The following is a 131,761-nucleotide window of genomic DNA, read 5'->3' on the forward strand; positions in this document are numbered from 1 at the left end:
TTATTTTAAATGTATTGACTTTAAATCAACTCAGCAGAATCGGGTAAAATATCCCAATAATTAGAAGCTCCAAGAAATCCGAAGAGACTTGCATTTCTGTAAAGATTCAGAACTCTGGGTAATTTAGATCCAAAGTCTATTCAAGTATTGGTAACAGAATTAGTACCAAAAGGAGGAGGATTAGAACAGATTCTTGTCCAGAAATGGTTTCTCAAGATGAAAATGGAACCAAAGACAGAGAGGCCCTTAGCATTTCTACTAGGGTTTAAGATCTCACACTCATCAAGGAATTCCTGATCGAAAGAAGAAAAGGGGCAAAAAAAGGGTTCCACCGTATTTCAGTTGGGACCCAGCATGAGTTACATAACTTTCCTGAGCGACTCGTCCGACTGCTTCGATTTCTCATCTCGAGCCTTCTTAGCCGTTTTCACCATTAAAATAGTCGCCTGAGAAGAAGAAACCTTCTTAGGTTGTGAGAAGGATCTTATATTGTTCTTGGCGTGTTGTTGCAGTGACCTCAAGATATAATTCCATCTACAGATACCTTGATCTTTCAATACCTCCACTGCTCCGATGCTCGCAGCCACGATCCAAGCTTTGCTTATCGAACTCTCTTCTTAGCCGTTTTCACCATTGAAGTAGTCGCTCTGGTATAATTTGTCGTCTCCGAGAGTTGCAGGAGAGAGAGAGAGATTGGGTAACTAGGGTTAGGTTAGGGTTGGGTGGATGAATGGCATCTTTTAAATCTGACCATAGGATGGAGTATGTTAGAAATGGAGCGGATAAAAATCCTTCGAATTAACTTCAAGGGGTTAGCGCAGCTGGCTTGGAGGGGATATGAGACTCCGCCTTACGAAGCGAGGTCTCGTGATCAAACCTTTGCCGCTGTATAATTTCTTGGGGCCACCCGCCTGAGGCTCACTAGGGCCCAGAAGCTCCCGGTTCATGCGTGGCGCGGGGGTCATGTACGAGCTCAGGGGGGATTTAGTCGGCCTAAAGTCGGATACCCCTCCTGTCTCCCAAAAAAAAAAAAAAAAAAATCCCTCGAATTTCTAATAATTAATGAATGAGTTCTTCTTTAACCAAAAAATAAATAAAAATGAATGAGGTCTTCAAAAATTATCTCCATAAGTTAATTTCAGTCTTCTTCAGTGATATTTTGATTTATAATTAAACAGTAAAACTGGAGAAGAGTATATGAACCACCTAGAGATTACTTTAAATCTATTAAGGACTCAACAACTATTTGTAAAAAGGGCAAAGTGAAAATTTTCCCTTGAATGGGGCTCTTACAAGTGACCTATCCATGGATTTCATTGAAGGTCTTCCAAATTATAAGGGGAACTCTGTTATTTTTGTGGTTGTAGATAGGCTTTTCAAATTCTCACGTCAGTCTTATCTCACAACCTTATTCAAGAGCGCCTCTATTACCCAATTATTTTTTGAGCAAGTTTTTAAATTGTATGGCATGCTTAAAAGCATTTGTATGGAATGTCTAAAACAATTGTCTGTGATAGAGATATCACCTTCACTAACATCTTTTCGAATGAGCTCATCAAATTTCACGGAACCAATTTCAATTTCAGATCCTCTTACCACCCCCAATTTGATGACCAAACTGAAGTGATCAATCGAATAAGGAATGGGCACGATGGATTCCTTAGGTAGAGTATTGTTATAATATGAGACCTCATTCTTCTACCAAAAAAACTCTTTTTGGGGTCGTGCATGGAAAACTACCACCAACACTACTATCATATATTCCAAGAATTGCAAAAGTTTAAGGTTATGTTTGGTATGCATTCTTGGAATGCAGGTTGATTTCACATTCTAGGATGATTAATGCATTCCAAGAATGCATCAAATACAGCCTAAGTGATTGAACGAGATTTGGTTGATAGAGAAGCAAGTCATCCGAGAATTGCAAAAGCAGCTGAATGTGGCCCAGCAGTGCATGAAGAAAATTTATCTCAAGCTGCAACCATATCGACAACCATCGTTATCTTTCTGAAAGAATCTTAAATTATCTCCCAAGCATAGTTGGAAAACTAAGTTTTATGTCTTGACTCGTCTTTCAGAAAAACCTGGTGAATTGGCCTTGTCAAACCCGATCAAGACGAGTCATGTATTTTGTAATTTTTTAATGTAATAAATATGTATAGATTAGTGAAAAATCAGAAAAATACAGAATAAATATGAGAAGGGAAGCAGTTTTCTGTACGGGAGGGTGGCATATGCTAGCACTCCCATGTGTCTATCTCTCTCCTCCTTAAAACAAAGGGGCAGAGGTGTCTTTTCACATGGGGAGGAGAGAGATAGACTCATGGGAGTGCTGGCGTAGGCCACACTCCCGTACAGGAAACTTTTTCCCATATGAGAAAACCAGAAAACAAATTAACGAATAATTTTTTTGATTAAAAAAATTGAAAGGAATCATACATCAATATATTTTGAGTATTTACCATTGAACAAGAGTAGAGAGTCAAGGAGTTGAGGGTTCTTATTTTTTGGTGAAAAAAGAAGCTACTTAATTAAACATAATTAGATGAAGTTGAGGGTTCTTATTGTTTTAAAATATGGATGCACTATTTTATTCAACTCGGTTTCTCAATGACCCAGCTTTATGAATTTTTTAAAAACGAATAAACTCACCAAGTTTGTCATGACTAAGGTAAAATTACTGAGTCTTATTTGACTCAGACGATTTATGATCCAGGCTCGTCATTTTTTACCTTGACCCAGTCTACTCAACTTTTGAACAGGTTTTCCAAAATTGACTCGACTCGAGTGACTCGCACCAATCAAAACCTACAGTCGTCAGTCTTCAGGCCAGCAGCAACGGTAGGCTGCTACAATTGTGGGCTGCAACTCTGTGTTTACATGAAGTTAAGGATAGAGGAATAGTCTTCCATCCGATTCCTCATTTCTTTGATAATAACCCGTTCTACCTTATGCGATCGTGCATGAAAACCCTCCCTTATGTAAAACCTTCTACTGTAAATGTTTAGAGTTGAAGCACACCCGTCATAAAGATCCTATCATTGCAAACTTGGTCCTACGACCATGGGTTTTGAAGATTCCCTAAACCTCTCTGAATTTAACCGTCAGAATTGCAATACTATAGGAGTATAGCCAATGCAAGAGATGTTTTTAGGGGCATGCTGATCTAGAAAACTGTTGGGATAACCGTCGTAGTCGTTGTAGATAGGGATCCTGAACCATAGCTCAGTTGTCAACATCTTAACCTCTGATTCTCAACTAAAACCATTTGCCTTGTTGTAGTGTCTTCAGTGAATTACATAATTCATACGAGAATCAATGAAAATTACTGGGAAAGAGTAAAGAGGGTGCAACTACATTATGAGAAGCTGATGGTATATACAATATGCAAAGAATACAAATTTATATCCCCCCCCCCCCCTTCTTTCCCTCCTGCATTTTCAATTAACTGGATATATATCCATCTGACTGAACAGTCAGAAAGCCGCATTTTCCTCTTCAGCCAGCTTCCCACAAATACAATGAACATTTACAAACATTAAATAAAAAAGGAAAAAAAAAAAAAAGAATTAGGGCAACAGCGTCAAAATTGAGAGCCAACAGACAACTAATACACACTGTACATTGGCTGTGATTAGATTCAGCTGTTAAACTCCATTAAGCTTTGCTAGAAACTGGTTGAGATTGTATTCCTCTGTGTACTGTGATTGATCCCAAAGCTCCTCTAGTCCACCAAGTATAGCTTTCAACCCCTTCCCACCACCAACTGAGTTTGGGTCTCCGTCAAAGCTACCGTCTAAACTCTTTGAAACAGTAGTACCCTGGTTGATCCAATAATGTCCAAAATTTTAACAAGGTGAGAGTGAGAATTAGCAGAATGTCTCAACTGCGGCTAAAGAATTCAATATCTAGGCTTCCCCACCAAGCGGGAGAGATTTGCATTTGTGCTTTAAATCCATAAGTAAGTTTGGAGACAAACTAATGTGCTTACCAACAATAAAAGAATCATATATTCAGGTTTTAATCATGCCTCTCATCCGAAAAAAGCAAAGTAATTTTATTATTCCGGTGTAGAAATGCAACAATTTTCTTCATTTATTAAAATGTGAGATATAAAATGTAGAGAGTGGTCAATATTACCTTTCTGCTGGTCTGGGCTGATGTGAATAGATCAAGCAACTGGTCTGTATTCATTGTCTTCAAGCTGGTGTTCTCTGCATTAATAACTGCATTAGCAACTGAAACTTTGAACTTTTGGAGGCTCATAACTTTCTCTTCCAGAGTTCCACGCATGATAAGACGATGGACATTCACAACTTTGCGTTGACCCAACCTATGAGCTCTGTCCATAGCCTGAATTATAGAAACAAACAATAAGAATAGAAAGTGATGTATCATATATGACAGGTCATTGTCTTGTTGTCCTACAACTTAACCATAAATGTCTAGTGGTGCATTTACGTGGCCTAGGGTGGATCCCAAATTTAGTAGTTTGCAGCAAGATAGAGAGCCTCAACCTTAGCTTCTTCAGCCAAATGAGCATAAATCAAATCTAATGTAATTTGGATACAGTAATTGGTTCTATTTCTAGTAGTTTGGTTTAATTAGTAAATTGTCTTATTCAGTATTTAATTCATCTTTAATTACAATAAAATTGTAAAGGGAACAAATGATGGATAGCCTGGAAGGTGAAGTCAGAATTGTAAATGAGAACTTCAAAGCATAATGAATTTCCAGAAATAATAGAATATTGAGAGAATGAAGTGCATTGTAAAATTCTTTGACCTAATCCAATCTAAAATCTAGATCCCACCATATCCATTACCTCACAGAGGGAGATCTACATCTTTATACACAAAGGATGAAGTGCATGACAGGTACCTACCATTTTCTAGTCCTACTGCCCACCATTGCACACTTTCCCAAATTAGTGCCTAGGATCATCCAAACAAGATGGTGTTAGAAACATTTTACATGGAATTCATTTTTATTAAGTTGCTCCTCATATAAAGACATGCCATCGAGTATATTTCCATATTCCTCGCCATCAAGAGAAAAGCTTGACCGATAAGGTTGTGAACTATCCATTCACTCAACAACCCCTTATAGTTTCAAGCTTTCTAATTTCAGGGCTAGGGAGTTGAGCTCCTCTAGAGAAGAACTGGATTTGTCTTATTGATGGACTCCTCTTCCAACAAGCATTCACTGCAGTTGAGACAGCTAATGTGATCTGCTTCTCCAACCCGATGGACAGCCAAAAAACAGATGAATGGTTGAATGCTTCTATTTTCCTCTTTTTGCTGCTTCTACAAACCCTTCTAATAAGTCCACTGCTGCATTTATTTTCTCACACTTTAAGATGTGTTAAGTAGCCCAAGTCTTCGCAATTTGCAGAACAGGAGATGGCTAGGCTAGCATCTCCGAAGCAGACCAACTGCTGATATGAACATGGGGGGGTTGATCATCCTTGGGAACAAAAAGAAGCTGAGCTGTATCTATTTATCTATCTATCTATCTATATCAGCTGCAGTTCTCCCTGCAAAATGCTTTACTTCTCTTTGGGAACCTGAAATTAAGATTGCAGGAGTTGAGATATTCACAGGAATAGGGACGAGAACAAGTAAGCAACGTCAAAGGGAAATCAAACCATTCCCTCTCCTCTCTTTAACTTCAACTCTTCCCAGATATAGATGCCATGACTGATTTTGAATTCATGACTGTCAATCATGCAGTTATGGTTGCCCTTGTTGCTGGGAGCCCTGCTGAGTGCTTCCACTAGATTAATAAAGGGAAAAAAAACAATACCATTGCTCTGGCAACGACTCTTGACAGTAGAAGTGGTTGAGATCAGTGCCAGAAACTGTCTGGTTTAGCAGGTGACTGCTGTTACAGAGGAGATAGTTGATGCCTGAACGTTCACGGAGAGATTGAAGGGAAAAACTGACATGGACAAAAAATTGGAGACCATGTGCTGCATAATCCATTACTTTCTTTAATAAAAACTTAACAAAGGATCCTGCGCGGCAATTTGGAAATGTTGGATGGCAGGTGCTAATTTGGCAAATGTTAGGGTCCTGCTCTGCCAATTTGTCCTACATAAAATCACTCTTCCATAACAAGCATTGCATCCGTGATTTTAAAACTGGAATGGATTTCAGACTGTTTTGGCAGGTAAGTTTGCGTCCAGTTAGCTCATCCAGTCCAACTGTGCCGGTGAATTTTACAAAAACTTTCGCCTAAGTACATCGGATTGAATTGTTACATTTAGAATACGTCATGGAGCACAGATGCGGACGGATGCCTGCAGGTATGGGTGTAGATATATCAATCAATATTTGAGGTGTCATGTTCAAATCTTACTTCTGCAGTTCAAACTAATTTCTTAAGCAACACATTTTATATAAAGCATGCCTACATCCTAGAAGTCGGTCTGTGGTTGATCCAAACAACTCAACCAGGTAGGGATGCATTTGGGTAACATAGATTTGCAAAATTGTCCCAAAAAGAACTATTATTCTCAGATTGGATGTGCAAGATCATCGAAACCCTAAAAAAAGAACCTTCAGTCTGGCCCTACTTTGCAACAACAAACAACAATTCAGCATTATCCCAACTTAATGGGGTCGTAATGTAGAGGGGGTTTAGCTGAGAACCAATCTACAGTAGGATCGTTAATAGTTGCAGCAGATCATCAATAATGGAAGCAAATCAGAATTAAAAGGTAAACACCATGATAGAAGGTAACAAATGCTAGGTAATCCAGCCAGCTGCAGGGTGAAAGACTGGGACCGAGTGGGCTCCTTAGGGGCCTAAAGCAGTCCTCCAAGTATCACTTTGATTGGGAGGAAAAGTGCTGAGATCAAGACCTTTGAATCAGCAGCAATGAATAAGGAACTGATGCAGCCGCAGGTGTGGAAAGTGGTCTTTTTTGCCTCTGGACAGCAACAGCAGATTCAGTTGCTGTTTAGGATGCTCTCTAGGTCTTCACAGATGTAGTAGCAGCACTATTGCAGTCACACAACAGCAGGAACAGTAGGGAATCGAATAAGAGAAGAAGTAGAAGATAGGAGAAGAAGATAGAAAAAGGGGGGGGTAGGGAGATTCGGCTCTCTCAGTCCTAGGGTTTTGGCTCTCTCAGCCAGGCCTCCAAGCCCTTAATCCTCACAATAGGATAATCAAAACTTGCACAAAGCAATCTAAGCAATTTCATTAATTTGTCTGGAGGGTACTAAGAGCCATTACATATATAGGCAGCAATACCTTGCCCCTCAAGTAAATAGAAAATAGAAAGTAACTTGCTATCAAGTAGCTTGCAACCAAAATAGGAACTTCCTATAAAATCTAGCTGCCTTGTTTCAAAATAGAAACTCCTATTTTAGAGAACAAAACAAAAATAGTAACAAACTGAAATTAGAAACTACCTAGTATACTTTCTAAAACTGAAAATAGAAACTAAACTATGGCAGCATTAGTATAAAATCTTTCTCCACTTGATGGGCCCACAAAATCTTCTAAAAAATATCCCCACACAAGGAAAATATGGTTGTGACACTGTTCACGTGAACAGTAACGTGAACAGTGTTTTCGCCTCCTCTTCTTCATGTTTTGTCCTACATCAGATCGGCTACATAGATCCAAGTAAAGACAAAAAGGAAAAAAAAAAGGGGGTAGTGTCAAACAACATTGACACAAAAACTAAAGCATCGACCCATTTTAGCTACGTAATGCTTCTTAACTGCCCAATATTCTGTTCAAGGCCTCGAAAGAGGAGTATAATACAACAATAGCATCACATCGTCATGGTCCAACTAAATGGGGTTGATCACATGGATTTTTGCTCTCCAATCAGCTCTATTTGAAGTCATACAAGGGACAAGGCCTAAGTTGAGCATGTCTCTCTTCACCACTTCTCCTATGGTTATCTTAGGTTGGCTCCTGGCTCTTTTGGTTCCCTCAATCTAAATCAGGTCACTCCTCCGAATTGGGGCATCCAGAGGCCTTTGTTGGACATGGCCATACCACCTCAAACAACTCTCTAATGTAGTCCTATATAGGCAAGGCCTAATAGGAGCCAGGTAAGATCAGAATTCTGGAACTGTTTGCTAATTAGGCAAATTTGGGACTGTTTAGGGTAAAACTAGGGTTAGGGTTAGGGTTTTGAGCTAGGGTTTTATTTGGTAATGATGGGCAGGTTTTTAGGAGTCTATTGGTGTAGATTTGGATTGATTTGGATGAAGTTGAAAATCTAGGGTTTCAGGTTAGAGGCCTTGTGAAAATGGAGTGTTTTCAGGATCTAGGGTTTAGGGATGGATTTTGGGAAAGGGGTTTATAGGGTATTAAAATGCAGGTTTAGGAGGCTTTAATGGCATAAGCATATTAGGGTTTGAAAGGGTTTTAAAATTCTGCAGTTGGGCAGAATCGAGTTGCAGGTTTTCTAGGTTCAATCGAGTGGAGGAATGGAGGGGTTATAGTGGGGATTATGGACTGGGTTTAAGGTCGAGTGTAGGGAGAGGTGTGGGGGATATAGGCTAGAAGTTTGGTTTGGAATTGATGGACAGATTCGAAGTTATGGAGGTTTCCTAGTAGAAGTAGGAGAGAGGGGTAAAACTGTAATTTCAGACAATTGGCTTGGTGGATGGTGCTGAAATTTCAATCGAGTCTCTCTTAGGGTTTGAGGAAGACTCGATCAAATTTTTAGCAGGTTCTAATGGTTAGATTTGGCTGGGCAGAATTCTCACGAAAATCACCTTATATGTGACCTTCTAGAAGGAAGAAGAATAGTTGCAGAATTTCTTACTTGTTGTAGGTCTTCAATGGCAGCAGCTTTGAAGATGAACAATGGGGTCTCCCGATCTTCACGATGCAAGGAGTCGATTGGAGATCCACCAATCCCTTCGACCTTGAGATCCACAAGGATATACACTCACAAAGAGCAACAACAATGGCAGCAAGCATAAAACTAATTTTTATTAATCAAATTCGTATTCAATGCTGGCCTCCCTTACAAACCTATATAGAAGACTCAAAAATAGACTTATACGCTAAAAAGGAATGGCCTAACCCTATCCCTAACCTATTAGCTAACTTAAACTGACTAGGAAACTGAAATAGACTCAAAATAGAGTCCTAATCCAGCCCAACTAAACAACTAAAAGAAAAACTAATAAAATCACTTATATTGAACCATTGGTTGAACCGGTTCAATTTAAAACACCAAATAAAAAGCTAAGTATGGAAATAAAACTAAGTATGGGAGATAATCCCGTATGCAACCTATTTACCCATATTTTAGGCCCATAAAAGTGGCCAATTACATTAGAAACCCATGGGATCAAAGGCCCAACATGTATGTAACCTAACCCTAGACTTATTCCTAATAAAAGAAGCCCAGTTTGGTGATAAATCTGCATCACTCTCTCTAAGTTTGTCAAGAATTGGAGCTACTCCTAGAAACTCTCAATCTGAGTCAGACCCTCCTTTCTTACTTCGAAATAACTCGCTAAGAACCTTTCAGCCAACAAGTATAAGGCAAGGAGAGCAACCTTGCCCAATCCAAAAATAAAAAACTTGCTAAACATTAGGCAAAGATTGTTCTTGGTTTAGAATATTTTAGGTCTCCCACAACCTCAGAAGGTGAAGCAATGAAAATACAGTTCCATCCCAGTTGGACTTATTTAACACCTCAAAGCAAGAAAATAACAAGGGCCAAGTGCCTAAGCCTTTCCGATCCAGATTAGAAACACTATTTCCACAGATTTTGTACTAGAATCAGGTATTGCCATTAAAAAAAAAGAGAGAACTTGCACAAGAAAGTAGGTGCCTCCCCACCCCCACCCAACCCCACCCCAAAAAAAAAAAAAAAAAAGAAGGAAAAGAAAAAGAAAGAAGAAAAAACTACAAATAATACAAGGATTGTTTTAATACCTGGTGATCTCTCATCGGATTCCAATCATGCTCCATAAAAACGAGAGTGTCAGCTGATGTCAAGTTCAATCCAAGTCCACCAACTGCAGGCAATGTTGTGTAAGTTACTTTTTTTAAGTTGAAAGTACTTTCCATAAACGTTCATATCTTACCATGTGTTGTGAGTAGTAGTACATCAATGGTAGGGTCTGAATTGAAGGCTTTCACGATTTCAAAACGTTTTTCTGGTTCAACAGAGCCATCCAGCCTCAAGTATGTGACACTGTTGGGGGAAGAGGGGGGGGGGTTGAGGGCGTAAGAAGTTAGTACTATTTAATACAGCAGTCGTAATATATATATATATACATACATACATATAAATATTCAAAAGTTACTTATTAATTAATTGCAGAATCAGTTAAGAAACAGAATCCGATATGAGAGACGAGAAATATTTACAATCACCAATTAATGTCTGATCATAAGCTCAAGAAAGTCCTATTAAGACATTAAACTAAATCCAGCTGTTATAAGACAAGTTAAACTACTTCTATGCCAACAGAAAGACTAAATAAAGTTAAAAATAACCCATGCCTGAGAATGGGTTTCTATTGCACCAAATCTATGTAACCAAGTTTGAGAAGACATATATACAAGATCAGGATTTGTACTGATACAGGATTTAGATTCCCATCACCCATGATCCATCACATGCAACCATAATGATGTTCTTACCAATCATTTCTCAACAATCAATTGTGTATGCGGTATTACTGCATAGATGCTCAAGCAGTTAGAACTTGACATCCGAAAGTGGTTTAGAGGATTCCTGTACAAGCGAAACTTTGATGCATTAACTCCTTAGGCAGATGCATGGCTGATTGATGCAGGTGCACTGTATTGGACCGACCCAAACCCATTTGGGCATCCATGTGAAGATGAATCGGGTCCATGGGTTTTTAGGTCCAGTAGGATATTTAATTTCTTAGAGTTTTTTATTAGTTGGGTTTTATCTTGTAATCTTTTATTTTAAATAGACTACTTAGTGGTAGAGTCCTTTCCATACTTTAGTTTTAATAGGTTATTAATAGTAGAGTTGATTTAGGAATTTAATTTTCAGTTTTAGTAAGCAATTAGGAGTATTTATTTTCTGGATTTTATAAATAGAGATGTAACCCAATGATGGAAGCAGATTTTGAAGAATGAATTTTACTGAGTTGTTTATGGTGCCTGTTGGTACATAGCAACAGTCGTGTGACCTCTTCTTCTATCTCTTTCTTTCTTTCTTTCTTCTTCTTCTTTCTAGTTTCTCACCATTTCTTTTATTTCTGTTCTTTAAAGACCTATACTGTTAATTTCAGGGACCTTTGCTTGATGAATCGAAGGCTGTCTTGCTGGATTAACACTTGGATCTTGTAGAGTTGTGCATTGCAACTCAGTTTCCAGAATATTGGCTTGTTTGGGCTTGGCATGTGTGATTTCTTCTCATCGCAAATCTCTTCCCTTCTGCTGGCCGCTACCACTGTCGTTCAAAGGCAGGAGATGACCAATTGCTTTTGTTTTAAAAAAACGGACCAATTGCTTTTGTTTTAACAAAACGCCCTTAATCTGGTTTTTTCCATTAATACCCTTCCTTAGTTTCACTATTACTTCTTATCCCTAATTTGTGTCTCATTCCACGTATACCCCTATTCACTTGTTTTCTCTTTATATAGTTGACTCCATTAAATTACATTCCTGCCACTCCCTTATGAACCCCAGTTTATTTACAGACTTGCCATCCCCTTTATAGATATTGAATTATTTACTATCTGCCACTGAACCTTGCATTTGAGTGTTTCCTTGCTTGGGTGGGCCCACAAGAAACCCATTAAGGGTTATTCCAACCTGGGTTTGCATCACTCATAACAGAACCTCCATGCTGTTGTATCGATTCTTATCAACGAAAGACAGGGATAACTGAGGCTGTTCGAACAGGCATAGGCCAACTAAATGGTATTCCCATAGCAATTGGGGTTATGGATTTTCAAAAGGCATGGTGAAGCCTTGGAAAAAACCACCAAGTGATTCCAGTTTTGTTATGTCAAAATTCTTCAAGAAACCTACTTAGTTCATCTATGAAGACAAGAAAAATCATGCAAGTCAAAAGGCTTTGCATGGTGCAAAACCTGACTCCAATCCTATCCTTCTAGTTAACATATATTCATATTTAAAACCACCTCAGCCCCAAATCAGTCCAAGTACCCATACCCAATTTGGACACATATCCTCGCATAGTCGTCAAGGCATCCAGGCTCTTTCTTGGGGCCACGGCAACGAGTTTACATTGATTTATGTTTATTGTTTTGTTCTTTTATCAATATGTATATTATTATATCCTATGCTTTGTTTATTATTATGTTATTATTATGTCTCATATTAGGTCATTCCTAGCATATTTATATCATATTGAATCCATGGTTCGAGAACTCAGTTTCGATACTGGTTTCGCCTAGCCAAAAAATCGAGTTGGGCTTCTCTGCGAGTTGGTGCACTTTTTATTTTTTTGGAACTCGTTTGATGGCTACAGTGGGTTTTTGAACTAGTTTGGTCATGAAACTTGGTATACATCCTATGTGGGGCTATTTAAACACAATGGCACTATAAGATTTTCCAAAATCAAAGTCCAAATAGTAGTTTGACTTAGTGGGAAGCCAGGACAGACAGTTATTTATGCCAAAAATCAGGACATGCACTTATTTATGCCTAACATCATTTAAGTAAATATTTTAATAATTATTATTTCATTTGCTTAAGATATTATTCATAAATAAGCAAATACCCCACTCTTTGAATCCAATAAAAATAGGTAGATAACCAAAGTCCAAAAGGTTAAAAAGTTAGCCTCCCAGTTCAAGAACAAAAATTGGATTTTCAAATAGCACTGCGGTAAAATATTCATTTGTTTTGATGTCTAAAAAATATTTTTATTCAGAGCGATTTAGACAGCATTTAGACACACCAAATTAGGTTTGACCGAAACATAATTCTTTCAATATAAATCAGATTTAAGCAATCTTGGATTTGTTGAAATTTCTTACCAACTGGCATTATTCTTAAAGATTGTTGAAGAGAATTCATTCTCTTCTCTAGTTTTATAATTTAAAGCCAGTTTCCATTTCTTACCAAAACAATACATGGATGGATCATAGAAAGAAAATGCACTGGACCAGAAAACTGTTCATAAAAAATATTTGGCAAAAAATAATATTTTGATAACAATGAGATAAACATGCAAGAAATGTAATATACAAGTAACAGAAAGGACAAACAGTTGTTTTGAGACTAACCTCTTCATATGTGCTTGAAACAAATCTTTTTCAATTATGTCCAGAAAGGCCTGCACAGCATACAATCATTGGCCAAGGATAATAATTAAGTCACAAACCTAATTACCTTATAACTCCAACCAAGCATATAAGAGAATATTACTTTGTGCTGAGCAAATATCAAAACCCTGTGCTGCACAACACCAGCGGCACCCTCAGAACTTGAAGCATCCGAGCCTATTCCACATTCTTCCAGAATTTCTTGGAGAGCAACCAATTTTGGAGAGTGGTGCAGTTCATGAAGATTTGAAATGATGTCATCAATGCCAGGCATGATATTGGATAAAATGCACGAGAGATAATCTGGAAGCTTTTCACCAAGGACAAGCAATGGATGACTACAAAGCTTCAGCAGGTATTGAAGTGCCTGTGACATAAAACACAAATAAGAATAAGAACATTGGGTAGTATATAATTTACAGAACTGACGTTTAATTTGACACAGTACCTGGAAGACATGTGAAGATGCTTTTGGTGAAGAGCTATGTCCTCCAGTATCCTCTGAGTCATTCACGTGAACCAAGGTGGAAATTTCTTTTCTCGCATCTGAACCAGAAAACTGTTCATAAAGTCTTAACTGGACAGGGCTGAGATCACAGAATCTGTCCTGAATAATTTTCTCAGGCAAATCAGACAAAACCTCATCCTTTGTTCGACGGAGGAGGAAGGGCATGACCTAGTTCATAGAAGTTTAAGTGAGTTCATAAACAAGGAGATCCTTTATATAGCACCCAATGCATGACGTAGTGCGTAAATCTAAATTGGGTTTAAAATGGACCAAGAGTATATTCATGTACCAACTAGCAAATATGTTAGTAAAGGTGGAACCTGCTTATGTAATGCTTCCATTGCAAGTGCCCCTGCTTCAGCGTCCTTGGCAGAACATTTGGGATCCCTAGCTGCTACCAGTGGCTTCCCATAAGTGGCTTGGAACTGAAGGCAATTTGAGTCAGCAGTGGCTCAAGCACATTCCGAAGAGGCAAAAAGAATTAAAGTGAACAGTGCATCCAAAATCCCAAAATCAGTGTCAGTAAGACTGATTAGGTAAATAAATTAGATTTCTGATATATCTGATATTTATTTACAGTTTCCGCACTTAGAAAGTAACAGAAATGAAAGACCAACTGTTACTTAACGGCGGCCCGTGAGGGCCTGCACCCATATCTTTAACCTGGATTTGGGGGCCCTAAAACATGGTATCGGAGCAATTCTTTTGATGAAGGATTGAGGATCAGAACAGTCAATTGAGGTTTAAAGTGATAAGAGTTGAAAGAAAAGTGATGTAGAAGTATCAGAGACAGGAACATCAGATATAGAAGTATAAGAGATAGTATGCTGAGAGCAAAGATAAAGGTCAAAGCAGGAGTAATCAGAAAGATCCTCAGGATTTACAATCACAAATAGCAGATTAAAAAAGACCAAAAAAAGAAAATGAACAATGGACATTCCAAAGCTTAATTTTCTTCACTCATTACGGTGGTAACCATACCTGACCCTTTTCTGCCCACAGTGAATGTAGGCAGTTTCTTTCTTACATTTTCTCTTTCTTTTGTGGGTGTTTGGGAAAGACAGAAAGCTAGTGCCTATTTTCTCAGTAAGACCGCCAACCCATTTGTTCACTACTTACTTTAGCTTCTTGATGTGAGAAATCCCAACGAAGAGATCCTGAACAAAGCTGAGGCAGAAGGGAGTGGGGGTGCGAGTGGGAGACTGGATCAAAGCAACAGTTAGCATATGATGTGAAAAGTCTCCTCCAGTTACTACTAACTCTAGACATATCGGACTTTGATAACCGTCAATTGCTGGAGAAATACAGAATTTACAATTACAAATAGCTTATTAATCGTAATGAAATGTTTACACCATGTGATATACTCCAGAACAGACAAACATCAGGGATCTGAGCTAAGAATCCATGCTAGCATTGTTCAGTATATCACCCATTTGATTTTCTAACCTATCATGAACTTATTCATTCACCTTTCCAGGAAGGATGCCTATGACATGTAGCAATACAAAAAGTAAATCAAATACAATTCAAATTGAAAAGAAAACTAGATAAAACATCAAAGTTGTTAACTCACTTGTCTCTCTGTTCCAAGAAACCCAGGCATTAGAAAGTCAAAAAGTGACCATAACTCCAAGATGTTATTCTGGAATATAAGGTAAACCAGTCATTAGAGTAATTTAAATTTCAGACCTTCATTTTACTCAAATAACGTCAAGTGTAAATCTCAAGGTTAATAACCAACCTGGATGGGTGTTCCACTCAATAGAAGACGGTGTTCAGCTTTAAGCTGCTTTACCGCAGTCGTAATTTTAGACTTTGAGTTCTTAATAATATGTCCCTCATCTAAAATACAGTAATTCCAGGGTTGCTGTCTAAGGTAGTCAATATCCTTGCGGACTACGTCATAGGATGTTATGACGACATTATGCTTTTCAAAATGACATCTAAGTGAAATACGCTCTTGAGCAGAACCAACATACTGTAGAGGAGTCATTACAGAAGGATCAATAAATTTCTCTATTTCATAGGCCCAATGTCCAACTAGTGTTGATGGGCAAATAATTAGAGACAGAGGATCCTTCCCATTCTTGGACGCACGGTGCTCTGCTATATCAGATGCGACGATAGCTGATGACTGCAGTGTTTTCCCGAGTCCCATATCATCACATAAAATCCCATGGAGCTTGAACCGTCTCAAGAAAGCCAACCAGTTTATACCCTCTTGCTGATACCTATGAACACCAAACACATATTTTAAGAACCAAAGGACAGACAGTAAAGAGGCATCTACTTCTAATGTAGTCCAAGATTGGTAGGACACCAACTACGAAGTAAGAGGAAAAAAAATCAGAAAAATACATTTTTTAAGACCCAAAAATATGAAGACAACCAAGATAGCATCCCAAGACAGCTCCAAGGGCTGCAAACATTTGCAAGAAAAACATCTATTTTCAGTCAAGTGCATGCTTTACAGCACCTTCGTGTGTGCCTCAGTAGCCTGCCTGAGTGACAGGTTGCACCTGTCCACAAGTCAAGGTGCAAACCATGTGCATGTCTCATTGTACCTTAGTTACAATGCTTGATGTGTTTTTTTTTTTTTTTTTTTTTGGAGATGGTCAAAAGAGCAAGAGTCCTTATGGGCAGCCTGGGGGGGGGGGGGGGAGGGGAAGTTGTGATGGGGTTTGGAGAGAGGAAACCATAAGGCCCAGTTTGTTTAAAGGCAAGTATGGGGTGAGACGTGGGATAGTCTGAGAAATGGGTAAATAAGAGTAAATTTCTTGTAGCATCCCAACCCACTCGTTTAGTGGGGTGAAAGAAAAAAATGGTAAATAAGAGTAAATTTCTTGTAGCATCCTACCCCACCTCGTTTGGTTGGGTGGGAAGGTTCAAGAGAGAAAGAGAGAGCACTAATGGTATGGAGACCAAGAAATACAAAATAACATTTTATTCAAATGAAATTATATGGGACAGGGGGCAGAGGGGGGGCATTTCCATGCATACAAAATAGACAGCATGAAAATAAGAAGGTACCTTCGCTAATTCAATATTATAGATAAAGAGGACATAGCAGCAAAGTAAGAGATTAGAAAACAATAATGAAAAGAAACCCAAACTTAACCAAAACAAAATAATGGCCTGTAGGAGCAAAACTAGCAGGGGCCGTCAACAGGAAAGTGTTCTCTTTCAAGAGTCAAGACATAAAAGGGTCCTTTTTTCCATGGCTAGATATAAAGGGGCCCATAAGTTTGGAATTGATTTCTCAAGCAAAGTCTATTTTTATCAAAGAAGATAATCCACCAGAAACATAATTAATATAATTTCATGGAACCCAGAAGATCGATATATCAAGAATAAGGACATATAAAAAACTAATCAAGATTTCAGCTAATGTTGGAATTCAAAGAACCAGTATTCACAGGTCAAGTATTTAAAGATCAGATTTCAGAATCATTTCCGGCTGCGTTAACACTCACCAATGAGTCTGTATGTGTGTGTGCATCATATGTAGTTAAAGCGGGAAAGGAAAAAAAATTTGTTTGGTACAGCATGTTTATAACAGCTAAAACTTTGAACGCAACGGTAAAAAATTAGGCAAAACATTTCGAGAACAGCAAAAAAATGAAAACGGATAGTACTGGTATTCAAACATTTAGATTTGAAAAATATGGGACCAAAATAATGACAATATAAACAAATTGTTAGATATATGGCCAGAATACCGTGGGGGTATTCTGGACCTTTTCTTTGTTATTTAATTAGTTTTGTATTATGTGGTTTAGTCCCACATTGCTCATGTACATATTTTACTATTCTATTATTCTTATAAATAAGAAGGTGCTTGGGATGAATTAATCATCCAAGCATAGAGTTCTAATTCAGATCCACTTAACATGGTATCAGAGCTGGTTATGAATTAGAACCATCCACGATTCCCTCCCCTTCTCTAATTCTCGATCTCTCTCCTGTTCTCTTCTCTCCTCTTCTTTCCTCTGTTTTGCATTGTTCTTCTTTGTCCCATAGGGCAGCACTGATGAGGTGATCTATTGATCCAGCTGCTGCCCTCCCTTGTTACCTCACTTCATGATATGAAGAATTGATCGATAAGGTGCTGCCCTCCTTTGCTGCGAATATTGAAGACTTCAGCCTTCATTGGACAGATTCACATTATATTACAAGGATTTTGTTCACTATATTGGAGCTTCAGACCTGCGGCAGATCAGTATTCCAGCACCTACATCAAGCTACATCAAGTTCTCAAGATCGATATCTCTTCACACTTTCAGGTTTTTTTTTCAAAACCCTGACAATTGTCGATCTTGGGGTTCCACTTATCAGTTAATTCTGATTTTTTGAGGAGTGCTTCACATCTGTTCAAGTGTCCTTTGCCTGCAATTTCAGCCTCATACAGTCATTTTTCAGGCCTCACATCATCTTATCGATTTCAGCAATTTCAGGGTTTTTTTCAAAACCCTGAAAATATCGATCTCAAGGTTTTCTTTGGCTGCTGTTGCTGATTCTTGGAGACACTTATTCCTTCATTATTAGAAGGCTTTCATCCTTGTTTCAGCCCTTAACTTGGAGGTGTTCTTGGTTTTCTCTTCACAACAGCCCTCTTCTCCGATTTGGGATTCTTCACTGTCTCCATGGGTGACTCTGTGGATTCGACTGCTACTTATGTTGGTGATGGAAACAGCAAACCAGAGTATCATACTTTCTCTCCAAATCCAATCAAGTTGGATGGCACCAATTACCTACTTTGGTCTAGGTCTGCCTCCTTTGCCATTGCTGGCCGTGGCCTTACTGGTCATATTAGGGGATCCACTCCTATGCCTACTGAGGTTGGGGCTGCTCAAGACAAGTGGCTTGCCAACAATGGAGTTCTTATGTCCTACTTGATTGGTTCTATGGTTACGAGATCTACAACACAATTTTCTTCTCCTTGATCTGACCTCGGAAATTTGGGCTGCTTGCAAGGAGACTTATGGACAGCTTGGCAATGATGCCCAGGTATATAAAATCAGGAAGAAGGTCCTTCACACTACTCAGGGAGAATTGACAGTCTCCAAATACTATGCTACCTTGCGCAGCCTTTGGCAGCAATTGGACCATTTTTCTGATTTTCACCCAAGTACAGCTGCAGATATTACTTCTTATAAGCAACACATGGACAAAATCAGGGTTTATGATTTCTTGGCAGGATTAAATGTGGAGTATGATCAGATTCGGGTTCAAGTGTTGGGTCACAAGCCTTTTCCCACACTTGAACAGTCATATGCCCTAGTCTCCTCTGAAGAAAATCGTAGGGCTGCCATGTTGCACCCTCCTATTACTGACAGATCAACTCTCCAGGCTGCTGCCCCTGCCACTCCTGCACCTAGTGGCATTGCTTCTCTTGGTGATTCTACTATAGGGTCTGTTGTTTGTGAGTACTGTCACAAACCTTACCACACCAAGGAGAAGTGCTGGAAACTTCATGGGAAACCGGCTGATTTTGAAGCTAAAAGGGCTGCCAAGACAAAGATAAAGACAAAGACCAAGGCCCATCGGTGAGACATTCGCAACTCCTGCTCGACCTGGTCTATCCCGGGATGATCTACAGGCCCTCCTACGTATGCTCGGGACTTCGCTGCTGCTGCCTCTACTACATCGCTCTCGCCAATTCCTCGGCTCCTTCGAGGTTCACACTTTGCCCGGTCGGGTATTCCATTTGTAGGTCATTGTGCCTCTATGGCTTCCCATCCTTGGATCATAGATTCGGAGCTACGAGATCATATGACCGGTTCCTCTAGTCGTTTCACGAGATATTCTCCCACTACGGGAAAGATAAGGTCAAAGTGGGTGATGGGTCCCTTTCTTCAATATCTCGGAAAAGGACTCATCAACTGCACTTCCTCTCTTCCCTTGTCTTACATTTTACATATTCCTAATTTTACTACTAACCTTCTTTCCATTAGTAGTATTACTCGTGATCTTAAGCGCAAAGTCACTTTTTTCCATCTCATTGTGTGTTTGAGGATCGGCCTGCGGGAAGACGATTGGATTGGGTAAAGTGCATGGTGGCTTGACTGCTTGATGACGGTCGCTTCTCTCCACCACCATTGCCTTCTCCGCTGCATCAGAACTCCTTGGTCTCTTCTGAACTTTACCAGTGGCACTCTCGGTTAGGTCACCCCCCTTTAGGAATTTTAGCTCATTTATTTCCTCGTTTGGTCACCCTACATACGAAGGATGACTTTTTTTTGTGAGGCTTGTGTTCTGGCCAAACAGACACGTTCAAATTATCCTATTTCAAATAAAAGGAGTTCTTCTTGTTTTAATTTGGTACATTCTGATGTTTGGGGCCCTAGTCGCAAGCCCTCTATTTCTGGTCATCGCTGGTTTGTCTCTTTTATTGATTGTCATTCTCGGAACACTTGGGTATATCTTTTGCACACTAAAAATCAGGTTTTCTCATGTTTTCAGCATTTTCATAAGATGATTCAAACTCAGTTCCAGGCTACTCTCCAAATATTGAGAAGTGATAATGGAACCGAGTTTACTGAATCCCAATTTCAAAAATATTTGGCTGATCATGGCATCATTCACCAAACTAGTTGTGTTGATACCCCTGCCCAAAATGGTGTGGCAGAAAGGAAAAACCGCCATTTGTTGGAAATGGCCCGGGCTTTGATGTTTGGGAGGAATGTTCCTTCTCAATATTGGGGGGATGCGGTTCTCGCTGCCGCCTATCTCATCAATAGGCTCCCTTCTCGGGTTCTTAATTCCCGTACCCCCTCGATATTTCTTGGGCCATTCCTCCTTTATTGTCCCTCCCAAAGTATTTGGGTGTGTGTGTTATGCTAGGGATACCAGATCTCCAGGCAAGCTTGAGCCTCGTGGGCTCCGTTGTATTTTCTTGGGTTATTCTCCAACCCAGAAAGGTTATAAGTGTTACCATCCCCCTTCCGTCGTACCTTGGTGAGTATGGATGTTGTTTTCCATGAGGCCCTTTCTTATTATTCTTCACCACCTCTTGGGGAGAGTTCTAGTGAAGATGTGCCCTTTGAGATTCCTCCACTAGAGGTTCCTCCTGTGCTTGTTCAGCCTCCTTTGCCGGCACCCACGGTTGCCCCCTGACCTCCTTTGGCGATGCCCAACCTCCTTTGGATGATGTCTAACCTCCTCCGGCTGTTCCTCCCTCACCTAATGGGAATCCTTTACGAGGGGAGACCATAGAAAATAGTGTTGTTAATGTTCCTATTCGGGGAGCGACTCGATCCAGAGAACTATTGGTGCATTTGAGAAGAGAATTGACAATTCCAACATACTCACCTACTGACGGGCGGAACCAACAGAGGCGGTTCGATCCCCTTTAGCACCAATACCCATCCAATTGCGGCTCCAGATCCGGATCCTCCATCTCCTGGTAATCCCTCTTCTTCCGACCTACCTATTGCTCACGCATGAAGGTACTAGGACTTGTACTTTACATCCCATATCTCGTGTTGTTTCTTATAGCTCTCTTTCTCCATCTTTTCGTGCTTTTATATCTTCTCTTTCTTCGTTTCGATTCCTAAAACTTGGCGGGAAGCATCTACGGATGGAAAGTGGAAGGCACAATGTTGGAAGAAATGAGAGCACTACATAAAAATAATACATGGGAGCTTGTGACTCTTCCTCCGGAAAGAAACCGGTTGGATGTAGATGGGTCTTCGTGGTCAACAGAAGGTGATGGTTACGTGGATCGATATAAGGCACGTCACGGTTGCAAAGGGGTTCACTCAAACTTATGGAGTTGACTATCGGAGATCTTTGCACCGGTGGCGGCTTCAACACTTGTCAGGTGCTATTATCTTGTGCTATAAATCTTGGGTGGGATCTTGACAGTTAGATGTCAAGAATGCCTTCCTCCTCGGGAGCTTGAGGAGGAGGTCTATATGGACATTGCACCAGGATTCTCCGATGCAGGACGGAAGGTCGAGTGTAGCAAGCGTGCACTTTATGGGCTGAAGCATCACCTAGGGCATGGTTTGGCGATTTCACAAGGCTATGATTTCAGCGAGGTTATAGGCGAGTAATGTTGATCACACTTTGTTTATCAGACGAGTTGGTGACAAGGTAACTCTTCTCATAGTCTATGTGGATGATATTGTGGTCACCTGGTAATGATGGTGATGCTATCGGGGTTTGAAGCTCCTCCTTGGCCGTGAGTTTGAGGTCAAAGATCTTGGTCCTCGAAATATTTTCTAGGGATAGAAGTTGCTCGCTCTTGAAAGGGCATCTTTCTTTCTCAAAGAAAATATGTCCTTGATCTATGTGACACGGGCTCTAAGCTGTCATCCTTGAGATACTCCTATGGAAGCTACTACAAAACTTAGGGAGAAAGAGGGTGAGCTTGTTGACAAGGGTATTTATCCGGTTAGTGGGCAAGTTAATCTACCTTTCTCACACACGACCGACATTGCGATTCTTTGTGAGTTTGGTGAGCCAATTCATGCATGATCCCTATTCCTCTCATATGGATGCAAAGTCGTATTTTGAGGTATTTGAAGTCTGCTCCGGGAAAGGGAATCCTTCATCTCCCACGGGTCACCTTAAGATTGAAGCCTATCTCGATGCCGATTGGGCTGGTTCTCACGGCAGAAAATCTATCTCAGTTTCTTGTTCCTTTGTTGGTGGGAACCTTGTCACATGGCGTAGCAGCGAAGCGAATGTTGTGGCAGGTCCATCTTTGAAGCGAGTTTCGTGCGATGGCCCAGGAATTTGTGAACTTACGCGTGGCTTAGAGGATTATTACAGGATATCGGTGTTGCTGTCCATCTTCCCATGATGCTTTATTGTGACAACTCACAATAAAGCAGCCATTAGCATTGCTCATAACCCATCCCGTATGATCGTACTAAACACGTGGAGGTTGACCGACATTTCATCGAGGAGAAGCTTGAGGCCGGCCTCATTTGTGTTCCTTTTGTGAAGTCTCTTGATCAACTGGTGATGTGTTCACTAAGGGTGAGTAGCAAGCTGTTTCATCCTATCTTAGTCAAGTTGGGCACGCATGATATATATGCTCCAACTTGAGGGGGAGTGTTAGATATATGGCCAGATACCGTGGGGGTATTCTGGACCTTTTCTTTGTTATTTAATTAGTTTTGTATTATGTGGTTTAGTCCCACATTGCTCATGTACATATTTTACTATGCTATTATTCTTATAAATAAGAAGGTGCTTGGGATGAATTAATCATCCAAGCATAGAGTTCTAATTCAGATCCACTTAACACAAATAATGTATTATTAGTTTAAAATGAATATTTTATGAGTGGCCATAACCTATAAAAAAGGGCGTACCTGTTGCACGAGGCTCCCGCCACTGCGGGGTCTGGGGAGGGTCATAATGTACACAGCCTTACCCTGCTTTCGCAAAGAGGCTGTCTCTAGACTCGAACCTGGAGCAACCTTACAGTTGAGCCAAGGCCCGTCCTCTAGGCCATAAGCCTATATAATATTAAATTACTTTTTTGGGGATTCAAGATTTTAGTTTTTTAAAAATTCTAGTTTTCCATTCAAAAAATATGAGACCTGTTCAAAATGGATTCTTATTCTTTTGGCATTTTGTGCCATATCTTTCCGATCAATGAGGAAAGCGCATTTAAACAACATTTAAAACATGTTTTTAACTAACTATGGTGTGCATGTAAGTTCATGTAAGTTCATGCTGTTTTTTTATTGTAGTGTGAACATACATATAGTGTGGAAATTAGCTTTTCAAAATTTTGTCATCTTCCAACCAAAAAATTTGGAAAATTCATAGAATATTTCAAACTTTTCAATTGAACATACCAAAATACTTGAGGTGCCAAAGCCTTAATTGTGAATTTCATTTTGCCTTAATTGTCACTTTCATTTCGTTTCAGCTGAAGAATCCCACAACGTTTTGTTTCGGTGGCCAACGCAAAACAGATGATACAGTAAAAATTTTCAGTGTTGTGTGCCTGTGTTTTTGTCATTTCGGTCCATTTTGCCCATTTTGCTATTTCAGCTAAATGCATGCCAAACGCATATTGGATCTGTTATTGTTTTAGGTTAAATCTGTTGGTTTTAATTGGGCCAAGATGAAAGCTCATTTATATTTAAGCTGCACCATAACCATTTTGTAGCCCATTTCAAGGGTTTATCAATGTCCAATCCAATAGATTTATATTATAAATCCTGCATATTCATGTTATAAAATTTTATTTAATTTAAGGTAACCCTTTTTAATTTATATGTCAATTTTTTTAGTATTTCAATTAACCAAAAAAAAAATCCACTGATATATTACATTCAAGCTACAAAAATGCCGACGAATTCCATTTTGGAACCAAACCAAAACAGCCAACAAAACGAAAGTTACAAACTAAAGCCAAAACATAGTTTAACAATTATATTTTAAACCTTAATAAAATTAACTTTAATCATATCTTGTATATTGTCCCAGATAATGCATGAATCTGCCTATCAATTATCTAGAATATCGAAGTCTACGGAGACCAAAAGCACATTATGCAAATACAAGAATAAATGGCAATGCCATTGCAATTCAATCCTCAACACCAAAAACTTGTCGCAAACAATGAATAAAAGATGGCAACAAAAACCAGCATAGGAATGAATGACAGAAAAATGTTGAGATACAAATTTATCACATGGGGAGCTTGCAATTACCTTCTCAGTGTCACTTTCAATTCAGTGGAAAGCTTGTAATCATCAATATTGGAGTTGTCAAGTAGTTGCTCAAGGAACTGTGCATCTTCTGCATTTTTAGATAAACCTTCACTTAATCCAACTGGTGGTGGAATGCCCCTTGCTAATGGAAGAAGAGGTACAAGGGCAGCAAAACTATGTGTGACACTCTGCCTGACAGCATGGTCACAATCACTCATACATCGCAGAAGAGGCACTACTAACAAAGGAGCATATGGGACTAGTTCTACTCCCAACCCTTGAACAAGCAAACTAACAAGCACGCCAGCTCCTTGCCTGGCGTGAACAGATGTTGTATCCCCCAACATAGGGATTGTTTTCTCAATCACAACCCCCATCACGCTTACTGTCATCGACTTTGCCATTGAGGTAATACACCTTGCAGCAGCTAATCGTACAGCAACATGGTAATGATGCACACATGTAAAGATACACTGTAGAAGAGAGAGCAATTTTGGCTTCAATGAATCATCCAGCATAGATGCAATTGAACGTACCACCTGGAGTAAAAGGCAACATGGAATGTCAGAAACAAGAAGATAAAAACAGAAAAATAAAGCTGCAGATAGGAGGGAGTAAGCCATAGATTGATGATTAAGTTTGACGACTCAAATTAGGGTGCACCAGGTAAAAATTAGCTTTTTATTTTTATTTTTTGGAATAGGTCTTTTCTCATCTTTCAAAGTTCCAATGATGAGTGGTTTTAAAACCCGGATTTTTTTAACTGTAACTCGCAGATCATATCTAAACAACTTCCATTGAATTTCATTGTTTGTTTTGCAGCATTCGACCAAAAATTGCATGTTTTCCATTGGAAGAAGTACGAGAGGATTATCCATTCATGATTCAAGCACTCGAGAGAACTTGGAGCAACGTAAGAGTTCTAAAACACCAAAAATAGAGTAATAAAACTTGAGTCCATGTAACAAGAAAAACAGTTGCAATTAAAAAAGATATGACAATAGTAGAAGATGATATGAGGGGGAAATAAAAAGATTAAAAAAAAAATCCCAGGGCCCTGGGTATGTCCTAGGTAATTGCAAGGTAAAAATATTCTAGTTGGGATAATACCAACCCTACAACCAAGTTGCTATACAGGAACTATATGAATCAAGGTTTTAAATCTTAAATCAGCACTAGGCTTCTAGAAGCCCAAAATTGCAGGTGAATTCAAAGAAGGAAAAAGTAAATCCCAAGGAGACTGACATTGAATGCAAAAGAATATTATACATTATAATAGGTCATTGAACAAGGATGTCATAGAAGGAATGACATAACGTTATGCTCACACTGATTCAAATACAGAATTATCAACAGCTTAAGAGATATTTGAACCCCAAAAAAAATAGAGACTATAACCTGGATATTATTTATCAAGATCTGTGGATCCTTGACAGAATCGATTGCTTGCATCATATGATGATCATCTGTAGGCACTAACCCTTGAGGATTCCCAGGCTTGAGGATTTCAGTAAGGCAATCCCATAATTTAGGAAGCTTATCAAATAGCAAACCACCAAACCTTGCACACAAGTACTTCAATGCCCGTTCTGAGCCACGTCTGCTTATGAAGCCTTCAACCTTTGATCGGTCTTCCCCTCCAGATGGCAAATGTACCTTCGTCTTCTGTTGAACTGTACCTCTTCCGAAAGATAGCAGATCTTGATCATCAATAATATCCATGGAATTTATGATTGCAGCTTGGGGTGTCTCACAAGGATCCATGCACGTCAAGCTGCAAAGGTTCTTAATTAACTTATCATTTGGACCAGGTTTGCGTGTGGTACAATGATAAATAAGCTCAGCAAGTGCTTCAGCTGCCTTCTGTTGCAGTATTTCCTCCTAAACATTTTATGATGGACTCAGCATGCCAGAACACACACACACGCACACAATATATATAGGCAGATATGCATAAAATTTGGAACCATAATTTTCTAAACTATTACCTGCTCTTTTTTTATAGAAGCCATCAAAGGCAAAATAATTGGATTAAGTCTGACAGGCAGCTCAGACATCCAGACGACCGCAGCAGCAACTATGGCTGATACAGTGACATGCAAGTTATTCTGCGGACACTTCCAATTAGCAAAATAAGAAAGAGCAAATAGAAGCATAAAATGAAGAAAGATAGCTTCTCGATTAACAAAAACACTACAAATCACAAAACCTAAGGCAGTTGAAACATTTGTAACAATATTTCCACATCATTACTATATGCATGTAGAATACCACCTACTAGTTATTTCTTTCGTTATATCAATATAAATCACATTCAGAACTCCAAAAAACATAATCAGAATATATCAATTGAAAAAATCCAAACGCTCAGAGAGGGGTAAAAATAAAAAAGAGACAAAATAGAGTTATAGAGCCAACAATAAACACCCAAATCACCTCCTCAAACTATATTTAAAAATTGGCTGACTAATTACTGAGCTCCTCTCATGCAAGTATACCACACTGAACCCACACAAATGACCAGACAGCCAAGTCACCTACTCAAGCAACAGCAAATAATTGGCCAACTAACTATTAAGCTTCCCTGTCGTTCAACTGTTCAAGTATTACCCTACCGACTAAACGAATGAAAGTAAAAAGCATTGGTTTCTACACTAAAGGAGAAGTAGCAGAAGTATAGAATGTAGGCAATATCATTTGAGTTCAAAGACCTACCTGAACACATCTTAAATAGCCTGAAGTTGTCAAAAGCCGTTGCTTTGATGACTCCAAATCATCAAGGAAGTGTCTCTCTATAGTTTCTTCCCCAGCTGCGGGGTTACTTGGCACCAAAAGTTTAGATGAAAAATTGATTGCATCATCAACACTTAATGTATCAGGGTTAATTTTAGTAGCCATCAACATATTCTTAAGTAGTGTAGACGATTCAATAACACGAAGCAACAGGCTGGCCTCGTTACGCATCTTGGTGTAAGTTCTTGAAAGCTCAGCATAAGGAAGTGTTGAATCTTTTGTAGGTAATGAAGGATCGGTGCATGACAACAAATCCAACATCCATTGTCTAATTTGATCAATGAACCCAGACATAACCCCATGGATTCCAACTAAACCCCTAGTCCTAATCTCTTTGAACCAAGCAACGAGAAGCATGGAAGCCACCTACAAAATTAGAAATTTAACCCAACAGTAAGCAAGAATAAAAAGAATGAAAATTTTTATTTCTTAGGAGCTAGGAACAATTAAACAAAAATAAAAGATTTTACCTGTCTCTGGACCCCAGACAAGGAGGTAAGGTTGCTCCATAATGGATCAATGACAAACTGTAAAGACTCTTCAGGTAACTTAGAAGCTAGAATACCCAAAGCTGAAGCAGTAACTACTCGTGTATGAGTGACAGACTTCTGACCATCTGCACCAACAATTATCTTAACAAAGTTTGTAGACACATCTCCATTTTTTTCTAGTGAAGAAGCTCCTTTTGCAGAATCAAAGCCAAAGTTTATACTGCAATCATTGTCTAGCTTTGCCGCTCTCATCTTAGCGGCAGCTTTAAAGTGACTTTTACGAGGAAGGGTTACTGGCCAAAACATTTTTATAGCATCCAAGGGTGAACCATATGGAGTTGTAGCAAGTTCTATCCAGGAAGAGAAATATGATCTAGCAGCCGTTTCCAAATCCTGCTCTGGACACTGGAATGAACCAAGAACATAAGAATATGAAATAATAGGAAATTTTTGTCAGGCTTACGAAAAAGAATGCATGTTTGACAAAAAAAAAAACCTGTAGTAGGAGACTCCAAACCCTCTCTGAACATTGCAGAATTTGTTCATTTGATTCAAGGAGAAGATTCTGAAAAACAATCCTAAGAGTATCACCCAAAATAAAAGAAGGCCAAAAACAACTAGGTTTTGACTCAGAAGAGCTCCTTCTACATCCCGCTTCAAGCAGACGCTCCTACATAAGAACTTTATCAGTGATCCAACAATAAAATATGAAAGTCAATATAGAAATGCACAATCTTGTGCAATGCAATTTACAGGTAGATAGGAATATACATATATATATATATATATATATATATATATATATATATATATATATATAGAGATAGAGAGAGAGAGAGAGAGAGATGGACAGACAAAAGGGTAAAAGAGAGAAATGACAGAAAAGCATTAGTATGAGCAACACTGAGAAGAAGATAGTAATTATGTATTACAAGGAAAGCACCAAAGAATGAAGAATTACAAGGTAGTTTTTGTAGAAACCAAAATGGATGCATGTATATAAACAAGCACCTAATGACAATTATTAAAAGAAATTTGCTTACCAAAGTACGTATGGCTGAATGACGAACTGATGTAATACTATGCCTCATAAATGGCCACAATCTTGGTGCCAGAGTAGATAAAATATAAGGATTCTCCTCAGACTTGAGCCCTGCCCCATGCTCATCAATCTGAACTAATTCATTAAGATCAAACCCTTCTTTTTCTTTCACCGTACCAAACATCTTAGGAATCATTTCTTCCTGGGAATAGATTTCTGCCAATAAGTTCATGACACTGCAATACGAAAGACAAACATTACAAGACAAATTTTCTACAAAACAGACCAAATACTTAAGCATATATTTAGTGACGAAGAAACAAGGATCAAACAAAATATAACTTGTATAATCTTATATGAATTTATCTAAATTAAAACATATACAGACCAATTTCAAACACACACTATTACAAATCCCAACAGGTCAAAATCCCAATGTTGATCACCAGGGAATTTTCAGAGGGAGAAAACATATAACAAGAACCTCACATAGTTGGTATGTTACTAGGATAGATAGCATAACAAGCTGGAAGGTAATAAAAGAAGTAACAGGAAAAAAAAAAAAAAAGGGAAGAGGAAACCAATCAGAGTAAGTGATTGTTTTGGGACTGGGATAAGTAGAAGAAGTGTGGAGCGTAAAAGCCCACCCTACCAGGAGATCTTGGGTTCAAGCCTCTTGGTTCTCATGTTTCCCCCCCTCCCCCCCCCCCCCATAGATTAAGTACATATAAAAATAATAAAAAAAGATTAATTTAGCACCTTGTTTTTGCCACATGGCATACCAGCTAGGCAAATCCAACACACACAATGGGAAGAGTGGACCCTATAAGGCTATAACAGTAATGTGTAAATTTTGTAGCCTAATTCAATCATAGGATCCCCATTGCATTGATTATTGAACCCCTTCCCTCAAATTTTTTCAGTGGTTGAAAACAGCTCTAAGTTGTGTTTCTCCAGCAATTTTCTCTATTTTAACACATGAAAGAGTCGTATTGGACTCAAACTTGCCATATACATAGAGAGTGGGGCCACCAGCAACAAAAAATTGGGCCCCACCTGACATCCCAGTGGCAGATAATACCGCTGGTGCTGCACTGTAGTGCAGGCCCGGTACAGTTCATTAAAATTTTTTATTTTTATAATTATAATGTTATTGTCACTAATTTATACTATTGATTAGTTTAAAATTTTGATATTTAATAGAATATTCAACATGAAGGAGAGAGAGGGAGAGAGACCAAAATACGGTGAGAGGTCGTGGGTGAGAGTAATGTAGATGGGGTTCAACTAAGAACCACTCTACAGTAGGATCATTATATAACCATATCAGTTGGCTACAACAAAGATAACAGCAACAGAAGCGGACAAAATAAGACTGAGATTAACCAGAAAATAACCAGCAGCAGATTTAGTAACTCAGAAACTCAGATCGAGCTGGGGAACCAATCTAAGGTAGGTCTTATTGGGTTGAATGAACCTTCAATATCTCAGCCACAAGTGATGGGTAGATGCTGAGATATCAACAGATCTCAGAATTAGAAGGTTAAGTTCAGATCTAGAAACTCACAGATATAATCAAACCTGACCATTGGATTGGACTCAATTTACCATCGAAGGAAAGGTTCATTGAGGATACTTCAGCCTCCAAATATCATCAACAACTGATGGATGGATCTGGAGATCAGAGAGCTTGAAGTTGCTGCAAGAAAACTCAGATTTGCAGGTGTTCTAGAGCCTCCTCAAGTTGTATAACAGCAGCAACTAAAAAGAACTTGATAGAGGCTTGATTCAGGTTTTCAAAGTATACTCTTACAGTGATTAGTTGTAGTCACAAAAAATAGCACAGCAGTGTTTTTTTTTTTTTTCTGGTAAATAAGTATATTACCGAACCCCAGGGGGGGGGGGAGGGAAAAGAGAGCCAATATACAAGGAGATAGAAGGGGGGTGGCCAACCGGACCTACGCAAAGGTGGAAGACCGCAAAAGATGTACATCAAGACCCCAACAAACCATAATATGCCTGTTCCTAGGGGTGTCCAACAAGTGCCTATGACGGATGCAGTTGAGTTTGGAGGACACATCGAAGGAGATGGCTTTCCAAATCACATCATAAGATCTAGAGTTGGAAGTCCATCTCCTGAGGTTCCTTTCCAACCAAATATGGTGAATAGCAGCGCCAAAAACAAGCTTCCCAATAGTGTCACAAATAAAGTTCTCAGGGAAAGTCCTGATCAACCAAAGCCATTCATGGTCAAAGACTAGGATCCTCCTGCTACGAGGCCAGATCGATGAAAGGGCTTTTTTCCAGATGGGGGAGGTGAAAGGGCAGGCGAAGAAAGAATTAGGGAAGGGAGGAGAAGAAGACAGAAGAAGAAGGGGGTAGGGGTAGGGGAATGGCTTCATCAGCCTGGGTCCTCTCATCCACAGCTATCCCAGCTGGTGAAACAAGGATTTACTCCCATAATTGGTGGCAACATGGCCTGAAAATTCTATTGTCCAAAACCTGCCCCTTCCTTACAATAGGGGGACTATTAATAGCTTAGGCAAGCATACAATAAAAATAGACTCTTTCTAAAATAGAAACTAACTGAAAATATAAAGTAGGGAAATAGATACTACTAAAACCTAACTACATAAAAGGTAACTAAAATTAGAAACTACTAGGCTTTACAGTTCAGCCACATGCAAGAATAACCAAAATAGAAACTAGTAGATTTAGTAACTAAGTACTACTAAGAGAATAGTAACAATATAAAATCAGATCTTCAAGTCTTCTAGCAGCGATCGTCTTTCTTGTCAAAGCTTGGATTCTTATGTGGTCCCCACCAAGCATCTTCTAATAATATTCTCATCTACCTCCTTCTGGCTAGATTATTGGCATCCTTTGGGCATTCTTCTCCACAGGGTTTCTTCCAAAGACTTTTACAGATCGGGCATCACTAGACATTCCAAAGTTGAAAATATCCTTGGCAGCAATGGTTGAATTCCGTAGCCTTCCTCCCGCCAGTCGCTTATCAGTATTTGGGCGGCCCTCCCCTCTATCCCTAGAAATCCCCAAGGGAGAGGCGATTCTGTTTTTTGGGTCCACTCCTCCTCTGGCTGCTTTAGTGCTAAAGCTGCCTGGGACCATATCCGCTCCAAAAGTGCCTGGGCTCCTTGGAGAAATCTGCTTTGGTTCAAGTACCACATCCCCCGCCACTGCTTCACGGACTGGAGAGCTCTCTCTTACTGCCTTCCAACGCAGTCCTTCCTCCGTCACCGCCACATACAAGCCCCTTCCTCTTGCTGCCTTTGCTGGAACAACTCTGAAGACATTGAGTATCTTTTCTTCGCGTGTCCTTTCTCTTCGGCTGTCTGGAAGGGTGCTTTAGCAACTTGCTGGCCTTCACCGAGAAGAATTCTTTCTTTCAGTCGAGAGTGGCTCTGGATTGACATGACCTTTGCCGGTTCCTCTATTTGTGACACTGTTGGAAAGCTAATTTTTTGTGCCACGATCAACCACATCTGGATGGAGCGTAATCTAAGGAAATGGACCTCCAAATCGCGAACTCATCAGCAGATTTGGGATGCCATTTCTTTCGAGATTAATGCAAAACTTTCTTTGGCTCCCCCCTCTTTTTGTAATGACACCCCAAGGAACAGGCATATTGTTGTCTCTTGGGGCCTCTCCTCTACCTCTCTCCGATCCTCCTCTTGAGGATTCGAGTTCTTTTTTGTTCTTCTTTGCTCCCTAAGGGAGCTGCTGTATTCTTTCTTCTCTTTGGTAATGAATTTTTCTATTCACCCAAAAAAAAATAAGGGGCTGTGACACGTTCACGTGAACAGTGTTTTGGCCTCTTTTTCATATTTCGACCTACACCAGAGAGACTCAATCTGAGACAGTACCCTATGTTCTTCTTGCCTTCTTTGATTTTTTTTTAAGTTACTTAAATTTCCTGCAAATCTAAGAACCAATCGAAATATTTACTGTTGTTAGAGCTGAAGTTTGCATCCCTCTTGTGGACTGGTTATCACCTGACTGGTCTCCATTAGCTACCTCTTTCTTGTTCATCCCCTTGACGAGACCCACTGGATACCTTGGTTATCTCACCAAAACCACCAGGTTATCAAACCTCAATGGGGAGAGAAGTAACCAACTAACCATAATTTCTCACTACTACTAAACCAATAATAACTTATATACTGTTAATACTTTTGGATTATAAAGGTTTTATAGACAGGCTTGTCCCTAAGGGTATCTGTAGATGACTAGATGGACCTCTTAGTTGGCCACATAGGAAGGGTGATGAGGTACTTTCAACCATTGGATACCTAGTTGACATTCTTGATTGACCACATGCCAAGTTTCAGGCTCTAAATTCAATCACATACCCTCTCACTCTTGGCATCTTCCATAGTATTTTTTAAGCCATCCACGATTAGCATGCACCATCTTTGTAATCCTCAATTGTTAGCAGTCAATTTTTCAAAGCTTATTTTGCCACTTGGCCAACTCTGTTTGAATAGATATTGACATATGAGCAGGGGATCTATGGATCAATCTGTGCACAAGATTTCAGCCCCATCTAATTTTCCATGTGGCGCAACTAGGTGGACCATCCATAGATACCCTATGGACAGGCTAATCCATAAAACCCACTCCCATTTAATTATATCATGTAGTTACACTAATCATCCATCAAGCTTATGATAACTATCCCAAAACATAAATAAATCTTTTAAATTTCTAAGAAAACGGTACGATCATAAACAGGGATTTAGTTCACGGTATCAGCACCAGTATCGGTCGTCACCAATACCGATACTGATTCCGATACGGATCTGCCAGATCAGACGATTTAGCCCCCCAAGATTCCAATACCTTTTCTTACTATTTTGCCCCCCAAACTTTTGTACTACCGATCCGGTATCGGCATCGGCCGATTGCACCGATTCCTAAATCCATGATTTCAAAGGGTTTCTTTTAACCAGCAATTAAGAAAAAGTAAATTTATGAATACCAGCTGCATACTCAACAACAAAGTACATCAACAGCTACACCTAAAAGAGAGACTAATATGTTATGCTTCTATCTAACTATACATTATAGTTTATATAAATGGCTACATAAAATTTAATAGTTGCTTCCAGCACAACCCAAAGAAAAAGACCTTTCTGTATGGCCCAATTTTTGTGGACAGTAATCCCCAAGGTCCCCCTATTCACAAGTCAATTTTTTCAACCTAAAAAATTTGGCCAAATAGCAGAATAATGCTTTGAAAATCCAGGACTACACATGGGAGGGTATATGATTGTATTTGACTCTGAAATGTGACACATGGCTAATCCTGACGAAGCCTTACCTATCCAACAGCTGGAATTCCCATCATCCTTCCACGTGGCAAAAAATAGGTGGGCCATATACAAAGGCCTTCCTTTGTCGGCTATGCGTCAGACCTTTTGCAATTCAAACAAATTGATATATGTATATATATATATATAGATAGATAGAGAGAGAGAGAGAGAGAGAGAGAGAGTTCCAGGCAATTGAGGGTTATAAAACCCGATCAGTGAAGACATGTACCTGCTAGTGGATGGACTTAGGTCATCCAGATCAAGCAAGATATCCCAAAGCAACACAACAATGAAATGCAATATTTCGTCATTTAGAGAAACTATAGCAGTTGCAGCAGGTATCAGAGCTTCAGCAGCAACTGCCCTAACATCATCATCTGGATCCTCTAACCCTGCTTTACAGGCAGGGAGAACACACCCAAGCAAATCGTGAAGCATTTCCTGTTCAGGAGGGAGAAGGTGGGAAGACAATTTAGCAGAAAGCATAGAGCCAGAATTAAATAACAGTAAGGGATGCCAAGGAAGTTGTTTACACTCCACATCATATTTGAGAAGAAATTTACAGAATATATCAGATTCAAAGAAAATAACAAAAAAAAAAAGAATGAAATCTCAAGCTATAGTAGATGAGCAACATACAAACAAACAATCCCTAGGCCACTGATTTATGTGTGTTTGTGTCACCAGGACAAAGGAAGAAAAGCCAAACAGGTCACCACAACTTCTGTTAATTTGCATCTCCTACATGTTTCTGTCCTTTTTTAGTGGCAGAAATATTTTTTTCCAATTTCCCATACACCATTTTTTTTTTTACTCAGGAGTATTCCAAATTGATAGAAACACACACAAAAAAAAAAAAAAGTATTTCAGACTCAGAAATACTAATTTAGAATAGAAACATTGTCATACTAGTGGTTTATGCAGTCTGTCATTTGTTCTGAATGAGTTACGTAGGAATAGAAGATACAGAGATAGAGTTTGCTAATGGTTTATATAAAGAGTCTTTGTTTTCCTCTTTATATATTTACATGAAAGTGATGTAACCAACGAAAGAGACAGATTTGAAAATATGAAAAGTGCTTGGGTTGCTAAACATGAGTGTGATTATGTGATTTCCTCTCTCCCCTGCAACTTTTAGCTCCATCTCAGATAGCTTTCCGTTTCTCTCACCAGCCCTCCACCACTCTTTTTATTCAAAAACACTTCTTACGCTATGTTACCAAACACATTCCTACCCCGCAGAAGTATTCCCCGAGAACAGAAATTTAAAAAATAAGAAATAAAAAATAGAGACACAAAACTTATAGCTCAGAAACACTCACGAAACAAAGTGTTGTCAAATGGCACCCTTACTTTCCAGAATTTTCCAGTTATTTCCATCACCCTATTAATTAATATATTAACATCATATTCTGTTATAACATATTTAGCACATCAGTTTGAACCATAATTCTGCCCTAAATTCAGCAGTTCGGTATGCCTAAATCCTGAACAAGAGTTAGGGTTTATTGGATTTCATTGTTGGATTTCACTATATGCATAAGATGAGGGTAAACAAATTTTTCAGAGCTAAAATGGTTACTAACATATAAATTCTAGGCACCAAGAGTGGAAAATCTGGGTATTGCTTCAAGCAGTTATTATTGCCTAGATAAATTGCAAACTATTGAAAATCATGCAGAAAATGCCTGGAGAGTGGCAATAAAAGCAAAGGATTTGTTTTCCCCTTTTCCCTTCCCCTTTTGGGTTTGGTGCCCAATTTTGCAGAATTTAGGGAAATGAAACCCCAACACACATGGTCAATGTTATTTCTTTCAAGTGAATTTGCAACCCAAAAAACAAAACGATATTCTACAGGACAAACTAGATTGATAAACATGGACAAAGAGAAACCATACTTAGAAGAATCTCATTTCTATAACCCACTGAAAAAAGAAAGAAGCAAAAGCCAATAGGTCCATTATTCAATACTGAACAAGGAAAAACAAACAAGAATTTGGAACTTAGATCACAAGGACCACAATGTAATTATACCCCAATGATCAAAGGAAAATAATAATTAACACAATCCCATCTCCTTCCACGCTTTTCTCAAACAAATACATGCATTCCCAAGATGCAAGTTAGGTCAAACTGAGTACAAAAACAGTTATGAAATTAACAAAAAGTAGTGAATATAAGACAAATCTTACCCGTCGCACGGCAACCAGATACTTGATACCCAAAAGGCTTCCATGACGTATTTCCCATTCTGGTCTACACTGAAAGAATAAGCAGAACTTTTAAAACATTAAGGTACTGCAATTAAATAACAGTACCACAGGAAAAGGAATGAACATATCCACAAAACAGTTACCTGCATCTGCAGCAAGATGTTCAGCGTCTCATGGACTAATGAAGGATGCATGTACTTGAGCGCAGCACCAAGTGCTTGTGCACACGTTTCACGCACTGGTGCAACAACCTGGTCAGAAACATAATCACCAAAACTGAAACAAACAAAACAGAACAAGGGTCAATCAAATGCAAAAGTTTATTCAAAAAAATGGAAGCACACAAATAGTAAAAAATGCAGAATAATAAAGATAAATGATTCAAATAAGAGGAATGATATTAAATTCTTACGAATTGTTTAGCTCCCTCTGTCTATCTAGAGTCACTGGACTGATAAACAATGATCATCTAAGTATGAAAAGAAGCAGAAAGGCATACCGGTCTAATGACAATACACACAAGAAACGAATGGCACAATCTTGAAGGAATCCCAGATTTTTAATCCACGAATGTCTTGTCAGTTTGACCAGTTTCATCAATTTGCAACTTTCAGGGAGATCTTTAAGAATGTTCAATGTTTTAATGGAACTATTATCCTCAAAAGAACTATTTTCTGCCACACCACCACCTTCATTGTGCTGATATTGAGGCTCATCAACACAAGCCTCCTGCTCCATCTTAACAAGACCGATGTCAAATCCACCATTTATATGCCCAGGGATGGATCTCCACACACCATCTTTAACCTTTACACAAGCATCAAGGTCAACATCCTTGTTCACAGAGGACATTATGCTGATCGCCTCACATAATACATCTTCAGTCTTTTGTCTTTTTAGGCTTGGCTCAGACTCCTCCAATCCCACTTGTATATTCAAATCAATTTCCCGTTCTCTCTTTGTATAACCCAAATCAATTTCCTGTTCTCTCTTTGTATTGCCCAAATCAATTTCCTGTTCTCTCTTTGTATTGCTCAAATCAATTTTATCTTCAAAATCAACTGGCCACACATTTTTTGAGCACAAGTCAGGCAAAGATACTCCAGCAGAAGAACCTTGATGTGTTAAAATTTCTCTTAGAGCCATGATACTTCCATGGCGCACCTCCCAACCTGGGTATTAGAAGAATAAAAGCAAGTTTGATCAGAAAAGTACCATTGTTTGATAACAAACCAGAGGAACTACAAAACCAAGATAAATGAGGAAGACACTTACTGGGATCAAACATATCAAGGATAAGTTGTTCAACAAGATTATGGAAAGGCCACCGCCCATCTCCATCATTCTCAAAGCCATCTTCATCTAGAGGAGCATCCATAAATGCCTGTAAAGAGTGATGCTTTAGACAAAATACTTTTGATTCAAGTGCCATTGAATCGGACATGTGCATAAGATAACCCCCCCCCCCCCCGCCCTAAAAAAAATAATAATAATAAAGAAATAAAAATTGCACATATACGCAGAAACAAACTCCATGGAAACAAAAAGGAGAGGAATACATCTATCACCACATAGAAATGAAGTTCATAAAACATGACGACATGTAATCATAAGTACAATATACCAATTGAGGCCTGATTTGGTATGATTTCCATTTCAATTTCATGGGGTGATTTCTATTTTGGAAATTGTTTGGTTTGATTTTTGCACCTTATTTCAGTGAAATAGAAATCAGATGGAATAGAAATTCTAAAATAGCTGAAGAGTTGTTTCAATTTTGAAATTGAAATTGATTTCACTCTTGCTCTTTAATGAGCACACAGTTAATTTCATAGGCAAAGTAGTAATCTCATGTTAAAAATAAAACACCACCCTTCTTCTCATAATGATCTCACCACCACCATGCCATCACCACCGCAAAGTAGTAATTTCATGTTAAAAATAGAACACCACCCTTCTTCTTCTACTAATGATCTCACCACCAACCCACCACCACTGCCACCGCCACCACCACCACAACCGCCTTGCCATCATCACCACCCCACGACCACCACCCCTTCTCGGCCCCGCCGCCACCACTCTCTCCCGAAGAAATATAGAGAATTTATTCTCAAAAATTGAACTACCAAACAGATTTCTCATTCTTGAAATATTTCAGATTGATGCAACCAAAACAATTTCAGTTTCTTGACCATAAATCTATTCTTTGACTATTTCATGAAATCAATCTGAAATTGAAATGGAAATCACACCAAATCTGGCCTTGACATTACATTACCTCTATTCAAAATTTCAAATTACAATCGAAATGGTCAAAATTTTGTGAAATAGTTTAATTTCCTAAGACCTCAAAGAAAGAATATGGGAAATTTAACGACTACAATATTTTGTTGAAACAAGAGAAACAAAATTATTGATCTGGGATCAACCCAACAAAGTCTCTCCTCTTCCTTGCTGGAGTCACCGAATTGGAAAAAGAGGCTCTGATAGGAAAATGCGGGTTCCCTGCTGGTCAGCTTTCGGTTAAATATTTGGGTTTGCCTTTGATCCCGGCCAGGCTCTCCGCTCATCACTGCACTCCAATGCTTGATCTCATCAAGAAAAGGCTTCAACTTTGGAAAGGCAAACTTCTTTCATTCGCGGGGCGATTGGTACTCATCAAATCAGTTTTGCAATCTTGCTACATTTATTGGTCTGGGATCTATGGGCTTCCTCACTCCACCATCAAGTCTCTGGAATCCCTTATGTCCTCCTTCCTTTGAAAAGGTTCTGATTCTACAAGATTTCTCCGGCCCATTAGTTGGGCCTCAGTTTGTCTTCCACTAGAAGGAGGACGTTTGGGCATCAGAAGGATAAAGGAGGTGAACTCTGCTGGCATAATCAAGCTGATATGGAAGATTTCTTCTAGACAAAGGAGCATTTGGGTGGATTGGATTTACTCAGGCCTCCTCCGATCCAATTCAATTTGGACAGTCTCAGCCTCTTCAGATGCTTCTTAGGTTTGGCACAAGATCCTATCTAATCGCTCTTCTGTTCAAGGAGCTACCCACTCTTGCATTGGCGATGGAGCATCCACCTTGCTTTGGCTTGATCATTGGCACCCTTTGGGAATTCTTCTTCATCAAGTCAGCTCTAGAACTATCTATGGTTCTGGTCTCTCTCGTACATCTTTGGTGGCTGATATTCTTGATCCGAGTGGCTGGTCTGCCCCGTCCTCCTCCAGCCCCGCGCTCAATAACATTTGGAATATCTTGCCTTCTATCTCTAGGAGACCCCATAATAGAGATGATTGTGTTACTTAGCTGCAGAATTCTTCGGGCTCCTTCAGTTCCAAAGCCGCTTGGGATCATATCCGCTCCCACAACCCTCTGGCCCCTTGGAGGAATCTGGTTTGGTTCAAGCACCACATCCCCCGCCATTGCTTTACGACATGGAGAGTTTTTTCAGATTGTCTTCCAACGTAGTCCTTCCTTCGGCACCGGCATATTGCGGTCTCCCCAAGCTGTGATCTTTGTTGGAATGCGGTTGAGGATTCAAACCATCTTTTCTTTACTTGTCCTTTCTCATCCGCTATATGGAAAGGCATCCTCGCTAAATGCTGGCCAAGAAACCGTAGGATTCTTCCTTTTGATAGAGAATGGGTTTGGGTTGATATGACTTTTGATGGCTACTCCCTTTGTGACAGGGTCGGAAAGCTGGCTTTTTGTGCTGTCATCAATCATATTTGGATGGAACGCAACCTCAGGAAATGGACGACCAAATCCCGCTCTCATCAGCAGATTTGGGATTCCATTTTCTTTGAGATTAAAGCCAAACTTAGCTCGTCTCCCCCCTCCACTTGTATTGATACCCCAAGGAACAGGCTCATCGTTGCTTCCTAGGGGCTTACCTCTATCTTTCTTCGAGCTTCTGACTCCTCTCTCTGAGTCATTGCCTATTATGTATTTTCCCCTTTTTCTTCTCCCCTCCCTCCTAATTTGAGGGCTGTTGTATTTCTCTTTCTCTTTGGTAATGAATTTGAAAATTATTGAAACAACAAAATTTCATCCGAAATTATCAAAATGTTTCATTCCTTCATATAAAACACCCAATTTCGAGTATAAAAAGTCAAAATTGGGGAAATGATTTGAAATAATCGAAAATTGAAATCGTTCTAGACGCTTTGAATTTATTCAAGAACTTACATTTTTTTTTGGAGATTGAAACCTCTCCCAAACTCATTCCCACGACAAAATTGAAAAGAGATTCAAAAATCTTTACACACATTTGGGTTGAAACTTCAAGAAAGAGGTAGGTCCCCAAAACTGATCATTTTGGTTCAACTTTGTTGCTAGATTAGAGCATATTTAAATGAAAATTTTGAGTGCTTTTACATGAGATTAACATTATACTATAAAAGTATGTCAGAGTTTTGCAAGATGGAAGCATTTTCACTTCAATCTTAACCCCAACTTTCCTAAAAACCATTTTACCAAGAAAAAAAAAAATAGGCCAAATTGGCTTCATTATGTCCATATAATTACATCTTGATCACTTTAGGGTTTGTTTGTCCATGAAAATGCATGGACATTAGAATGAACAACTTATTTGACGTCAATATTTCAATTATGTGCACAGTAACTAATATAGGTTGAAGGACATGATACACTGGCATATGGAACCACCCTCCAAAATCCAGCCTCTTTACCCAATCAAGGCCAAGGCCAGTAATCAAACCATCTATCTCTAGTATTGCTTGATCAACACCAAGTTAGCAAGAGAGACGTGCCTGTTACAAGCTACCTGGTATGAGAAGCATGAAAAGAACCAGATCTAGAAGTTCAATTTGATGATTGCACAGGGTCCATCCCCACACCAGTTCAACTTCTCTCTTAGTGTTATGGATGTCGACTCAATCATATTCTATGGTAACATGCCCAGAAGGCCAGAACTACTCTAAAATTTCAAGATGATGTATTAGCAATGGGTAGTTCTGGTATTCTAACTACCAGGCCTATATTTTATTTCTGCATGTCAAAAGTAATTTTTCATAAATCCTTGACCTGACACAAAGATTATGCCCGATTGTTTACATATTTGAATTGACCTTTCTTCAGCTTTTCAAAGCGTTCTGCCTCATCATTGCTCTCTTTCGGGGTCTGAAGAAACCTCACCTTCTTCCATTTGTGTGAATGGGAGTTAAGTTTCAAACCTCACCTCCTCTTCTCCTTGACTTTCTGATGTAGAGGACTACTACGGAAAACAGTAATATCGCAAGCCCAAGAAGAACCAGGTCCATTGTTCTTCAACTGGTCTTTTGGGAAAGACCAGCCCAAACCAAGCCAATGTTCTAAACTCAGGTTTCGACCAGTCAAAAATCGAGATATGGTCGAAACCTGTGATTTTTATCCAGCCAATTCGAGTTCATTGTTTCGAGGCCCAGAAATGCTTTTTTTTATCTGATTTTTTGTATGCAGCCTATTTTTGACATTCTAAACACAATGTATGAACTATTTTCACACAAACAAAACACTCAAAATGGTATCTGTGGTTTTTTACCCAAGTTTGATAGTGTATATTGTTCTTGGACATCGGCTGGAAACCAGGACAGACACTTATTTATGCCAAATACAATTTAAGTAAATGATTTTATATTTGTTATTTCATATACTTAAGATATTATTCATAAATAAGCAAACACCCTATTATAAATCGGGTTTTTCTCAAATCTAAAAATTTTATAAATCTTAATATGGTAAAACATTGCTAAAAACTAAAAAGCAAGTGAAAATAGTCATTTGATTTGATATCTAAACAAATATTGTCATAGATTAAAGCGATTTTTACAAAGCTTTCCAAAAATCCAAGATTGCTTAAATCTGATTTATGTTAGGTAAATATTTAATCTTGGAGTTATGTTACCGGTACATATATATATACATTAGCATTTGTTTTAAATTTTAAGAAAATTAAAAAATCATTTAAGAAGCAATTTTCGGTTTTGGAAAATACTCAATTTGTGAATGTCATCAAATTGCTCAATGAAAATATTTGTTTAGATATCAAAACAAATGACTATTTATCTGCACTTTTGGTTTTTAGCAATGTTTTACCATACTAAGATTTGAGAAAGTCCGCAACATTAGAAAGTTGAAAATTTCAACCACCGCCGAAAATCCAGTTTTTGTTCTTGAACTGGAGGAGTTGACTTTTTATCCTTTCAGAATTTGATTTTGTAACTATTTTATTAGATTCAAATAGGGGGTATTTGCTAATTTATGGATAACATCTTAAGTAAATGAAATAACAAATATTATTTCATGAACATAAATGATATTATGCATAAATAAGTGTTTGTCCTGGTTTCTGGCATAAATAAGTGTCTATCCTGGTTTCCAACCAGTTTTCCTCAAGTTTCGATGGGAATAAGTGACACTTATATAGGTGTTCAGGTCGAAACATGAAACTTTTTAAAGTCGATGACCATCTTGTCTCGGTTTTTTGTGAAACCGAGATATCTCAGTCGAAACTTGCAATTTCGACCGAGATTTAATTCCATAGACCAAGCCCATGGTCTGGGTGTAAGCTGGTTCACCCAAAACCAGAATCATGGGAGTACCACATGAAGTTTCTAACTTGAGTTTTATTTAGATACTACTTAGATTTCAGTTATTTCTTTCGTTTTTTATTAAAAAGACATTGTACAAGGTTCCACCATGCATGGCCATGTGTGAGACTCCTTTAGTACTATCCATATTTTGTTTTTAGTGCTACCAGCACTCTATATTAGTTGACCCCATTAGTTTGAGATAAGGCTGAGCTGTTGTTGTTGCTACCTGCACTCTATATAATTGTAAGAGCCTTGGAGCTCCAACCCACGATTTATTGATGAATGAAACTTGGTTAGATAGCCATAAATGCTGTGAGATGGAGTGAGAGATGAGAAGGCTATTAGGTTAGTGAGAGACTGACCAAGGCCATCGGTGAGAGACATTGGTCATATCCCTCTTCTTCTTCCCCCTTACTCTTCTAACTTTCATCTCTCTAGTTCCTACTTTATCAAACCTGCAACAAGTATTCAACTGGGAGATACCAACCTTCAACTACTATTATTGTTGCTGTTTGATGCATATAAGGCTGCTCCATCGATTCCCAACAGGATCTGGTTTAGAAGACTCACATACAACCCTGCAGCACCATCCGATGGCATCCTGTTACAGCAAGTTGCAGGCCTCACTTTGGGAGTGTTTTACCCTTCCTAGAGTCTTCCTTTGACAGTTGTTTCAGACACAACTGTTGGTTGGTTTTCCTAGTGACTGCTTGCTATTTCACCCCATAGTTGCTAATTTTGTCCATGAGTCGTTGCATTACATCCAGCCATCAGTTGTGATTGGTTTTCTGAAATGTTACTGAGTGTCATAGCCCCTTCTCTCGATAGGAGTTTGGGTTCCATCTGTGGTGTCAATCGGCTGTTACAGTTAGCTTACTCGGCCATTGGTTTCTATTTTGGGCTTTGATCTGTAACTTCTGTTTTAGTCATTGGTTGGAGAGATATTTTATGGGAATCATTGATGTAGATCACAAGTCCATATGTACCCGCAGGAACAAGCCCCAAAACCAGCCCAGCAAGGTTGTGGATTAGACTGCTGTGAGAGGCATCCTGGTCTGATGATGTGACAAGTTTCTGTTGGTTCGATGGAGCATCGCCTAAGGCAACCCAAGCACAAAGAGAAGCATGAAGAACAAGACAAAACAGACTTTCAAAAAAAAAACAAGTTAATATTCACGTGGTGGGTCCATAAGCCTTGTATGGAGAAGGAAATCCAAGCAAATATTTCAGATTTTGTGGGCCCCACTGAATATAGCAAGACAAGGCAGATTTTTTTGCTGATTAAGTTAGTTGCTGTTTACTCAAGTTTCTATGTTTTGTTTACTTTCAAATTTTATTTCAGTTTACTAAGTCAAGTCTTAGATTACTTGGTGTACAAGCCTCAATATTCTCTTGTAAGAGGCTTATAGTAGTTTCCTTTTTCGTTACTTTCTATTTTGTGAAGCTTAGGCCAAGCTATTAATAGGCCCCATCAGTTGTACTTGAATCAGAATTGAATAATAGAATTTTGAGGCCATGTTGCCATCGTTTATGGGAGAATATGAACAACAATCCAATGGCAAAGCTACCCCGTTGACAATGAAGGGACGTCTATGAAATATGTTCCTATTCCTTTTCTTGTCTCAGCTACTAATCACTTTTTCCGTAGGACGACTAGCAAGGTTTATTACTTGCTATCGACTAGTAGTAAGAGCATGGTTTAAAGTATCGACCGTTACGATATGATATGGACCGATACGTATCGGTATCGGTCAATACCAATACGATACATACTGATACGTCTCCTTTTTAAAAAAAATTGAACTGTCTCAAATGTATCGAACTGTATTGACCAATACGACCGATACGTATCGATACATCTAGTAAAGGGTTCAGTGGGTGGTTTAATATGTATCGATACGTATCGGCCAATATGGCTCGATACATCACCGATACGTACCGATACATACCGATACGCACCGATTCGTACCGATACCATCGATACATTCCATAAAAAAGCCATTTTCACTCACAGACTCTATACAATTCCTAATCTAACGAAAAAATGAAGGAAAACTCTCAACCAAGAGTCTAAAATCTTGCATTTAATCTTGGTTTTTCACACTTTTAAACTAAAAAACGAATCAAGGAGCGCTACAACATCATCCTTTGCATCATCCAATACTCTTCATGGTTGTAGACGATTACAACATGTGAGAAACTTCATCTTTTATAACAATTTCAATTTAATGCCCTTGTTTGGTTATACATTATTCACCATTTTAGGTTTTATGCATGACACTTATTATATATTCCTTATTTATATTGTTTTTTGTTCCAAAAGTGTATTTCCATGTTTATCTTGACCATTTCTATGTGTATTTGTATTGTTCGATACGTATCTCTGAAACGATACGATACGATACGTCTCTTAAAATCACCCAACCAATACGATACCCAATATCGATACTTTAAACCTTGAGTAAGAGTGAGTGGCAAAACAGCCATTGGAATCTATGCCCCTTACTCTTACACTGGAAGGAGAGGAGGTTAGTTAATCAATGAAAGACTCGCCCGAAAGATAAAAGAAATATACAAAAAAGATATACATATATATATCTATATATATATATATATCTTTTTTTGTTAAAGATATTTACTCATTCCTCCTTTAGACTCCTTTTTTAGGTCGTTGAGAATCCGAGAAAGAGCGACGGGGCTATTCCTTTTGTGTTTCAACAGCTGGGATAGCTGTAGGTGAGAGGCCCAGGCTAAGAAAGCCATCCCCTACCCCCTTCTTCTATCTTCTCTATATCCTCTTCTGCTTCTTCTTATCCTTTTCTATGTTCTTCTTTCATATGAGAACAGGAAAAAAAATAAGTTTCAGTTATTCAATTTGTTCATCCTTATTGTGCTGATCCTGGCTGCAATCGATCTCCCGCTGGTTTTCCTAGTTCAAGGTCGACTTTTGCATTAATCATAATGTAATTGAGACCTACTGTTGCTGTCAATTTGAGGTACTCTACCCTTTGGCTTAGGAGTTACATATAGTTTCTAAATTTGACAGCAAGTTGCCTTCACTGTAGGTTTAGACAATTTTAATTTTGATTGATCGACGGCATCTCTAACACTTGTTATAGAGGCCGTCGGGATATGGGTAAATAGGGCTTTGCGCGGACTAAATTTGATGCTTTTTGAGGCCTGCTGTGGTTGCCAATCCAACCATTGGATTGAGTTCATTCTTTTGGGGTATATTACTGTTTAATGCAGTTATAGCCTTGCTGTCGACTTAATTTTAGGTCTCATCCAACTGCTGTATCTCAGACTTATTAATCCTACTTGTGGGTTGGGTGTTCGTTTGCTATTTAGTGAACCTAGCCCTATCACTTCCTGAATGTTCCATTACTTGATCAGTACCAACCCCTGAAACAGTCAATGCTATAGGTCAACGGCCACTTTTGGGAGACTCATTTAGGGTTCTCTCAGCCACAGATTTCTGGCATGGTAGAATATTCTGCAGAACAAAAATTATAGTCCCCAGATCTTCCGCTAAATGATGGATGTTCCCTGGTGTCCCAGACACCCAGATCCAGGAGAATCCAACAGGCCTAATCACGAGGCTTGAACTTGGATTCATATCAGAATTCTTTTAGGAGGTTCATACATTGTAATTAGATTCATATCAGAATTCTTTTAAGAAGTTCCAATATTGTAATTAGATTCATATTAGAATTCTTATTTATAAAAGAGATTACTTATTTTAAAATTTTGTTAAAAGTCAAAATATCAGATTGCAATGTAACCATCAACAAGTCTTTTTGCCAATTTTAAAAACAAAAGTGAAAATTAATTTGGGACAGAGAGCTCTTGCAGTCACTTATAAATATCACCATAACCAGTATACTTAATGGATTTTGATAATAGATTGAGATGGATAGATTGGTAAGGTCACAAGTGGCTTTCTAGTGTTATTGGAAGGGTCATGGCCTGGTAGAGTAGTGGAGGGCCGGTTAGAAGAAGAGGGGAAGCTGGGAAAAATCAGAGTTGCAGGGGGAGGGCGGGAGAAGAGTGCACACGCACTGCCACACTGGCTTCAAACCATAACTCAACTATTCCATTCTCTTCAATCTGCCCACCAAATTGGGTTACAAGCATATTTATATAAAAAGAAATTACGTGTCCTAATAGAAGTCTAAAACAGAATTAAAATCTACTTCCTAATTACTTTCTAAACCTAGACTAATAAAAATAGACTAAAAAAAACTCAAATTCCTACCCAAATTAAAAGATTACATATATTTCCCAAATAAAATTATTCCTAAATATCCTACTGAATCTAAAAACCCATGGACCCGGTTCGTCTTCATATGGGTCCTCCAACAAGTTTAATCCGGTCCAAGAAATTGCTCCTGCATCAAGTAGTTTCCTACTGGCTAGTTTGAATCTAGTTTCTAGCTTTGTTTTTTTTTTCATTTTATTTCTTGTCATTCTCCTTTACTACTAATATTTCTCTTCTTTTCCCCTTTAATCACATCTTCACAGGGCCTTCTTTTGGTCATTCTTCAATCTTTATGAACTCGACCCTTTTTTTAATCTCAATCTAAAGTGTCTTAAAGGCTCTCTCTGTTGACTCCCCTTGGGTTAATTACCTGCGGGCTTAAATTAGGATCTTTTGATCCCTGCCTATATCACGCCCTCAATAAATGACTATAGGTTGTTCCCACAAATGTCTCAAGCAAAGCATCACTGCAGACTCCAAATGTTTGTTGATGGAGTAGTGACGGTACTTAAATTCCCTATACATCACCAGTACTGCAACTACCCTATGGTATTTTAGAAATTTCCTTAGTCTCAAAGTTGTTGGTTTTGTCCGAGGGCCAGAAACAGTAACAATCGGGTCACCACAATTTGGCACATTCAAACTTGGCCCAAGCTCAAGATCCAATTAAAACAAATCCCTTGCTTATTTCGACCAGTTTTCAGCCCCAATCAAATCAAAGTTAAATTCATATATGAATTTTGATTTATAACAGCGGAAAGTATGGCACACGTTGCTTGTATCAGGTGAAGAATAAACCCTCCCAAATAATTGATTTAAACCTGGATTAGGACACTCATCATTCCCTACCCAGCAATTGGCATCACGGCAGCAGGATTCCTTATGATTTTCATCCTACAATACAAACATTTTCAACCCAAGGCTTAGTATCATCAGGTTTTGCAGCCTTCCCTTCTACAATTATTGTTTCTTTCCATGCCATGAAGGAACACCTAGCAGGCTAGCATCAATACCTTCTACAACCATAGTTGTCAAGGCGCTAGGCAATCCAAGGCGTTTGAGGTCCTCCCTAAGCGGTGCCTAGGCGGCCTAAATCGCATTTCAATATTATTTTTTTAATAAATCGGTTATATGTGTGAAACAATCAAAACACACATTTGGTTTAAATGTTCTTGAAATTGGTCATTTTCAAGTATACCTAGTCTCACATTTGGTTTATACTATTATTAGAAAATATGATGTTATCAATAAGTAATTAACCTGCTCTCGATTTAGAGAAATGTTCTTGTTCTCTAAGAAATTTGATTGATCAAATGATTTTATTTTTACATGAGATTTTTTGTATTAGGTAGAGCATAAAACCAGCTTTCCAACAAATCCAAGATTGCTTAAATCTGATTTGTATTGAAGGAGTTATGTTCTAGTCAAACCTTATTTGGTGTGCGCAAATGCTATCAAAATCGCTCTAAATGAAAATGTTTTTTTTAATATCAAAACAAATAGATATTTTACCGCACTTTTGGTTTTTAGCAATGTTTTACCATATTAAGATTTATGGAATTTTTAGATTTGAGAAAAACCCAAGCATTAAAAAGTTGAAAGCTTCAACTATTGCCAAAAATCCAGTTTTTGTTCTTGAACTGGGGGGTTGACTTTTTATCCTTTTGGAATTTATTTTTTAACTATTTTTATTGGATTCAAATAGGGGGTATTTGCTTATTTATGAATAATATCTTAAGTAAAGAAATACCAAATAAGTAAATATAAAAACATTTACTTAAATGATATTTGGCATAAATAAGTACCAGAATCTGGTTCGATACCAATAAAACCAATGCAAGGCGCCCTACAATAAGGTGGCAGCCACCTAGGCACCTAGAAATCCGCTTGGATGCCTAAGTGGCGCCTTGGCAACACCTTGACAACTATGCCATCTAGAATTAAAAAATTATGCTTCTTCAATGTTAATCACTGAAGCTAGAGAGTTTCTCAAAACATATAGCTGGAGGGAAAAGTTTGTATTACCTTACTAGAGCTCAGTGGATCTGCAGATGAGCCCTTTGGTGTCCCTGGATTTTGAGAATATGACACCTCAAAATCCCCATCCTCCGTCCATCCTTTTGTTTGATCCTTCGCATTTATTTTTGCTTTTCGTTTCAAGAGATTCAATTCCCTTGCACTTGGTCTTTTAGAAATGACACTTGGAACCATATTTGCAACTAGTTGCTGAATACGATTTCCAGATTGTGATGTATAGAATCTCCTGTCCATCCCATTTCCATGGAAGTTATACTTTTCCACAAGAAGATCTTCATCTTTGATCATATCATTGACATCCATGAACTGCTCACACATGTCCAAACCTGCAGACATGAAAAATCATTGTTTTAAAAGCAGTTACATCTGCTAATATAAGTAGAAAACAGCAGATATAATGCCATAGTATGTCACTAAGTTAAGATAGATAGGAATACATGATATCAAAAATTTATGACAATTATAGCCAACCAACATGGTCCTGCTAACCAGCTGGCAGAACTTCCAGATCTAATAGACCACAGTAACCATAACACCATCAGATAAAAAAGATTTTTCACCACTTCTGAGCGTTTGCCTCACCCTCATGTAAGCTAATATCATCAGGGTAGCAGGGCCAGCTAACTGATCCAATAATGTAATACCAGCATGACACTGCTAACCAACTTCCACTAAAACAAAGGAGAAATATGTAATAGAAACATAAATGAATTAGCTATACTCTTCATAAAAACTAGTGCACCCAAAAAAACATCATGGAAGAACAGAGTGCTTTCTACCCCATTTTTTTTACAGACAGCAATAAATCATTCTACATTTTAATTTTTATAACACATTTTCTTATGCTGTTGCCAATATCTACTTTAAATTTACTTTTATTTTTAATGCAATTTTAGCATATACATATGCATGTACCCAAGGTTTAAAGTATCGGTATCGGGTATCATATTGGTCGGGTGATTTTAAGAGATGTATCGTATTGTATCGGAGATACGTATCGAACAATACAGATACACATAGAAATGGTCAAGATACACATGGAAATACACTTTTGGAACCAAAAACAATATAAATAAGCAATATATAACAAGTGTTATGCATTAACACTAAAATGGTGAATAATGTATAACAAACAAGTGCATTAAATTGAAATTGTTATCAAAGATGAGTTTTCCTTCATTTTTTCGTTAGATTAGGAGTTGTATCGAGTCTGAGAGTGAAAATGGTTTTTTTATGGAATGTATTGATGGTATCGGTATGTATCCGTACGTATCGGTAATGTATCGGTATGTATCGAGCCGTATCGGCCCATACGTATCGATACGTATTAAATCACCCACAAAATCCTTTACTGGACGTATCGATACCATCGATACGTGTCAGTCGTATTGTATCGGTCGATATATTTCGATACAATTCGAGACAGCCCATTTTAAATAAATAAAAAAAGACGTATCGGTCCATTTAAAGTATCGGTCGATACTTTAAACCATGCATGTACCTTATTTTTAGTATTATCTTGCATTCACATAGTTCACAACTGTTAAATAAATATAATTTTGATAACACCATATTTTAATTACTACAGCTTCTACTTTTTTTTTCCTTTCTATGATTCTATCATTGTATTTTCTTGTACACTTTCTTTAGGGGGATACTTATTTCAGTTTAGTTCAATTGATCCATTCATTTTACTGAAATCTTTTATTACACTTTTGGTTTGTTCTTTCCATAGTTGTCACAGCATCTAGGCGACGCGTTGAAGGGGGCCTGGACACAAGGGGACACCAACAAGGTGCCTAGGTAACCAAGGCAACAAAGGCGCCTGGACACCAAAGCATCACCCTAGGCGACCCCTTGACAGCTACTTCTTTTTCAATGGATATTCCAGTATTAAACAGCTTTTTTAACCTTTTAACATGCAATTTTGCAAAAGAATTGCAAAGGTAATATTAGAGCCAGGATTTCTTAACAGGAAATTGTAGGCACACTTTCTTTTTCTTAAGCACATGTACTTTATGTTTTCTATTTATATCTCTTTCATAAGTCATAACTAGAAAAATATATCTATCTTTTCTCCTCTTCTTCTAATATACAGCCCTATGTAGATGCCCACTACATGATTTGGTATTGTAATATTAACCATCAAACCAATAGTTAAAGAATAGGTCTATAACCAGGACAGGAACAGGTCAGGTGTAAGTCCTACTTTCGCAAATTCCCAGGAGGGATCAACTGGAGACGATCCGGACCTTCCGTAAGTTTTATGCACAAAGAGGTCACCCACAAACTCAAACATGCAGGAAATATTACATTAATTTTTTTCTAATTCTTATTTATATGTTAACTTTATATTTCAATATCATAACAATTCTTATTTATTTTCATTTGCCAAATAACATAACTCTTATTTATAACTAGTTCTAATTTTATTTTTTTAATAAGTTCCTTCTGCGTTAGATGGGGATTTCACTAGTATGAACTATTTAGGAAAGTTGAAGCTAAATATTTGCAAAGAGAACATCACAGATTACGTGGCATCAGAATTAGGGACCATCAAAGCATGGCATAGGCTCACCCAAACGGCGTCGGAGATTCTGTTTTTGACGGGCTATACGCTCCCCAGGGTTCTTGTTACTGTCACCCACAATATCATACTCCTAAATCAAGACGGATGTAAGTATTCGAAACACATTGCAGTACACAAAGAACAATGAAAAGAAAGGGATCAATGACATCAACTTTGAATAACACAGAAACACATAGAAGCAATTGCAAAGATACCATGCAAATAAAAGATTTGTGAACTATATCAGCATAAGTTCAAGAGTGTCGATATGCATAATTAACAGCCTGCTTAAAATGTGAAAAATGTACAGTTACTAAAACTTAAATTACTAACTACGTGTCACAGTCCGGCCCAACCACCCCAAAAGATGCACTTATTAGGGGGATGAAATCTTCCCACTTAAAAGCCCAAGACCCTCCCAAAACCTGGCCGAAGTGGGATTGGGGAGGGAGGAGTTTGAGTCTGTGACAATCTCCCCCACTCAATCCCTGGCGCCCTCGACCCCCACACCCCTGCGTGAGACCCACACTGCAATGCTGTACTCAATCCCTGAGGCTCTCACTAGGGAGGACCCACAACCCCATGCGATACACACACTACAGTGCCCCCAATCCACATCCCCAATGCCTCTGGGTCCGACTCTGATGGGACATGTCACGGTCTGGCCTAACCACCCCAAAAGATGCACCAAGTAGGGGGAGGTAAACTTCCTGCATATAAGCCCAAACCCTAACAACCCCCTCCCCCAAAAAAAAAAAAACAAAAGTTGGCCAATATGAGATTGGGGAGGGAGGAGTTTGAGTCCGAGATACATGGCACCCTTAAACAAAAAGTGGAACAACATACAACTAATGACTCGGTTATGGAGTATGTGTTTGGCAAAATATTGTGACAAACTGGAGTTACCAAATAGACATTTAAGGTAAAGAATAGAACCACAGAAACGGGTTTGAAAATATCATCCAGGCCAAGGTCGGGCAGAGAGTCGATACTGTAGTCTGTAATGTGATTTGATACCAACACCCAACAAAACCCATTGTCTGCCATTCGTAGCAAACTAGACTTGTCAAAGGCTCTTGAATTTTTCCTCTTTCATAAATCAGTTAGGCCATTTGTCAAGATAAGGATTTGAGTTTTTTCTTGCAGAAGGGGATCTCTAGCCAGTTGGGGGAGTTAAAGTACAAACTAAGTCAAGAAGGAAACAATGTACAGGTATTGAGCAGCTCTTCACAAAACTAGGACCTTATCCATTGAACAGGTCAGATCCACCAAGAGATTCCTAGCACCAAAACATAGCTTGGGAGATCTATCTTTCAAACACCCATGATTCCTTCCTCTGCATAAAACCTAACAGATGGTGACACAAACCAGTTCTCGAACAAAATGATCTCTGAGGTAGAACCATAATGATATTAATGAAGAAAAAAAAAAAGTACTATACTAAAACCCTCACAAGAGAATACCCACGCCTCCTCCAACCCAAAACAAGAAGATCAAGATGAATTTTAAAAAAAAAAATCAAAATACAGCTGGGTCTCACAAAGGAAACCTATGCCCATGGCAAATCCTAGATCTAACCAATCACAACCCAATTTATGGCCAAAGTGTTCACCAACGCATCAATCAAACCTGGCCTCCATCTGAACGAGGGGTTTCCTAGAGAAGCCAAATGTCTAATATATCTAATAAAAATATGTGCATATCTCCATCCCTCGTCCATGCCATGACACACAAAAAAGTCATCTTCCATGATAGTTTGAGAAAATTACACTATCATAGCAAAAACTGAAGTTCGAACAACCAAAAAGGGATCTCATAAATATATATATATATATACACACACACACACATATTATATATATATAATCAAAATCTGAATCCCAATACGACTAAAAATAGCCTAAACCAAATGGTAATCTAACTAGCAACTTAATTGACCAATAACATACTTAAAACAACTCCTATACTAACTAGGACTCCAACTTGAACTAACTAATAAAGCAAGTCCTGTATTCCTAACTTCTACCTTTATTTTAGGCCCATAAACACAATCCATTACAATGAAATCCATTGGACTAAAAGCCAAACATGTATAGAACACAATCCAACGCTTATTTCCACTAAAATAAGCCTATTTATGTGATTCCCTTGCATCAAGATGTATAGGGTAGACTCTTTTCTGTATTTTGTATTGGCAGGAGGATGAACACCCATATGCAATGTCAGGTGCTTTAGGTGGTGGGGGCTCCCTGGACTTTTTGTACAGCATACCGAGTGTACAGTTTGCTTCTTGCACAATTTGAATGATTGAATACAATTTAACTTTTTTATGGAATTCTAGATGCATGGATGAAGCAGCAGATGATCTTGCCAAGCAAGTGCAAAGAGGCCTAAACTTTGTTTTGGGGATAGTCTTCCAATGTAGATAGTGGATTGCTCCAAGCTTTTTCATGCCCGGTACTCTGGCTTCCAGGCCTCCAGTTATCTTGACATGCTTGCTTCTTGAAAGCATCTATCCTAGTTATTCCTTTGCTTTCCTAATAAAGTCATTGTTCAACTACTAAAAAACAAAGGCAAGTTGCCGTTGCCTCTTTAAAGAGTGAATTTGCTAATGCCCAATGAGTAGCTCTAACAGTGGCTCTCTGCAATAGCATACATTGAGTATGAATTAAAAAATGGAAAGCACTAGACCACCTTTGGCCCAGTGCACTGTTCTGGACCCAAAGAACCCAAGGTACTAAAACTCGGGTCTCGGTACCAACTTGACTCTTGGAAAAACCAAGACGAGTCGAGATCTCGCCGAGTTGGTGTATTTTTTTTTTTTTCAACTCGAAGCCTCAACTTTGGGTCAACCCGAGATCTAGACCCGAGATCCGAGATCTCGCCAAGATATGCCGAGTTTTGTCCAATCAGGTAAGGTATTTAAGTGGTAGGTGGGTTAAAATAATGGGTCGAAACCGAGATCCAACCGAGATCCGAGATCTCACCGAGATATTGCACTTTTGAGACTCGTAGGCAGTCTCGGCTCGGCTTTTCCAAAAACTGAGAAACTCGGAGATCTACTCGTGAGATCTCGCGAGTTCTTGAACTATGAAAGAACCCGAAAAGGCAAGATTATGAAGTTTCCTCAGTACGTCCACGATACTGACTTTGGACACTAGACAAACTGAAGGAAAAAATTCCCTCACAAACCTGAAGGACTGCATAAAATGCGGTAAGAGGGTGATACATGAATTTTTGGTTGGAGAGAAGTAACCTCCATGAAAATCTGATTCTATTGTTCAAGAACAGGATTTATTACAGGGTCCTAATGACAAATTGAAAAACAATATGAAAAAAACAAATTTGGAATTTAATAAGAACACATTTCGCACACAATTTTTCATTCATTAATATAACTCATTCGTAGTAAAGACAATAACTTAAAGCTGGAAGAATCATTACTAATTTTGTTCACTACAAATGTTGAAAAAAATTTCAACACAAACACTTCAATATCATAGCAGGAAAAAATAATTTACTTAGAACTCTAGAGAGTATTCTCAAGGAAAGGAACTCCACAAACTAGTGATGTGAGCCATGCGAAAATCAGTGTATTGACATAAAACTGAAGTAACAACCTATTTTCCACCAAAAAAAACGTATTGCTTAAGTGAGAAACATGCTTTAGTGCAACGACACGTTAAAATATGAACATACTCTTTTAACAATACTATACATTAAGTTGAAAACATCATTACAGATACAAGATCAACTCTAGACATCCAATAGAACACTAGCTACGAGCTAATCCAGATGTAGCAGTACAAGACCAATAATAAATCTTTTCCTGCGTGGCTTTCATTTCATTTTGCGTTAAGTTTTTCTTATTCACAAAGGGGGGAAACACGTGAAATGGCACAGGAAAAAGTAAGTTTAAAAAATCAGAAGGTATCATAAGCCCCAGTACGGCAGTACCTGACCACCAGATGCTAACAAAGCACCAAATTCCAACACCTTGCTGATTTCAAAACTGTAAAAACAAACAAAATAAAGATGACTAAATAACAACGGCTGGCACTTAAAAATCCAAAAGTGAGCAAAGGAACAAGTCAGCAACCAAAAAAACTTTTACAGAAGCAAAATATACATACAAGTAGGAAAGACACCACGGAGAATTAGTACAACCAAATTAGCATACAGTTAGAGTTACCTTCTGAAAGAGGCCCCCGCCACAACTTTGGGGTGAAAGTTTGGCCATGCCATAATTAGATCGTCAACAACAGCGGAAATTCCACCGTCTGACATCTCCGTTTCAACACGTGTAAATAGATCTGTCATAGTTGCATGTTTCACATTCTCTGCAATAGCCCCGATAGCATGTGCAGCAGCAACCCTTGTATCCCAATTCTTGCTACGAAGACACTGAGATACCTAACATCCAACAAACAAAGTGGATTAAAAAACAAGTTGCAATATGGCAAAACTTCAACTGAATGTGTAACAAACGACGAAAATAGCAAATATTGAGAATGACTTGTGTATAAAATATATAGGCTATAGGGTGATTCAGTAAAAGCTAGTTAACAAAAATTAGCAGCTTTTTTTATTGTAGTTAAAGCTCAAGAAATCCTCAGGAACCTTTCAACCTACTTATTGTAGCAAATTCTTCTCCTGATCAATAACACACTAAAAATCAAAACAGAGGAAAAATCAACAGAATTACTAGATGTGAAACATCACACAAGGAGAACATACCATGGGATTTATGACATCTTGACATTTCTTTTGTTTACTTGGATATTATTTTTTATATTAATGAGGGAAAACAAAAAATCTGAGGCAATTTATATGCTGAAAGGTTTTATGGGACCTCTTGAGACCATGGTCTTAAACAGCCCTCAACTCAAGAGATCCTGATGAACCTTCCAACACATATTGCTTCAATTTTTCTCCCTGGAAAAAAAAAAGTTGGAATTACAAGATGTCATCAAGCCTGACCCATCACGCACAAACAGAACTGAAGGAGAACAGACCTGTGGTATTCAAAACACCTCTCAACAAGCCATATACAGGAAGACCCAAAAACACATAAAACCCTAAGTTCTTTCATGGTTGACTTCCTCGGTGTCTGAAGAATATTTTCAAACAAAAGATATGCTTTAGCAAATATAAATGACCAGCGAGAGAGAGAGAGAGGGAATGGAATAAACAATCAATAGAAGAACATAAAATTAAGAAAGTGAAGAAACTTAAAACCAAAAGAAAATCAAATCAAAATTTCAAACCAAATTAAATCAACTCCATAGTCCAGAGTCCTAGGTGACCCTTCTAAATAAGCCTTTAGTCAACACTCAACATGGTCAAAATTTGATAGTCAACAAGATTCCAACCATCGGCTTGATCATTGCTTGATAAAATGGCTATTCATTATCCATTTATCCTGCAAAAATATAGAAGCAGCTTGAATATAAGAGAGAGGAGAAAAACAAGACTCAAAAAAAGGGTTCTTTTCTAACTATGTGTCACCACCCACCCATCAAAGCCCTCACCATCGTCGTCACCAAAAGGTACGCTCTCTACTCCCCACCTCATCCTTCCCCTTCTCCTCTCCTCTCTAGCACTTGCCTTCTCCTTCTCCTTCATCTACTACCATCCTCTCCAGCCTACCCCCTCTCTTCCTCTGTCTCGGTGCACCTGCTCTTCCATTCCGGAATAATCTCCTCCTCTTCCTCCCACCTCCACCTCTACAGGAACCCATCTTTTCCCCTTAGTAAAAGAGAAAGGGCTCAGGAGATGACAAATCAACCCCCCCCCCCTAAAAAAAAAAAAAAAAAAAAGAAACTTTGTGACACATCCTAACCCAAGTCCATGTCCACACATAAGTACAAAAGAACCAGTTCGAAAAATGTCAAAACCTAAAAACAATGCCCCATCACTGGCAAACAACAACAGACAAGGGACCACACAAAAGACAACAATCAGCCAACAATAAAAACATCTCAAACATCAACCCCCCAACTCCTCCACCCCCCCCCCCCCCGAACAAAAAAAATAAGGCCAACCCAAGACAAAGCAAGAATGCTGACAGCAGTCGAAGGGGAAAAATAGTCAGGCACACAAACACCCCCCCCCCAACACTAAAGGATAGTTTCTCTCCTTGCCAAGATTGTTTTAAATTTTTAGCTCAATTTCCCCTTCCACTGCAAATCTACCCCAAAGCAAGAATGCTGACAGCAGTCGAAGGGGAAAAATAGTCAGGCACACAAACACCCCCCCCCCCAACACTAAAGGATAGTTTCTCTCCGTGCCAAGATTGTTTTAAATTTTTAGCTCAATTTCCCCTTCCACTGCAAATCTACCACAAATCTCAGCAAACCTAAAATAATAGTCCCACCATCCCTCTTTTCCCAGGGCAATCAAACCAAACTTCTTACCCACTTCTAGTGCACTTGAAGCCAAACTCTCCATCAAACCTCTCTTCTCATGAAAAAACTTCCTCCGACAGTCTGACAGATCATTCCATCTCCCATTTCTAGAGCTTAACAGCTTGACCTGCGGCCGAATTGTCAGTCTCTTTAGCATCCTTTGCAATTGCTAAATTAACAGTACAATCTGACATCTTAACCCTATTGGAGCTCCAACACTGTCATACAAAGCACAGACCAATTACCTAGCTTAAGCAAGGATGAGCAAATCAAAGGGTACACAATATTGGTAACCAGATTGCATTCAGCACAACGGTGAAAAGATGGCCTCCTAAGACATAGTACAAAAACTCGCCGAAATCCCGGAGAAATTTCACTAATTTCAACATGGCTGAGATGAAACACGAGGCAAAACCCAGAATCAACACTGTTTCGGTCGAAATTTCGGTGTTTCACCAAAATTTCAGCCTTGTGTAGTGTCATTTTGGCGAAACGACTTTTTCACTTTACCTAAATACCATGTTTCACGAGTTCTTGTCAAAATTTTGACCAGAACTCGACTGTCTCGCCAATTTCTCCAGTGAGAAGGAGAAAAGCCCTTATTTTCTTGGACTTTGGCCACCCCACTTCATCAAACGGATGGAATACGCTGTTGGGGGTTGCCACATCACTCCACAGACATCGGTAGCTGCATATTGGTGAAGATTTGACCACATTCAACAGATTCAGGTGATGAACTTCCTCCCAAAAATGATTTGTTCGCAAAAATATGATAAAAATACTTCAAAGTTGGTGACAAAAGTTTTATACCTCAACCATCGAAGCCCGATCTACAGCCTCACGGTGTTGGGATTTTTTTTCTGTTTATATATATATATATATATATATATTTCACAAAAAATGGATTTTCCCACAACAAAAAATGTGAAAAAATTAGTGTTAATATCAACTGGATGTGGCTCAATTCCATATATATGTTAGACATTGTTGGCCGATCTACAGTCTCAAGGAGTCAGAATTATTTTTTTCTGGTGGTAAGTAATTATTTTTAATTTTAGAAATTAAGAAAACATTTTAAAAATAGTGAAATAAGGAAAAATCTTCTGTGTTGGTTTGAAAAATAAAGAAAAATTACGAGAAAATTTTCAGCGTGTTTTGCAGCGCATCCATATGAGGCTTATTATGCTGCACCAAATTTTCTTTTGTTGTATCAGGCCAATATTTTTTCTAAGAAATTATGAAAACTTATTTTTAATTAAGAGAAAAATATAAGGGTTAGGGGAAAAATAATAAGTAACTATATAGTTGTTTTAGTGGTCTCACTTGTTATGCCTCAGTTAATTATGGCGTGTTTTCTTATGCAACAGTACGGAGACATAGCATGGAGGCATAAACAGTCAATTGGGAGTGACAAGAGAAAAACATGATGAATTACTATGGTAAGAAGATCATGGGAGGTGGAGCTACAAGACTGAAACAACATTTGGCTGGGAACATGGAGAAGAACTCAGTAAAAAATGCAGGTTTAAACCGAATTGTCTCGGTTTCGCAGACCATAGAGACGAGATATAGGTTGACTTTAAATTCGACCTGGTTTCGCATGGTTTCAGCCATATTTTGGTAATTTCGCAAGTTTCGACCTAAACACCTATATAAATTCACTTATCCCCATCGCAACTAGAGGAAACCCGGCTCGAAACCAGGAAAGGCACTTATTTGTGTTAACTATCATTTAAGTAAATGATTTCGTTTACTTAAGATATTATTCACAAATAAGCAAATACCCCATATTTAAATCCAATAAAAATAGTTAAAAAATCAAATTCTAAAAGGACAAAAAGCAAACCCCCAAGTTCAATAACAAAAACTGGATTTTCAGCGGTAGGTGCAATTTTCAACTTTTAAATGCTGGGGTTTTTCTCAAATCTAAAAATTCCATAATTCTTAATATGATAAAACATTGCTAAAAATCAAAAAAAAGGGTAAACTATTCATTTGTTTTGATGTCTAAAATTTTATTTTCATTCATAGCAATTTTAAACGACATTCACGCACAAGAAATTAAGTTTGACCGGAACATAACTCCTTCAATATAAGTCAGATTTAAGCAATCTTGGATTTGTTGGAAAGCATTCCAACAAACCTTTCAAACAAATCCAAGATTACTTAAATATGAACTATATTGAAGGAGTTATGTTCCGGTCAAACCTTATTTGATATCATGTCCAAGAGGTACCAACTTAGGCCCAAGCACACGGCCCTAGTCCAAGCCCACAGCCCAGTCCAAGACCAAGTTCCAGCCCAAGTTCAAACTTGTTACAGCCATGGACTAAATTTATTTCTAGCTTGCACAGTCCTATCGTGGACTCCTAGGAGCTGTCAAGCTAGCCCCATAAAGGCTAGCTTTATTTTTGTGTCTTTTCATGTTCCTAGGCAGGTTTATTGCTTTCTTTTATTTTGGTCTTGTTTGTAGTTCCAAGGTCTTGGAACAATTTTCTATTTTTCTTGGGGATAGTTTCTATGTATTGGGGTTTGGTTTTTAAGTGTTGGAATTCCACTTGTCTTGGAATTACAACAATCTCTTTAATTCAAATGCATGCATCCCAAGAGGATGCTTAGTCTCCTCTTCCCCTACATATACCAAAATCTTGGAGGCTGTTGGGCCATTCCAGAATTTTCAAAAAAACAAAAGATTTCTTCCCTTATGAGAAATAAAGAGCTGTGACACTCAGCAACCCAGGTGGGACTCCTGCGGATTGGCCTAGGTGGGACTCCAGCTCTACAATCTAGCTATCCATTTTCATACCTACCTATTCTCTACCAGATTTCGATCTTGGCAGACAATCCTTTGGCTCTGCAACAAATATACACTATCAAACTTGGGTCAAAACCACAAGTATTATTTTGAGTGTTCTTTATGTGAAACTAATGCATGGATTAAGTTCAAAATGTCAAAAATAGGCAGCACAACAAGAATCAAGCAAAAAAACAACTTATGGGCCTCAAAATCAAGGTTTCGAGTTGGCCAAGAGAAAGTACCCAGTTTCAACCGAGATATGGTCGAAACCTGGGAAATCTCAGTTTCTGGCTGGTCGAAACCAATGTCGACAATCGGCACCGAGTTCTTGATCCTTGGTTTCGACAAAAGGAGTGGAGTTTGGCTCAAAAGTGTGGATTTCTTCGAGAGGTTTCTTCGTTTGGTGCATCTACATCAACTCTCTTAATCCAATGTTTAAACCTCTCTTCTCAAAGGTAATAGTGTTTTCTACCCAAAAATCATTTTTTTTGTACAACACTGTTGAATACATGGTAGAATTTGTTGAAATTTAAATAAGTTAGCACCAATAGCCTGATCTACGACTCTACGGAGTCAAATTTTTTTTTGGTAGGCCAATTATTTTTTTAATTTTCTGATTTATAAAAACCATTTCCATACAACATATTTTTAAAAGAAAAAAAAATATGATTTGTGTATGACGAATGGACACCAATTTAATAGATTTTTGGCTACCATGTATTATTCAGTGTTCTTGTACTTTAACTTTATGTGAACTAAGTATTTATAATACCAGGTTTAGTGTATCCTTCAGCGTACACTAGTAAACTTGGGTCAGTAACCACAAGTACCATTTTGAGTTTTTTGTGAAAATAGTTCATGCATTGTGTTTCGAATGTCAAAAATAGGTTGTGTACAAAAAATAGACCTAAAAACCATTTCTAGGCCTCGAAACCACAATCTCGAGTTGGTTGGGAAAAAGTACCAGGTTTCGACCTTGTTTCAACCAGTTTCAACCATATCTCTATTTCGGGCTGGTCAAAACTAGGTTGAAACCCGAGATTTAGAACCTTGGTTGTGGCTCAAAAAAGATGTTAAATTGTAATAGGATTAGGCTGTTAGCCTATTTTATAAATAGTGAAAACGTGGGAGGCTTCCCCACCATTCAAGTTTAAAAAAATCGATCTCTTTGCTGCTATTTCTCTCTTTTGAGACTGTCTTGTGAGTAATATCAAGACCCCCCCCCCCCTTGTGAGTCATATCAAAGTTGAAGGGCTGGTGGAGTCCGGTGACTCCTTGCATCTATTCAGATCGGGAGGTTCTTCTTCAGCTTCTTCAAGTTGTTGTTGCTGCAGATCTGCAAATCAGTAAGTTGCTAATTATTTTAGTATTCCCCTCTTCTTCTTAATCCCCTAATTCAAGCCATCATCTGCCCTAATCGATCCACATTACCTTCCCCCATTAAAACCCATTGATCCCCATAAACCCTAAGTCTTCTAACATCTGTCCAGCCTTATCCCTCCACCCAAATCAACTCAAACTTCAACCATAGGTCCATTACAGCCTCTCCTCTACTCGACCAAGCTTGCAGCCCAACCTAACACTCAAAACCCTAATTCCCCCTCATCTCTGTAAAACCTAAAATCAACCTAAATTCTGTTCAGACCTAATCTACCATCAAACCATCAAACCCCCCCCCCCCCCATAATTGGATCGATTATCCCCCTCCTTGTTAGGAAACTTGACCTCAAGCCCAGCCCCAAAACACCACTCTAAACCCTGGTTTCAACCTAAGTTCTAAAACTCGAAACCCTAACCCTAGAAATTCCAGAATTCAAACCTCTTCAGAATTTGACCTAACCTCCATCATTGGACTTCTAAACAGCTGCCCTCTTTTATTGTTTATCACATTCAATCATTTCCCCTTACCTAACCCTAGTTTTGAGTCAATTCAGCCTACTTTGCCCCAATCGGCAGGCTATTTCAGAACCATTGTTTACCTGGCCTCTAATAGGACTGCCTCCTATTTAGAGCTACATTCAAGGTTTAAAGTATTGGTATCGGGTATCGCATCGGTCGGGCGATTTTAAGAGACATATCATATCGTATCGTATCGTATCGTATCGGAGATACGTATCGATCGGTGCAAAAACGCATAAAAATTATCAAAATACACATGAAAATATACTTTTGGACACAAAAATCAATATAAACAAGCAATTTATGTCATATATCATGCAAATACACTAAGAATTGTGAATAATCAATAACCAGACAAGTGCGGCACTTTGGAATTGTTATAAAAAGATAAGATGAGATTTCTTACATGTAGAGTCACTCTATTGCAATGAAGAATGCCAGGATGGATCAAAGTCATGTAGAGTCACTCTATTGCCATTGATACATTTTATCAAACTATAATGAAAGAGAAAAGATGAAAAAATCATGATTTTTTTGCAATTTTTTAAGTATTTTATAATTTCAGAAAATAGCAAAAAAATACAAAAGGGTAAAAATATAATCTTCACGGAAGGTGATAGATCTATACATAATGTAGTACATATATTATATACATTAGCATATGTTTTAATTTTTGGAAGAAAACAAAATTTCATTTTTTGGATGCAATTTTCGGTTTTGGCCCTTTTGGGTGATAAATACAATGATTGGAGTTCAAATCTTTGTAAATGTATACAAAGAATGCAATACTAAGTTAGTTTAACCTATTCTATATGAATCATACCAAAAAAAAGACCAAAAATCAAAGATTTGAACAAAAAATTCAAGTTTTTTTTTCAAAAAACAAACCTTTTATGTCAAGAACACCTTTTGATTTCGAATGTGGGTTGTTGGATGCAGCAAATGCTCTGATTCCACCTCCTGTAGAATCGTTTTTGACCTAGGAATCGAAACCCTAAAAAAATCTGCTTGAAAAAAGGGGTTTGGGCCTTGATTTTGGGATTTTGCCCTTGGCTGGACTGTGTTTTTTCCGCTTGGAAGGCTCTGTTTCGTGTTCTGCAGGTAAGAATGAACAAAACCCAGGTTTTTGCTTAAATAGGTCGAGAAGTATCGATATGTATCGGTACGTATCGATACGGATCGACCGATACATATCAATACGTATCGACCGATACATATCAATACGTATCGACCGATACATATCGATACATACCGATACGTACCGATACACTAAAAAAACACTAAAAAAATAATAAAAAACGTCTCGTCTATATCGATACATATCGTATCGTATCGATATGTATCGGTCAATACAGTCGAGACAGTTTTTTTTTTAAAAAAAATAGAGACGTCTCGGTCTGTCTCGTATCGACACCGACCGATACCGAGACGTATCGGCCAAGACGATACGATACGGACCGATACTTAATTCCTTGGCTACATTACATACTTGATACAAGGCATAAGCTATGCATGTCTTTCCTCACCATTTCTCCTAATGTCATTTTAGGTCTGCCCCTGACTCTTTTAGTTCCTTCAAAATCAAATCACTGGTCTGTATTGGGGCATCCAAAGGCATCCGTTGAACATGGTCATACCATCTCAAATGACTTTCTCGTAGCTTATCATGTATCGGAGCTACTCCCAAATCAATTCTAATATGATCATTCCTTACTATCCTTCCTAGTTTTGCCACTCATCCATCCCAACGTCCTCATCTACGCTACGCTGAGTTTAGTTATATGATGCTTGTTAACTTTCTAACAGTCCACACCATACATCATAGCCAGTCGTATGACTATCCTATAAAATTTTCCTTTAATTTTAAAGGAATATGCCAATCACACAACAATCCGGACACACCTCTCCACTTCATCCATTCTATTTTAATTCTCTGTGAAACACCATCCCCTATATCACCTTCTTTATTTATGATTGATCCCAAATACCTAAAATAATCACTTTGCAAAATCTCCCTCTTATCAATTTTCACCACCTAATTATCCATCCTAGAGTAAGCAAAGGTACACACCATATACTCCGTCTTCATTCTACTTATCGTAAAACCTTTTGATTCCAAGGTTGATCTCCATAACTCCAACTTGGTATTAATCCCTGCTTTTGTCTCATCCACCAAAACAATATCAGCAGCAAAAAGCATACATCAAGGAACCTCATCTTGAATGTCGCTAGTTAAATCCCCCATGATAAGCACAAACAAATAAAGGCTTAAAGGTGATCCTTCATGTAACCCAATTGTAATTATGAATTTACTACCTTGACCCTCCCACAGTTCTTACACTTGTCACCCGCACCATCATACATATCACATTGCATTTTATAATTTACAAAATATATTACTATACATTGAAAATATCTATGTCAATTTTCAGCAAGCTATCTAAACCCCAAGTATCAATATAGCCATCGACTTGGGTTAAATCCAAATCTTCTAGAAGCAGTAAAGCAAGTGGTTGCCAAGTTCAAGCTTTGTGATACAATACAGTCTATTTGCAACAATGAGGTGAGTTTCGTAGTTCATTAGGAATATATTAAGTAATTATCCCAACTCGTATTGGTTATTAACATTAACAATTTTCCAAATGTGTATAGATTAAAAGTTTCAGGTATGCCAAGGGGAGTTTGGGAGCCCTCGTCAAGTGGCTGGCCGGGCAAATACTAATGTTGGTACGCAATTCAGTATCTTATTTTCCTGCTTACATCTGTATTAAGATGTGCGAAAGTGAAATGCAAATAACATGTCTCATTGGTGTAATCCAACTGAAGGGTGGGTGTTGTATGGGGTGACACACAAGAATTGACGAAGCTAGCAATCAACGTGCTCTCCCAAACATGTTCTGCCTCCGGCTGTGAGCGAAATTAGAGTATGTTTTTGCTCATCCACTCCAAGAGGTGGAACTGATTGGGTTCCCAATGTCTGGCAGACTTGGTGTATATGAGGCTGAAGATGCAGCATATATAGAGAAAAACAGGGAGCATATCGAGCTCGCCAACATTTTCCACATGGAGTAAGAGGAGGATCCCTTGTTGGAGTGGGTAAGGGATATAGGTGAGTCGGCGATGGATCAGGCTGAGGGTAGGCCTAATCCCCAGATAGCCAGTCTGATGGGTGCTTGATGTGGATATATATGGCTTTAGAGGGTCATATACACTCACAGACACGTCGATCCTTCACGCCCGCACCTGACAAGTGACCAGGATGATGAGGACCACCTTGACTGGTCCATTCTAGAGGTCAAACTCCACACCGTCACCATCTACTCATGGAGATGATGGCGACAACGATGACGATGGTGGTGATGGGAATGGTGATAGATATGCAGGACTTTGATAGGAGTATGACCAGGCAAAGGAAGAGCAGGAGCCAGAGCCGATTCGGTCCACTAGGGAGACCCAGTTTGATCACGCCACACAGGATATGGGACCACGGTGCATGTCCATCCTCACGTGCAGACTGCACAAGAGGGCCTCATCGCCGGTTCTGACCAAATGAGAAGGCTGATTGTATGGAAATCGATAGCTTGTCTAGCACCGTTATAGGATTGAATATAGGGGACAGCTGATCGAGTGGGCATTGGTGTGCCCCACCCTTCACCGAAGAGAGCAGCTCGTCAGAGTTCAAAGCATATGGTGGCAGCTATGATCGTTTCATTAGCGTGGGGGAGCATACATCTGCATCTGTTCCCAGTGCTTCTAAGTATGACGCCCTCTCACCCGTACAGATTAGATCGTTCTTTGAGGACAGCTGCTTCTCCTACCCAGCCCACCAGCCGTACATGCAGGTAATACCATCTAGTCATAGTGGCGAAGTGGATGGTTCTTCACACTCACAGTATGGTGACCTATACCCTAGGATAGGTTACCTTCGATATGTAGATGATGTCATTTACAGGGCAGCTGTGGAGGACTATGAACGTTTCTTCTAGCACACTATGACGCAGTCTCTATTTTTCATACAGTCGGAGGAAAATGCTCATCGGCTCCATCGGTCCATGAGTAGGCTCGATCATCCACATCATAGTTCATGGTATTAGTCATCTAATGGCATGAAGGGGTCCACTTTGTAGTTTGTACTCATGTATTTGCAGACAGCATTGTATTGTTGGGACTCAGGTGCCTATGTTACATGTACTTTGTACTAATTCATAAATAATTAATTAATATTATATTTCTTCATTCATGGTACATAATTTATTTGTTTTACTTGCCTTTCCTGTCTTCTAGTAATAAAACAATGTGTAGAATAGGCACTAGTACACAAGGTATACAATAGGGTTTGGCGTATACTACCAACCAAGGGTACAAATTCAAACCACTACTTTGTGTGACTTATCTTGCAATACGAAAGTTTACATATGTTTATATAGGCTAAAATAAGTTTTCCCTAAAGTATCGTAGCCTAATATGGGCCTCCCTGGTCAACTGAAACAGTGGTGAAAAATGCACTGTTTAGGTTAACTTTCGCCCATTTCGGTGTGTGTCGGTCATTTCGGTCTTAACCAAAATACGAGATTTTGACCTATGCCCTGAGGTCGAACAAGTCAACCCCAAACCAAGGTTGATGACCAATCCAGGTATGATAACTAGGTACTAGTATTTAATACTCCTAGTGCCAGTTACATGCTCGTGCTAAAAAGCTCAGGGTTCACAGATATCCTGTTCTATACACATGAATATGCCCGTCTCTATTTCCTTTTTTTCTATGAAATTCTCCCTAACAACAAAACAGAAGAGGTAAAACCTTAAATTGTTAAATCGTCAAAATTTTATCACGTTCAGAGTTGCCAGAAGTATAAAACCATTCTCTGCTATGCTAATATACACAAAATACATTAATACAATCATGCATCAATAGTATGGGTGCTACTCTGGCTATGTATAACAGCAACAAGTTCAAAAAAACACCACATTGCAAGTTCCCAAAAAAAAAAAACAATTTGAATCTAACCATGATTAAACATGATATAAAGAAAAAGACAAAAAAGAAAACAGGCACAAACTGAGAACTGGATCAGTTAGTTACCTTCCTTAGCAAAGAGTTCAAGTCTTGAGGATGTGCCCTTGCAATATCCCCGATCTGACGCGCAGCTGCAAATCTTGTTGCTTGGGTTGAACCAGCTTAATTTTGGTTCAGAAACACAGCGCAAACATAATTAAGAGGGAAAGTGAATGCTAACACATATTCAACCATGGTTTCATGAATGTCGAACCATTTTAGTCTAAAAATGCAGTGCCAGTTTATATGAGGTTTGGAATACACAATGAAATTGGGGCAGCAAAGGTTACTGTCCAATAGAGTGAGCAAACGATGAAGACGAGACGACTGTTGAGCCATAACGCCTCTGAATATGCGTCCTCTCTCATTCAAACACGTTGCAAAAGTGAGATACTCTTTCCAGAATCTAAGTCCTTGAAATACTAAACCATCAGGCTAATTGTTAAGATATATACCACATCTGTCCTTGAATTACTTTTAAAAACATGTCATATGTGACACATACAGCTTGAAATCATCTGCACAACAAACACAGAATAAGTATGTCTGTATGATCAAGTGCACCACAAGCCTACATGAATTTGTTCAAAACCAACTAACGGTGCCATATGAACTGTCTAATAATTTTAACATGTCAAGATTGGAAAACACATACAAATAGGAATATATAAAAATTGTGGAATAAAATACATACATTGAGAGAATAGAACTTTCAAGTAAAGATTAGCGTGAAAGCTTGCAGCCCATGTATGCCCATCAACATATTAGGCAACAGACCTTCAGGGATTCAAAACTAGATCAAGCAAAAACACACGAAATTCGATCAAGCCCGATAAAATTGATTCAAGTAAAAATCATTTCTACTGATCAGGGGATCAGCTCAATCCGGATCTATCTTGCTCCAGGTCAGTCTGTACCTGGAATCCAACAATAAGAATGGCGGATCCTTGCTAAAGTTCTCCCTGGAAATCATCAAGCCTTGTATATTACAAATGACTTTGTGATGACATTATAATGTGGGAGCTGCAAAAGACGATCAGCAACCAGAGAACCCTCTGTTCAACGAGCCAAAACTTGGTGGTAGAAGAAAGATATGGAAAAGATGTTCTCTGCATTGGAAAAGCATGTGGTAAATGCATGAAGACTGGTAACAGAAACTTGAATGTGAAATGTTATACAAGATGAGATATTTGTCCAGGTACGCTCCCCGAGGCAAGTCAAGCAGAGTAAAATTTTGAAGGTCAAAAGAATGATGTGTGGGTGTCAGTGGAAGGTGAAAAGGCTTCAATCTAGGCCTGAAGCTTAGATTAGACATTCTGCAGATCTGTGGAATCTTTGATACTTCAGTTCCAGAGGTTGAAGATGATGATGATGCAAGCGATGGTGTAGGTGTAGATCAAGAGAAGAAAGATAAATACGCTGATTGTGATACAATTGAGAATCAATCTTTGAAATTCCAAGCAAAACCTGACAAAATTGGCGAACTTTTAAGCCTACTCTGGGAAAAATTGTGAACTATTTCCTTTTTACTAGATGCCAAAATCACCTCCCAAGCAAAATCTCAAACCTTATTGAAGATTCACATGTAATGCACACTGAGAGGCCTAGCACTAATGGTGAGGAATGTGACCGGGTAGGTTGATCACATCTAAAAGTAGATCTAATGCAGATTTAAGTTTGAGTTCCAATATTCCTCAGGTTAAGGTTGGACACAAGGTGAGTGAGAACTTAAATATGTCAGAGAGAATACTTGTTGAACCAATTCATTCAGGTATAGTTATAGAACTTAAAACTCACATCAAAAATGGAAAAATACAAAGACTAACTTCTAAGACCACAACTTGGACTAAATTGTACTAGAACTAGGACTAGACCCATACACTAACCCCTTCTCTTCCTTCCCTTTGCTGCATCATCAAACAACCTAATTCTGAATATGCTGGCGAATGTTAACCAAATGAAAGTACATTGGAAAGAGATGATGCAGGTTCATCATAGAAATTGGCTTATTTCTTTAGAAATAGGCCTAGGGTTGGGTTATATACATGTTGGGCCTTTGTTCCCAAGGGTTTTCTATGTATTAGGCCACTTTAATGAGCCTAAACTAGGGGTATATAGGTTGCATACGGGATTAGCCCTATACTTAGTTTACTTTTAGGTTTTTTAATTGAACCTTCAAATTGGTTGCATCCAATTGGTTCAATTTAAGTGATCATGTGACTTAATTAAGTGGTCATGTGACCTTAAGTCCAACCATGTTTTGAGTCTATTTCTTTTAGTATTTTAGTTTCCTAGTTGGTTTAAGTTACCTAATAGGTTAGGGATAGGGTTAGGCCATTCCTTTTTAGTGTCTAAGTCTATTTTTGAGTCTTCTATATAAGTTTGTCAGGGAAGCCAGCATTGTATACGAATTTTGATTAATAAAAACTTAGCTTTATGTTTGCGGCCTTTGTTGCTGCCTTTGCTCCATCGTGAGTGTGCCTTGTGAGTAATTTCAAGGTTGTCTTGTGAGTAATATCAAGGTGAAGGGATTGGTGGATCTCCAATCGACTTCTTGCATCTTGTAGATCGGGAGGTCCTGCCCAAGCTCATCTTCAAGCTGCCATTGAAGAACCTGCAACTCAGTAAGTTATTTTACTGTTTTAGCATTCCTCTTCATCCTCTAACCTAAACCACACCTCCCTCCATCCATCAAACCCTAACTTCCATTAAACCTGCAACTCCTACCTCAACTAGAACTCCCCCATAACTCCAGTTTTAGCCATCAGTTTCGAACCCTACTTCCAGCCTATATCCCCCACATCACTTCCTACACTCGACCTTAAACCTAGCCCTTAGTCTCCACTCTAACAGCTCCATTCCTAAACTCCATTAAAACCCAAAACCTGCAACTCAATTCTGTCCAAAATTGCAGAATTTTAAAACCTTCCCAAATCCAATTATTTTTATCCCATAATAACTCCCTAGACCTGCATATTAAAACCCTATAAACCCCTTTCCTAAAATCCACCCCTAACCCTAGATCCTGAAAACACTCCATTTTTACAAGGCCTCTAACCTGAAACCCTAGATTTCCAACTTCATCCAAATCAATCCAAACCTACACCAATAGACTCATAAAAGCCTGCACATCATTACCAAATAAAACCCTAGCTCGAAACCCTAACCCTAACCCTAATTCTACCCTATTTAGCCTAAGCTGTCCCAATCGGCCAACCTTGTTAGGTAACCCTATTCCCCTGGCTCCTAGTAGGATTACTCCTATCTAGGACTACATTAAATTGGTATCAGAGCTATGGCGGAGGGAAGCTCCAACCAAGCCTCGAAAGACCCACCTCCCTTCGTTTTCAAGACCCGAGTTCGTCTACCCAATGGGAGCACAGCCATATTAGTCGTTGATAAGAGGCGACGTAACAATATTATTTCACAATCCGTGATGGATATGTTGTCCCAATCAGGAGAGATTTGCATCATGCCTACATGTAAAGTCTTTGTTGAATTTGGGTGTTCTTCATACCATGATGGTGCTTGGTGTAAGCCGGTACCATCTCCAAGGAGCGTTATGGCAGTAGGTTGTAATTGGTTGGACGAGCGACAAGGTTGGAATGAACTTGAAAACAACTCGTGTGTACTACCTGATCGACACCGTCTATACCATTTGTTTACTCTAAAAGGGTTACAAACAAAGGTGACCACATCGACTGTACAGCCATAGGGACTGCCGAACATGTCAACTCAAATGCAAGTGACATCAACTGTGTTTGAAGTTTCACCAATGGCGGATGCACCACCAGAAGATTCTACTAAGGCAATTTGTGTTGAAGAGATTCAAGAACCTATAGCTAAAGAAATTCAAGTAGACCAAGCTGCACCAGCAGTTGAGATCACAATTGAGAAGCTCGGCCATCAAATTGATGTGGAGGTCCAAAACACAATTGTAGAAAATTCTACTGAAGAGGTATACATTGAAGAGAACAAAGTAGACAAAGCTGAAATAGTAGAAGATGAAAAGTTCATTGAAAGCATTCCAAAGGAAAATAATGACTTTCAAGATGTTGTTCCTAAAGAGGTGGAGCTTGTGTCTCATGCATTAGATGAGAAGGTTGCTAACACTGAAGGTTCTATGGACGAGACATTGACAGTTGCTGCTGATGCAAAGAAAGAACACATAGAGTTTGTTATGCCACCATGGTTCTTCGAAGAGCAAGCTCCACGCATTGAAGACTTTATCCCCAATGATCCTGCCTCATCGGAATTTTGTTTGGGGATGGTCAAAGCTGCTGATCACATGTTGATTCCCCCCCATCACTGCAAAATTCGAGGACGAATTTTTTCAAGTTGGGGAGAGTTGATGCAGGTTCATCATAGAAATTGGCTTATTTCTTTAGAAATAGGCCTAGGGTTGAGTTATATACATGTTGGGCCTTTGTTCCCAAGGGTTTTCTATGTATTAGGCTACTTTAATGAGCCTAAACTAGGGGTACATAGGTTGCATACGGGATTAGCCCTATACTTAGTTTATTTTTATGTTTTTTAATTGAACCGGTTCAAATTGGTTGCATCCAATTGGTTCAATTTAAGTGATCATGTGACTTAATTAAGTGATCATGTGACAACTTAAGTGGTCATGTGATGTAAGTTGGGCTGGATTAGGACTCTATAAGTCCAGCCATGTTTTGAGTCTATTTCTTTTAGTATTTTAGTTTCCTAGTTGGTTTCAGTTACCTGATAGGTTAGGGATAGGGTTAGGTCATTCCTTTTTAATGTCTAAGTCTATTTTTGAGTCTTCTATATAAGTTTGTAAGGGAGGCCAGTATTGTATACGAATTTTGATTAATAAAAACTTAGTTTTATGCTTGCTGCCTTTGTTGCTGCCTTTGCTCCATCGTGAGTGTGCCTTGTGAGTAATATCAAGTTGCCTTGTGAGTAATATCAAGGTGAAGGGATTGGTGGATCTCCAATTGACTCCTTACATCTTGTAGATCGGGAGGTCCTGCTCAAGCTCATCTTCAAGCTGCCATTGAAGAACCTGCAACTCAGTAAGTTATTTTACTGTTTTAGCATTCCTCTTCATCCTCTAACCTAAACCACACCTCCCTCCATCCATCAAACCCTAACCTCCATTAAACCTGCAACTCCTACCTCAACTAGGACTCCTCCATAACTCCAGTTTTAGCCATCAATTTCGAACTCTACTTCCAGCCTATATCCTCCACATCACTTCCTACACTCGACCTTAAACCTAGCCCTTAGTCTCCACTCTAACCCTTCCATTCCTCCACTCCATTAAAACCCAAAACCTGCAACTCAATTCTATCTAGAATTGCAGAATTTTAAAACCTTCCCAAATCCAATTATTTTTATTCCATAATAACCCCCTAGACCTACATATTAAAACCCTATAAACCCCTTTCCTAAAATCCACCCCTAACCCTAGATCCTGAAAACACTCCATTTTTGCAAGGCCTCTCAACTGAAACCCTAGATTTTCAACTTCATCCAAATCAATCCAAACCTACACCAATAGACTCATAAAAGCCTACACATCATTACCAAATAAAACCCTAGCTCGAAACCCTAACCCTAACCCTAATTCTGCCCTATTTAGCCTAAGCTGTCCCAATCGGCCAACCTTGTTAGGTAACCCTATTCCCCTGGCTCCTAGTAGGATTACTCCTATCTAGGACTACATTAAGAGATCTGGAAACTTCTGTTCACTCAGAACCAGTCCCTCCAACTAAATCTTAATTCGAGAATCCACAATGACAATGTATCTTTTTCTATCTGTGGTTCCGATGAAGAAATTTCTTGGGAATCACGAAAAAGGTAAGAATTGTCAACTGAAATTGCAGTAAAGGCAATAAGGAATCTGTTTGGCCAGAAATTTAGTTACTCTGCAAGTTACTCCAAGACGAGTTACCAATTCCATCTTGATAGGATAAACTGCTAGTCTCATAAAATATAGATGATCTCAACTGTTTCAAGACACCAACTTTGAGAAAGCTACCAATCTTCACACCTCCTCTCCCCTCCCCTCCAATAAATTATTTTAAAATGAAATTTGGTGGTAGTTTCCTAAAGGACACCCAAGAAGTAGAGGCATTCTTATCGCTCTAAGGGACTATAGTGGCACAGTTCTTGCAACTGGAGCAAACCAATGTCTTGCCAGAGTTCAAAGAAGCTGAAGTTTGGGCAATCAAAGGAGGGCACGAGTCGTTAGACTAAGAACAAAACCTTTGCCATTGCAAAATGAATATATTGAAGCAAAGTCCCTAGAATCTCTCCTTCGCTATTTGACTTAAAATCAATTTTACAGTCTCTAAGCAACATAACAATTCGGTATATTCCTACACTAGCATACTCATCTACTCATGAACTGTATGGTTTGGTATAGTGCATTTCCAGATTAATTAGATAATTGCCTAGTTATTCACAGCCTTTGCCTTTTCCTCTTTGGGGAAGAGGATGTTCAAAATGTATCGTTGCACAGTTGCACGGCTTCTCTAGTTTGCAAATCTAAAATTGCAGCAATCAAAACCATGAAGAGAAAATAAATCACAAAAAGAAATCATTACAAAATTGCAGGATAAAAGAACAAACTAAGACAAACCCATGTTTCCAATCGCCGTAAACATAATCAGCGGAAATAAAGGAAAACTTACCCAATAATCCTGTTTTCTTACGTTCTATTGACTAGGGTTTTCTTGACACGGAGATCAAAGCCGATGAACAACCGCCTTACTCTCCTCCTTCCTTGCCTTTCTGAATCATCTTCTTCGTTTTCCCTGATCGACACCGTCTACCAGATAAGGTTCTCGTGGTAGCTTCAGAATCAGAGCAAGAAATCGAATCTGACAGCAAAAATCCCTAGAATCCCCAGCTTCCGCTGCTCCTTCTTCATCTTCTTCTTCTTCTTCTTCCTTCAACCATTCTTCGTTAGATTTTCTATTCTCAACAGCAGGGTTGGTGGAACAATAGAAGGAGAGAATCCAAGAGGATGGCGTAAGGTTTGGGTGTTGCGATCGAATTGTTTAGGACTTGAGGAAAAGAAGAAATGGCCGTTTAATAACTAACTTGTTGGGGAGCGTTGTCTACGCAAGCGGAGTAGCCTATGCCCCTTATAAATATTTTTGGTTAAATTACAGGATTACCCACCATTGGGTTTCCTTTTACAAATGGGTTTGAGTTTACAGAATTACCCAATTTTAGGTTTGAGTTTACAAATCTATTCAATACAGTCCTCAATCATGTGATTTTTTTGACCGTTTTACCCCCACCTTCCCTTCTCTTATCACCTCCACCCAGACCCACTTTGGTTCGTTTGGATTCAGAGCTACTTCGGCGATTGTTACAGAAACAGTTGACTCAATTACGCAGAACTCCGGTGCCCCAGATTCCTTTTCCAGCTCTACACGGCTCTTCCCTGCCGACCGGTTGCTCTCTCTTTCACAAGAACACAACCAGACTAGAACCCTTCAGAAGCAATTGATCAATCATGAAAAGGGCAAATGGAACATAAATTTCGACACCTGTAAATAATATTTAATCTTATTGCTGCCACAAGGCATAACCACTAATTCGGTAAAACAAAAGGAGAGATTGAATTATCACCGAAAAACTCACCTTTCCCTTCCCTACCCATCTCAATCATTGTAGCAAGTATAAAAAAGAGAAATCGTGTGCCAGCAATTACCCCAAACCTCGCCTGTTTCCCTAAGAACATCGTGCCCCTTGCAACATCCTCGCACCCAAGACCATCACCTACCGATGTACGATTGTAGGGATGGGATGTTGTACAAAGCGTAGGGGTGAGCAACTGCAGTGGGGCTAGGCGTGCGACACAAGCTGCCGAGGGGTTGGGTTGTTGAAGCAGGCTGTAGGGTGGGGGTGGGTGTCGGAGAGACAAGGGGGTGGGGTTGTGGAGGTAGTGATGGCGAGGCGGAAGCGGGAAAACCAGAGTGCTTGGGATATAGGGGGCTGGTAGAGTGTTAGGGGTAAAAATGTCAAAATATGTAGGAGATCACTGTTTTGGGTAGTTTTGTAAACCCAAACCCAACCCTTTGTCTTTGTTAACTCAAACAATAAGTGGATAGTTGTGTAAAGGCAAACTCAATTTTGTAGAATCTTGTAATATTTCTAATATTTTTCAATGGAAAATTTACACATACCACCCCTAAGGTTTAACGAAAGGAAATTTCCCCTCCCAATTTGGGAAAATTCTACGTACCCCTGAGGTTTGCCAACGGTAACGAATAAGTCCATTCCGTCAGTTCATAACTAACACTGTTAAAAATTAGACTTGAACTGACGGAATTACCCTTACAAGGAAAAAAAAATAAAAAAAAAAACACATGCAATTCATTCTTCTTCTTCTTCAACTGCCGGAGGGTGGAAGCATTTCACTAGGATGTCCAAGCAATAAACAGTTCCAATTTGCTTTGCTCATCACTACTACTACAGCTTATTGCTTGGATTTGACGAGTAACCCGTCTTCCGATGCTTCCTCAAGAGCCTCTCTGAGCTTATTCTCCTGCAACTGCCGGAGGGTGGAAGGGTTGCCATTGCCTTCCTCTGTCGAATCCGACCCATCTCTCCTCCTACTCTTCTTCTCCAGGAATAGGGACGCACAGTGGGATATAGGTTTCCATAGTGAAAGATGCATTGATCGAAATGCTCCTCACAAAATCAATCTTTGACGGGAAAATCCAGAAATGAAGAAACAGGCACAGCGCACCTCTGCTTTCGAAAATCAAAACCCTAATTTGTGGAGGGAAAATCGGCGTCCATTGTAGATTTGGGTGGGCCACGAAGGAAATCCGAAATCCTTAAATCTCACGAGAAGACGACAATTTAGAAGCCTTCAACTGCAGCTTCCTGCTTCCCTATTTAAGTTTTGAAAATCGGCAGGAAAAACGAAGAAGAGACGGAGAGACGGAGCGAGAGAGATTACAGAGCTCTGTAGAGAAGAGACATGGGGCACCAGAATCATCTTCACCTTCATCGTCATCATCAAGCGGTGGACGATTTGGCGAATTTGTTCATCAAAGCTAATCATGACCTAAGCGTTGTTCATCACCGGCTCGAGAAGGAGTTCCAGCAAATCTACCCTGAAAATGTTTTCCCTCCATTCTCTCTCCTATAGATCTAATTTTTCTCCCTCTGCTTTGCACTCGTCTTTCTTTTCATGTGAGTTTTAGACTAAATGCTGTGTTTCATTTCTTGTTTAATTTTATGATCTCAGATGCTTTACTTTTCTTCAAGTTAAAATTTTTCCCTTTCTTTTGGATGTGAATGTTATAGGCGAATCCGATGAAGCTTGTTTATAGGATAAAGAAGATACAGGAAGACCTATTGTCCTTGAAAGAACACTGCCGTGAGCTTCTTGCTGCGAAGCAGGTAACTGATTTTATTTTATGTTTTTTAAGGGAAAAAAAAAATGACAAGAGAGTGGAGTTGGTGAAAAGTGATGATCTAATTGGCTTGAAGTCATGCAACCTTCGAAAGAGATAAATAAATATCACCCGCTGTCAGGATATCTGTTGGAATCGCATGGATCTATTTCATTATATCAGTATGTATCTAACCCATTCTGCCATTTCTGATTCCATTCACTCCCAACTTTAATTTACAGAGGTTCAATTACTTTGCTCACCCCTCGCTCCAACCCTCATTCTTCTTCTTCTTCTTCAATCCAAGCAATAAGTAGTAGTGAAACTGCACTGGCTTCCTCCCTTTCTAGTTTCTCCCCTTGTACAGTTGTGTGTACCTACAACTCATCTTCCCAATCGATTTGGAGAAGATGAGTTGCAGGTGTTTTTTTTTTTTTTTTTCCCCTTGTAATGGCAGTTTCGTCAGTTCAAGTCTAATTTTTAACAGTGTTAGTCATGAATTGATGGAATGGGCTTATTTGTTATCGTTTACAAACCTCAAGGGGTACGCAGAATTTTCCAAAACTGAGGGGGTGAAAATATCCTTTCGTCAAACCTCAAGGGTGGTATGTGTAAATTTCCCTTTTTCAATTTATTTTTTGGGAACTTATTCATGTCACAATCAGTTTGTGAATTTGTAAGATATCACAAAATGATCTAAGCGTCCATTTGCAAGATCCTTACTCTATTTTACAAAGCTGCATTGGGCTTTGATGATAGCACCACTACCAACTTACCAAGGTTTTAAAATTCAGAACCGGTCAGAAAGGATTCTGATCCAAATTGGCCTGAATCAGTTCACGAATCAGAAATCTAAATTGTGAAAATCGAATCTATTTTGGAATCGAGAATTGGCCCATGAATTGATCCGATTCAAGATGGATTATAAATAAAATGATTAGAAATTGACCGATTCAGATCCGATTTGGCCAATCCAATTCCGATTCAGGAAACAACGATTAGGAGCGGTGGAAATCGGGCATTGTCAACCAATTCCGATCCGAATTGACCGCTTCACCGGTTGCATTCCCGATTTTTAAAACCATAACCACTAGGCCTTTTGTTGTTCAAAGCCCCTTCTTACATCATCTACATCTTCACAATGGAGAGCAATCACTGGTGAAGGTAAAGAATGTTAAACTTTGTTTCAGAAAGAGATTTATGCTATCAAAAATAGATCATTACTGTCGGAATTATAGATGGTAGCCGCAACATCTTTTACAAAGGTTACATATTTGCTAAGCATCACTCACACTTGTAGTTGCAGAGAAAAGTTTGAAAAAGAAGAGGTCAGGAAGGAGAATGAAGATGTGAATTTACTAGTTTATTCCTTCATTATCTTAATGCATTCTTGTGACATTATGTAAAATCACAAAGTAATGTCACAAGAATATTTTGCCTTGTATTTTTTTTTATCTCTTCTAAAAAGTATAATTAGAAAAAGGAAAAAAGAATGATGCTTGGTTACATGGTTGTTGTGCCCAAACACAGGAGCACGTGATATTGTCGCTCAACCCCTTCTGAAATCGAAATATGTCATTAGTGTTGTGTCTTGATGTAAGGGCTACACGACCAAGCAACGATGTCTTGCCCATTAAAAAATAAGGGATGGTTCTCTGAGCAAATGGCACAGAGAAGAAGTGCACCAATTAGGTGCGATAAAACGGTATCCAACACTAGAGGACAGCAAGGTCATTTCATGAGGAGAAAATAGATAGACACAAAGGTGCTAGCATATTGTACCCAAGAGGCTCAGAGAACCTTTTCCCTTAAAAAATAGTGGAAAATGACTCTATTAGGGAGTCTGATTCTTGCGTCCAGACATAAGATGGGGCAAAATGATCGCCCCGCCCCTATAAAAGATGAAAATCATGCCATATTGATGATTCTACATACGCTCCCAATGGCCCCCATGCTGGCATATGGCCACGCTCCCGGACAGAGAAATCCTCCCCCAAAAAATATAATGTGAGGAAGTTAGAGACTTTTCCCCTAACTTCTATATGGGAAAAGGTTCTTCAAACTTCTAGTGGAGGGTTCTCTACCACCCTCTCTTAGTCAATCTCTTACCTCCTCACGTAACCTTGTTTGCCCTCCTATGTATGAAACCATTATGTCGTACCTCATTGGCCCACTTGCTTAGAGGCCCTCTCCTCTTAAATGTTATTATTTGAAAACCTCTAACTCGACAGGCAAGTCAACAAATATTGAAAACCTAGTCCAGAGTCATGTAAACTTGCCTAGGCATAAAAGAAACAAGACTTAGTATAAGTCACCTCGATTTTCATTTGACTTAGAGTTTTCTCCTGAAACACATGAGACTTGTCAAGTCTTGTCATTTTTTCTTTTGTCGCTCCCTTTCTCATACGCACTTAGATGAATACTATCCCTTATTACATTCTCACACTCTCTCCATCTTCCACAAATCCCTGATTGAAAACATATACAATTTGTTGGCATTGAAGCCTTCGTCAATACCTTTTGGTTTCTTACTTTTTCCCAATCCACACCTAATCAATATTGTTCATTTTGGTTTGTAGGCCCTCCTTTGAAGTTGCAGATTTGCGGGTAGCAAATCATAAGATGCAACAAGAAGTAATGATAGATTTTGGTTCCTTGGATGTTAGTTATGTGAAGTTTCATTGGATACTTTTCCCTGATATTACTATAAGGGTTTCCAACGTTTGAAATATGGAGGCTCTCGCACTTGTTCACAATTCATACCCTGGCCACGTTGATGTATGGATTTTGAAAGATTCCCAAAATCCAAATGGACAAAACAATATCATCATTTCACAATAAGAGGTATGTGTGTGTGCGCGCATTTATATGATTTTGTTTACCTTTTGGCATCTTTGAAGAATGGTGATGTGATATGTTTTCTCAGACAATGAGAAAAATTGTCGAGATATTATATTTAGTAGAACGTTTTTGGTGATTACTAACTTATATTTGTATGGTGAAAAAACTATCGAAGAACGTTTTTGGTGATTACTAACTTATATTTGTATGGTGAAAAAACTATCGTGTCAAATTGATATCCTCTCAATTATCAATGATTTACAAGAAAGCAAGCCCAAGCAATTGGAACAAGTCGTCGAGCAAGCTCCTCAAATAGAAGAATTTATGGATGAACTCGAATGACAAGTGTCATGATGTGCTGAAGCATCATCAATTGAAGATATAAATCTTCTAGAGATCATTTCATAAAGATCAAGTGCCTCGGATGTAAGAATGGCAAAGGACATTGTCAGAATGTATTATACATTGGCGCAAGACTTGAGAACATATTTCAACTTGTAATTTTTTATTATTCCTAAAAGTTATTTATTCTCACAACTCTAACATCCTAAGGACTTAGCCTTAAGTCCCTCAACAATGACTAAAATGTTTGACCTTTAGAAATTGACTTTACTTATGACCATAGGGAAAATATAGATTTAAATTGGTATATTAATCATGGATTTATAACCAACACATTATGGTGGTCAAATAGTCAAAGAAAATTGCTTGGTCAAATCAAACATTTGGATAACCAATCGATTGACTTGATTGGCAATGCGGTGACCACCAGGTCAACCAGTTAGTAGGCAAACGAAGTTTCCTGTAAGGTTGATTTTGAGACTGTTAACATTATTAGTCGACTAGCTCAAGCAAGAGGTCAACCAGGTGGACTTAAATTCTTCCGAATTACTCCAATAGTCATATTTAATGACGAGTTCCTTCAAGTGGGTCAATTGGTCCTCTCAAGTAGTCAATCAAGTTTGCTATGAAAAGAGACATTGTGAGCTCCAATAACCATATATTTGGTTGTTTAGAGGAGTTCCGCAATCTACAATCTTGGAGTTTTAGAGTTTACTGAGAATCAGATTACCATTACTCTTTAACTTACGCATTTAGAGTCTTGCTGTAAATTCTTCATTAAAAGAGTTTATGGGAGATAGGTCTCTCCAAAAGGAGTCATAAAAACATGAAAATATTTGATCAGTACTATTAGGAAGTGATTGAGCTAGTAGAAAGCCCAAAAATATGAGTATCTCTTAATAGTGGATGAAGACAAGTGTACCGAACCACTTTAAATCTTGTTAGGCCATCTCTTTCTATTTCTCCTTCCTCGTTATCTTGTGATATTGTGGTTCTTATCAGCACCTTTTTATTTTCATGTCAGGTAAAATATTTTGTTAGCAAAATTTTTAATTATGTATCACCCAATTAACTCCCTCTTGGATTGCCTACTGGCCAACAAAATATTGTTAGCTTATAATGTCAAACGTGGACAGATGTAGACACTGAACTTTTTCATCCCAAACACTCTTAGGCATCAACAAAAAACTTGAAATTGTCCATCAAAGTTTCTCGATAAAAGATGACCATTTTACCCCTAGGATAAATTGGGCTCCCAAACCTCTTCAAAATTGTCAGAAAATTTTACGATAAGACATTTTTAATCATAAAAAATCTAATCATAAACTTTGGTGTGAAAACGACACTATTTGGCTATTTTTTTATAAGACCTTAATTTTGTGTGACCTTCTTTGGGTATAATTTGTTTTTCTAGAGAAATTTGTGATTTATCTTTACATCTTTGGATAGTACTAAAAAAATACTTTTCAACGATGTATGGTACGTCACAATCTGACGGTCGGATCTCCAAAATTGTAGTTGAAAAATCACTGTGTGAAATCACCATTTACTGGGCTTGGGCCCATATAATGGACCATAGGGAGGCTGCCCACATGGCATCCATTCATGACGAGGTTGGGCAATGTCGCCCAACCTCTCCATGGAGTATTTGGATCCTCTCCTTCATTTTCTATAAATACTTGCCTCTCCCTTTGGTTTTTCACACCTCAAAACACTTTTAGAGCTCTAATTTTTTCAAGGTCTAACTTCTCTCCTCCCACGAGCAGTCCTTCGATAGTCCTTCGGTGTCCCGAACCCCTGGAAAAGTTTTGATATCCATAGGGAATCCCAGAAAACATAGTGACGGTAGAAATTTTTCAAAAAACCTAAAAATTCTGAAAATATACCGAAAGCTATAAACTTCACTCGAATTATTGCGAAAGTGTCAAAATTTTCTAGAAATCATCCGATAAGCCCTTTTCGGGCCCCCAAAAAGTATTTTTATATCTTTTATTTTTATTTTTTATGTATATTTACTAAATTTTGCAAGTAGATCGAAGACATATAGTTACTTTTCCCATTTGTGCACCTGGGTTAGGGTTTTTACCCTAACCTAGGCCCTTTTTTTTTGCAAAATGAAATATGTTATGTTGGTTACTATTAATGCTATTACCATGTTATATATATTAATATGATATTATTTATGAATATGTGTTCCTAAAACCTCATCACGTTGTTACGATACTGAATTTCTCCAAAATATCCCTACGGTATGCTATTAAGCTGCCAAATTTTTCGATAAGGGTCCAATAGACACCTGAATAGTGCCATCAAGCTCCACCTTTCCAAAACCAGTGGCTAGACCTCTGAGGTGGTCAAAACCTTGAGAATTTTCGTAGTTATCTACCAGGATCTATGGTTGACCTAATTCATTTCTAGGGTACGTGGGTAGTCTGGTCAAGATATCCTAGTTCAGTCATCATCATGCTTACATCACCCATCTAATCACTACATATGCATATAATCATGCACAAACATACAAGAAGTGGTGGGGTAACCAAATATCAAGTCATCAGAATTGAAACGTAGGAGATCGAGGAGTTAGAAGATTGTCCTTCATTTTATAAGTTGATTTACAAGTTTTTACTCGTATCGGGCCATCACGGCCAATTCGACCAATAAGTCTGAAACGACCAACCATGAAGGTATTGCCTAGATATCAATATCGGATATCGATGATACTTGTACATATCGACATCCATTTATTCCAAACAATCTAAAGGTTTATCCCTCACCAACTTATAAGTTCTATCAACTCTATACAACCTTATGAAGCGCCAAAACTGTGTGAACACAACTGGAGTACATAAATAAAAGTTTCTGTTACCATTGATAACAACTCCTATCACAGTTAAAAGATGAATTAACTTCCACAAAACATCATTGTCATATTTAAACTTTGCTATTAAGTTGCAATCTTGTATGGTAGAACCAAAATCTATATATCATGCGGAGGTTGGTCATACCGACACACTAGGATCTAATAAGGCAAGTGTTTTCGTGAATACCTTCGTCTAGTTACTTTCTTAAAGTGACTAGATTAAAGTTGATTATTCCTTGTATTATTTTTTTCCATTCATACTTGAATTCATCGGTTCTACCCATGCTTCCTTCTTCTTCTTGTTCCTGCCATTCGGCCTAGAACTTGAAGAGAAAACTACAGACGCCATTACTATTGTCCTGATTTTCTCAAAACTCAATTCCACAATTTACATAAGATGTAATCGGTGGCATGACTTATATATTAAATTAAACATCCATGACTGAATTAAGTGATTCCAATCCCATAGAGTGACCTATCATTATTATGACATGATCAAGAATTGGAAAACCTTGATTCATCTTGAATAATATGAGAGACCTCAGTTGATGATCAATGAGAATTTTAAGTTTTCTCATCAAACTTCTCCTTTGGTGTCATCATCATGTCTATAATCCTTGGCAGTTTCTGAATGGTATCATAAATTCAACTAGGGAAAGAGAATCTTTTTTCAAGATAAAACTGATATATTCAACTATAAACATGAGTGAATTTTCAATTTAGATCAAACAGGAATTCTACTTATATAAAATAATTAGTGGGCTAGTGATGGTAAAAAGGGCTAATGATGTACAATTAATTTATAGATATAAACCATTGAATACAAGTGGGCGAAGCTCAATCAACGGTTTCTCACACCTTACGACTTCCTCAAAGTTTGGGGTGTGAATTGGAATAATTCAACCCCTACATGCATAACTTAACCCATCAGAGTTCATTGTGCATGTGGTAGTCGACTGGACTGATTTTTTTCTCCACAAAACTTTCAATAAGTTCGGTTGCCTGAGTGACATGCCCATTCCTATCAACTGACACACACTCAAGTCAAGTGCATACCCGTTGTCTCGGGGTAAATCATAACATCATGGGTTAGTGTCTACTATCGCAGTACACCTTCCACTAACCATGTTCACTACCTATCTCATAAGAGATGAATACTAACCATCTCATCTAGCTACTCAAGCATTATCCTATCGATATATGCTAGAATAGGTCAACAGGACCTTTACACCCACAGACAACAGGAGACCATGAAAATCCCACCCGTTAGGGTTTCCCATATCACACTTGCTTTATTACCATAAAAAAAAAATACACTTGCTTTGTAATGAGGGAATCAGGAACGTACATACATACATTTAATGAATCGACATATACACATATCATCATACATGCGTACTTCGCCATACATACATCACATGATCATCCATTGCATGAAGTAAAATAAGCATTTCCATGTATTAATTTTAGTGGTTAAGGGATGGCATCCGGAGTCAAATTGACTTTTCATCACATGAAAGTCACTTTGATTCCATGATGGTGGGAGTAACTAAGCCTCATTAGTTACTCCCAGTTACTCCCACTCAACTTATTAAGTGGTAATGCAAAAATGCATTTTACAACCAAAATAACGTAGGGGTGTCAATGGGTCGGTTCGGTTCGGGCTTTTCGGTTTTGGTGTGATTTTTATAAAAATCGAAATCGAACCATTAAAAAATGTTCGGTTTTGGTTTCAGTGCGGTTTGATTTCGTGTCGATTTCGATTTATGATAATAGGTTGATATCGATTTGGATTCGGCTCGGTACCGGTTTTATATAACTAGTAAGGTCCGGTTAGTGTTTATTTTTCTTCTCTTTCTCTTTTAACTACATAAAATATTTCAAATACAATGCATCTTTCCATACTATGTTCTATGGCCTATGGATACAAATAGTTGAACTCTTGAAGTGTCGTTGAGTGGCTAAGGAGTGAGGCCGCTGCCGCCGCTGAGAGAGTGAGAGTCGAGAACTCGAGACGAGAGAGTGAAAGTGAAAGTGATTAGGGCATTTAGGGGGCAATGGGGCATTAGGCATTTACTGATTTACTCATTTAGTGGGTTGGGTCGGTTCGATTTGGGTTCTGGTCTAACGGTTCGGATCATCGGTGCATCGTCGGGCTAGCCCGAATCGAACTGAAACCAACTACTCCTTGGATCCACAAATCAAACCCGAAACAATAAGAGATCGGTCCAGTGTGGTCAAGGCTTGTTCGAGCCGATTTTATCGGTTCGGGTTGGGTATTGACACCCCTAAAATACCGATTACACTGAAAATAAATTATAACAAATTCCATTGAAATCTTGCCGCTTCAACCAAGCAATCTACATCTCCGATCAACTTCGAACATTGTCTCCAATCATCTCATGATCAGTACCACCAATGTCCCTCGATCATCATCTCATGATCAAATAACATAAAATCATAATTCATAATTCTGTTTTAGATTGCCTTTTATAAAAAACCTCGGAAAACTAACCCACCAATTGGAATGCCCGAAGGAATTACACAATTTTATAAAAAAGACAGGAAGGAGAGAGAGAGAGATGAATTATATGTCATATATATGTATGCCATCCACATGGTTTATTTTTAAATCTCATAACCACCAAACATTGCATGCATTTGATCATTTAATTTCATTCATGTGGAAATTAACACTAACAAACCTCATACGAATTTAACTAACTTTTAGTTAAATTGCCAATGTGAACATCTCTTATTCATTCAGTCATCATGCCCCAAAATATTATCCTAATATCAAATCTCATTTAATTATAATAAGGGTTTAACTACACATGGGCCCTCAAAGATAATCCACTTCACAAACAAACACATGCAGTGTCTCTCACTAACATTTAGTGAAAAAGAAATTACTTCTCATGTAATGCAAATCCCAAATCCCCAAACAAAGACACTTAAACACATTAAAAACTTTAATGTAATAAGGTGAAACATAAATATGTATGTGGGCCCCATCTCATGGGGTATAAATGGCCAAAACACTACCCATCCATACCCATACAAGTCCACATGAGCACTAAACACTTGGGCCCAAAAAGTTTTAAATCATGGGCCAATTAGCAACACTTATCAAAAACATTTAAGCCCAATACGAGCTCAACTTGCTTAAAAACCTATTGTACAATACATTAATCCAGTTTAAGTCTCAATAGATAAGCCTAAATGGGCTCACAAATATTAAGCCTATGAGGGCTAGACAAGAATCACCTCAAAATATCAATATCAAAACCCATTCGGGCTTAGGGGTATAATCCAACCCAAAACTATTAAGTCCTTAAGAAGATATTAAAAATAGTGGCCTTAAGGCTTAAGCCCACAACCCATTAAAGAATAAATAAATAAATAAACCGAATCAGTAGCTATAAACCAATTGGTTTTTTAAAATAGAAGGGCAAAAGGGTCATTCCATATACATGGGGTTTCAAACTGTTTTTCTCTCTCCTTAAATCTTCCTCTACCCTAACCACCATGGCACCATCAACATCAACATTTGATGTATTTTTTTTTTGAGGATAAAGAACACTAATCGGTCGTGTGCAAAGTGTGGCGACCACGCCCAAACACAAAAAACGCATTGGGCCATTTGGGTGCCTATAAATTACCGCTTTACCCCCATGTAAAAGTAGAATTTTCAGGTGTCCAAGACGCCTTTTGTGTCTATGCGTGGTCTAGCTGGGCGCAAAACGAATAGAAGCGAGCAACGGTGGAGACCAATACCGATAACGACCAATACCAATAATGATTTCTAAATCCATGTTTCAAAAACATGATTTTAGTGCACGGTATTGGATCGAGTATTGGTACCTTGAAACCGATACTAAATCCATGTTTCAGATAGGCTTACTCCTGGTTTTTCTAAAAAATCGATTTTTGACTAACTAGCTATACCAATACGGAAAATCCATTTGTATTCACCTTCCAATAAATTTTTTTTTTTTTTTTTTGTGGGGGGGTGGGGGGGTGGGCATTAAGGTTGAGTTTTCCCCTATTAATAACATACTATATTATATTATATTGTTGGGAATTTGATGTGCAATATTGGGTGTGATCCCCTCGTTAGAGAGTAGAGACACATGGAGCAGGAAGTGCACGTCATTTCGATCATTCAAGGGAGGGAGGCAGTCCGGTCATTTCATCCACACCCAATGTGTCAGAGCACATCTTGCATCCCAATGTAGAGAATATTTTCCCTTTTTGTTATTATGCACTCTTCCTACATTGTAGCAAATGTTCCATATTATGAGTGTAGTTTGTAACATTCATGTTCTATATTTTATTAAAATGCCTGTTATAATCTTAAGTTATTGGATTATAGGATTTTTGTAACTTGCAATAGTGGATATATAATCTCACAACCTTCTATCCGAAGATCATGGTGCCGTGATGTTTCTATATATCCACTAAGTTATTTGTTTTCTATGTTTTCTTATATAATTATTTCAGTCTTTGGTCTAGAAGTTGTAATAAGCTGCTTAAGTGCGATTTATATCTCTTCGTTATGCTAATAGGGGAAGAAATGCATTGCTTACCCTACTGTGAAGCTCAATTAACATAGTCTTGGGAGGACTTGGAGGAGGAACATGCATGGTTACTTCACTGAAATTTTGTCGAAACATTGTATTTTTTCTATGAGTTTTGCTTGGCCATTTAGGGGTGCAAAATGCCGAAATGAGCGAAATTTTGAAACGAAATGCAACAAAATGATGCATTTTTTAGACTAAAATTTCTGAATTAGTGCATTTTTTCATTTCGACCTACCATCTTGTCTTGAACCCAACGAAATCTCTGAAATTTCCGAAATTTTGGTAAGATTTTGAACTTTGAATTATAATTGTGTGTATCATCTCATGTTTGAACAAATGGAACACTTCTACATTTATTATCCTTACAATTAATTTTTGCATCTACTTGATGATCAACCTCTCTCACCAGCCACCTTGATGATAAACTTTTTCTGCAACCCCACCTCTCCACCACTAGACACCATCTCTCCCTAGACCAGGATTCTCTACAGTACCGGCGGGGTGGCGGTGCACATCCGATGGCACAACAAAGGGCAGGTAGCACACATGGCTTCTGCTGTGCCGACGGATGTGCACTGCCACCCCAACTGTACTGCAGAGGATTTTAATACTTCTCTCTCCTCTCTAATGGTTGAGATATAGAGGGGGATCTTAGCATATAAGATTTCATTACATCTTGCTACACATCATTTTTATCATTAGGGTGGGTTTCAATGGCCTGAGCATGACCGGTCGGTGCTACCCATATCAAGTTATTTCCACCAAATACGAGACTTCATGTAATATCCCAAAATTCTAACCATAGAATTTTGATGTACTTTAGAAGCTAGGAGAATTTAGAGACTTTTCTTTGTGGTGACTGTACGAGGTGTGAGAAATCTTGGAAGTCAAGGTATTTTGTAATACAACTTATAGCCATAGTTTAGGTATTTGCATGTTTTTGGTGATTATGTTATTTATATTTGGTCCTTACTATCCTATGAGAATTTTATGTGATAGATGCTTGTAATATTGCATTGATAATGGCAGTTTTGAAATTTTGTGTATGACCATAGACTTATTGAGCATGGCCAAGTTTGAGTACTATTATTTTGTATTTATGATATACAACTTGTCATTTTTTGAGTTTATGCTAGTATCATCTCCACTTTTACCTCTGTCACTCAGGTTGGTTATAAAGAGATTTGGAGAAAAAGAGTCCTCATTTAGAGGTAGGGATGTAAACGGATCGGATTCGACTAGGATAGTGCTATATCCGCATCTGCATCTGATTAGCTTTCGGACGGATTCGGATAGTGCTAAATGGATACGGTCACGGATACAGATCGGATATTTTATCTGTTTACATGTAAATATAGCTTTTCGGATAGCTATAGCCTATCTGTATCCGTATCCATTTAGCTTTCGGACAGATTCGGATAGTGCTATAAAGATACAAATACGGATACGAAAATGGATTTCGGCTATTCATTTACATCCCTATTTAGAAGACGGTTTCCCAACTGGTTCAATGAGGGCTGACTAGAACCAAACCACTAAAACTAGTTTAACATACTTAAATTAATCATTTAGGATTAATTAATAGTTAATTGTTAGTAGTTATAACTTACATGATAATTAACATTAATATGGAAGATGTTTATTTGAATAGATAAATGATAAATAATATGGCCTAATATAATACTTATTAGCTTGCTGAGTTATTATTGTCTCCCACAATGACTCACTTTTTAGTTTCTAGTAATCTTAATCATATTCTTTTTGGTTGGACAATTGTAGTCATTCATTTGATATGAGAACGAAGAGAGGTTACTCATGATATAGTTTCATCAAGTAAGCATGTATTAGCTTCTCAATTCTCCCCCCTTTAGCATGAACTTTTCAACTATAAATACCATGGCCTTTTAAAATATCATGTGATACTATAGATGGGGCCAATAAAGTTGTAGATAATAATGAGACATTGGAGAAAACCAATAGTACTATAAGTATGGTTTACCGAAAAAAAGTATAAATATAAAATGAGTAAGTAGTAATATAAGTAAGTACAGTTTATCAAAAAAAATATAAATATAAAATAGTGTTCGATGATTTAGTATGCTAAGATTTATTCGCCTATTTTTTTAAGCATTACTTTGCAACATTTAGGTATTCTTTGGTATGTTTCAGCAACTAAATTTGTATTGGTTGGGTCATAAAGGTCCCTTTAGCTCTTCATTCTCATTAAGGCTAATAACCATCAATGAACTTGTAACGTTTCTGTTTTTTTTAAGCACCAATACGTGTACTTGCAAGTTGCAACCATAAAAATCTTTCTAAAACCAAATTAAATAGTGTTTAGCACAATTATTTAGTACAGTTCTTTATATTTTATTTTATTTTAAAATTTTTGTGCAGCTCGTATAAGGATGAAAATGTTTGCCCAGATGCAATATGAATTGGGGCCAATCTCAAGTCCATAAATGTGATCTCTCCAACTCCAACATTAACTTGGGTTGGGCAGTGATGTTTGGACCTCGGATGACCAAGATGCAAGAAATTGGAAAACGCCAAAAAAATCAGATTAGAAAAAGAAGATAATACACTTGTACTCGATCACCCTCTTTTGCAATTCATGTTCTTGGATAACCAAACGCTTCAACTTTTTCATCGTCCATTCCACAAGTCTTGCAACAGTATAAGTCCTCATTCAGCATTGTTTCATATTCCTCATATAGAGGAGTCTTTGTCTTCTTTCTCCTCAGAGCGAGGAACGACTTTGATCGGAACTAGAACACATCTTCGCATGATCCATAGAGGCGTTGGTGAGAAGGCAGAATCTGACATCTTGTTCTCCGATGAAAACGGGCAAGAAAATCAGATTAGAAAGCGAAGAGAACAAATTAGAGAGCGGAAAAGAGACTCTGACTAAGAGAGAATGAAGCAGGGTTTATTCCAAGGAGGGTGATTATAGCATGTTTACAAGTGGATTGACCCCACGACCAGATCTGGTAAACTGGACGGCCAACCTATTGACCCAATCCAAGAGGACCGACCATTTTATGTCCTCCGACGTTTGTTTTTAATATGTTCAGGAGGACCATATTGTGTATGTATTCTCAATAAGAACCTGGTGGTGGAGGTAATGTTGGAACAAATTGAAGATGCAAACCACCAATTCTTCCACACAGCAGCCACACACAAGTTCTGAACAAAATTTAGCCTTTCTTGGTTATCCATAAAATGTCATCTGGGAGTATGGACCAAATCTCTTCCTCTTTCACCCCATTGTCTTCATCATTATCTGTCTTTCCACGTTTCAACTCCTCAGCAATAGCCACTATGTTGTTACACAGGAATGACAGGATGATACCTTCTAGCAAGAGGTAAGAAAAAAGAACTTCAGCAGCTAAAATATAGATAAGTTCCAATCTTCTTACCAATTAATAGTGATTATAACAACAGAACTTAATTGCTTGAATTCAACATCAATATCAATGAAAAACAAGAACAACAATAAAGTAGTTATAGAAGACAAATAAGAAATATTGCAGCAAAGTAATAAAGAAGTAACACAACTCACTAATCTTGGAATAACCCTGTCCCATGGCAACCAAGACTTCATGATCTCATCCGATTTAAATGATCTAGTTTTAACTGTAATTGCAAGTATATCACTGAATCTACAATCCCAAACATTATTGTGTGCACCACACTCTGACCTGAATACTATCCAATTAAATAATGGGAATACGTATTCTTATACAATTCTCCACAGACTGAGAAGAAGAAGATTTTTTTTTGGGGGTGGGGGAGGGGTTAGGGAGAGGAGGAATGCTGAGTTATCTCTGCTACAACCAACACATCAGCAATATGCTCACCACGGGAGGGTATTTTAAGAACATAGTAAAACCCTATAGGGGTTTGTGAACCCTAGCAAACATGTATTGATCTGGATCCAGGGTTCGAAAACCTCGATGAGATCGCTTACGGCCAAACCCCAAGTGTTAAATAACTCAAATCACAAACACTAGTGCAAAACAATAAATATTTGAAGTTTTATAAGAACTTCCTAACAAACTTGGAATTAACATAAATTAAAAGACAGTTGGAATAATGAAGATAATGGGGGAGGATTTGGTCTTCTACCTTGGATTGAAATAGCAAGGCGGAAGATAATCCGGGGTTTAACCAAAAAAAATTCGGCAACGAACAGAGAACCAGCGACGGAAACTGCAATTGATGGTAACTTACAGAGCCAATTGGACGCCCTGCTTCGCAGAGGAGTCGTTTGGGTCTGCAATTGCCGCCTTGGAGAAACGATTTGGATCTCAGAATTTGAAACCGATAGAATCATAAACCAATATACCGTTAACAACCAGGGAAACAAATATAACAATTACCAGCCCACCCCGCAACCGTTCCATTATTAAATGTGATAGTTTTGGGAGCTGAATTAAGGATTGATTATAAAATGGGATGAGATTGTTCTGAGACAGGTAACGAGTTCAATGAGGGCCGACTAGAACCGAACCGCTAAAACTAGTTTAACATGCTTTAAATTAATCATTTAGGATTAATTAATAGTTTTTTTTTTTTTTTGGATAGAATTAATAGTTAATAATTAGTAGTTATAATTTATAGGGGAAGTTTTCATACACGACCGTGTAAGCATGCACAATCGTGTCCCCTCTCACACCGCCCTCTCACTGTCTGACATACACGACTTACACAGATTTCCCCTAACTTATATGATAAATTACAATTAATATAAAAGATGTTAACGTGGATACAAAAGATGTTTATTTGAATAATTTGAGATTTGAATTTGATTTGGTATTAATGATTTGGAAGTATAAATTATGGGCTTCGTTGAGCGTTTGTCTGCTTAGGAACTAACGTTTGAATATTTTCTTCGTAAGAATATATAATCAATTAGTTGGATCTTTGAGAAATTATTTGTATATTTAAGAATTTCATACAAATATTTGATTTTAGAATCGTTACATAATCGAAATCAAACCAAATTGTCCCATTATTAAATGGAACTGGATCCTAATTAGGCTTTCCCCCTTGAACTGGAACCGGGAAAGAATAATCCCAGACTCCCAATTACCCTCCCCACATAAATGGGATCGGGAAGAACCCGGAGGGTACTGGGTAATGCAAACAAGTCTCCTAGGCCCATTATCCAGTTTTGACTTTCGAGGCTATTTTCCCATCATTCATAGTCAATCAATTTAGGGAGGGAGGGGAATTTTTATCCGCTGCTGTGCACTGCAGCGCTGCTGTACCATCGTGCGATACAATGGAGTTCTTCCAACCCGCAAAGCGATTGAAGGTCCTTCCATCCGCTGAAACCCTACCTTCCAAACCCATCATCTCCGTTCTCTGCCACACCTCTACCAGTGAACCTGATAAGACCAACGACGGTGGTCTCCGAAGCGACTCTCCTTCCAGTCTCACCGTCGAGCAGAATACCCGGATTGAGTTTAATAAATCCCTAGATCGAAACTCAACCTCAGAATCTGCCCAGAGAGAATCTCCAAGTCCAAAGGTCTTTCCAATTTTAGGGTTACTTCTCCCCAATACTTCAATTAATCAGTTTTTAAGAAATGTGATGGTATCATGTCAGGATTTCATTTTTTCCTGGATTATGTCAGCTAATGAAGTGGATTATGTGAAACTGGAGGATCTTCTGGTTGAGGAGACTAGGAGACGTGGTTGGAAGCTCTTCCTTGAGGTTCAGAAACCGTATGCCAAGAATCTGTGCAAATTTGTCGAACGTGAAATGCGTGGTAGTGTACCAATCTACCCGTCTCCATCTAATTTTCAATGCTCTTAATTCAAACCCTTTCGACAGACTCAAAGTTCTGATCATTGACCAGGTTTGCTCTTCTTCTTTGAATTTAGGGAAAACCTGGTTTAAGGCACGGTCCAAATGTAGCATAAGCTATTCTAGCTAGTCCATACTCTTCTTCTTTAATTTCTATTTGTTGGTTTGTGAATATTTGGTTTGAAAATGATCAAAATGTGAATCTTGTAATAATTTTGAACCTCATCTGGAAATTGATGTCTAAGAATAGGAGTCTATGGGTTGATTGAATGTATTACATATATCTTAAAGAGGATTTTATTTGGACAGTCGTCTATCTCCTAGATGTTTCTTGGTCTTGGCGTAAGATACTGAAGTATAGACATTTGGTAGCTTTGATTATCAAATGCAAGTTGGATAATGGCTCTTCCACCTTCTTTGACTAGACATTTGATATGATTTATAAACTTATAAAAAGGTATCTTCGTCCTTATATGCTTCCATCCCACTCTGGCACTCTGGGTGCTTCTCCTCCATTTTCTCTTGGAATCTAATAAGATCCTCAGTTGAGTCAGTGCCCTAGTTTGATGTGGTTTGGTTCAAGAACCACATCCCTAGACACAATTTAATTATGTGAAGAGTATTAATGAAGACTCTCCCAATTCAAGCCTTTTTCTATTCACACAGCTTTATTGTGTGAAGAGAACACTATTTGGATGTGTGCGATGCACTGCCCCTGCACTCAGATATAGAGGCCTTATTAATGACTGTCGCACCCCTAGGATTTTTTGCCTTTCTATAGGGTGCGATGATCATTTCACGCTCCTATATCTAAGCATAAGGATAGCACAATGCACGTACCCATATAGCATTCTTTCTTCCTATTGAGTTTTAGAATCCTAAATACACACAAATAAGGAAGCCCACTTTATGTGGGCAACCGAATTTATAAAAGACAGAAAAGTGGAGAGAGAAGACTACGATTTGGCTTTCTCTTCCTCTCTTCCATGTTTTCTCTCTCTTCTCCATTCCCCTTTAGTTGGTGTTGGCCTTTGTGAAGGAGAGAGAGAGGGAAATAAATAAAAAATAGAATGAGGCAAGAGGATGAGGGATTGTACTATTTAGCAAGGATTGGCTCTAGTTTAAATTTCAATCATAAAAATAATAAAATCTTTTCTCAAATAAGGGGTAAATGGGACAGAGGAAATAAAAGAAAATGAAAAAATATATATATTTGTATTTCTTGTAAAATATATTTTACTTCCTTATTAAATATTTGCATTTTCCTTACAATCAAATACCAAAAATAAAATTTCCTAATTTCCTCTAAAATATTTCACTTCATAAGAAAATACTTGCATTTTCCTGCAACCGAACTGAAGCCATTGCTTTTTCACGGTTACAACTAATCTTATGCATAAATAGAATAATAGAAGCTAGAGTACAAGGCACTATCTAGCGCAGCCCAATCTGTGAAAACTCAAAATTCTGAAGCTAGGCCAGGAGCCAGGTTGGAGAAACTGGGAGCTGACGGAGTTATTATATGAGCGTCAACTATGTCACTTGTCAGCTTGCTGAGTTATTATTGTCTCCCACAATGACCCACTTTTTAGTTTCTAGAAATCTAAATCATATTCATTTTGATTGGACAATTATAGTCATTCATTTCATATGAGAACGAAGAGAGGTTCCTCATGATTTAGTTTCATCAAATAAGCATGTATTAACTTCTCAATCCTCTCCCCCTTTAGCAGGAACTTTTCAGCTATAAATACCATGACCTTTTAAAATATCATGTGATTTTATAGATGTGGCCAGTAAAGTTGTGAATAATAATGAGACATCGGAGAAAACCAATAATACTATGGTAAGTATAGTTTACCCCCAAAAAAAAAATGTACGTATAAAATAGTGTTTGATGATTTAGTATGTTAAGATTTATTTGTGTGTCAGTTTTAAGGATATGTTTCTTTCTTTCGTTTATCCAATAACATTTGTTGTCAATAACGATTATGTTGATTCATTTTATATCATGCTTAAAAATAATACTTTAAAATTATGTTATATTTATTGTGGCGTAAACTGTTTAGAAAAAAAATTTTACTAGAAAATAAAAAATTACACTGTTTCATTTATAATTTGAATGTTTTTTAGGACAAAGAAGAAAAAGAGATCTCTCGATCAAGAAACAAGCCTACAACTTCATTTATATTTTATTTCTACATTTACATTTTCTTAGTGTAAACTATCTCCTTCCCCAGATCCTTGTGATTATTCCTTTTTTCTTCCCCCTATCAAATTCTTTTGTAATTCTCTATAACAATGGTGCTTCCTTTGAATGTACTCTTACCAGGAATCAATAGAGGATTTCGATTTCTTACCCCCCACTATCATTTTTTTGTGATTTCCCTTTTTCCTAGGATCATTGTAATTTGGTATTTATTTTTTAAGTCCTTGGAGCAATTGAGGCAGGAGGGTAATCCACATAACCTGATAGAAGCCAGAAGTGTAAACTTCTCTTACATTGAGCCTTGAAGACTCTGGCACACCCGCGCTCTTTATCAATACTGTTTAATAAGGTATACCGATCCTACGAACCACCAGTTGTTTGAGCGGTCCGAAAAACAAAGCCAAAACAAAAACTTTCTTAGCTCAGTTTTAACATTTAACATGAAAAGGACTGGTTGTTTTTTTCAGTTACAGTTGTAGCTGTAGCCATCTTAGCTTTTCATTTAACCTCAATGCGATAACTGTTATAATTTTTAAAGGTTAAGATCCTTTCAGTTGCTCATCTATGTAATTTATTTATTACCAGTTATATAGGGCATAATGAGTAGCTTATGTTTTCTTTTACCAGTTAAATAGGGTAATGAGTAGCTCATGTTATTTTCTTGGGAAAAAGAACTTTGTCCTGGCCTATAACAACACTCCCATGAGTCTATCTCTCTGCTCCCCATATGAAAAGAACATTTTCCCCTTAATGAGGAGAGAGATAGACAAATGGGAGTGCTTGCGTAGGCCACACTCCTGGACAGAAAACTATAGGTGATTATTTATTACAATTACTAATAGGACTCCAAAACAAAAAAATAAAACCAGAATAAAACTCTTACTAAACTGCATGTCCTCAAATTAGAAATTACTATTCATTACTTAATCAGCTTGCTATATACCAAACTTGGACCGCATTACCCTCATTCTATGATAGAGTAACATCTATTACTTTTAAAAACAAAAGTACAAAATTTCCCCCAAAAACTAAATATTTCTAACAGAACGTAGCTACCAGCTTTGGGCCTTATATGGACCCAAAACTGAGCCCATCATTTGTACTTCAGATTGGTTTTCCTGGGATTTGGCTTCCAGAGCGAAATCACTATTCGTCCATTTCTCTAAACATTACTTTGCAACTAAATTTGTATTGGTTGGGTCATAACTGAACCCGGTTTGAAAGGAAGGAGTGAGCACGGCAGTTATCCCAAACATTAATAACCAAGTCAGAAACCCACCCGGAAAATTAGAGTTTCTTCACGATTCAATGGGAGAAATATCAAGACTAGTACTTCCTCCTATGTAAGTATAAATTTCAATTAAATTGATACACTTAAAAACCATGATAAAAATAAGGAAACCCATGCAATGCCAATGGTGACCTCCCTCTTTTTTTTGTTGAAGTCAACATCAAACCCTTGATATAGAGTCTCTAAAATATCTTTTCTTTAGCTAAACTTGGGTTGAATGGAAAACGTAAGAGCAGTTGATGAACATTCATGTCATTAGCTGATGTATTCTCTGCTATCAAACTTATCTTGAGAGAGTGACCAAATTAAATGTCACAAAGATTTCGTTTGGTTATTTTCCAACCCTATTGAGATCATATTGCTCAAAGTCTTTAACATTATGGAACCACTTGTTATGTTATAATGTTTTGTTTGTCTTCTCTTCCAAAAGGCATCCACATTTACATTTATTTACATTTTTGTAACGATGTATCTCTCACTCTTGCCACAAATTAATCCCAGGGCTGACGGATCTTGTATTATTGTGCTTCGATCGGGGACAAAGACGAAACCTTGCAAATTTTAACGAAAATCTAGCTGGACTATATACAAAATTGCGATGCATAAGAACTAGTGGTGGTGCAGGAGGCAGTAGTGTTCTTACTAAGAATCAAGAGAGACTAATGCTTTGAAGGAACTTTATATGGTGAAAGAGGGGTCATTCAAAGCTTCAGCCGTGAAATCTCTGGTTTGCTCGGGTCTTCCAACTAACTCGTGAGTTGGGCCACAAATCGGACGGTCAGACCATAGAATGGCTTCTCCGCCAGGCTGAACCGTCCATCATTGCCGCAACTAGTACCGGAACTACACCTGCCAATTTCTCCGCCGTAGCCATCTCCATTAGAGGCTCTTCCAACAATTCCGTCTCCGCCGCTCTCGACCAAGAACCCACGCCTTCCATGGTGGGCCCTACATCCTTCATCCTCGGCAAGCAATTCAAGAATGATGATGATGATGACAATGATGCTGATGACGTAGCTCCCAAAGAAGATTCCACCGTCACCGGTGGCGCCGCTGCTTCCTCCGCTGGTGGTGGCGGCGTGGGTCCCACTGCCGGTGGTTTCTGAGCAAAACCTTAACTTTTTCATCGTCCGTTCCACACGTCTTGCAACTGTACAAGTGTTCATTCAACATTGTTTAGTATTCCTCATACAGAGGAGGAGTCTTTTTTGAGGAGCGGCTTTGATGGGAACTAGAATACATCTTCGCTACGGTGGCGGAAGTGGGGGAGGCAGAATCTGAGATTTCATTCTCCAATGAAAACTGGCAAGAAAATCAAATTCGAGGGGGATTCAGACCGGGTTCAGTCTGTTCATTATCGTTTTCCTTTATTGTGTTTTACAGCAGAGAACCTAAATATTAGGGATCCTTCTCTATCATCAGTTCAGTGTCATTGGTCTCACTTGGAAATAGGGTCCTTGCACGTCTTGACTGGAATCTTTGCCTTGAAGAAGCAAGTATTTATTTATAGAATGGAACAGGAATACCAATCCAATAATTGAAGTTTGGAAGACCTCTTTCAATTCATAGAAGATTTTTTCTATACAAAATTCAAGATAACCCATATAACTACATAGAGTAGAAGAAATATAGAAATAATATGATGAAATTCAAATCAGTGTTATTAATGAAGTGTTAGACTCTTCAGTTTATTTTCTAGATTGGTTTTGATAGAGAATGGAATTTACAAATTCTATGAAGTGGAACGATTGGTTTTGATAGAAAGATTAGGAAGATGAGAATGAAATTTACAAATTCTGTTAAGTGGAACACTTGTGCTGCGTTAAAGGGGTGCATTTGGGACCCCTAAATGGCCAAGCAAAACTCATAAAAAAAAATACAATACTTCAATGAAATTTCGGTCTGACCAAATTGGCCTTTCGAGTCGAGATTTAGTACTATAATTGTAATAGATGAACTGTAAAACTACAACTGTGATCCTACATAGCTTTGATGCCCCCAACCAAAATAGCAACACTCATCAAGATAACGTACATCGTGATATTAACAGTATATCCTCTCAAGGACTGATGAAATTTTTTACAAACATATCTGCAATTTGTCACGATACATGACTACGAATTAGACTCTTTATGATACTAGAAAAATATATTTATGCCAAGCAATGCCAGGAACTGAGAGATGAACTCAGGATGCTCAGACCATGCAACTCCAATCACTAAATTTCCATCGGTGAAGTAACGGTGTATCGGATTTGGCTCTAACCATACATGTTCCTCCTCCCAAGACTACATTAATTCAGCTTCACAGCAGGGTAAGCAATGCATTTCTTCTTCTATTTATGTCAAAGTACTGAGTAAATGGTCCTATTGTATCTTATTGAGGATACACACAATATGGTCCTCTGAGCATATTAAAAACAAACCTTGTAGGACATAAAATGGTCGGTCTGTCCAGTTTACCAGATCGGGTCACGGGGTCAACCCACCTTGGTTGGCTTATGAAAGTCTTCCACCATATAAGTGGTCAAGTTAATAAATATAAATCTTAAACATGCTATAATCACCCTCCTTGGAATAAATCCTGCTTCACTCTCTCTTCTTCCGCTCTCCAATTTGTTCTCTCCAATGAGACTGGGTTGCAGGTCAACAGTTATCCCAAACATTAACAATCAAGTGGCGGGAACCAAGTGCACTGGATAACAGTTCAGATTTTTATTGAATACCTTTTCACGGAAAGCAAAGTCAAATAGATAAGGGATCATAATCCAGTGCAAGTCCTGCTTGTCATGGGGATCTTTATCCCCTCAATTTGTCTGCTCTTCAATTTCCTCAATTCCATCTAATAGGAGGGGTGGAAATGATCACCCTACACCCTGCCCAAACACATTGCCTAGGTGCGATCCACCTCCCCTCTATTAGAGAAATTGAGGAAATTGACGGACAGACAAATTGAGGTGATACTTTTCCTTTTCATGGTGGTGGTGGTTAAAATTTTTTTTGAGCAAATTACTTATACCTCCCCTGACCTTTCTGACAATTCAGGAAACCTCCACCACGCTTTTGACAACTATTTCGACACCCCATACTTGTCAAACTTGGCTTCACTTAGCCCAAGTCTGTTAAAAGTCTTAATAAAGTACCTGCTATGACCAAAATACCCTTACACCTTTCCCCTTCTTCTTCTTCCTCCTCCTGCCACAGCCACCGCCACCGCCACCGCCCCACCATGTTCTCCCTGCCCCAACTCACCCCCCTCCATCTACAAACTCCATCCCACACATTTTCTGGACACATGAGAAGAGTAAATTGCTTAAACCAGAGGTCAACCCCATCACCACGGTTATGACAAGAAGCTTAAGGGTGAAGTGAGAGAAGGGACGATGTAGTGCTTTGCTGGAATTAAAGAGGCGAGGGAGGTAGATGGAGGAGGAGGAGAGGGAAACCAGCGGATTGGACCCAAGTGGAAACCCACCTGCTTGAACCGCCATGAATGAAGTAGAATCTGGAAAGCAAGCTTGAAGATAGGGAGCCTACGAACAGAGATGTGTAGGTGATGGCTAAGGGGACACGATAACGAGTGTTGGATTTGTAACCGTGTCTTCCTCCGTCGACCTGGATTAAATTGGAATTGTCGCCGATTTCGTCATTGGGTTGAACGATTTGAATTCCTTCTTCTTTTATCTCGATATCCATTTGTTAAACCCTAATCTCTGGAAACCGATTATTAAACAGGCTTTGGGCAAGTATGGCATCATCTGCATTGAAGATTTTATTCATGAGTAATGACTGTTGGACCCCTTTTCAAGGAGGCAAACAACTTCCTATGGCCATTCAAGCTCAAGACTCCATTGGGTGGCTTGAAGAAGAAGAGAAATCATTATGTTGAAGGCGGAGATGTTGGAAACCGTGAAGATAAAATCAATAAACTCATCAGGAGGATGAACTAGGGTTTTGTGCGGATGTTGGCTTTAATGAATTGGGGTTTTTGTCTGCAAAAAAAAACAAAAAACCTAATCTTTGGAATCTGGATTTTCCTTTCTTCTCCTATCCCCATCAACCCTATCCCAAGACCCGTGCCGCCCACCCGATCTCCTCTCATTTTCCCCACTGCCCTCACCCTGCTGTGTAACCCTTCCCCTGCCATCGCCCACCTCCGGTACTGCTCCTGCTGCAAAATCGCTTCGGTTTCGATTCACTATTATCTCTATGTTGTACACTCTGGAGATGAACTTAGTTGTAGAGTGGCAGTCACTGCACACACGAAGGTTCTTCACAATCCGAATTGATGTGCCAGGGGTTGTACTAATGAGCCTAAAGGAATTGCTAACTTTTCACTGTGACGAGTAAGGGCATCCTCCTTTTCTTCTTCACCCATGTCAAATAGAAGTTCAGATTTGTTGGGAAGGTTGCAAGTTGCAGTTGGTGGTCGGAGGTAGCAGGGGTGGAGCAAAACGAAGAAGAAGAAGAAGAAAATGGTGGGTCCCACTTCTTTAACACATTAAGGGCAATAGGATAATTTCCAAATGAAAAAAATAGGTATATTTGTCTGGTTTGCTTCGTTTTTTAATTTAACCGTTAAATATACTAACGGATTAGACTTATGCGAAGTGAAATTTGAGAAGCAGGGGAGGTTTGAGTAGTTGTCAGGAGGTTACCTCAGAAGGGCAAGAGATATCTGAGTAATTTGTTCTTTTCTTTTTGGGTTAAGGTAATTTTCAGTATTTAGATTAAAAGAAATATTTTAATAGTAAATGCTAAACAAATATATTTATAACATAATAAAAAATCTCAACTAATGTCCACCCTCCACCCAAAGTGGGGGAAGGTAATCCTCAGGCCTTTGATCAACATAAACACCACCCAAGTTCTCCAAGCCATCAACCTTTCTGAAAATTCACTTTGCTGTCGCCCTCGCACTCCAAAATGGAAAATGTGTGAACATTTCTAAATCTCGGGTATTCTTTCCATGCAAGAGCTAACAAATTAAAAACAAGCATCCCTGCGTAGGAATCAAAACACAGTACAACAAACCACCAAGAATTAAGAAACCAGCCACAAAATCCATTTCTCTAATCTGAAAAGTTGGGGTATACTTGAACCACATCCATGATGTTTGTTAAGGAGTTTAATATAAAAAAGAAGAGGACAGAATGATAGCCTGAGTCAAACGAGGTCGAGATAAATCAGACCTGGACTGATTACTGATTTGATGGGCTTGCATATGAGTGTTCTGATGGTTACAATCATTGGGCTCATATGCCTATTCGGATATATGGGCTACAAACTTTGGGTTTAGAGCTTATTCCAAGGGTTCTACCCTTTGATTCTGATATCAATCCAATGGTTAGAGCCAAACCATCGCACCAATCCAACGGTCAGATCCGAACCATCACACTGGTTCACTGACCGTCGATCCAGAAAAGGTTAAGGCACAAAACATCATATTGTGCCCCACGCACAGTCACCATCCTCGTTTGTAAGTGCATCGTACAATCCTTTCTAAACATAACATGTGATAATAGATCACAAACATATATAAGCCAAAAGATTTGCTCCTTCATAACCGATGTGGGATTAAAGTCCCACACCATTATTTAGAAAAGTCCAACAATGTTCCATCATCTCCACTTTTTTACCTCTATCACTCAGGCTAGTTATAAAGAAATTTGGAGAAAAAGTGTCCTCATTTAGAGGACAGTTTCCCAACGGTTTCAATGAGGACCGACTAGAACCGAACCGCTAAAACTAGTTTAATATACTTAAATTAATCATTTAGGATTAATTTATAGTTAATTGTTAGTAGTTATAACTTATATGATAATTAACATTAATATGAAAGATGTTTATTTGAATAATTTGAGATTTGAATCGATAAATGATAAATAATATGGCCTAATATAATACTTATCAGCTTGCTGAGTTATTTTTGTCTCCCACAATGACCTACTTTTTAGTTCTAGTAATCTAAATCATATTCTTTGTGGTTGAACTTTTCAATTGTAGTCATTCATTTGACATGAGAACGAAGAGAGGTTCCTCATGATTTAGTTTCATTAAGTAAGTATGTATTAACTTCTCAATCATCCCCCCTTTGGCATGAACTTTTCAGCTATAAATACCATGACCTTTTAAAATATCATGTGATACTATAGATGGGGCCAATAAAGTTGTAGATAATAATGAGACATCAGAGAAAACCAATAGTAATATAAGTAAGTATAGTTTACCAAGAAAAAAAAAAGTATAAAATATTGTTTGATGATTTAGTATGTTAAGATTTATTTGTGTGTAAGTTTTAAGGATATGTTTTTTTCTTTCGTTAATCCAATAGCATTTGTTGTCAATAATGATTCTGTTGATTCATTTTATGTCATGATAAAAAATAATACTTTTAAATTATGTTACATTTCTTTCGCTGTAAAATGGTAAGAAAAAAATAAATCTAGAAAAGGTCAAATTGGAAAAAGAATATAACACACCTGTACTCGATCACCCTCCTTGCAATTCGTGTTCTTGCTTAACCAAAAACCTTAACTTTTTCATCGTCCATTCCACAGGTCTTGCAGCAAAACAAGTCTTTATTCAGCATTGTTTAGTATTCCTCATATAGAGGAGGAGTCTTTCTTGAGGAGCAGCTTTGACTGGAACTAGAACACATCTTTGCGTTAGCGGTGGAGTCAAAATTTGACATTTCGTTCTCCGATGAAAACTTGCAAGAAAATCAAATTCGAGAATGAAGAGAACAAATTGGAGGGCAGAAGAAGAGAGAGCCAAGCAGGGCTTATTCCAAGGAGGATGATTAATTATAGCATGTTTAATGTTTCTATTTGTTAACTTGACCACTTATATGGTGGAAGACTTTCATTAGCCAACCAAGGTGGGTTCACCCCGCGACCCAATCTAGTAAATTGGACGGACCGACCTGTTAATCTAATCCAAGAGGACCGACCATTTTATGTCCTACAAGATTTGTTTTTAATATACTCAGAGGACCATATTGTGTGTGTATTCTCAATAAGATACAATAGGACTGTTTACTATCCTCTCATGATGACTTAAAGATATTAATTTGTTTACCCTTAAAAAGCTTTCAAACTCAATTATGGAACAATCCAGAACCCGGATCGTTCATTTCTTAATTATTTTCAAAGAAATGGGCATATTGTAATCTATAGAACTCGGATCCAAGTCAGGATACACAGCTGATCCATATCATAATTTCACGCATATAATTCCTACACAAGCGTATAGGAGATGGTAGGTGGTGGTGGTATTGGTTTTTTTTTTTGGTAGATAACCGGGCTATTCATTCACGCACACCCAACGCCAACAGAAAAACAGGATACATAAAAAAATACGTGATGGTATTGGTATTGGATATCTAGATTTGTAAAATGTTCTATATTTTATTAAATTGCCTGTCATAGTCTTAAGTTATTGGATTATAGGATTTTTGTAACTTGCAACAGTGGATATATAATCTCACAACCTTCTATCAGAACATCATGGTGCCGTAGTGTTTCTATACATCCACTAGTTATTTGATTTCTATGTTGTCGTATATAATTATTTCCGTCTTTGGTCTAGGGATGAGGTTTTTGAACCAAATCACATCAAACTAGGGTGATCATGCACCCTCTATAAGTAGGCCCATAAGAATAATACGCAAGCCTGCCCGTTACAACGGTTTAACCAACGTGGCCCATCCCGATCCCTCCAAGGGATCCTCTGCTTAGCTCTAAGGGGATTATGTAACAGGATAAGATATTTTGGGTAAAGTAGGCATCTGTCAGTAACAAAAAATGTACTCCCTTTATAAATAAGATAAGTCGAATGAAGATTCAGAGAATTAAGGCAAATCAACCTCTCCCTCAATTCCTCTCTTCTTCTTCTTCTTCTTCTTCTTCTTCTTCTTCTTCTACTCCTTCTCAGTTTCTCTCTGTTACTGGAATCTGCCTATCAGAATGGAACGAATTGCCAATGCCAAGACTCATCTTCCATATAGGAAACATCATCACCAGTGTCATTGGGATCGAGCAAGTCGTTGCTTGTCATATGAATCCCATCAACTATTACTTAAAAAACAAGATTCCCGACCAACACGGAGATGACAATGTTCTAGAGACCGTCTCAATGTCACAGAACAGAGGCATATGTGAGCTTGGAGGCACCCTTCACTCGTGAATCTCCCTCCTCCTCTGCTCCCTCTCTCTATTACCACCATTTATTACTTGCCAAAAATACGGATCAGAGAGAGGACCTATCTAAAACGTTATTTGTTAGAATACTTTCCTCTTCAGGAACAAAGTGGTCCTTGATGTGGGAAGTTGGACTAGAATTTTGTCTCTGTTTTGTGCAAAAGCAGGGGCAAAGCATGCTTATGCTGTTGAATGCTTGGCAGATATGGAAATAGAGATTGTGGAAGCCAATGGATTTTCAAATGTTATAATCGTTTTGAAAGGAAAAGTTGTAGAGACTGTGCTGGCAGTTGCTCAAGTGGATATCATAATTTCGGAATGGATGGGGCATTTTCTGTTGTTTGAGAATATATTAAATACAGTGTTGTATGCATGCGATAAATGGCTTACTAATGATGGAATTGTGCTACCAGACAGAGCTTCTCTATATTTGACGGCCATCGAAGATTCTGATACAAAGAAGACAACATTGAATTCTGGAATAATGTATATGGATTTGATATGCACTGCATCAAGAAGCAATCCATGATGGAACCTCTAGTTGACATTGTGTTGTTACAAACAGCCAGAATTGATAATTTTCCTAGCAAGTGAATTGGAGAGATAAGTGCAAGATGTCCAACATAGAAACTCAAAATACTAGTTTTTTTGCTAAGATAGAAATCCAGCAAATTCATTATATTACAGGGAAGGTAGCCAGCCACCTTCTTCCCTTCCTTGATCGAAGGTTGGAAAGACTGCACCTCTTCGCCATTCGTTCTGGTTTGGTTGTCTTGGTAGATTTGCTTCCAAGGTCTTTTGCTCGCTGATCTACCTTTCCTTGTCTAGACCTGCTACGACCTCTCCTACCAGGCCAGCTCGTTCGGCAAACAGACAAGGGTAAGAGATGATCTTCCTTCCTCATCCTGCTACTCCTAGATCCGCTCCTCATTCTTTCCCCGATCTGCTGGAACCTTCGGGTTCAATCCCCGGAGGGTGGTCTCATCCCTCCCTAGATACGGAACAAGACACAAAACAAGAAATGAAAGATCCATCGACTCGAAAAGAAGGTTGTTATGTATAGATAGCTCATGTGTGTCTCTCATAAGTAGGTCCGATTAGGCCGTTAGCCGGTGCACATCTATTGTGGATGAAGGGTTTGACCTAATAGAAGAGCTTAGCCATTTACTTATCTATCTCCCTTAAGCCGCAGAGTAAGGTGGAGAACCAAAAGATGTTCTTCTTGAGAGAAAGTTGTTGTAATTTGTAACAATGCAAAGGGGTCAGATCTGCTAGGTAAGAAAATTGTAAGGTGGTTCATAAATCCCACATTTCAGTCAAGTCGATAGCAAATACTAGTGAAATGGAATACACATTTCAGCCTTTCAAAGAAATACATTGAGAGAACACCTATTCCAGATTGCTTGCCCTAGTGAACTATATAAATAAGATCAAGGAAGTCAAATTAAGAATCTGATATAAACACTAACTCATCAAAACCATAAAAAACTCAAACCTTACCAACATGGGTCCCGAAAAAATAATTCAATTTCAAAGTTACAGGACATGTGTGCATTACTTGGAATTTAGTAGCCTCGATAAGTTGGAACAAGACTGAATCTCCTACAACCAACTTCTGTTGTTTAGAGAATTTCCCCCATCCACCGCTGAGTGCTAGCTTTGTAGCTAGAAACATTGTTTCGTGCACTTTACCACTTTCATCTACCAATGTAATGCAGTAATCTTGTTTCATTAAATTCGACTAGCCAAAATCACGAGGAATTTTCTGTCAACAGAAAGTAATGCTTCCAGTTAAACCAACAAGAATGATTCATTTTAATTTATTTTTTGTATATTCCAGATACGAGTTTGTTTGGGGCTCACCAACAAAAAAGAGTTATTGACATCTGAGTGATGCATTAATTTCACACAATTAGGCATTTTTTGTTGTAATTTCATTGAAGTTCTTCAGCTTTCTTTATAGAATATGACTTAGTTCCAATCCTCTTACCAATTAATAGTGATTATAACAACAGATTTAATTGCTTGAATTCCACATCAATAACAATAAAAAACAACAACAACAATAATAATAATAAAATAGTTATAGAAGACAAATTAAAAAAATTGCAGCAAAGTATTAAAGAAGTAGCACAACTCACTAATCTTGTTATAACCCTGTTCTATGTCAACCAAGACTTCATGATCTCCTCCTAATTAAATAATTTAGTTTTAACTTTATCTGCAAGTATATCACTAAATCTATTTAACTATAACTATCCCAAATCATCATTGTGTGCACCTAATCTGACCTGAATTCTATCCAATTAAATAATAGGAATACGTACTCTTATACACTTCTCCACAAACTGAAGGGGTTAAAGGGGTATTGGATTAGGTTTACCCTGCAAGGCAAAAGTGGTAGATGGAGAAGAAGAAGATTTGTTTTTTGGGTTGGGTGGGTGGGTGGGTGGGTGGGAGAGAGGAGTATTGCTCATCACTAGTGAGCGCCCGATATACAGTTATTGAGTTGTCAGCTCTGTTACAACCAACACATCAGCAATATGCTCACCACGGGCTTCAGATGTGCGAAAGGGTATTTTAAGAACAGAGTAGAACCCTATAGGGGTTTGTGAACCTTCACTAGGAAGTGAAAGAACATTTCAAGTGTTAGATAACTTTTTCGAACAATATCTCCTCCCATGTCTGAAGATCTACTAGTATTTATCCAAAAAACTTGGCAATGAACAGAGAACCAGCGACTGAATAACCTGCACTTGATGGTAACTTGCAGAGCTAACGGGACGCCCTAGTTCGTTATCACAGTAGAGGAGCTGTTTAATCTCTTGGACAATTAAGTGTTTAATGTGTTAATGTTAGGGTTTAGGGTTTAAGCACAAAGTTGCTTAAAGCATTACACCCTGAGTATCTAGTTTGGAATATCCAGACTGCTGCCTCCAGCTAGTATATATAGTAAAACTAGGGTTTAGGTCAGATGGGCTAATTACTAAATTGCCCCTCACAGCCTGGGCATTAATACAAGTAGGATTATATTAGAACATATAAAGGGATATTACATAAATACCCTTACAATCTCCTCCTATGTTCTACATATATCCATTACACATGTATAGGAACCATTGTTCAATCAGTAATTGAATCAATATAAATTGAATATCAATAATCCAATAAATCAAATAAGAAATAAAACAAAGGTTTTAGATCAAAACTAAACCCAACAATAAATCCGAAGTTCCACATGCAAGTGGCTAAACCAAAAGAAATAATTAAAAGGAAAAGTCCTTGCAACCCATGTGACTTTACTCATCAAGTAAGTCATCCTCATCGAGATCCAGATTCAACCGTTCTCCTCCATCTTCGCCATTCTCTGTAATTTGTCAAATATGAATTTCATAAGATATTATGAATTCAATCATTTGCACAATAGTATCTAGTTCAACAATAAGAACTTAGTACATTTCATATATGGCTGAAGGTAAATCAAAAAACAATAAGCATCATCATCAAGTTTCTTTACAAGAACTCGATCCTATATAGTCTCTATCATAAGGACCATACCATGTTTCCATTTGGAATACTGTATTCGTCATATCAGTCATAGATTTATGTTGTATCATCAAATTTGGAATGGTACACCATACTATGAAAGACATGTCATCAAATTTTGAATGACATAAAGACTAGCACAATATCATTGAAACATATCAGACATTTTCCATATTCCTTTGTGGAATAACAAAGTAAGGAGACTTCACATGAAAATTTGCTACCCCATCAAGTTTGGAATGGTTTCACAAACCCCCATACTTAGTAACCTAACTAAGTTATCTGAAACATGTAAACTGTCCCGAATGCTTACCAAGGCTAGATGAGATTCGAATAATTCAAAATAATATCGGGTTAGGTTAAGACCTGACTAAATGGTCTTTAATCCCATCTCCCCTGTAGTTTTGAATGTTCGATCTTTGTTCAATCCCTTTGTAAGGGCATCGCCGTATTATCCTTCGATCTCACATCAATCAAAGTGATAATCCCTTGTTCGTTCTATAATTCAGCATAGCCTGTTTCACCGATGTGTCTCCTCTTACCATTAAAGAGTGAGTTATTCACAATCGTCTTGGTTGCTTGATTATCACAGAATATAGATATAGAGTTTAACTTAAAACTCCTCAATGGAATATCCATGATCAGATCCTTTATCCACTCTGCTTCATCTCCCGCAGAAGCTAGAGCATAAAGTTTCTATTCCATAGATGACAGAGCAATACTAGTCTGTCTTTTGGATTTCCATGCTACAGCTGCTCCTCCTAGTGTAAATACATAACCACTGGTGGATCTGCTGTCTCCCAAATCTGAGCACCAAGATGCATCAGAATATCCTTCCAAAGTTGGAGGATGTCCATTATAACATAAAGCATAACCTTGAGTACCCTTAAGGTATCTCATCAGCCTCGATAAGGCATCCCAATGCTCTTTTCCAGGATTACTAGTGAAACGACTCAGCATGCCTACCGTAAAGGCTATGTCTGGCCTAGTGCAACTCATTGCATACATGAGACTACCAATCAGTTTAGAATAATCTAACTGATTCACGGTGTCACCTGTGTTAGGTTTCAACCGTTTGTTGTAGTCATAGGGTGTCTCAATCGGTTTACAATCACTGTATCTCCAACTAGAAAGTAGCTTCCCAATGTAATGAGTCTGATTAAGGGTGATCCCTTGCTCACTGAAGCTTACTCTCATTCCAAGAATGGTGTCTACCACACCAAGATCTTTCATGTTGAATTCTTTGGACAAGGTTTCTTTAATGTCACTCACTACAGAGAGATCAGAACCTAGAATCAACATGTCGTCTACATACAAGCAAATAATCGCGACCTTGTTTGACTCAGACAAAAAATAAAGGCACTTATTCGAGTTGCTGGTTTGAAAACCAAAGCTCTTTACTGTCTTGTCAAACTTCTCATGCCACAATTTAGGTGCTTGTTTAAGACCATAGAGAGATTTGTTTAATTTACAAACTCTTTTTCGGAACCTTCCATGACAAACCCTTAGGTTGGTTCATGTAGATTTCTTCGTTAGGTCTCCATTAAGGAAAGCCGTTTTACATCCATTTGATGCACAACATAGTGCTCAATAGATGCTATGGCAAGAAGAATCCTTATTGTTACCAAATGGCAGACCGGAGAGTAGATGTCAAAATAATCTATCCCTCTCACCTGTTTATAGCCCTTAGCTACTAATCGTGCTTTATACCTGGCTATAGACCCATCCGGATTAAGTTTCTTCTTCAGTACCCACTTACACCCTATTGTCTTGGCCCCTCTAGGCAGATCAACAAGGTGTCAGGTCTCATTCTGCATTAAAGAGCTCATTTCCTCATCAATGGCTTCTTTCCATAACAGGGAGTCCCTAGATCTCATCGCTTCCTTATAGGTGGATGGATCAGCCTCTAAATGGTAGGTCACAAAATCCTCACCAAAATTCTTGGGTACTCGATCTCTAGTAGATACTCTTCTAGATTCGATTCAAGGAGCATTGTGGGAGTAGTGTCGAAACAATTGGTTGATTCCAAAGGTGATTCGTAACCACTTGATCAAACCACGCAAGGTCGAGGCCTTTATCTCTAAGGAATTTATCCTCAAAGAATATAGCATCCCTAGATTCTATCACCACATTGGTTGATAGATCCAAAAACCGATCTGCAAGATCTTTGTCTTGCACAACCAAGATATACACAAGTGTTTGTTCTAGTTCCCACCTTAGGTCTCCTAGGGTCTTGTATCCTAACATAAGCTACACACCCCAAACCTTAAGAGTGTCATATCTACGGGGATGATTATGCCATAGTTCATAAGGTGTAGAAGTCGGTTTTGAATGTGGTAGTCTATTTAGAATGTGATTTGCGAGTCAACATCGCTTCTCCCCAATAGCAAGAGGGCATACTGTCAATAACATGGAGTTTAACATCTCTGTTAACGCCTGTTCTTTCTTTCAGCTATGCCATTTGATTGAGGTGAGTAAGGAGTAGTAGTTTCAAGGATTATGCTGCAGAGGCACGAGAATTCCTTGAACTCGTCAATTTGTATTCTCCTCCCCTATCACTTCTAAATCTTTTAATTTTCAAGTTCAACTGATTTTCTACCCTATTCTTGAAAATTTTAAATTTTTTCAAAAGCTTCATCTTTAGATTTTAACAGGTATAAATGACAATATCTAAAAAAATCGTCTATAAATGTTATCAAATACTTCCGACCTCCTCTAGTTGTGTAGCTTTTAAAGTCACAAATGTCAGAATGTATAAGTTCAAGAAGTTGAGTGCTCCTAGAAACCGGTCTGAACGGTTTTCTAGTTATTTTAGTTTGAGCACACACTTCACATCTGTTAAATCTAATTGAAGTGTCTAATGGTAAATTATGAGTTTTAGCTAGTTTGAGCATTTTCCTATAGTTCACATGTCCTAACCTACAATGTAGTATTTTGGGATCAAGTAAATTATGGTTAACCTGGTTTATTGTCTCATTAGCTAAACTCAACCTAAACATACCATTCAAATTATAAGCACATCCAAAATAAAAGGAGTTAACAGACAATGTTACTCTACCACTACTAAAAGTAATAGACATGCCAGCATCAAGCAAAATTCCAATGGAAATTAAATTCTTTTCAAAACCAGGAAAGATTTTAACATTTTTCAAAGTTAATATTTTACCTGATGAGAGAACCAGGTTCGCTGTCCCTTGTTGAGCCACTTCCACGACGTCTCCATTTGCAACAGTGACAGTCTCTGCTACTTGAACAACATCAGTGAGCAGGTCCTTGCTATTGCAAATATGACAAATCGCTCCAGAGTCTAACCACCAATCTGAAGATGTACTGGCCAACCCCTTACCCTTGCCAATCATGGCAACAAAGTTAGTAGGCTCAGTCTTGTCCACCAGCATGTGAACTTCCTTCTGTGGTGTGTCAGTGTTCCCTTTCTTAGGACCCCTACACTCAGATGCATAGTGACCCCACTTTCCACAGTTGCGGCACTTGCCCCTCTTTTTAAAATTAGGCTTTTTGGCCTCCAACTGTTGGGGTTCTTTCTTAGGTGGCTTGGACTGCCTAGGATATTTCTTGGGTTGTGAAACCAAATTGGCAGATGCCTGTTGTTGTTTCACCATCTCCAAGTTATTCCTGGCTCTGTTCTCATCTTCAATTCTAATGAACCGTTTGAGATCATCTAGCCCCACTTGTGTTTTCTTTCTGTGCATCTCAGTTTTAAAGGAATGCCAGGTAGAGGGTAACTTAAAGATAATTGCACCCACTAAGAATGCATCAACAACGGGGATGTTTTCTTGGTTCAATTTTGTTCTCAAGTTCTCAAAGTCTGTTACTTGTGGAAGTATCTCCTTATCTTCTTGAAACTTGAAGTCCATAAACTTGTCAACCAAATGAGTTTTTGATAGGTCCTCCTCCTTTTTGAATTGGGCTTCTAGGTTTTCCCAAATCTCTTTACAGTCTCATATTTACTATAGGTCTCTGGATATTCGACAGGCAGTTCAATAGGTAGTCTTTGCAAAAGTCTTCGTCACTTATCCATTAGGCTTGATTAGGTCCGTACAATCGAAAATTTATTTACTACGTGTAGAAAATATTGAGGTATTCAGTCCAAAGTCGAGTCCTCCTTTTCCAAGAACGAACTCGAGCCACTAAAGCTTTCCAATTTGATCATCTCAATTGGAACACGTGTTTCTCCATATTAAGTGATTTGTTTATATGCCCAAACAAAAGATCAAATAAAAAAATAAATGCTCAAGGAACAGTCACACCTGAGATGGAGAACCCTGGATTTAGATGAAGGAGGAAAAGATCGCGACTGTGCAGCGGTATCGACACTTGTAATGTACACACTAATGCAGGCTGCTAGCGCGGATGTTGGCTGCTCGCAGATAATGGCCAAACCCAAAAAGATTTGATAAATTAAATCAAAAGTGTCCTTTTTTTTTTTCAATGAAGGACAGTCAATTCAATGCCTTGAAAACGACTTTGAGTAAAGAGCTTGCTGCCAAGTGCCAACGATCAAGACAATGCTGATTTTTTTTTTTTTTAATAAGGCACCAACACCATAAAGCTTCTTTAGCTTTTGTCAAAAAAGTTTCTGACAAAACAGAAACGAAGACTACAGAAAGCTTCACTGTTTGTTTTTCTTTTTTTTTTTCTTTTTTTTTTTTTTAAATAAAAAACAAACTTTCAACTCCTTTTGTCTCATTCACCTTCAATCAATCAAATCAAACTACTATTCTTTTGAATGATAAATCAAAAAATAATGCAATCAAGGCCAAAGTCAATTACATATATGGGCCCAGCATCGTGACGATCTAAGAAATCCTGCAGGTGAATGAAGACATCGAAGCTGAAGCCGATCTCAGAATTCTACAAAACCCACGATCAACAAAGCCGATTAACAAAGCCGATCTCTCAATTGAGGAGAAAAATTCTGCAAAAACCCACGATCAAACAGAGCCGATCTCTCAAAAATAAATTGTGAATTCGAAAATTCAAAGCCGATCTTGATCGCAGAGAAACAAAAATTCTAATGCTTTAAGATTGTTAGGGTTTAGGGTTTAAGAACAAAGTTGCTTAAAGCATTACACCCTGAGTATCTAGTTTGGAATACCCAGACTGCTGCCTCCAGCTAGTATATATAGTAAAACTAGGGTTTAGGTCAGATAGGCTAATTACTCAATTGCCCCTCACAGCCTGGGCATTAATACAAGTAGGATTATATTAGAACATATAAAGGGATATTACATAAATACCCTTACAGTTAAATCAAGGAGACGTTCAATCTTTTGTTTTAAATGCTTAGAGACAGTTATTCAATTAGCACATTTTTTAGCATTACGTAATTTTTTTGTGTTTATTGATCTTTGTTTTTTCACTGGAAAAAAAGAGTCATGAATGCCCTAAATATGGACAATGGAAAGATAGGAAAACTTATGATGGATTAATTGCTTATCTTGAACATCTATGATAAATATACACTTACCAAATTAGTTTTCTCCAATATCTTAGTCTTTGCATTTGAAAGTTTATTATCATAATTCGTTCTCATATCTTAACAACATACATTTAGATTGAGAAAGGAAAATTGAAAAAAGATGTATTGAAAATGTTTTGGGCAATGTGTAGTTATAACCATATTTCATGCATACAATGCATGTGGAGTTTGTACGTCAGTTGCTCATAACTAAGGCATGTCTTTTAATAACTATTTTGACAACACTTGGTTTGCATCTTATGAAGTTGATAAAATTTCTATTTTATGTTATTTATTTTCTATTAGTAAGGCAAATGTTACTGTAAATAGGTTGATCTAATAAGTATCAGGGTGGCTCACCAATTTTTATCTGCATGCAAGGTGGGATGGCATGATAATTCTGGCTTTTGGATAGATAGGATTAGGATTAATTAGCCACAAGCTAAATATCAAAACCTAATTCAATCAAATATGCTCATGTGTTTTAGCGACTTTTTCTAGTCTAAACATGTGGAAAATTAATTGCAAAACTTTATCTTATGTCAGCTAGGCATCTTCACTTGAGACTAGGGATGGAAGTGAAGTAAGTTAAATGCGAGGCCCGCCCCATCCTTAAATCTTATAAAAGATTCGAAGATTTGGAGAGGTTCTACACGCTCTAATCACTTTGGAACAATTGGCCTCTACCCAAGAAAGATTCTTGATAGAGCTTTAGTTTTGAATGAGGCTACATACTAAGGGAAGGTAAGTGTTGCTATTCAAATTGGATGTTGAGGATGCATATAACCATGTCAGCTAGTCATTCTTCCCTTCTCCTCCATCGATGGGTTTCATTAAGGGTGTCAATGGGTAACCAATAACCAAGTACCAAATTTGGATTCGTATCGAATTTGGATTCGGATCGAATACCTGGTTTCGATTCGAACCGAATTTAATATGGTTAAGTCCTAGATCTGAAAATGTCTTTATAATTCGGTTTGGATTGGATCCGGAACTCTACCCACCTATCTGGCGGATCTATCCAAATCCAGACCGAATACCCGCCTTAAAAATTAACACAAAACTCTTATATTTTATTAGGTTTAAAAGACTCTAATTGACGGTTACGTGGTTAACTTAACCCTTCAATTAAAATAATTTATCAATATTTCTTTAACTTAAGCAAGTCATATATTTTGATCTCAAACTTTTGCTTGGCTTTGTCTCGTAAATATCATAATCGAACTAGAACCGAATGGCATAATCGAATTTAAATTGGATATAGTAACCGGATGTTATAACCAGAAAAGAATCGAATATAAGAATCGGATTGTAACCAGATCCAAACCGAACCGTCCAAGAACGGATAGAGTATTCAATTCTAGAACCGTTCCGGGACTTGGTCCAGATCTGGATCCCAATACCACTGCTTAGAATCGAATCGGATCCAAACCGAATACCTAGTTCCGTACCCATTTGACACCCTTAAAGGTTTCATCTTATGGCGGAGGAATTGAATTGAAAATGCATAATATCAAGGTGATCCTCTTATTTTTTTTGCTAGAAGGGCATAGCTTCTCTTGTTTCTATTGTTAAGAGAAGCTTTGAACAGGTAAATGAGCACAACTTTAACAATCTATTTCAAAGATTTCAGGTACTGGCGGCTCTCTGTTGTATATTGTGGCAAGATAGAAATGGTAGGCTCTTTGAGAAGATTAGCAAACCCATGTGCTGGTCATGTAAACCAATGATTTATAGGCTTACACATGGGAAGAGCTTCCATAAAACGGGGTTTCTTAAATAGGGCCAGTTACACTATTCTTGCCTTTGGTTATTCTTGCCTTTGGTGTCATTTTCTGAATAAATTTCTTTACTTTAAAAGAAAAGATAAAAACTTAAAAAAAAAATTATGTAACAGATTAAGTTTCTAAATTAGAGGGCGGGCTTTGGTGCAACGGTAAAGGTTGTTCCATTGTGATCAAGTGGTCATTGGTCCAAGTCTGGAAATAGTCTCTCTACGAAAGTAAGGTAAAGGCGTAAAGATGCATACATTATGATCCTCCCCAGACCCCGTAGTTGCGGGAGCCTTGTACATTTAATACGCCCCCTTTTTTATTCTGTTTATAAAATTGATGGCATTCAACAACTAATCCACCTGTAGACTTTAGTGGCTTCAGTAATTGGAAATCCATTCCAGGCTTAATAATCTTAGTTTCTGTTGATATTGTTGGATTAGTAGTCAATGCTATAATGGGCAGTGAATACCAAATCGCCTTTAAACATTGTAATCGCGCTTCACTGGTCATTAGACCCACTAGGCTACCCTGTATGTGCACATGTGTGTGAGGCTTGCCCTACGACCTATGAGGCGCTCCCTGGAAAGGCTAAAAGGTCCAGGGTTGCGTTGGTATTTTTGCGTTGGATTGTGTAAGGATTACACGTCAATACATAGCATTGGTTAGCGTTCTTTTTCCCTTTTTTTCAATATGATGGCCAAATTTATTTATTTTTTATTCAACAATATATATTTTCATAAATATAGGTCATAGTGGAAAACATGATAATGGGCAATATATTTATAGGGCATTGTTCTCTGTGCCGCAGCACAACCTGTGCCCAGACACATGGGAGTGGGCGCAATGACCACCCTACCCCACTACACAGGCTGTGATGCTGCACAGAGAACATTCTCCCATATTTATAATAGGGAGAAAGAACTCTACTTGGTTTTGTAGATAGTGTATATATTTCACACAATTAACCTCATGTTTATCGGATTAGAATCATGCATTAATGACCATTGATGCATTTTAGGTATTAAAAAATACTTGATTAAATTTTATAATATTTTAATCTTATTGAAATACTGGTCGGATAGGTTAGGTAGTTAGATTAACCAAAAGTAAATCAGTTAACAACTGGTTAACCATGATATCCTGATATGTATCGATACTTGGTTGCAATAATGTTTATGGACTTTATTTTGACTGTTTTTTCATTGGGAGAGGGTGTTGGTGGTGGATGGTGTCCTAATCTTTTCTTGAAGGTGGTGACATTAAAAAATTTGATTAATAAAACTCAAATAAATTTGAATCAAAATCAACAATACCTACATTATATGTAAACTAATAATAATATCTTTGTCTTTATCCTCTTCTCCTTTTTCACCAACAAACACCACCCGTAAAACACAAAAAACGTAGACGATGAAATAACCAGCACTGGTTCCTCATTACATAGGAGTAGAATCTAGTTATTGCAAATGGGATTTGGAGAGTCGGAAACCCCATATAAAAAGGAACATTACAGAGAACAAAGGCCCATTTGGTTAACAGAGATATCTATCGGAAAAGGGAACAAAATCATTAAAATATGCTAGGAAGAATCTCCGGCATTATCGATGTGGGAAGCTCAAGAAGAAGCGCCTGATTGGGTCTTCGAAAAACTCTCCGCCATTATCGATATGTGAAGACTGAATTGAAAAGGTGATTCTTCTCGGACTGCTGTTGTCACGTATCCTGCTAAGATGATTTGGGTTAGGAAGATTCGTGACCTTGAAATCAAGATTTCTCCATTTTCATGGGTTTCTCGATCTAAAATTCAAAGTGGTAAAATGATATAAACTGTGCAAAAGAAATGCAGAAGCAGAGAACAAACGAGCTGTTGCAATGACGACTGAAGAGATGTTCTTAGCCGTCGCTGGATTTGTGACGAAAAGGGGAATATTATAGAGAACTAAAAGACAAAGTGATCCAAAAGAACTTAATACATACAAACTTTCGGAACATTACAGAGAAAATGAGCATTCCGGTGTGTTGGCAAAAGAAGGGAATATAAAACTCAAAGATAATCCAAAAATACAAGAAATTGCCAAATAAACACCTAATCCCAGAAGAAGAAACAACCAAAATGCAAGAAAATTGCAAAACTGAAAACAGATTGCAGAAGAAAAAACAATCAAGATGCAAGAAATTGAAACACGCAAAAAAATCAGATTGGAAAAAGAAGATGACACACCTGTACTCGATCACCCTTCTTTGCAATTCGTGTTCTTGGATAACCAAAAACCTTAATTTTTTCATCATCCATTCCACAGGTCCTACAACAGTACAAGTCCTCATTCAGTACAGGTCCTACAATGGTGAATGAGGACCTGTACTGTTGTAAGACCTATGGAATGGATGATGAAAAAGTTAAGGTTTTTGGTTGTCCAAGAACACGAATCGCAAAAGAGGGCGATAGGGTACAGGTGTGTTATCTTCTTTTTCCAACCTGATTTTTTTCCTTGTTTCAATTTCTTGCATCTCGGTTGTTTTTTCTCCTGCAATCTGTTTTGAGTTTTGCAATTTTCTTGCATTTTAGTTGTTTCTTCTTCTTGAACTAGTTGTTTATTTTGCAATTTCTTGTATTTTTGGATTATCTTTTAGTTTTACATTCCCTTCTTTTCGCCAAGATTAGCTACTCAACCCATCGGAACACCCATTTTCTTTGTAATGTTCCGGGTATTGTATCTGGTAAGTTCTTTTGCATCACTTTGTCTTTTAGTTCTCTCCCTTTCGTCACAAATCCGGCGACGGCAAAGAACATCTCTTCGGTCGTCACTGCAATAGCTTGTTTGTTCTCTGCTTCTGCATTTCTTTTGCACAGTTTATACCATTTTTCCAGTTTGAGTTTTAGGTCGAGAAACCCATGAAAATGGAGAAATCTCGATTTCAAGCTTAGGTTTTTGGTTATATTTTGAATGACCCCCTCTTTTACCATATAAAAAGTAAAAACCTCTTCCTTGCTCTATCATATTTGTACTATGGAGTTATCGGGATTTGGCCATTCTGTATTTGCAGGTAAATTCTAATATTTATCTTCACACTTGATATAAGTGAGATTCTATCCAACGGTGAAGATAGCCCGAGGGTAAGGGTATTTTTTTTTTTTTTTAATGGTTAAAATACGTTTTATTTAGAATCCCTTGAGTAACAAACAGACAGAGAATCATACATAAGCTATGGATTTTCTTATCCTCATAGCTTATGTATGACTCTCTGTCGATTTGTTACTCAAGGGATTAAAGTGAAGACCGTACCATCGTCATGTGCAGCGAAGGCCACATGGCCAAGAACATCACTGATTGGGAACATTCCAGCTAGCAGAAACTCATAAGGCATTTTTGGCAACTCAATTTTAGCTTTAGTAAGAAGGTTGAATAAGAATGGGGAATAGGCTTGATACTTACACACGTATGGATGGAGAGAAAATATGGGGGGAAAAAAAAATTAAGGGTGATGAGAGAAGAAATAGGAGAAAAAATAGAAGGGCTTTACAATGAAACCAGAGGCCTGACTTGGATGAAGAAATCTACCTCATCTCACAAGAGATAATTAGGGGATTTAATTCACTACTGATTCTATTAAGATACTGATATTTAAGGAGATATTGCACGGTTTAAGTAATGTAAAAGACATTACCTCTCATGTAATGCAAGCCCCAAATCCCCAAGCAAAGACACCCAAACACATTAAACACTTTAATGTAATAGGGTGAAACATTACAATGTATATGGACCCCATCTCATGGGGTGCAAATGACCAAAAAAACTACTCATCCATACCCCATACAAGCCACATGGGCACTAAACATTTAGGCCCAAAAAGTTTTAAATCATGGTCCAATGAACAACGCTTGTCAAAAACATTTAAGCCCAATATGAGCTCAATATGCTTAAAAAGCTGTAGCCCAAGTCTCGATAGATAAGCCTAAACGGGCTCACAAGCATTAAACCTATGAGGTCTGCACAAGAATCACCTCAAAAAATCAATACTAAAACCCATTTGGGCTTAGGGGTATAACCCAACCCAAAATTATTTAAGTCCTTAAAATGAAAACATGAATTTAAAACAAAACAGGATATTAAAAATAGTGGACTTACGCCCACAGCCCATTAAAAAAACCAAAAGGGAATCAGCAGCTATAAACCCATTGGTTTTTTTAAATACAAGGGCAAAAGGGTCATTCCATATACATGGGGTTTCAACCTGTTTCTCTATCTCCTTCTTCCTGTCACTCTAGCTCTCATCAACAACAATGTTTGCTGTATTTGTTTTAGGGAGAATGTTCTCTGTGCTCCAGTGCAGGTTGCGCCTAGACATATGGGCAGCCTATACAGGGGGCAGCATGGTCATTGCGCTCACCCCCATGTGCCTGGGCGCAGCCTACGCTGTGGCACAGAGAACAGCGCCCCTTTTTTTTTTTATGAGAAGTAGTTTTCAGTTTGAAGTGTGGCCTACACCAGCACTCCCATGTGCCTGTGTCTCTCTCCTCCTCAAAACAAGTGGCAGAGGTGTTGGCACATGGAGTGATGGCGTAGGCTACACCCCCGGATAGAGTTTTTTTTTCCCGTCTTTTAGGGAGAAAGAATGCTACCTAGATGCGTGCGGTGTGCTGCCCCTACGCTTAGAACACAGGGGAGACCGAAATGACCACCATGCCCCCATGGAAAGATTAAATTTCCTGGGGTTGCGGCGGTTATTTTATCCACCCTGTTTTTGGGTGCAGGGGTTGTGCACCACACACTCCCATGTAGCTTTCTCTTTCCCTTTTTTATTTTTATTGTTTTCAAATTACGTTTGCCAGCTTGTGTTCTCAACACGGGTAGAAAGTCATCCCCGGTATTCGGTGAAACTTCCATGGCTGGAAAGGAGGAAGATAAGTAGGGGAGGGGACAAGCTGGGAGCAAAGTGAGCAGAAGCGGGCAGCGGTGTATGGATGCTTCTAGTGGCTTCTGGCGACCTGCCGCCATGCGTGGATGCAGTGGCTTCCTATATCCGGATGTTGCCCAACGACAAAAGTTTTGTACCATCAATTCAGTATTGGCCAGGTTTATTCCATGCTCTCTATTCACGAAAATAGTAATCAAAAGGCCATCTCTAGGTCATTCTCCATGGTTTATTCCATGCTCTATAATCATAATGAATCAATGCATGTGGAAAACTATTTGGAACTCTAAATTTTCCCAATTTTATGTCAAAACAAATGGAGCCTAAGGTGAAGTCCTTATGTGGCAGGTTTCTTGGGGGCAATTGGAAGCCTTGAGCATGCCCTTCTCTATTGCCCTCTAGTTGAACATGCTTGGTTTACTTTCCCCTATCTCTTTTAGGTGCTCAGTTTTCTTGCTCTCGTCATTCTTTGCCTGGATCATCAAGTGGGATAGAGCCCCCGAAGCCACCAAGAAGGAACAACATAGTTTTCTTCACAGCTCATGCTATCACTTTCTGGGAGATTTGGAAAATGAGGAATGCAAGGGGTGTCCAAGGCCTCTTTACCTTTCCTTCCATTCTTCGATCTCAAGTTTGAACTGGAACATGGAGGAGATTCTCTCCATGATCCATGGTTTCTCTGTGGCACATGCTTTCTCTCTATCAACTGTGGACCTCTTCTTCATGGTGACTCCTCCATTTTCACAACTGCAACCAGAACGTTGCATTGAAAGATGGGATTGCTCGTGCTCCATTTCTTTGAATGCTACTTCTGGAATATGAACAGATGATCCAATTTGGCACTCTTCACGTTTTTCCTACTGTTTTTCGTTGTCACTATGTTTGGTGAGACCAAGGATGTCAATTTGGATCAAGAACTAGAGGCCACCCCATTAAAACTTGGACTCAACCTATCCCATTACTAAACGGGATGGTTTTGTGAGCTAGTTCTAGGACCAATTAATATTATTAAATGGGATGAGACTGTTCTGGGACGGGCTTCCTAACAGATTCAAAATTGAAAGCCCAATATGGACCGACTAGAACAGGAACCACTAAGACTCATTTAACATGCCTAGATAATTTATGGGAAAGATAACGCTACATGGTTGCGTGTGGTACATTATATAAGGCCGCATGAAATGATCGCTGCATATCCCTAGAGATTTCCCCCTTTCCATGGGGACACGACGGTCATTTCATGTGGCCTAGTGTCTAGGCTCAAGGACCACGCACCGCAAGTGATTAGGTAGCATTTTTTTTTTTCCCATTATTTATTTAGGGTTAGTCAATAGTTAATTATTATAACTTATATGAGAGTTAACATGGATATGGAAGATGTTCAAATGAATACTTAAGATGTTTATTTGAATTTGAGATTTGAATTTGATTTGGTATTAATGATTTAGAAGTGTAAATTATGGGCTTAGTCGAGTGTTTGTTTGTTTAAAAATTGATGGTTGATTATTTTATGCTTAAAGTATAGTATGAATTAGTAAATAAACATAATAAATATTCTTACAAAAAAAAATGAATATAATACATATATGGCACCGCCAAATCTTTAGCAAATAAACATTGCATTGTATCATGTATACTTAGGAATTTTGTAAATATTTTTTGGAATTGGAAGCTTTATATATATATATTTTGTATAGAGGGGTGGGGGGAATGGGGATTGAACCGGGGAGGGGATAAGGTACCAGCCAGGAGACTCGAACTCGAGACCTCCTGGTGGGAATGGACATGAAGCGCACCACGGCTCACCAATTGAGCTAGAGTTGTTGGTAATTTTGTAAATATTTGATTATTTGAGACTTTTGAGAACTTAGAAATGTTGCAGAATTGGAATCAGAACCAAATAATCCCATTATCAAATAGATCGGAATCCTAGTTTTGGGACCCTTTTTAGTCACCGGAAAGGTTATGAGATGAATTTTTTTATCGTATGCGGTTCCCTGACTAGTGCGGTTCCCTAGTGCCTCTCACAAGAGGAGGATGGACCCCACCCGAGCAGAGTGTCCGGTTAGGTGTCCCAGGTGGATCCCATCCCCCTCTTGTGAGAGGCACTAGGGAACTGGTCAGGGAACTATAGACAATAACGATTCGTTATGGGATTGCCTCTTGGAAGGGAATCCGGTAACAGACCGCCCCATGAGTCCATGACACTCTGAAGTGAGGCCCACACAAATGGGTTCGGGTAGAACCCGGGGTACTGCAAAGAAGTCCTAGAGGCCCATTATCCAGTCTCGACTTTCGAGGCCATTTTCCCGCCATTCACCGTTAATCAATTACTGAGGGAGTGAGGGACCCTTCTTCCCCCTCTCTCATTCTCTGAACTTGGCAATGGCTTCTTCCAAAGCCCTAACGGAGTTCTTCCAACCCGCCAAACGATTGAAGGTCCTTCCATCCGCCGAAACCCTATCTTCCAAACCCATCATCTCCGTTCTCTGCCACACTTCTGCTAGCGAATCTGACAAGAGCGGCGATGGTGGTCTCCGAAGCGACTCTCCTTCCAGTCTCACCATCGAGCAGAAAACCCGGATTGAATTTAATAAATCTCTCGCAAGATCGAAACTCAACCTCAGAATCTGCACCGAGAGAATCTCTAAGTCCAAAGGTCTTCCCAATTTTAGGGTTACCCCTCTGTACTTCAATTAATCAGTCTTTGAGAAATGTGATGGTATCATGTCAGGATTTCATTTTTTTTTCTGGATTATTTCAGCTGATGGAGTGGATTATGTGAAACTTGAGGATCTTCTGGTTGAGGAGACCTGGTTGGAAGCTCTTACTGGAGAGCTTCAGAAACCCTATGCGAAGAATCTGTGCAAATTTGTTGAACGTGAAATGCGTGGCAGTGTACCAATCTACCCGCCTTCTCATCTAATTTTCAATGCTCTTAATTCAACCCCTTTCGACAGACTCAAAGTTGTGATCATTGGCCAGGTTTGCTCTTCTTCCTTAAATTTAGGGAAAACCTGGTTTAAGGCATGGCGTCCAAATGTAGCATAAGCTATTCTAGCTGGTACTTTATGATCTTATGTAATTTCTATTTGTTGGCTTGTGACTATTTGCCTAGTCATCAGTGGGGATATAATGGAAAAGTTGATGTAATGAAGCTTTATTTGGTTCTTTTTCTTTCTATATTTTAACTGGATGCTTTTGCCTTCATTTGAAACCTCATAAACCATGAAATCAATTGTAAAAGTGTTAGGTGACAAAGGTAAAATTCACTAGCCTTTCTGCTGCTAATAAAGTTTCATTAATATATAAAAAAAATCATATAATTGGCACTTTTGAATGCTTGTAGCTGATGCCAATTCTAGTAATGTGGGATTAGCCAGCCTGAACCTCACAGCCAATTTAATGTTAGGTCAAATTGTCGATTAGTAATAGAGAAATGATAAATAAGATGGCCTAATATAATACTTATCAACTTATATGTACTTATTAAAATATACTATGCGAGTCCTCTATGTATTTCAGTATAACAAGCTCGGGCTGAGGCTATGCCAAGGTATTTATAAAGTGAGCCTGAAGTTCACTTTGGATTCTGTTGGGCATGCCGAATTTCATTCAGGTTGGATTCTGTTAGCCTGTGCAGCTGGACAGGCCCAGTTTGCTGCCCTGCACTTAATTGGGTTCTTAAGCTTTGAGTAAACTTTACTTTCACCATTTTGCTAATTAGAGCCATTTCATTTGCTAATCATCAGTTGTCAAATCACTTGGATCTACCTGAAGTTTAATCTTGTTTTTTTTTTGTTGTTGGTATTCTTATTGTCTAGAATCATACTGCTAGTCATTGTCTTATATGAAGATTACGACACTTACTCTACCTATTAAGTTGAGTTGTCTCCCCTCTGGTGTCAAGGTAGAGTGATTAGAGCTTACTTCTTCTTAAAGAGATCCATGCGTCAGTTGACTTTACCCCATCTTTTCTTGTATTGTGTTTCTGTGCCAGATCATATAAGTGGGTTTCCACAAATTTATAACCTTTGGTAGTTCACTTGTAACAACTATCATGCTTGGTCCAGTCACTTTAAGCAGTTTGATCTATTTCAACCTTAAGGTTTAACTTTCTATGTCCAAAACAAAAGAAGGCTGATAATGATGTGAAGACTGAAAGATAGTTAATTCATACTCGGTAATTTTTTTTTATCATTTGAAAAAAAACTGACATTTTTTGGATATAATTTTTTTCCTAGGATCCTTATCATGGACCTGGTCAAGCAATGGGCCTTGCTTTCTCAGTGCCAGAGGGAGTCAAGGCCCCTTCTAGTCTGGTTAACATATTCAAGGAGCTTCAACAAGATTTGGGCTGTTCTATTCCCTCTCATGGGAATTTAGAACGTTGGGCAATACAGGTACAGTTTGTATGTGTACAGATTTGCTGCTTTCTACATTCATGTTATTTTTTTTTTTTCAACAAATAAATAAATAGATTATAGCGTAATTTTTTTTTGCCATTGGCCAAGGGAAGCTCATGCACCACCAATTATAATGAAGAAAGTAAAACTAAGCAAAAATATATATACCTTGCTAGCCCTTCAAGTCATTTAAAAGGTTAGGGTGCTGCTGGACAATGAATCCACAAATTAGATAGGCATACTAGGGTTCCAGTGGAACAAGATGTTCCTTTGGCCACATAAGGATCTTGCTGCCCTTACTAAATGTGAAAGTCTCCATGGTATCTCTAATGTAGCTCAAAGAAGAAGATAAGAGCAGCCTACAGTGGGCCTGGGTTGTTTTTGGACCAGTTCTTTGGCCCATAGGATCTGGTTTTCTGGTCCAGCTAAGCAGCCAGGCGTGGAGATTTAGTAGAAGACTGAAGAGCAATAAATTCCTGAATTTCAGGAGGAAAAATGTCAGGCCAATGCAGTTTCATGGGAGACCTTGTGGGGCCCAGCTGACATTCATTAGATAATAAAAAATAAATCACCCTCCTCAATAAGGTCCTGCCACTGGTGTACTTCATAGATAGATAAGCCGTGGAATAATCATTGATCTCTGCTGAATTGGACTCAGCTATCCCTGGTCCAGAAAATAGCAGCACTATATTCTTCTCCATTTATATTTCAAACTGCCAACTTATTTTTTTTCTTTCTTTCTTTGTAAAGCCTTTCTGTGTTCCTAAATCCTTGCATTCATCAGTCTAATATCTAATTTAATGTTTTCTCTATAAACATACAGAACAAGCTTGATAAGTTATTTTACTGTAGAGAAAACTTCCTTACACTATAATTTTCTATTGCAGGGTGTTTTATTGCTTAACACTGTACTCACTGGTGAGAAACTTCTTTCACCCAAGTGACTTTCCCCCCCCCCCCCCTTCCATAGTAAAAAGGTGGCTTGTTAATTTGCCTTTTTAGCTATTACTTTTATTTATCTGTCCATGCTTTGAACTCGTGTTCATTCAATAGAAACAAAAAGAACTTGTGTTCGTTTAAAGTCAATATTTTCCTTGATAAATAAAGTCTCATTGTATTTATGTCAAACTTTCCCTTTGTGACCTTCAATTTTGTTTTCCTCTTTTGTTTTACGTATTCTATTTGTCCATTTTCCCGCTTTCTTTTTTTGTTCCCTTTCCTTCATTCCCCCTCACCCCAGGTTTTTTTGTAGTTGCAATCAAGGTGTTGATATCGGTATCGATCAGCGTATCAGGAGGGTAGTATTAAGAGATGTATTGAGAGACGCAAGATAAACTAAAGATACACATGGAAATGCTTAAGAAATGCATGGATGTGCTTGGATACATGTAAAATACTGTTTTAAAGCATAATACACCTTAAATAAGTAGTGATTAGGCCCAGCCATAGGATGTTTGGTGGTCTAACCCACTTTCATATCTCAACCCTTGAGTGAGTTGTGGTCCCTTGCATTGATCGGATCTCAGCTGTTTATTGCACAAAGAGGGCGGTTGTATAGTATTAGCATTGGGGCCAATGTGAGCGCTTTCCTTGTCTTGCTTTTTGAAGTCAAAACTCGAATGTTGTAGGAATTTGGAATCCAGAGATATGTACTAACAAGTAGCTTGCATGCGAACAATTAATCGCGCATTAAGATACATCAGCTATCCACTATGAGATTTACGGTCCTTGTCATTTAGTCCAGATGCCTCTCCAGCCAATGCATGGCTTGGTACACGCCTACAATCATTTCTTCATCGCTATCCCTTCGATTACAGTGTGCCTATTTCTTTCTTTTTGCCCTTTCCCTTATTAGGCAATTAGCAAGGTGAATTTGCCTGCTTTGGCAACCTGACATCCTTATATGCCTTTTTTGCTTATGAAACTGTTTGAGGGTGAGTCGGGTGACTTCTCCTCTGGTGAGCCGATTATGTTTTCTTATGGGTTGGTAGGTCTTATGTTAATGCGTAAAAACATAAGCTGTAGAGACTACAATGTCTCCTACTTGTAGAGCTATACAGCTGTTGCGTGACTTGTCACTTGCATCTTCTCATAATTCTCTTCCGGTTGAACTATAGAGAATTGATTGATCTGGGACACTGCTGCCGCCATCTTTGTCGCTTCCTGCCCTCCTGTCACCGTCACCGCTGCACAGGTTGTGGTGGCTGCTGCTAATTGTCTAGCCCCCCCTCGGTTGATATGACCGGAGACATTTTCTTTTTGTTTGATGTCAATAACGTGTAACCATGATATCCTGATATATGTCGATAATTGGTTGCAATAATGTTTATGGAGTTGATTTTGACTTTTTTTTTTCTTGGGGGGGGTGGTGTCCTACTCTGCTCTTGAAGGTGGTGTTTGTCTCCTTGTTCCCCTGTTTGTCCTTCCATAACGGAAAAAAAGGGAAGGCTCTAGTTCCATGTAGGAATGCTCAATGCTGTCAGTGTCAAAGGAGGTGTTTAAAATTTTCTTAGCTCACTTTTAACATTCAACATGAAAAGGACTGGTTGTTTTTTTCAGTTACAGTTGTAGCTGTAGTCATCTCAGCTTTTCATTTAACCTCAATGCGTTAACTGTTAGAATTTTTAAAGGTTAAGATCCTTTCAGTTGCTCATCTTTGTAATTTATTTATTACCAGTTATATAGGGCACAATGAGTAGCTTATGTTTTCTTTTACCAGTTAAATAGGGTAATGAGTGGCTCATGTTATTTTCTTTTACCTGTTAAATAAGGTAATGAGTAGCTCATGTTGTTTTCTTTCAGTTTTAACTTTCAAAATAAAAGTCTTGGTGTTTTTGAGTTTATTTTCTTGTAATTTTGTCGCTGGATTTCCTCTGTTGAATTCTACTGTTGAAAAAATTCTATAAAGAATTTGGGGTCGCTTAAGCTGCTAACAGACCTAGGACTAATGGTGTTTAATAAAGAAACTTGGGTCAGAATATGCATAGGTTTCAGACTTAACAGTGGAAGATAAAGGGCAAAGGATGAGATGCTGGGACTCATAACAGAGAACAGATCAGAGATCAACAGGTAGCAATGAGAAAAGCCCAAAATAGCAGGTTAGAACAAGAATAGAGGTGATTACTGATTACATTACTTATAGGACTCCAAAACAAGAAAATAGAAACCAGAATCTAAACTGCATGTCCTAAAATTAGAAACTACTCTTCACTACTTAATCAGCTTGCTATATACCAAACTTGGACCCCATTACCCTCATCCTGTGATAGAGTAACAGCTATTACTTTTAAAAACAAAAGTACAAAATCCCCCCCCCCCCCAAAAAAAAAAAAAAACTAAATATTCCTAGCAGAACATAGCTACCAGCTTTGGGCCTTATATGGACCCAAAATTGAGCCCATTGATGTGTACTGGCTTCCAAAGTCTATCAATTCTGATTATCCAATCTAATGCTGCATCAAGTGGCTAGACTAAATCACTATTTGCACATTTCTCTAAGCATTGCTTTGCAACATTTAGGTATTCTTTGGAATGTTTCAGCAACTAAATTTGTATTGGTTGGGTCATAAAGGTCCCTTTATCTCTTTATTCTCATTAAGGCTAATCACTATCAATGATCTTGTAATGTTTTTTTCTTTTTTGGGCACCAATATGTGTACTTGCAAGTTGCAACCATAAAAATCTTTCTAAAACCAAATTAAGTAGTGTTTAGTACAATGATTTAGTACAGTTCTTTATATTTTATTTTAAAATTTGTGCGAGCCCATGTAAGGATGAAAATATATGCCCAGATGCAATATGAGCTGGGGTCAATCTCAAGTCCATAAAGGTGATCTCTCCAAGTCCAACATTAACTTAGGTTGGGCAGTGATGTTTGGACCTCGGATGACCAATTCCTATTCGCAGATTATTTATATCTAGGAGCCCTTTGATTGGTGATATTGTTATCAAAGCTTGGACTGCCAGCATGAAGACACGAGTTTGTCTGTCGATAGCCACATGGTGCAAAAAATTCCTAAGTTAAGGTCCAACTCCAGTCCACCTCTTCTGGGACTATGTGAAAACAGGACCTGTACCAGTTTACAGCCCTTTTTGAGGCTACATCTTTACTTTTGTAACAGTACATCATAAAACTTGGGTTTAACTTATATAAATGTGGTCATATAACATAGATGTCAAAAATGACTTTTGGCTGGTGTATAAACTGTGTTGCCTGCATCTCTTTTTCTAGATCCATGCAGAAGATAGCTCAAACCCAAGATTTCTGACTCAAACATGGACCCTGCTAAAGGAGAATTTTACTTGGATTGGTCATGCTTGTTGCTTCCTCAAACCCAAGATTAGGTTTGGGTTGGCTCTTCTACAGATAGGATTAGGTTTGATTTGGCCCCTTAGTTTGCCAACTCACCCAGTTTCCAAACCCAATATATGATTCTAGAGACATTGACCTCACTAAGTCAAAAACATTGATGCGCCTATAACATTAAAATTATATAAATGGTACATGACAAAAAGTTGAGGACAAGGGGTGTCTGGTAAATAGTAATTGAGTTTTATTTTATTTTTTGTACTTTATTTAAATAAATTTGGCCACAAATTTCCAGAATGGAAATACCGCATGCTGTCAGACATAGCTGGATTTCCTGCAGTGTTCTTTTTTCAGAAAGTGTCAGCATTGTTGTTGGTAGAGTGATTGATGGAAACCAACTGTACCTCATGACTTTATTCTGCTGCATTATGGAGTAGTTTAAACATGTTTTTATTTGAGATTAGTTTCAGGAAATCAGTCAACAAATCCCATGTATTCCCATGATATCTCAGATTCCACCATTTTAGTATTTTGGTTTTACAACTTCTTCCTTTATATTCATTTCCTCATGTCTCATTGCTATAATGTATTTGTAGAGATAGCCATTGTTTTGTTTAACATAACAGATTATCAACATTTTTTCTGTATAATCGAGATTTTTGATACTTATGTCTTTTCCCATTGATGACCTTCCTGGGCTGTTTATTTTAGTGAGACATCACGATGCTAATTCTCATGCAAAGAAGGGGTGGGAACCATTCACTGATGCGGTTATCCATACAATCTCTGAAAAGAAAAGTGGAGTTGTTTTTCTTCTTTGGGGAAACTCTGCTCAAAAGAAGTCAAGGTATGTATCATATGGATAGTTTGGATGGATCTTCACATATGTGACATTTAATTTATAAAATGGAGGGAAAATTAAGAAGAATTATGATTGAATCTCTCAACAAAATTGTAAATAATCTTTTTCCTAACACAATCTCTGTAAGGAATTCTTAGGATTATGTATTTTAACACCCGTAGTGTTCAAGTGTGCAGAAGAATTTCTTTGTTATCCCCTAAATATTACTTGAAGCAAGATCCTAGCACACTGAATGGGGGTCCTGGTTCCACCTATGAGTTGTAATGTGACAAAGACTTTTTTTTTTTTTAATCAATGTGCAGTGATTATACTATGAATAACAACTTTAATGCTTATCCTTTCACTGTTGTTCTTATTGCCAGTGTCTAGTTTTACTCAAGGAACTAAATATCGGTTTTGAGGCAGGTTTTGACCCTGGCCGAAACCGAGATTTCAGGTTTCAACCGAAACTAGGTCAAAACCTGGTATTTTTTTTCCGCAAATTCGAAATCAAGGTTTCAAGGCCCTGAACTTTCTTTTTTACCCTTTTTTTCTTGCTGCATATTTTCAACATTTTACATCTACTCTATGAGTTAGTTTAAAAAAAAAAACCTACCCAAAATGGTACTTGTGGTTTTGACCCAAGTTTGCTAGGTTACGCTGAATACTGTTGTACACTAGCCCTATTATAAGCATTGAGTCTACGTTTAAATTTAGTTACTGGAAATGTAAATAAGCTATTAAAACAATCAAAACATACATGAGAATGGAAAAACAAGCATACAACACTCACCACTCAATTCCACAAGGAGTTTCTTGGCAGGTCCATTCCTCGAGAAGTGTATGATTGACTAAGTCGTAGCCGTTCCTCAGAATGCACAGCATATGTTTCCCATGCCATGTTTTGGGCCTAATTGTTCTGATAGTCTATGACTGCTCATCTATAAGCCTAATCATCAACGTATCAGAGGTATCCCGAGCTAGGGATGGCTCACTGAGACTGAAACTGGGTG

General features: G+C 38.3%; 4 protein-coding genes across 6 annotated transcripts in view; 2 read left to right on the plus strand and 2 right to left on the minus strand.

Moving 5' to 3' along the window:
* Nucleotides 1-359: 359 nt before the first annotated feature.
* Nucleotides 360-3,239, minus strand: LOC122645114. The gene is made up of 2 exons (XM_043838459.1): nucleotides 3,188-3,239; nucleotides 360-616 (listed from the first exon to the last, which is right to left on the minus strand). Exons 1-2 carry the CDS (start codon nucleotides 3,237-3,239, stop codon nucleotides 360-362), a joined length of 309 nt encoding a protein of 102 aa, XP_043694394.1.
* Nucleotides 3,240-3,325: 86 nt separating this feature from the next.
* Nucleotides 3,326-75,913, minus strand: LOC122645836 (TATA-binding protein-associated factor BTAF1-like). Of its 3 annotated transcripts, XM_043839220.1 has the most exons (30): nucleotides 75,903-75,913; nucleotides 75,170-75,173; nucleotides 68,239-68,361; nucleotides 67,976-68,070; nucleotides 55,982-56,202; nucleotides 55,747-55,801; nucleotides 51,799-51,880; nucleotides 49,209-49,546; nucleotides 37,612-37,720; nucleotides 36,836-37,508; nucleotides 36,480-36,612; nucleotides 36,316-36,384; nucleotides 34,353-34,564; nucleotides 28,792-29,026; nucleotides 28,245-28,418; nucleotides 27,728-28,153; nucleotides 27,180-27,623; nucleotides 26,453-26,572; nucleotides 25,863-26,345; nucleotides 24,465-25,003; nucleotides 15,524-16,013; nucleotides 15,356-15,424; nucleotides 14,100-14,204; nucleotides 13,720-13,947; nucleotides 13,375-13,638; nucleotides 13,233-13,282; nucleotides 10,077-10,186; nucleotides 9,925-10,007; nucleotides 4,141-4,353; nucleotides 3,326-3,821 (listed from the first exon to the last, which is right to left on the minus strand). In XM_043839220.1, the coding sequence occupies exons 3-30, from the start codon at nucleotides 68,285-68,287 to the stop codon at nucleotides 3,648-3,650; spliced, it is 6,243 nt and encodes a 2,080-aa protein (XP_043695155.1). In that variant the 5' UTR covers nucleotides 68,288-68,361; nucleotides 75,170-75,173; nucleotides 75,903-75,913; the 3' UTR covers nucleotides 3,326-3,647. The 3 variants fall into 3 exon arrangements, with proteins under 3 accessions (XP_043695155.1, XP_043695156.1, XP_043695154.1); XM_043839221.1 differs by lacking the exons at nucleotides 75,170-75,173; nucleotides 75,903-75,913 and having other exon boundaries at nucleotides 36,836-37,301; nucleotides 37,368-37,508; nucleotides 68,239-68,466; XM_043839219.1 differs by lacking the exons at nucleotides 75,170-75,173; nucleotides 75,903-75,913 and having other exon boundaries at nucleotides 68,239-68,466.
* Nucleotides 75,914-98,006: 22,093 nt separating this feature from the next.
* LOC122645115 (transcription factor TCP7-like) lies at nucleotides 98,007-98,384 on the plus strand (the record flags this gene model as incomplete). Its single annotated transcript, XM_043838461.1, has 1 exon — nucleotides 98,007-98,384. A coding segment is annotated over one exon (378 nt), but the record flags the coding sequence as incomplete, so codon positions are not given.
* Nucleotides 98,385-118,620: 20,236 nt separating this feature from the next.
* Nucleotides 118,621-131,761, plus strand: part of LOC122645116 (uracil-DNA glycosylase, mitochondrial) — a 21,904-nt gene continuing 8,763 nt past the window's right edge. Inside the window, exons 1-7 of the mRNA XM_043838462.1 lie at nucleotides 118,621-118,731; nucleotides 118,910-118,996; nucleotides 123,539-123,851; nucleotides 123,957-124,177; nucleotides 125,437-125,595; nucleotides 126,486-126,516; nucleotides 130,619-130,754. Coding sequence (XP_043694397.1) covers nucleotides 118,621-118,731; nucleotides 118,910-118,996; nucleotides 123,539-123,851; nucleotides 123,957-124,177; nucleotides 125,437-125,595; nucleotides 126,486-126,516; nucleotides 130,619-130,754 — 1,058 coding nt within the window. The remainder of the gene's footprint in view (nucleotides 118,732-118,909; nucleotides 118,997-123,538; nucleotides 123,852-123,956; nucleotides 124,178-125,436; nucleotides 125,596-126,485; nucleotides 126,517-130,618; nucleotides 130,755-131,761) is intronic.

The sequence above is a fragment of the Telopea speciosissima genome, chromosome 11 (genome assembly GCF_018873765.1).
Source record: "Telopea speciosissima isolate NSW1024214 ecotype Mountain lineage chromosome 11, Tspe_v1, whole genome shotgun sequence".
Lineage (NCBI taxonomy): Eukaryota > Viridiplantae > Streptophyta > Magnoliopsida > Proteales > Proteaceae > Telopea > Telopea speciosissima.

What these genes read in the sequence shown, in the direction of transcription:
- LOC122645114 (XM_043838459.1), bottom strand. Translation starts at nt 3,239, where the DNA reads ATGTTGACAACTGAGCTATGGTTCAGGATCCCTATCTACAACGACTAC. An exon ending in TATCTACAACGACTACGACG is followed by an intron (nt 617 to 3,187) that starts GTTATCCCAACA and finishes AAAACGGCTAAG; the next exon opens with AAGAGAGTTCGATAAGCAAA.
- LOC122645836 (XM_043839220.1), bottom strand. Translation starts at nt 68,287, where the DNA reads ATGGCTCAACAGTCGTCTCGTCTTCATCGTTTGCTCACTCTATTGGAC. An exon ending in TGTTAGCATCTGGTGGTCAG is followed by an intron (nt 51,881 to 55,746) that starts GTACTGCCGTAC and finishes GTCTTGATTTAG; the next exon opens with GAGTATGATATTGTGGGTGA. An exon ending in ATCTGGTTGCCGTGCGACGG is followed by an intron (nt 34,565 to 36,315) that starts GTAAGATTTGTC and finishes CCTCCTGAACAG; the next exon opens with GAAATGCTTCACGATTTGCT.